Source organism: Parasteatoda tepidariorum, chromosome 1 (genome assembly GCF_043381705.1).
Source record: "Parasteatoda tepidariorum isolate YZ-2023 chromosome 1, CAS_Ptep_4.0, whole genome shotgun sequence".
Classification (NCBI taxonomy): Eukaryota; Metazoa; Arthropoda; class Arachnida; order Araneae; family Theridiidae; genus Parasteatoda; species Parasteatoda tepidariorum.
This window is the reverse complement of record NC_092204.1, coordinates 39,818,918-39,961,344: the sequence shown is the minus strand read 5'-3', so window position 1 is coordinate 39,961,344 and position 142,427 is coordinate 39,818,918. Positions and strand designations below refer to the sequence as shown.

Here is a 142,427-nt window from a genome sequence, read left to right as displayed (position 1 = left end):
AAAAAAACTTATTATGTGATAAATAATGAGTTAAAAAGGTTTTCATAAATTAAAAGTTTTCAAAAAGTTACTTCTGAATAGTGTAGATTAAAGCACGTATTAATCTACAAATTTCAATTGCGTCTTTATGAAGCAGTATTATTCAACCACATTCTATTAATGCTTCAAAAACTATTCATCCTATTTCCATTTAGTTTTCATGAGTATATCAAATTCTATAACTTTATTTATATCTCTAATTTTTAATTTTATATATACTTCAAAAACACATTTTTTATGCAAAAACTAAAGAAAAAAAACGAACTAGTAAAAGTTAATTAAAAATTAACAAATACTGATGCCGAAAAGCTATTAACACTGCATTGTAATGAATTTGATTTTTCCAAAAAATTGTTTTATAAAAAATATTTGAAAGGGAAACAAAGAAATATTATTTTCTTCTTTTTTTCTTTTTTTCCCATTGCCATTGATAAAAACTGAATACGTACTAAATTCCCTTCTTTTACTGAAAACCAATCTAAAGTTACAACTGACCGTAAAAATTAAGATTTTTTTAGTAATTATCTCTCTCTTTTTCTTAAAAAAAACAGCACACAGCAAAGGGAGTTAATTAAATAAAGGATAAAAGAGGTAACAAAGTGTATCCGAAACTAGTCTAGAAAGGAAAAGGTTAATTTTCAATTAAGCATTATTCTTTGAAGTTTTTGACAATTAAAATATGTAAAGCATCATTTAGTACATAATTTTACTTAATTAAATCATCTTTGATGCTACGAATTATTCTAAATACCATTTTGAAGAAATAAATCCTAATCTAATTTTATATAATGGATAATTGCATTACCACAATTATAATGAAGTAAACATAATTGTAAAGATGGTAATATAATTGTTTTTATAATCAAAAATATGCTGATCACCAATATTTTCAATCCAATGATTTTCTTTTAAATAGTGCAGTTTATAAAACCGGAATGACCTTATATAATAGTTTATACCTATGTATACAATAGTTGTGATTTCTAGTGATTATAAACTTGTATTAATTTAAAACGAAAATGTCTTATTACGAGAGTACTTTTGCCTAAAACTAATATTTCTTGATTATTTAGAAATACAAAAAAAAACATTAATTTTCCGTAATATTTACTATATTTAAAATGTCGAACTTTTGTCTATTTTTCAGCATTATGACGACGCCTGTTGGTGGATTTTTGCAAACTTAGTAACAGATTTTGTAAGTCCATGTCATACCACTTCCCCAAATGGAACTTCATCTTTCACCCCGTTATCGTATTTTTAATCGTTTCAACTCTTCTTTAACAGTTTCAATGGTAAATCCTACTTCATCCACACTATTCTCTGGACTTAGCACTTTGTGACTACCAACTGTTTTCTAAGTGGTCAGAACGTTTGGATGAGCGGCGATTTATTTAAAAAAAGGGCGCGAATAATGAGATTCAACTCTTTATTTATCTGATATGACTGGGCTCACAAAATTTCTCACAGCTTCAACAAACGTGCCTCGTTCAAAAGTGCGATTACGTACATCGTAAAAAATTCCAGATCAACTAAAGTACCGACATTTGAGAGCATCATCCATAAAATCTATTTTACAGTAAAAATCCATATTACAGTACAATCATTTTTACCGTAAAATGTTGTATTGTAATTTTTGCAGTAATATTTATTCAACTAGAATGATTCAGTTACTTTACGGTAATTATTTCTGCAAAAATTACAGTCAGATGTTTTGTTCCGTAACCTTTTCCAGTAAAAATGGATTTTAGGGTAAAAAAATATCGTATTTGATCAGGAATTTTTGTACGGTTTTTATGAATAGATGCATTTTAAACATTTAAACTTAATTACTTGTAAAACAATCATGATTATTTTTTCGATTTAAAAATAGGGAACTTTAGCCCAATTTTAAATCGAAACAAAAGTCATGTTAAATCAATTTATGTATTTTTATTTTTATTTTCACATTGTACTATATCCATGTTGAGATATTTATCTGTAAAAAATCCTCTCCAATTCATTATTTTGAAACATTTTTATATTGATCATTAATTAATGTCGTGAATAGGATCATTACGAGGTTTATTGTAGTCGTAGCTGTAAATATGATAGCCTATTACTAATGAAGTCCACATGAAATAATTTCGGTTAAATACATTGAATGCAAATTATTGAGTGCTTTAGATTAGTGAGAAATATCTATACATTCACGTGATACGTAGAAACGTACTGGATATTTAATCTCTTAGCCTTTGAATAATTAGCTAATATCAGTCGGATAGAAAGACAATAAATCAATATCAAATATGATACGATCATTTAGAATAAGTAATTAGAACCCAGAACTGACACTAATTCGTGTATGCGTTATGATACAATGTTTCAATACTTATTGTTAAATTTTTTGAAGCAAAACAGCAAATTTACATCCTTTTGATATTTATATAACAATGTATATTTCGTATAATACTATTGAGAACTTCTTAAGTTATTTTAAAGCATTATATTTTTTTCAAAAGGNAACCGTTTCCAGTAAAAATGGATTTATGGGTAAAAAAATATAGTATTTGATCCTGAATTTTTGTACGGTTTCTATGAATAGATACATTTTAAACATTTTAACTTAATTACTTCTAAAACAATCATGCAATTTTTGTATTTCGTTTTTCGTTTTAAACATAGGGAACTTTAGCCCAATTTTAAATCAAAACAAAAAAATAAGTCATGTTAAATCAATTTATGGATTCTTATTTTTATTTTCGCATTGCACTATATCCATGTTGAGATATTAATCTGTAAAAAATCCTCTCCAATTCATTAACTTGAAACATTTTTATATTGATCATTAATTAATGTCGTGAATAGAATCACTACGAGGTTTATTGTAGTCGTAGCTGTAAATATGATAGCCTATTACTAATGAAGTCTGAAATAATTTCGGTTAAATGCATTGAATGCAAATTATTGAGTGCTTTAGATTAGTGAGAAATATCTATACATTCACGTGATACGTAGAAACGTACGGGATATTTAATCTCTTAGCCTTTGAATAATTAGCTAATATCAGTCGGATAGAAAGACAATAAATCAATATCAAATATGATACGATCATTTAGAATAAGTAATTAGAACCCAGAACTGACACTAATTCGTGTATGCGTTATGATACAATGTTTCAATACTTATTGTTAAATTTTTTGAAGCAAAACAGCAAATTTACATCCTTTTGATATTTATATAACAATGTATATTTCGTATAATACTATTGAGAACTTCTTAAGTTATTTTAAAGCATTATATTTTTTTCAAAAGGGATAAAAATTAAAACTATAAACTCAATCGTTTAAAACGAGATAACCTTAAATTAAATTATTACTCATACTCATGCTTTGTTTGCCGTATTTTTAAGTATTTCTGTATCGGCAAAATATTTAAAATAAATAAGTTTTTTTCAAATAATTTAAATATATGGCAAAAAAAAGGAATTCGTAATTTTTTATGCACATTTGATTAGCATTTCTCTTTTTGGATGCTTTAGTTTTTGATAAGGTCTTACACTACGAGACATTAATTCAATATAGTTTTATTTATACAGAAAATTAGTGCTGGGGAAAATCCTCTATCATGGTTAAATTTTCTTTTATACAGGAAAATTTTGCTCTCCAAACCTTCTTTAATACAATACCTACATAGCAGAAAATTTTGTCTATATATTGCATAAACACTGCAATAAAATTCCGTTACATATGTAATAAAATTATAAATATTCTCTAAACGTGTACAATGCGTCAAATAAAAAAAACGATTACTTTTTATCTAAATGATTGATGTTTCTCCCCCTAAGATGTAATTTAATGTAGTAATGTTAATAATATGTAATCTCAACTGAGTTAAAATATTTGTGTAAATGATGTTTTAAATTAAGAAACGAAAGTGAAAAATGTACTTTCTCTATACCTTGTTTTGAAAGATTCGGTTTTTTGACACTCGAAAGAAGGTAAAGTCTCAAGTCAAAAATATAATCCCTATAGATAGAAGAAGAGTGGCTGTAAGTTTGGGTCGCTCAATGCTATTTATACTTTTGCGTATTTTACCGTATCTCTGAAACTATTTAAGATAACCAAGTGATTTTCCACACAAACATAGAACTCATATATCCGATCATAATTTTATAAAAAAATTAGTAACTGAAAATTATTTTTACTATTTTTTTAACAATGGTTAAAACAATTGAATAAAGCAAACAATCTATAACATATGACAATGATAGAAGGATAGAAGATAGAATATATGATAGAATCAAAAATTTGAACGGAGTCGGTCAAATTGGTTTTGAGCAATAAAAATTGTTGCATGAAAAATGTTAAATTAACATTTAAAGGGTCGAAACTTTCCCCCGCTCTCCTGTCTAAATTACTTAAACCATATTTTCCAGAGTCTAACAACCCTTTGTGTTTTGAGGGACAAAAATCCGAACCCTTCGGAAAAAAAAGGTGTATTTACAGTTTATTCAGAGGAAGTACGCTTTTGTGTCATATTTTGGTATCTTAAAATATTGTCAGCACAAATTAATTTACAATGTAAGTTTAGCCCTGCAAACCATTAAGATTGTATTTTAATTCGAGCTAATCCAATTTTTAAATCAAAAGTTAAGGTGTTCTGTTTCTTTCTCCTCTTTTTCACAGTGAAAATAAACCCTTTAAAACTTTTCATAACTTAAAATATTTCCGAGTATACGTCATTACGATCCTGATATCAGAAATTAGTCTTAATATAATCGTTCGGCTGTTTTTGTTTACATAAGAAATCCAAGAATGATTCATAAATATCATCGGTCCTGAGAATAAATAGATATCGCTTTTGAAAATATTTTTTGTTAAAAAATAACAGTAAGTTAAACTAAAAAAAAAATACTACCATAAACTTTCCGTACGAAGATCTCCATAGAGAGTACATATGTTTCCCCTGAACTTTAGAAGAAACTTTGTGTCGTATAAAAAAGTAAGATTCGAATTTAAAGGTTTTTTTCGTAATAAATAAAAGTTGTGGAATTCTGAGCTAAGAACTGCTAGAGGTTATATAAAAATTGTAAGCTAATAATTATATATTATCGTTTATTATTTCTGTATCATTTCAATTTTCGGTTTTTGAATTATTATGTTGTACTCCTCAATTAAATAGTGATGAAAAAAATTCAACTTGAACTTCTTTCAAATGAAACCGATAAGAGTCTCAAAATCATAAAAACTTTTTAATTCTTCATAACGTTATAAAAAATTAAAAAAAAAAAACAAGTTTAGCAGTTGTTAAATACATCGTATTAATTCCCTAATTCCTGCATTTATTTCCACTTCATTAAACTATATAAAAATCCTATTCTTTTATCTATTGAAACAACTGTGAGCAACTTAAGTGACTGTAAAACGGAGAAAGAAATTATTTTAAAATAACCGTACTATATGGCAATGACATTTCTTGTTAAAAAAAAAATCATAATTCTGAAAATAAAACCTATAGATATGGTAGTTAAACCATTCATTTGGTAATTTTTTCGTTCATATGTTAACGGTTCACCAGAAATGCTGGTTTTCAAAATTTTAGTTCTCATTACCACACATTTAGTAAAAAATTAAAAAATGGAAAAGTAAATTTATCCGAATAAATGGTTTTTATGCCATGTATCAGGATTAAATTAAAACATGTACCAAATTTCATCATATATTATCAAACGATATTGTTAATTTTACTAAAATCATTATCAAAGCTCTTTAGTAAAAATTACCATGCTTTTTGATTTTCCATAGAGCCAGAAACGCGGTAAGTCTTATCATATTCTAATCGCGTTGACTGCTTTTTTTTTCAGAGAATGAATACTGTATGCAACTGTAAGAAAATAAAGATCAACAAACCCACACTCTTACAACCTAATATCTTTTGTTAGCTACATTAAGGTTTAAATCAGCTTTAGCTGATAAATAGTATTTAAAAAATCTATTACAACATCCATACATTTTTAGGTATCATGAGTATTTTCACGTTATAAGTATTCCTTATGTATTCAATTTCATTTTATGCCTCAAAGAAATCAGCATTGGAAGATAGTAAATGGTGCGGTAAAGTCATTCAATAGATTTATCATTAATTCTCTTTGTCATAATTGTTATTGTATGAGCTCTCAAGATAATTGCTCTATTTTTATGTCTTCTGTTCCCTTTTTTATTGTAAAGGAATCAACACATATTTATTTGGGCATTAATAAATGATTACATTAAAGTTGAAGTTGTCCTTTTACTTTTTATTTCGAAAACAATTTTCTCTAATGAATTTTCTTCAAAGACAAGTCATAAATTTTAATAATTAATTATCTGATGGTTGTAAAGTACTAAACAAATAATTATTTCTTCTCTGCTGTAAATCCATTAAATATCTCAATATTTCATTTGATTAGTGATCCATTGCTCATTTTCAGATGTGTAGGTTTTAAGAGGACGCTATATTACGGGAGAAGCTTTTCATGGCAAATATTGTTTCATGTCTATCGGTATTTTAAAAGTTAAAGTTTAAAGACAAATGAATTGCTGCAAAAATGTTGTAAACAATGAAGTTTCAAATGCTGAAACAATATTTTCAAAATATCTAAATGCAAACAAATTATTGCAGGATAATAATATTGCTTCCCCACTGAGTAACATTAAGTAGGGGAGAGTGGGGTCAATTGTAGCATTTTTTACTTAACTATTTTTAACTAACAAAAATTCAAATATATTATTAGTATTAATTGACAGACGAGTAAAGCAGAGTATCCTCTACTAGAAAAAAAATACCTTATTTTAAATGTTATTATATTAGTTATTAACAATTTTTGACAGTCGTGCACTTGTTACAATTGTCCCCACTTACGGGGTCAATTGTAACAGTTCATAAATTCAACTAAAACATAGTTAATTATACATATTATCATAGTTGTGATATATTTTTTTATTGATCAAAATAGTAGTGATATTTTAGGAGTAAAAATAATAATGAGCAGAGACCTAAAGGGTTAAACTTTTAACTTTAAGGGGTTAAAAATTTTAATTTATGCTGTGAAAGGTGACAAATAAAATAATGCACATGCAACATAATATAAATGATATAGGAAACTATTGGTGGTTCTTAAAGAGTTAAGTAATGGTTTGTAAACATAAGATTATTTATTTTCAGCTGTTACAATCGTCCCTTTACTTATTGTTACAATCGTCCCCAAGACGCCATTTCAGCTTCATTTGTTAAAAACAATGCTAGTTAATTGACATAACTAATTTTTTTTTTTGAAATGTTAATTAAGGTGTCCACTTACATATTCGGTTAATAATTTTTATCTGTTTAAACAAAATTACTTTGATACAATATAATATTCCAATACCAAAAAAAGTACTTAAGTAGAGTGAAAATATCTTTTGTGATGTAACTCTTCCAAAAGCACATAAAAATAGTCGCCAGCAGGGATGTACATGTAGATTTATTAAATACACATTGTGCGCCACCTAGGAACCAAATCTAGAACCCGACACTCGAAATTTTTGCTCTGTTACAATCGTACCCTGCTACAATTGTCCCCACTCTCCCCTAATCCTGATATAATTTGCGTGCTATTCGATGCTTTGAAACTTTTTTCAACATTTCTAACTTTATTGTTTACAATATTTTTGCAGCAATTCATTTTTCTCTAAACTTTACATTTTAAATTACTTATAGGGGAAGAGAATTAATTGGTCATGAACGATTTCTTCGGCGGTAAAGCGTCAACTCAGGTCTAATAAATCTTACATTGTCTGATCAGTGGTAGCAGAAAAAAGTTGGAGGCGCATTAGCTTTAAAATAAGATATAAATGACTTGTTTAAAAATAAATGTTAGACTATCTCCATATTTTTTTAACAAAAATAAAATGGAGGGAAAACAATACTTAAATAAAGCATTCGTATATTTAAAGTTTAAATTGATATTTAGAACTACTTTTTAGCTTAACATTCTCAATAATGTAATATTATATAATATAAATAAGGATAAAGCATACGTTAAGCAGCGATGACTCAGGAGATTGAGCTTTCGTCTCTCAATTTGGAGACCCAGGTTTGAATCTCAGCGGTGGCGAATTCTGATGACCCTGCTAGCACGGACTACAACGCTGACCTAAAATATCCTAAGTAGTAGACGGATTATAAGCTAGAATCGCCTTTCCATCGGTCTAACCGTAGGAGATTTTCGTGGTTTTCCACTCCATGTAACGCAAATGGTAGTTAGTTCTATCAAAAAGTTACCCACAAAGACTGGTTTATCCCAATGCTTGATCCAAGAATTCCCGTGTTTTCTGGGTTGGGTTCAGAATTACAAGGCTACGGAATTGAACATTTATAGTTGTAAACTCAGAATTGGGTCTGCTGTTATAAAATAAAATTAAATATAACTAAACGAGAATAAGTCTAATCGTTACGTAAAATCATGTTTACCTTTTCTATATTAAAATGTTACTTAAAATAATAATTATATGTCAACACTGTTGATACATAGTTGTTACAACTTCTGTTAATTCAACACCATAAGATTATAAAATTTTAGATGTTCTCCAAAAATTAATGATTTATAAGCTTTCATTATAAATATTCAAACTTGGCAAACAACACTGCAAAAAGAAATATTTTAAAGGAGAAAATTTATGGTGAATTATTGCTCACTCGTAACTCTTTAAGTTTTTATTTATTTAATCTAATTATTTGTATTTGTTTTATGAAAATAATCAATGTGAAAACTGAAGAATCGAATTTGGAAAGTGTATTAATATTTAGAATTATCTTAGTTAATATTTGGAATCATTGCTTAACAAAGACTTTTTTCGATGTTAACAGTGATATATTTAGAATTTTTAACTTTTTGAAAAAATAGAAAACTCGAAACGAGAAATAATTCGGTTTCAATTATTAAATATTTATTTTTTATCTTTTGTTCAAATAAGCTTCCCTTCGTCAATAATAACTTCAATTTTTAAATGCCTATTGTATTGAAAAACTTTTCTGCCCAATATAATTAATCAAAAAGTTCTTTTAGATTGTTAGCATAGTTATTAGTTCTTAATTGCTTGTCATTATTCATTATCATTTGGAAAAGGTTTCAAAGCTTTTAATTATAATCAGATTAACAGGAATTCCTTGATGGTTTAGAAAAGCCTAATTTTAGACTCTATTTAAATGTGAGCATCAAACAAAGCAGGGTTTAGAATAAAAAATTTCTTTTGTGTATTTGAAATGCTTATTTTATTTTTAAAAGTGTTCATTCTTTTCTTTTAAATTTGTGCTGATTATTAAAAATGCAAGTTAGCGAGTAAAAGTTTAGTTAGCATATACTATTTTGACTTTCGACTTATTTTTGAAAACTTGAAAAATACATTTCTTCTTTTATCTAAATAAAAAGTTAAATGTTAAAAATAATATTTCTGTATTTCTGCACAAATGGTATGACACAATATGAATAACTTATCAATAATTTTTCTAAATCAAAATTTCTAAATTATAAATGTTCACGTTATTTCATTTATAATGCCAAATAAAGAATTCACTATGATTAAATATTAAAAAAATAAACATAGAAAAATATATTATTGCAAATAAAGTATAAAAATTAGCTTGCTGCTGTTTAGATCGTTTCAACTCAGTTTTTAGTTTATTTCTTTTTACTATTTTTTATTTTGACAAAACAATAATGTAAATGTCATTTGTCAATTTGTTTTCTTATATTTTAAAACTTAATGTTTATGTGATGCTATTTTTTTTTAAATATAAAAAACAAATTTCTCGAATATCTTACTTTCTTTTCCTTAGAATTTTGAAATACGAAAGAAGTTTTCTCTAAATACGCTTAAATATTGATTAGAGGCTAAAATTAACATATTTTTCTACAGAATTGAATTTAATGACGTTTTTTAATATTATGTAAATGTTTGTAAGCAGAACAGTCTATTCAACAGATTTGCCTTAAAAAAATGTTAATTTTATTCAAGCGTTTTTGAAATGGTGTTTAAAGTTTTCTATAAAGAAACAATTTTTTGTAAACTTTCAAATGCAAACTATATAAAAAAAAAAGGAACTCGAAATATTGTCGTTAAATAAGTTGATTTAATTGGTTCTGTTCAATGCTCTTTACAATTTTCGAAGCGTATTTCTCGATTGAAATTATTTTGGTAGACTTGTATAGACTATACATTAAAAAAATATCATTCCCCTATGATATAAAGTTTTAAAAACTAAAGGAACATTTCTGTAGAGAAATGAATTTTCATATTTAGATAAACTGTGCCAAATTATGTTTTGCGAAATATATAATGAAAGCAAAAAGGATTCAGTATGCACTTAAAAACTTTACCAAAATGCACAAAAAACGAAAAAAAATTAAGTAATGCTTTTTAGTGAAGAATTTCTTATTTGTATAACAGTTTTGAATTCGTATCAATAAATCGTATCTAATCAGTTAGATTTTGTCAATCCATAGCCAGTTTCCTCTATCCTAATAATAAAAATAACTGAAAACTTTTGAAAATCCATTTTTTAAGTTTTGAAAAACCGTGTTACTTCATTACTGCGTTATTTAGGCTTAAAAAAGTATGCAGTTACAATATTCACTGACTTCAATGATGTAGGAGAAAAAAAAATTATCAATAATTTTTATTTTTCTTAAAAAAGTTTAATATTTTTTATTATTGAAAAAGTAAACAATTAGACAGATATAATTTAAACAGTTTAAATGTTCGTCCGTGTTCACGTTATTTTCAGAAAAACAGCTCACTTAAGGGTAAATATAGTTTATTATAGTGTCAAATATCATGCTCAACATAACGTTGCATGACAATGCATGAAGGACAATGCTCCATGCGACGAATTTTGCAGAACAGTCCATACGTGTTTATTAGTTCAAGGTGGAAAAGATCTATACTGAAAAGCATGTTGCAAGGCATCGAAGATTGTATTCTTTCCTGAAGGTCTTATGTTCTAAGGAGTCTAAGAGTCTTCTAAGGAGTCTTAGGAATCTAAGAGTACATGAGATTGTCTCCATACCAGTACATATCTATCCACCCTTCATAATTGGAAACGAGACTCATCACATGTGCACTGTAAAAAACTCCGGAAAAAATTACGATGAAAGGTGTTGACATACTGAGGGCCGTACTTTTTACCGAAAAAATTTAAAGGAAAAACAAGTGATATACGTAATTTTTACAGTAATATGCACTGAATCACTGTGATTAAGTATTATTGTACAAAATACGGTATAAAATGTTTCGGTAAAAAATTATTTTACAGTAAAATGAATTGCACGGATTCTGCACTCAGGGTGCGAGTACTTTTTACTGTAGCTTTATCCTGAATTTTCGAATTAACGAGCCCAAGGCAAAGCGTAATACTTTGTGTCATGTATTCAATAATGATATCCATAACCCGAACTACAAAGTTTGTAAAACTTATGAAGATTTAGAACACACACTTACTGTCTGTCCTGTTTATAATGATTTAAGAATTAAATTTTCCCCGAGAAATTTCAACTTTAATACCATTGAAAGAAACTGGAACCAGAAGAAACTAAATAAAGGAATTAAAGAGATTTTTAAATGATTTTTTGAAAACAGAATGGAGGATCTGGCCTAAACCAATCCTTCAACAGTATTCCCTGGATGCCCCGAAATGGGGGCGGGACAGGGTAAAGCCGAACTAATGATATCCATTGGATTTGGCTACAAAAGCAGACATCCTTGATTGTCTGTGGAATAATTCGCATGCAGATAATTCTTAATACTTCAGCACTGAAATCCGTAGAAGTTCCAAGAAAGGTTGATCATATTTTACGTTTAATGACTCTCTTTAGTTGTCGTTGGCTTCATTCTTTCTCAATCTTTTTCCGACATCAACGATGTCGAAGATTGATGGTTCACTGTATTATTGATATTTAAGGTATGCGAAAATCCAAATTTCATCGCTATTTCGAAGATGCTTTGTCTCATCTTCTGTGTCAACCGTATTACCACTTTCAGACCTACGTGGCTTAGCTGTAGCAGGAGCGAAAAACATCTGATGTCTTCCATAAGCGCTGCCGGCCATATCGCATTACTCTGATTGATTGCATACCTCTGTTATTTGAATATACACGCTTTTACCAGTTTTTCTGGCTTTTTAATGACTGTAAAATATACAGTTCAAGCTTATTATCTGCCTATTCTCTTTTACGATGAAGCTTCGAAAAAGAGCATTGAATTGTTCCTTTTAGCGAACTAAGCATTTTTTCGTTAAGGTTATCTGTTATAGACTACCAAGAGTAGCATTCCTATAGAAATATTGTTATACACAATATTCTGTGAAAAACACTCTTAATCTTTTAAATCCTTGTAAAATAAAAAGTAAACCAAGTATGTACATTGGGGTTGTAAATCAATATTTAAGCGAGTAAGAAACAAAAACAAGAAACTAGGAAGAAAATTCAACGAATCACTAACCAAAAAAGCGGGACATCCATCAAAATCTGTTCATTTTCTGGTAGTTACTGGAAGAAGGTAAATGGTGACTACTAGAAAAATCTCCAAGTTTAATCAGGTAAACAAATTCGTTTTGATGATTCTCACCCGAACTTCCTCAACAGTTATTTATTAGATTTCTACAATATTTCTGATTTTTTTTTTGCCTAAATAAAAATTTAATACAACAGATATGCTTACATTTTTTTAACTCCACACTGTTGAAATTGTCATTCTAAAATTATGGTGAAATAACTGGCAGCTGTCTGTCCATCCGATTAACCGTAAAGTTTACGGTAAAGAAAATTTTTTTCCTTTATGATTTTGAAAATATTTACAAAAAGTATGGCTATAAAACCATGAATACAAAACTATACGGTTTTTTAACCATTTCAAACTAGCATTTTTCAAAAACGACGTAAAAAAATTTCTTTTGTTAACTGGACCGAGGAGCTCGGCTTTTCGTAAGGTAATGGGCATTCGAGAGTGCCGGACACTGAAAATTCTTCGTGTGTTGAAAGAAAGTTAGGAAATATTGTGGTGTCAACACTAGGACTCGAACACCAGCTCTGCCGGTCATGAGTTTGACAGATAAGCCCGCTTGGCTATGATATATACGCAGTTGAAATAAACTAAGTAGATTCATTAGGTTGTTCCAGTTGGTGCGATAAAATTCTTGTTGTTTAACCTTATTAGGTGAAAGCAGTTAATAAACAGTTTTTCTCAAACTTAACAGTTTGATTAACATTTTATTTGTGGTAATTTGACTGTTTTGATTAAATATGGTAAAATAACCATTCAATAAATTGTTATTTTATCATTTTTCCGAGAAATTTTTAAAAGTGCATTTTCGACACAGATTCTAAAATGAAGAGTGGTTATTACAGTGGTCCTGGAATACAGTTTATGAACTAGTATGTATAACGATACATGCTCTATTTCTCAAAAACAACAAACACAATGCTATTATTTATTCACGGGTTGAAATATTTGTTGATGTGCCTAAAAAGATAGATAAAAATTCTTTTTTCATGTATTTTTAACCTTGTTGAAATTTACATTCCACTCTTCTCAAGAATACAAATCAAGAGTTGAGGGAAAATCAAGCTATCTTTTCGCTCTGTTTTGCTCAAATAGTTCTTTTCCTCGCATTTACGTTTCAAATATTCTTCTTAAAGAACTTTTTTAACCTACTTTATAAAACCAATATTTTATACGGTTTCTTTTTACAAGGGGAGAGAATGCATAGAAAAGCGAATCGATTTCACACGTTTCGAAAACAGCTATTACTTGCCTCTACTTTTAAGTGCAAAGATATTTTTGCAGCTCATATATATTTTGGAAAAAATTATTCAAATTCCTGCGTTTGTTTTGGACATATTTTTAGGTCAAAAATATCAGGTTTCTGTGCAACTTTGACGTAAAATCCAAATTGTAAGTGTTTAAAAAAATTTTTAATAAAAATATATCAGTTTTTTTATTGAAATGGTTGACAAAATGCGTGTTATAGTATTAGTTAAAGGCTTAATCATAATATCCGTTAAACGCTGAACCATAATATCGGCACATTGAACCATAAATGACTAGACGAATTTTCTGTAATATCAAGAAGATATTAAACTGAAACTGGTTCCCGTTCAAGTTGATTTATAATATTAATTAAACGATAAATCATAATATCGGCTCATTAAAGCTAATGGCAAATTATGAACATGGCAAATTTTCCGGAACCTTAAAAAGGTGTTGAATTGAATCTCATTAAAGTTACCCACTCAGATTTATTTATAATATCCGCTTAATGCTGAATCACAATGCTAGTATATTAAACTTTAAGACCATGGCAACTTTTCTGCAACCTTAAAGAGGTGTTAAATTGGACCTGATTAAGGTTTCCCCTTCAAGTTTATTTATAATATCCGTTAAACGTTAAATCATAATATTGGTACAGTGAACCATAATACCATAGCAAATTTTTGTAACCCTAAAAGGGTGTTGAATTGAACCTTATTAAGGTTTTCCTTTCAAGTTGAATTTTGATAATGTTTAATAAATTTTAACCTGTCCAAGACCAGTTTTTTCCCAAAAAAACAAACATATTACGACTTTACTAGACCAAAAGTAAAAATAACAACATTCCGCCAAAATAAAATAAAAAGTTAACTATTTAAACAATAGGGGTGGGGATGAGACATATATGTCCCACCGGGTAATTTTTAGACGGAACACATATGTCCCAGTGAGTTTTTCATCTATGAGACATATAAGTGCCGGTCGAGTTTAAAGGGTTAAGATTGTTCACTTTCCACTGTAATTTTCTTCTTCGAAAATTATTCGGAATGTAGCGAATACAACGATATTATGGTTCGATACGATAGATCAAAAATTTCTAACAGCGTACAAAAATGCATCGAAGATTNACGACAATTCTAAAGGCAGGAGTTAAAACTAATAAATGCGAGAGTTTAATTCAAATTAACAGTAGCGAAAGTTGATTATTTTCCAACTATGTAAACAGTTTAATCTATGTTTTAACATTAACTAAATACTTATCTAATTCTTCGGTACTCAAATTTGATAAATTTCTTGAATCTAAGACAGCTTAATAAGATATCCTATTCAGTATCTTCTCCCCAGTGAATAGAATAAGTCAATCACTGGCTCTAGAAAAATTCCAAACTCACAATTTTAGACAGAAAAGTTAGGATGGAAAATTAATTAGTGGAAGATTTTAAAAGTGTCTTTAGAATTGATGGAGGTAAATGTAACATTAATTTTATGTTTAATTTAGTTTACTGAAATTGAAAGCTAATTTTGCACTTAAATATTGATCTCGTGTTTTGAATTAATCTATGTGTAGAAATGAATTTGCTAAACAATCATGGAGAGTTTTTTTAAATAAAATTAAAACCCTATTTCTGTCATGTTGAAGTATATGTAATGTGATTTGAATATCTATTCTTAATGTATGCTTAAAAAAGTAAATTATCACTAAATCGTTATACTGTGAAACAAAATTTTTTGGTGAATTTATGCAAATATTTGATCTTGTCTAATTCGAAGAGAAGATTTCAAATCTGATATTAATTTTGCTCCTAAAGCTACAAATTTGTTTTTAAAAAATTACATTTTTAGTCTATTTTTTGTTGAAATATGCAAGCTTAAAAACGTTATATGTAACAAGGGATTGAGTAAACGTTGCGACAAACTTCTAGGGTAGTTAGGGTACACATCATCAGGATTAAAATTGAATAGGAACCCATGCCCGGAAATGTCTCCGCATGTGGTTAGGGATGCTTCCATGTTATCATCTGTTTAGAAGATCACAAAGAAACATTATATAAGAGGGAATCACCCCTAGTGGCATATGGCGACATTTCCAGAGGTGAATTCCTGTGCAATTTTAATTTGAATGACGTGTCCTAAATACCCTAGAAGTTTGTCGCAACACTTATCCGTCTTACAGTTATATATACCATTTTTAAACTTGTACGTTTCGATAAAGAATAGGCTAAAAATGTCATTTGGAAAAGAAACTGTAGATTATAGTGAGAAACTAATTTCAGATTTGAAGTCAGTGACCAAAAAATATCCAAGATCCTTTAAAAATCTCCTATAACAGGAAGAAAAAAAATTATGATAACTTTATTAATTAGGTATAATGTTATTGCTCGAGGCCAACTTATAATAGGCTACCTTGAAATAATATTAAATACCTTTATTAGAACATTTGGTACTTATTAAAACATCACCTATTGCCACCAAGCCAGTAGTACCTATTACCGAAATTTATTGAGCACCATTGGAGTCAATAATAGATGGGTGTTTTTTAAGGATCCGTGAAGGAAATAAGTATTATTTCTTCTTTAATTTTGCTTCGTAGTTCAACACTTGTTTTTTTAACTCAATTACCGTTGATTTTATAAATTTTATAGAAACGCGTTTTAAAAGTGCAACAATTACCAAAACAAACATGTAGTTTCAGATAACCTACTGATATCGATTTAGTAACTCATTCTAGTTATGCAACCAAGTTCAAGCTGATCGTTGAGCTTATCTGACATACTGAATAAAAAATAAAACTATTTAACATCACTGATGTTAATTTTTTAAAATTTTACTTAAAAAAAAGCAGGATAATCTGCATTTTAATATGTAACAATGGTTATTTCTAAACCAAAGAGAACAACTCCCCCAAACAATATGAATGAAAATTTTTGAGCGATTTTTGGGATCGGACTTTCCAAATATCAAGATCCTAGCTCAAACAGTTTCGTGGACATACGCATGCAAAAGTTCTTCCTTTAATAAACATAAACTTGTGTCAATAACCAACTTGTAACTGGCTATGTTTTTAAAAGGGTTTGTTTACTCATTACATATTATTATAGTATTTAATTATAAAGAATGTTCCATAACGAGTATTATTAGTGCTTGCATCTTAAAAATTTGGAGAAAATTTAGCTTAACCAAGGAAAAGCAAACACGCTATCAATCACTACTGAAAAAGGCGGAAGTAAATACATCAAAGCTAGCTCATTTGTCTTAAATAGGCGTGAAAGTATTTTAGAACAGACTAAATTTAATACCAAAAATTTTTTCAGGAATTACCAAACAATAATTGTAATTTTAATGGTAATTTTTTTTACGATTCTATTGCATGTTGAATTAATGTCTAATGATGTTTGAATAAATTGCTTTGGAATTACAGTTTGAGTACAAGCTATTTTTTTAGAATCATCAAACAATACAGGTATAAGTCCATTACAAAATTATCCACTCCAAAAATTGATTACGATTAAGTAACCATAGCAACAGGTGAAGCTTAGCTTGAGAGAAACACCTTCTACAAACATGTTTCATTTGCTGATGCCACAGAACCTAAATTATGATTATAGCATTCTTGATTTGTACCTGGAGCCCATACTCAAGCTACAACAGAATTAGCTTTGAATGGTGGCATCTTCAACTGCTGTCATTAAGGATTTTAAGAGAGATTTATTTCGTGTAATGGCTTCACTGCTACGCAGCTTAATGCAGGGCGTGTTCTCTAACCATTTTCAGAAATTAATGTTGAGGATGGTGTGTGCTATCCGCCTTTCCATTTACCACTCCCCTATACCTTATTATGCATGTATAAGCCTGTCTCAACAGTTGTCAGAGTATTAAATTGTCCTTAAGTGCCAAGAATGATATTCCGTTTCAAACCAAGACATCATTCCAAAGTATTTTATTGAAAATTAATTCAGATAATAATGTTCATGAAATTGAATTTAACCTCTAGGCAAGTTAAAATCTTACTCGCATCATTTTAAATGTTTAGTACCTTTCATTGTAATTAAAAGATTGAGTGAAAAGCTTTCACAAATTTCAAATTTACAGTAAGCGAGTGAATGAACAAATAAAGGATGAAGATAAGTATGTAAAACTGACAGGCAAATAATCGAGTTCCGTAATATGGAACTAGTAGAGCACGCAGCGAATTGCTTTAACTATTAAAATGTAAACAATCATTTTGTTTCTGGGTTTTGGAACAATTCAGTTCATAGTTTTCACATAATATTTTCATTAATAATGTTTTAATGGAAAATAATCGCTTGCTTGCTGAATTTTGGAACAATTTAATACCTAGTTTTCACATGAGACTTTCATCAATAATGTTTTAATACAAAACCAAGGAAACAATCGCTTTCTTCTAGGTTTTTGAAATAACCCAATACATAGTTTTCACATAACACTTTCATTAATAATGCTAAACCTAGGAGAAAAATTATTTTTCAAATGTCCTTCCAGAGCGGGCTGATTGAAAATTCTAAAAAGTTTCTTTGGATTGGAGGCTAAAATTACCAACTGTCCACCTTGCAGGACTCTAACACAAACGGTTCTCGAATTTAAGAGAGAAACATAGGTAGATACACGCACACACCAATTTTTTTTATGTACAGTGCGCAAAAAAAAAGTGAACACTGAATAATTTTTTATCCAATGTTCTGAGTTTTACTTACTACGCCCCAATTTTACCCTCAAATATGCTTTTTAATTTGGGCAGACGAAATTTTAAGTTGCGAAATAAGTCACAAGAACGAACTTTCGCTAAATAAACATACTTTTTTGACGGATTTGGGATTATTGCGCATAAGTTGCACTGATTGATTAACTGTTGATTATTGTATATAAGGCAATATGCGAAATATTGCAACAGCAAAAGCAGGAAAGCGGTATTCGTGAAAAGTAAAATTAAATTTAGATATCATAAAGTTAATTTTACTTTTCACGTATTTCATCGTATCTAATGATGTAAATCTAATGATGTAACCTAATGATGTAAATCTAAAACTTTACCCACACAACAATAAAACTTGATTTTTCAAACATAATTCGATGTGATATAAAATATAGTTTCAGGTAGTTTTCAAACTACAAATTTTTTCTTATTTCAACCCATGCTGATTTTACGTTTCCTTGCCTGACATTATGGATCAAAAAGAAATATTTATCAAAGAAAATGCAATCAACTCTCACTGATACTTAGTCTTGATCAAACAGACCTAACAATCATCACTGAAGTTATCATTTTATTTTATAACCCTCGTTGAACAGCTGACCCAATTTTTGGGTTTACGACTACTAATGTTCAACTCCGTAGCCTTGCAAATTTGAACCCAATCCAGAAAACAGGGGAACTCCTGAATCAAGTATTGGGAGAAATTTGAAGTCGAGGAGGAGTTTTTGGTGGAAGTAACCCACATTTGTGTTACATGGAAAGAAAAACCTTGAAAACATCCCACGGTTAGCCTGACGGCAAGAGGACTCTAACCCATGATTCGATTACCGCTGAGGATATTTTATGTCAACACTGTGGCTGTTGCAAGCCGGATGTAGAATTCGTATCGATCAGCCATCTCTGGGATTCGAACACGGTTTACCTCATTGAAATTCGAACGCTGAACCATCACGGCTCTGAGATTATCATTGAAATATTTAAAAAATAAATGGATGGCATAGCCTGATTAGTAGGATGTTGGATGTCCAAGAGGTGGTGAGCTCGATCCCCGCCGGCTGAAGACTCCCCGTGAAGTAAATGATGACTGGTGCACGTTAAATCTGTCGGGTCACAAAGTCCTCCTTTTCCAGTAACAAATCATACCTCTAGGGGTACTGAATGGGAGATTGGTCGTTCCCTGGTTCAGGTGAAAATTTACGATCTGTGGATGAATGAATGGATGTATGAATAGGTCCCCCTTATAAACGGGCTGTGACTTGTGTGTGACAGAAGTCGTATCCTTGGCCATAGATAGTGGCACTGAAAAATAAGAAACGCACCCTCCGCCTTAAATTCGTTTGCTTTCACCAAGCACGCTTGCTGATATTGGAAAGTGGCATTAGAAACAACGCAACAAAAAATAAATTCGTCTTCAGTTTAATTTTTGACAATACCTAATATTGAGCATATTTCATTTTATAGCCGTCGTTGAACGGCCGATCCAATTTTGAGTTTAAGACTACCAAATTTCACCGCATTGGGAAGCATACGCTCTATTCTCTGAGCCACCACGGCTCAATATTGAACCTATGATGAAACTCATTTTTCAAACATCTATCCTGAACAAGCTAATTTAAATTTCTTTAAACTATTTTCATTAATTCCGCCTAGCATCCTCTTTCCACATCTCAGGTTCACGTTCTGAAGATATAAGAAGGACACTCAGAAAATCACTCTTTCTTTTTTTTATTAAAGATTCTAATAAATAATTCATATCATTATAAATTCTCTACAGATATTTAAACATAAACATGTAAAACTGACAGGAAAATAATGGAGTTCCGTAACATGGAGCTAGTAGAGCACGTAGCAAATTGCTGTAACTTTTAAAATGTAAACAATCGCTTTGTTTCTGGGTTTTGGAACAATTCTGTTCATAGTTTTCGCATAATAATTTTATTATAAAGTTTAAATGCTGAACCCATGAAACAATCGTTTGGTTGCTGGTTTTTGAAACAATCTAGTTCATAGTTTTCACATAATATTTTCATTAATAATGTTTTAAGACAAAATAATCGCTTGCTTGCTGAATTTTGGAACAATTTAATATATAGTTTTCACATAAGACTTTTATTAATAATGTTTTAATACAAAACCAAGGAAACAATCGTTTTCTTCTAGGTTTTTGGAATAACTCAATACATAGTTTTCACATAACACTTTCATTAATAATTCTCTACAAATATTTAAACATATTCAATTCACATTTTCGTACACAAGTGGAGCCTGTCGGTATTTAATTAAACGCGTAGTATTTAATTAAATAAATATGTTTTAATTATTTATTTTGTGTGAAAACAAATAGAGACATATTATCAGTTTTCATGTATCTTTTTTACAGTTTTTACACATTTTTAAAGTTTCTATAAATTGTTACAAATCTTTTAAATTCAAATGAGATAAAACTAATAAAGTGTGCAAAAGACTGATAAACTTGAAAATACGTTTGGTGAAAATTTCAAAAATAGCTCTGAGTTAAATGAAATAAATAATTAAGTTTTGAAATAAGCAAAGTTTCTATTTTTATTCATATTGTAAATTTATCAGCTTTCCTTAAACAAATTAAAACGAATGGGATCAAATGTGTTAGTTATGATTTTAGAAAATAACTTCTAATGCGTGATTGAAAATATTTTTAAAAATTATGAATAGCTCACTAGTAATACGTGAATAAATTACACACAAATTCAATTAATTTAAATTACTTTTTTCCATAAATAGCAAATAAATTGATAAATTAAAATTTTCTTAAAATCATTAAAATTTCATTTGTTTTATTTTAACATTCAAACTTGTTTACAGCATGGATGATTTCAGTAAAGTTAATATTAGGACTATAAAATTATATTACTTAATATGACCGGTGCATTAAAATTCCGATCGAGCATGTATTTTTTATTCTTTGCTCTCACATGCCCATACCTTTCTTTACACTTATTTATCCATGTATATTTGATGAGAAATATCATAACATACCGATTAAGGGCCTCTCAAATTTTGGCGTAAAATTGCCAAGATATCGGGCAAAAGAGGGAGAAAAGAAAGAAATTTATCTTTTTTGTTAAGAATTCTATTTCATTGAATCTAATTATCTAATTCAGAATTTATAAGCTTATTATTTTATACTCTAAGTCTTGCTTATTTTTATTTGAAAAGACGTCATTGTCAATAGGAAAATAATCGTTATAAACGTTTATAATGCCATTTTGAAGTAACATCGCCGAGCATTTTCTGGGGGATTCAATTTTAAACATTTATATTTAAAATTTGATTATTCGAGAGCAATTCAACCGATTTCATTCAAATTTTGAATATTGTCATTTAAAATGACATTCTTCATATTCAATGTAAACATGTGTATATCTTACAATTCAAAATTTTTTCATCTATTATCAAATTAATTATAAAAAAAATAACAAATAATTTTTAAAATAATCTCTTCATGAAATTATCTGTGGATGCACAAATTTTATAGTTGTGATCAAAAAATTTTCGATTCGTCTGAGAAGCTGTCGAAATTCGCAAAACTTGAAATTAACATTAAAAGGGTACAACCTTTCAACTGCTCTCCTGTCTAAACCATTAAGTTGAGACCATATCTTCCAGATTGCGGTTACCTACCTTCACATATATTGAGGAACAGGAGTCGAAATCAGTCTGAAAAAGTATATATTTGTTCTGAGAAAAGTACGTCTCTGCCTCTGATTTCGTAACTTAAAATATCGCCTGTTCTAATTAATTAGTATATCATTTTGAAACTGGAAAATATCGTCTGCATTATCGTAAAATATCGAATTCATTAATATATTATTTCGCAACTTAAAATATCGTCTGCTGTAATTAATTTTCATACTTGAGGTTAAGCCCTCAAGCCATTTAAATTGAGTCTGAGTTAGTGACCATACGTATATTAGATAAAAAGTTACTTAGGGTGTTCACTTTTTGCTTTCTTTCACTGATTTTCGTATTTGGTTGAAAAATTTGTTACAGGTGGAGCTCACACATTTCATAAGTAAGTTAATTTATCGCTTTTTGAAATTACATTTGTTTAATTTTTCGACTCGTATTTGGTTGAAAAATTTGTTACAGGTGGACCTCATACATTTCATAAGTAAGTTAATTTATCACTTTTTGAAATTACATTTGTTTTATTTTTCGGCTCGTATTTGGTTGAAAAATTTGTTACAGGTGGACCTCATACATTTCATAAGTAAGTTAATTTATCGCTTTTTGAAATTACATTTGTTTTATTTACGATACAAATGAAATTCTCGCATGTTTTTCCTTTCTTTAAAAAATCATATGAATCCCAATTATTCCATTTCATTCATTCTAAAATCAAAATTTATGCTTTTAAAACTATCTTGCAAGAAAATATAAAAGAAAAGGAACAAAACTATACCATTAAGTAATTTAAGTAATAATTATGCAAGTATAGCAGAAATGGTAAAACATAAAGTAATGTTTATACGTGTATAGATATATAGAATTATTCGTGATTAATATCTATTCAATTTCAGTGCTTAAATGTTTTTAGTGCAAATGTTTCGAATGCTTCTTTTCTTCTTCGTGTTACGCTGTTTTTTTTTTTCTTCAGTCTTTCTAATATTTCCGAATAAGAAAATAGTCTCCTATGTACTTTTATAATTTCAGTAGCTTATTTTGGATGGTTATTTACCATTTAAATTTGTAAATTTTCTCAGATAAAACAGGAGTTAAGAAACATTACAAAACGATTCGAAATATACGAAACATATTCGAGATATACAAAACAATTCGAAAAGTAGGGCAAGGATTTTTAACACTTAATTGTTAATTCTTTAATAAAATCATCAGATGTTTTTCAATTGAAGTCGTTAAATCCTTATTAATTCAATAATACATTAAAAAACGCGGGAATTGTATCAAGAAGTATTAAAGCTTTTTAATTATATCATAGCAAGAGTGAAATTAAAATAAACTCGAAAAATAAAAAAGAGGGAAGGAAATTTTTTATCGTGATGCAGCATTTTTTTCTCAATTTGTATTTGATTTTCGAAGTCTTGACGCGTCCTTTCTTGCAAATGCTTTGAAAAATTTTCCAATACCTGGAAAGATATTCATGATTTTACAGGATTTTATACAATTGTTTGCTATGTTGGGTCAAAATTTAAGCTCGCTTTTTTTATAACTAAAAAACTCACTTAGATGAATTCAAAAATATGATGCATATTTTATAATAATGTACCACAGAATAATTTACAAAAACTTGACAAAGGGGATTCTAAAGTTTCGGACGAAGAGAGATGGGGACATAAAATATCGTGTTTGTTCTACTTATATTCTAGCTCTATGGTGTAATTTTTTTTCTTCTTCCAGTATGCCTGTTTCGGCAGTGGGGATGCGATTGTTCCTATTTTTCAGTGGCGCCATCTATGGCCAGAATTCGACGTCTGCCACGCCATTAACACAACCACAACCCGTTTATAGGGCGGGTCACATTCACACACAAAGGAGAAAGGACATAGAACACACAGAGAAAAAGAAACATTGATACCTTGCCTGGGATTCAAACCCAGGACCTTTCTGATGCAAGGACAGTTCCCTGCCCCCTACACAGGCCGGTCGGCTGGCGTCCATATTTTTGGAATAAGAAAACAAAATACACTTCTTTTTTTTTTCAGCAAACGATTCTATAAATATTAAATGTTTGGAAAAGTTTTCCATCATTACATTTTAAATTGCTAATATTAAATGAATTATATAGAAATAAGCGGTTTGAATAATATTTACTACATTACTTACTTAATAGACCGCTATTTTAATTTATAAAAACATGAGAAGATATAATGCTCTTGACATATATCCATTTATTTTTCCTCTCGTAGCTGGAATGTCTCCTTTGATCTGCAAGCTCTATACAACTTTGAAATGTCATTCCATAAGAATAAGTAGCATTTTTGCAGTTGAAATGAATAATATTTTCAGATTATTATATCAAAAGAAATGTACCTCAATTGTTATGATTGAAGAAAAGCCTATTAGAACAAATACTAGCAAATTCTTCTAATATATTCTTCTTGTATACAGCTCGGATGTTATTTCATTTGAAAATTCGCATAATTTGTACCGATATGTTTTCCTGTAATAAAGTCAAGCTTGGAAGAAATCTGTGATTGAAGAAAACTCATCAAAAAAATGTATATTTGTTGTATTTTTCATATATTTTACATTTTGAATTCTAATCTTAAATGCATTTCTCATGAATAATAAATCTGTAATCATCTTTTGCTGCGTATAATGTTCCTCTCTATTTTTCTCACAATTTATTTATTTCCTTTTCTTTTTTCAATGAAACCTTTATTTTCGAAGTTTAAAACAAATTTTTCGCACCTCCATAAGTCTTTTTTTTTTCTTTTAATTTTGTTAGCATTTGCTTGTATCTATTTTCAAGGTAATAAGATAAACCTTTCACAACTATATTTTTAATTAAATATTGGTAACAACTTTAAAAGAAAAAAAAAAAAAGATGCAGACATATTTTACGTCCAGAAGTTTATAAGAATAAAAATTTTATTTTGAGGAAAGTAGAACAAACTGACCCCCTACAGACATTTTCTGTTTAGAAGTTCAAAAAATTAGTTTACCTAAAACTTCATACACTTAAGAGTGTTACGACAAGTCTTAAAATTTTAACTTTATAATAAAATTTAGAGAACATAACGTTTCGAATATTTCTTCGGATTTTGATTTCTTCTTAAAGTTGGATTTTTAAAATTCGATTTCTCAGGATTTATTCTACCGATTACACTCGAATTCTGTATTTTTCCTAGTAAAATTATATTATTTAAAATGATGAAAAAAATTTTAATCCTTACAATTAAATTTTTTTATTATTATTAAATAAAATAATAAGAAATAATAAACATTTACTAAAAGTTACACTTTCCCCGTCAAAAGTCCCTTTGCTGTCAGGCTAACCGTTTGAGGTTTTCGTGGTTTCCCTCTCCATATAAAGCAAATGCGGGTTAGTTTCATCAAAAAGTTTTCCACAATGGCAAATTTCAACCAATACTTGATCCAGGAGTTCCCTTGTTTTCTGGATTGGGTTCAAAATAACAAGGCTATAGAAATGAACATTAGTAGTAGTAAACCAAAAGCAGGGTCGGATGTTCAACGACGGTTATAAAATAAAATATATTTGGGGGGTCAGAAATTCGAATCCGTTGAGAAAAAGGAATGTTTATTCAGAGAAAGTACCTTTTGAGTTCTGATTTTGTAACTTAAGATATGGTCTGCACTATTTAATTAGCATATGTGAGATCACCTCCTTGAACCATGAGATTGAGTCTTAGAACGTAAAGATCTCCTTATTCGATCAAAAGTTATTTAGGATGGTCCGTTAGATTTTTGCGTATTGTACAAACATCAAACATAAGTTTTGTAATCTGAACGTTCATTTTAAACTCTACTTGAATGATAGTTTCCTGTCGGCCATAACTCCTATGTCATTAGAACTATCTGAGATAAATTACAGAGTCACAACATGAATTAACTCATATAATTTTTGGCCAATACATAATAAATATTTTGTACCTCTAGATAGCATTTTATTTGCTTCGACAATATAATACTACGTGAAGAAACTATCACAATGTGTGTCACACCACTTTAATGCTTATAAAGAATAAATACATCAAAAAAATATATTTTTTCAAAAGTTACATTTAAAAGATTTTCCTTCGCAAAATTGAATTAATTTTAGGTGATTTGTTTTAATACCTGAACTACCCTTGCAACAAATCGAATATTTAGTTTAAATCTAATAAACGTTCAACAAAATTAATACATCCACCGTAAAATGAATATATACCTTTTGATACTTGTACAATGAATAACTTGATTTCTTTCTTTTAGTTATATTTTGATGAAAGTTGCGAAGCTCTCCATACTTTTTGCTTCATATTTATTAAAATTTATCTTCGCAAAAATATTATTATTTTAGCCCGGTTATAAGAGCGAGCATAAAATCATCCTCCAACCTTTTAATGCGCCATTTAATTCATTTAACGACCTACATTGACAAAGAACTGACATCACATAAAATTCATCGTTGCGTTCCATGTATGAAAAGCTATCGACATTAATGCCATAAAGATGCTCTGTTTAACCGAGATTGAATTTTCTGCGAAATTACATTTGAGCTATGATCTTTTCTAAATGCCACGCGACCTGCTGAGTAATGCTCTGTAGAACAGCATTATGAACTGCGGTATTATGCAAACAATTTTTATTAATTGTCAAACAGTATAATAGGTAGTTTTTTGTTGAACTTGGAATTTTCATTAAAAAATAATAATTTAATTAATTTCTATGAAGAAGTAGAAAAATAAATACGGAATGTATATATTTGTAAGTACTGTGCACAGAAAGATAACATCCTGAATTACTTTTGAACTAAAGATCTGATTTTCATGTACTAAACATCAATCTTAATGTTTCGAGTGTCAAAACGTATTTTCTCTCAACATACCTTTTTTTTCTTCGAAAGATTGGGATATCTGAAAATATGGAGAGTTTGGAGGAACAATCTGAAAAATATGGTCCCTGTAATTAGGTCAAGAAAACAGTCAAACCTCTCAATGTTAAATTGCTGTCTTACAGGTCTAATAAAGTTTCTCCCCTACCTGAATGATTGATGGAGTGGGCGGAGGATCTCTATTGAAAAAGCACACCTGCTCCCGTAGATCATTACTCGTTAAATTAGCTTTTTGTGTATTTCGCCATAGTTCGAGAAATTTTTAAGCAATTTGAAGAAAAATTGCACACAATTATGAAATTCAAAGACAATTTCAGGTAAAATGAAATTATTTTTAATAATTAATTATTATATTTTGTTATTATATTTTGTTATTTTATTTTATTACAACAGAAAACATTTTGAATTGTAAGGTATACAAATTTTTACATCATTTTAAAGAATATAGTTTATAAGGCAAAGTACATTAATTGACGAAATTGGTTGAATCAAATTTTAAATGTTCGACTTACGATACATTGAGGATCAAAAATCAAAATCGGTCTAAAAAAGGTTTGTTTTATCAGAGAGAGTAAGGTTTTGCGTCTGATTTCATAACTTAAAATATCGTCCTCACCTTAGCAAGCCCATTAAAGGAGAGGCCCATGAACAATTAAGATTAATTCCTAATACGTAATAATTCAAGTTATTCGGGATATTCCATTTTTTTTTTAAATTTCACTTTATTTATTTATTTACTGATTGCGCACTGTTGATTGTAAAATTAATAACTACAGAAGTGGCCATAAAAAATTAAAAATGTTTCGAAATGCATTTTTTATCTTTTATTCTCTTAAAATATAAAACCCTTTAATAGATGAAACAGTTTCGTCTATTATTGGAATTTGTTTCATTTCTTTACAATAACATAATTTTTAACGAAATTATTTCTTTGGCATTTTGCATAATATTTCCTATTGTTATTGCTATTTACGATTACAAAATGTTTACGTAATCTTAGAATAACAAAATATATTCGTTTTTTACTTTCTTCAAAGAATCAGAAGAAAAAGAACTACAAAAATTATAGGAAATTTGTCGAATTTTTCTAGAAATATACTGAAACTAAGTTGTACGAAAATTTATAACTAACTTATACTAAAACTATTTTCCTTACCAAACTTGCGGAATATTTTATAAATACACTTACACCAACTATAATACTGAAACTGGTTCCTTTGCCAAATGTTTAGCAAATATACTTGACTAATACTTAAACTGATTCCTTCACCGAATGTTCAACAAAATTCTAAATAAACCCAAGTTCTTATTTTTCTTTTAAAAAAAAAGTAATAACAATAATAACTGCTTACTGCTAAAATATCAAACTCAGAGGTGTTATTTCACTCATTCTATAACTTAAAAACTACAGACGAAACCATTAATAAATTTTCTAAGGTTTTCAAATCCCTTTTCAATTTTTTTATTTATTTTTCATTAAAATATTTATTATACTTAGTTTTTACAATAAATTTCAATAAAAGTACTATTGTAAGAGAAATGCGCAAATAATTCTGTTAAAAAATTACAATTTTTTAGGCAATTTTGCAAAATTTTTATCGAAATAAATTTTATATTTTTATACTGTACATTTGTACAAAAATATGTTTGCAGATTTTAAATATTATCTAATACAACTTGGTTCTTCAATTTTTGTCTTATTAAAAAAGGGTGAAAAATTCAGATCACGTGCCTAGTGAAAAGTTCTGTCATTCCGAATCAAGAAAGTTCTTTCTTTTCAATAATGGAAGTTCCAAACTTGAACTCGATCGCGTAATTAAATAATCGTCCAATATTCGATTGGAGAGTTTTCTGCTTTCTAAAGAGCTTTCTCTTCTAAGATTTGCATTATGAATTTCAATCAATGGAATTCTAAAATCGACATTTTCGATATGATAAAGCGCTTATGACAAAAATAGGCAAAAAGATATATTGAACGACTTATAGAATGATTATTGGATACAATTGGATGCTTGCAACTCTAGAAGAAGTGGTGTTTATGCATAACCATGTGATTGAAAACAGATTTAATTGAATAAATGTGAGCGACGTCACGCATTTGTGTCGAACCTGAATATTTTCTGAATCCACGAATGCCACGCTTTACAAATTCTAAAATCGACATTTTCGATATGATAAAGCGCTTATGACAAAAATAGGCAAAGAGAAAGATTGAATGAATTATAGAATGATTATTGGATACAATTGGATGCTTGCAACTCGAAAAAGAAGTGGTGTTTTTGCATAACCATGTGATTGAAAACAGATTTAATTGGATAAATGTGAGCGACGTCACGCATTTGTGTCAAACCTGAATGGCTTCTGAATCCAGGAATGCCACGATTTACCTACAATAACGTCGCTTGCAAGTATCCAATTGAAAGTCTAGAAATATTACTTACTATATACAAACAGAAAATTAACACTAAGGAGCTTAAAATTTTGAATATTTTTTAGACTAAATTATCGACGCAATATTATCCAGATTGCGGCTATTTTGAGGATAGAAATTAATATCTGTCGTTAAAAAAGGTATGTTAATTCAAAGAAAATACGTGCATGCGTCCGATTTCGTAATTAAAATCATCGTCTGCACTGACTTAAATAGAATATTTATGATCAACCTCAGGAACGATAAAAATTTCATCTTAGTATGGAGAAAACCAGATCAAAAGTTATCAAGTTACCGTTTCTTTCTCTGCGTACTGTTGTATGTAGTACAGCGTGAAAAATAGAAAATGAAAGAACTTTAATTTTCGATCAAATGATTGGGAGACCTAAAACACGTGTTAAATAATTAATTCATGCGATATTTTAAGTAAAAGAATCAAATGCAAAAATTAATTCTAATTTACAAACCTATTTCTTATCGATTCGGATTCTTAACCCTTTAAATAGGGAGGAGGATAGCCATAATCTGGGAAATATGGCCCCAACACTAATTTTACTTTTAAGTATTTCACCATATATTTCGAAAACTTTTTAAAAGAATCGAAAAGTTTTTGCACACAACAATTAAATTTGTTTATCCAAAGTTAATTCTATGTGGGGAAAAAACAAGTTTTGCTAATTACTCATTACTTTTAAATTATTTTATTTAGTAAAAATCGAACAATTTTTGGTTTTTAAAGAATGCAAATATTTACATCTTTTAAAGGAATTTAATTTTGTATGACAAAACTTACAATTGAACAAAATTGGTCGAATAATTCTTGCGAAATCAAATTTTAAATAAAAGACTTTTTTAAAAATTTAATAACTCAAAAACTATTTGATGGTTTCCACTAAATTTTTGTTATTTGCAATTCAAAATTTCATTTTTTAAAATTATGAAAAAAAATTGTATATCCTACAATTTAAAAATTTTCAACTATTAAAGATAAAAATAAAAAATAATAAAAATATATTAAAAAGTTTTTTTTCATGAAACAATCTTTGGATAAACGAATTTTACATTTGTCAGCAAAATGTTTTTCAAATCCATTAAAAATTCTCGAAATATGGCGAAATACGCAAAAAGTAAAATTAACATTAAGGGGTCCAAATTTTTGACAGTTTTTCCGATTTAAAAATTGGTTCAAATTTCACAGACAGCGGGTACCTCCTCTTCATATTATTTTAAGGGTAAGTAATCCATATCCATCGAGAAAAAATTTATGTCTATTTAGAGAAATTACGTTTTTGTGCCTGATTTCGTAACTTAACATATCGTTTGCACTAATTAATTAGCACATTTGAAGACCAATTGAGAAGAACGGTTTAACGAACGGTTAACGGTCCTTTTTAACGAATGCCATCTGTTACATTTTGAGGATTACTAAGTTTCTACAAATCAATAACGTGAAAAACTGACTCTCTCCGAGAGTTATTACTCAGTGAATGTGGACCGTAGTAAGGAAGGAAAATCGCATGCGCAAAATCGTTTTTTCTTCGAATCACACACATAGAGCTCTTATGGACATGGACTGTTCTTCCATCAAAAGCTTCCTTTGAGGTCAACCCTTTAAATCATTAAGATAGAGTCCTAGTAGTTGCCATTCCTCATTTATGCAGGTGAATTTTTCTTGTCCAGAAAATCACATGGTATGGTTCCTTAATTAACAAGGGAAATTCATATTTCTTTGGTTGCCCTCAGCATAAAATTAGAAAAAGCTAAAAAGTTATTTGTCTCTAAAATATTTCTTGATTCCTTATTAATTTACATACATATTCACCATCTATCCTAAAAGAACAAACAAACCCTCGGAAGTCTTGAGATCCTCTTCTGACGTCATAACATTAAAGTGACTATTTCTTTTTTTGACGCTCCGAATTTGTTTGTATATATTTGGAATACTTAGTTTTTCTTAATTTAATTTTGTGCCGTGATTTTGTGAAAAAATGTGTTCTTCATATTTTAAAATATCATATAAAGATATAAAAAAAGTACTTTGGGAAATTATCCTAAATTGATTTGCAATTACATGATAGTTAAGATGCGGATTTACGCAATTTGGTTTACACCAGTAGAAATTCTTATACCTGAATCTTATACCGGAGGTTGAAACAACCTCTACAAATACTGCCCCCTACCGTGGAAAACATGAAACGCGGTCGAGAGTAAGGTGAATACGGGTTTGTGGGATTATTACGAGGAATGATTCACATACCCTCTGAAGAGTGGGTAGCACAACGTTCGACTGGTGATATCGGTGGTTCCTTATTTCTTATTTAACAGTATTTACTTGAAATATTTATTTATCATCCAGCCTTATTATTAATCTGATTTTCATTATTATTCCAAATTAAAGGCTTAAAACTTGAAGCGTTGCACTATAAAGTAATCCTATAATATTACCTTACTGCGCAACATTTTATGATACACAAATTTAAACGGCATATAACTTATTAAGCGTTTTGCAATCGTTAAATGGTAACTCAATTACTTTTTTAATTATAAAAAGTTTTATGTAAAACAGTGTCCATTCAAAATGCGCAAATAAATTGATGAATGGAAGATCGTAATACAATATTATGAATAAATATTTCGAACTAATACCGAATAATCCCTTTGGCGAAACGAGTTTTCATGATAACCACAGGTTAAATGAGAATGAACAAAATTATTGATGAAGTTGAATTGGTAATCAAGCAAAATGGTAGATTTAAATTTTATTCCAATAGAATAGAGAACTAAATATGTGAAATTAAATCCGTTTTAATTCAAGAAAACATTTCAGTCGGATGATTTTTTTATGTAGCAATCAGTTTATCGTCAAAGGGAGAAAAAAATAAAAATAAAAAAATTACTTAGCTACTGTGGGTGTTTGTGATCTACGCTTGCAGTAGGTATCGAACCCCAGTGCATCGGTTCTCAACCTTTCTAGGAGTGATGACTACCAATTTTATAGTAAAAAAGCACGCTAACAACTAAATTTAAAAGCATAAAATTGAATTTTTGAAAAACGTTATAAAGAAATTAACTTTTCTGTATTCATTTAGCTGTCACAACTTTAAGAAAATTCTAAAACAAGCAATAAAAATAACTCTCGACCAGTGTTCCACAACCCAGTAGCATGCTGCTCGCACCCCATTTACTCATCGCGGATCATTGGTTGGAAACTGTTGACCTAAGTGTATCATAAAAATGTATTTCACTCATTAAGCAGAAGAATAAACTATTTAAAAAAAAAGGATTATATCTGCTTAATTTCATTTGCTGTTGTTGACGTAGTTTGTTCCTCACCGATACGTCACACACGCTTATAGGGAGGATCCATTCATTCATCTCCGATTGCAATTTTAACCTGAACCAGAGAGCGATCAATCTCCAATCCAGTACCCCCAGAGGTTACATTTGTTATGCGAACATGGAGGACTTCGTGACCCGACAGATTTTAAGTTCACCAGTCACCATTAACAACACGGGGAATTTTTGCCGGCTGGATTCCAACTTCCATTCTTACGACCAAGAATCCAGTGCCCTACCGACCAGGCTATCCTGTCGCTCTAATTTCAATTAAGAAAAGCATTTAAAAAAAATAAATAAAGATTTTAAAAACTTTTTTTCTCCTTTTCGTCATCGCCTGAAGAATTCAAAAGTTTTGGGTTCATGCACTCAAATCTTAAGTATAAATATGTGTTCAAAATTTAAATTTATTACTTTATTTTAACAAAATGTTCAAACCGTTAAACTTTCAAACTAGAGATCACTTCAAGCTATTAACCAATATTCTTTTTCCTTAGCTTAACGTTTCCGGTATTTAAAATATAATAATTTTTCTGAATCCACAAGTTTCGTCTACTTCTTAAGAAAACGTAAAATAAAGATTAGTTTCACTGCGTTTCTGATAGACCTGCCTTTGGACAGAGAACGTTGAATAGTCCGTATGCCACTAAAATGAGCGTTGCTGCTGCACTGAGGACTGATCTTCAAGACAATGGTAAAAGTGTTCTCAATGGTGAAAGGAAGTACTCATACAGTGAAAGTGATAAGCAATCTTTGATGGGAAAGTTATACTTCCTCCTCCTTACTACGTGGACTTCGCTTTATCAATTGTTTTAGACCAGGGGTGGACAAACTTTTTTGGTCGAGAGCAAAAAATCGAGAAGAAAATGTCTTGTGGGCAGAGTAAAAACTTCTAAAATAAAAAATAAAAAAACGATGTACAAGTTTTAATTTAACTATTTAATGAGATGAATGAAATTGCGATTTCATTTTTAAAAATTCCCTATATTGAGGTTCGAAGTGAGATGTTCTTGCTTTAAGAGGCGAGGCTTAATGCTTGTCTGTTAGTCTACTTCTGAAATGATTTTTCTGGTTAATAGCTAAAAACACTTGTTCACATATATAAGATGAGGCAAACATAGCACTGATGTCCTGGGCATGAGATGTTAAATTTTGGAAACTAGCCTTTGATAATGATTTGCAAAACTCAAACTTTGGTATGTTTAGAAACAACAATAGGGTGCAATCTTTCCATACTCAATAAGTAATGTTAGAATTGGCACCGGCAGAAAAATTTGCTCGTTGGAGTTTAAAATGCTCTGTCTGCCACATGTGAAGCATAATTCACCAGTGTTAGATTCCATGTGTCTGATCCTCGAGAAAGACAAACGCTTGTTGGAGCTAATCTGCGGCTCTTCTATAAGGAACTTCAGCTTTTAACATTTTACCAATTGAAGCTGCCTGTGCAAACTATTTCCATCAATTCCATCAATAGAGAATGTAAAACGGTCATCAGTACTTTGATTCAGTACTTTGTTAAAAAAGAAAGAACAAAAATAGCTTTAAACAAAGTAGACAAAATAATAAATGCATAATGTATCTTGTTTATATTCGCCACGGATCGGCAAGTTAAAATTCCATACGCGGGCCGGATAAAACTTTCCGTTGGGCCACAGTTGGCCCGCGGGCCGTAGTTTGCCCATCCCTGTTTTAGACCAATGATAACAATACGCGTGGGCAATTTTTTCAATGATGTCACACAGGCTATAGAACTATTTCTAAGGACAAAAACCTTAAAATCAAGGAATTTATAGCATAAATTTGAAAATTCAGAAAATTATTGAAATTTTAGAGTCGTTATTTCTTCCTAAAAACAACATTTTCACTTTCATTACTTTTTATTTATTTAATTAATTATTTTGATATAATATTTTATTTTAAAGAAATGATTATGTATAATACATGTTACAACTTTTTAAACAAATTTTTGATTTTCAAATAGCGATAAATAAGTCCAAATCTCCACGAATATGAGGGAAAAAAAGAGCAAGTTGAAAGCTTTGTACAACAGTAAGAATAAAGATCTAATAAACAACTATGAACATACTATATTTGTAACTGGCCCAGAGGATAGAGCGAGCGCCTCCCAATGAGGTAACTCAGGTTCGAATCCAGTGATGGCTGGTTGATACGAATTCTGCTCCCTGCTCGCGGTGACCTCAGTGCTGACATGAAATGTCCTCAGTGGTAGACGAATCATGGATTAGTGGTTGGTTTTCGTTGTTTTCCTCTCCATGTAACACAAATACGGGTTAGTTCTATCAAAAAATCCTCCACGAAGGCTAGTTTGTCCGAATTCGGGAGTTCCTTATCTTCTGAATTGGGTTCAAAATTACAAGGTTACGGAGTTAAATGAATATTAACTTATAATATAATATTGAGTTGAATGGTAATCGTAAACCTAGAATTGAGTCAGCTGTTCAAAACTGGTTAGAAAAATGAAATATAGGTGTAAGTAAGATAAAAGAGGTCAAAGGCAGAAAACCAAACTCTTATATTTCTATAAATATTGAAACATGCCAGGGGGGGGGGAATAAGAAAATAAATAATAATTCTGTTTAGCAGTTCGTAATTAAACGTGTTCAAACAAATTCTTACGTGTTTTGTTAAAAAACACGTTGAAGAACGCGATTTCAGTAAAATCAAGTTCAAGTGTGAGAACACAATGTAAATGAATTCTGAAAGGTTTTATTTCTAGAATGAAGAATTAGCAAAAGAACATGTTTTTATTGAAAACTGCATAATTGAAAAATTTGGCAGGAAAAATTAGCGTTACATCTGAGAAAGCACTCGCCTTTCAGTGGAGTGCGCCAGGATTAAATCTCGGCAATTGCACAGAATGGTTAGCGGATCATGAATAAGTATCCAGTTACCGCTGGGCTAACCGTGTGAGGTTTCCCTGTTTTTCCTCTCCTTGTAAGCAGAAAAAAATCTCCCTTAATTCGTTTTTGTTTTTTAGCCGTTACTTTGAAACGGGTAAATAATGAAAGCGTAGCCTTCAGAAATCTATTAAAACTCAATTACTATGAAGATAAGAAACATAATAAGGTTCAAATTACGATAGCATTTGTATTGTTTGCGTTTTTCAGCTCTTTTACCCTTTTGGGGTTTTAATATATTTTTTGTTAAACTAAGAGTTTTTTTAGATTTTGGAGTATTTTATTTATTTATCTATTTTTAGTCGTATTTTTACATTTAATTTTTTTTAAATATTGATATAGGGACATTTCTTAAATTATTGTTTCCTATTTTTATCCTCTATATTGCATAACCGTTTTTGTTTACAAAATGAAAAAATAATGTAGATATCAGTTACAATTATACATTGTTTCTTTTATCGTTAGCTTTTTATCATTTGAATATTAAACATATCTTCCAAATTACATCGAAAATTGCATCTCAGTTTCTTTTAACTTACGTATTTTAATAAAATTGCATATTTTATGCAAATTAATAAAGAAAATAATATTCCAGACTGAAATTCCTGTTTAATTATATCGGAATACTTTTTTAATAATTTTACCTTTATTTCAATGGCATTTTTAGGAGTTATTTTATGTTCTCAAAGTTCTAGACTTTTTTAGAACACAATACAATATACAGGAGAAATGAGCTAGATAATAGTTTATATTCCGTAAAAACCTCTTAAAGCTGCTAGTCTTGTTTAAAAAATTCTACTCTTTTATTCTAGCATTATAATAATGTAACAGATCACTAAATTAAACCTTAGTCATGAGATTCCGTAAAAACTTCCCTTAATATTTATTTTTTAAATCCCTTTCAAAATGGAAGTAAAAAAAGAACACACACAAATTATTGTTTAAGAAATTTAAAAAAAAAACTTCTATCGAATTCTAGCAAGTCACTAACGTGGAAGTGCAAACCCGTAAAACTTGTTTGATTGCCGGTTGGAACTTTGAGGTATTTCGAACAATCGCCTTTCAACTTCTCTCAATTTTTTTTAGTCATGTAACATGTTTTGATGATCTGTAAACCTGATTTTTGTTTCTCCTCAGTTAAAATATTAATTTGAAACTTCTGACAGGCATACTTTTTAATTTCTCTTTTCTAAAAATATATATATGTTACCGGCAAAGTATGAAATCCGATATTGTATAGAATGCCTAAAATTAACCGGCAAAGTATGAAATGATTTATATTTCTCACATTGCCTAGGCATTCTATAGAATGCCAAATGAGAAACTGGCAAAGTATAAAATACATCTCCAATTCGTCAAAATGTCATTCAAAAATGACAAATTCAAAACGTCATCTGATTTGATATTAATTTATTCGTGGATATAATTACATTTATTCGATATTTTAATACTTACTGACGATAGATTGCATTTATTCGATATTTTAATACTTACTGACGATAGATTAGAAGAAACATCAGTGTTTGGAGTATCGGGCAAATATATACCGGGCAATGACACTTGATCTTAAAAAATATCAATGTAGGGTATACCGGGCAGTGGCACTGAACCTTAAAAAACATCAGTGTAGGGTATACCGGGCAATGGCACTTGACCTTAAAAAAACATCAGCATAAGATATACCGGGTAAATGTATACGGGGCAGTGGCACTAGACCTAGTGCATATTTCGGACATTTACCAAAGGTCTAGTCATACTAGGTCTAGTTAAGTGCCATTATTAAAGGAATTTAACCATAAAACTAAGACAAGAGTAAATATTTATTTTTATGTTATTTTAATTTACTCCAGGGTAAAATGGTTTTATAAGTTCTTATTCTTAATTGTGCTACAAAGAAGTTTATAACAGTTTAGTTCTTTGAGTTCATTTTTCAATTTGTTCTAATATCTATAAAACTCAATTTCTTATTGCTTTTCAAAGCAAACGATATCCTTATTTAAAATTCCTAAATATATTTGCAACTTAAAAAATTGAACGCTTTTTTGTCATGTAAACATTTCTCTGAACTATGCATTATGTTTCATTAAAATAAATTTAAAGCCTCAAAAATTTATAAAAATACTTGAAAAGGAATTTTTATTCAAATATTTTAAAAATGATGTAGAACAATTATAACTGACAATTGATTTTAAATATTGTTCGATAATNCGGGCAATGGCACTTCACCTTAAAAAAAACATCAGCGTAAGATATACCGGGTAAATGTATACCGGGCAGTGCCACTAGACCTAGTACATATTTCGGACATTTACCAAAGGTCTAGTCATACTAGGTCTGGTTAAGTGCCATTGCCCGGTATACATTTGCCCGGTATACCCTACACTGATGTTTTTTTAAGGTCAAGGGCCATTGTCCGGTATACATTTGCCCGATACTCCAAACACTGGTGTTTCTTCTAATCCATCGTCAGTAAGTATAAAAATATCGAATAAATGTAATTATCTCCACAAGTAAATTAATATCAAATCGGATGTAATAAATATTTTGGACATTCACCAAAGCGACTATGTGATTGTCAACATTCACAGATGAAAGTCAATAACCACCGATTTCGGTCATTCACAGTAACATGCACATCATTTACATAATAACCTCATCAAAACGTTTATTTCCTACTTTGCCTAAATAGCATTTGGCATTCTGTAGAATGCCTAGGCATTTTATACAATGCCTAGGGAAAGTCCGTAATATTTCTCACATTTCATACTTTGCCTAAAAACATCTGGCATTCTATACAATGCCCGCGTTTCATACTTTGCCGGTAACATATATATCGTAAGCTGACATGACGGATTACGGAGCTGTCATTAGTATTTTTACTTTGTAATTAGTACAAGGTTTTATTATTATTATTATTAGAAATAAAAAAATTTATTAACAGGAGAAACAACTAATTTAGTTGAAAATTAACTATGAAAATGTAAAACAAAGCAACAAAAATAACTTTGAAGCAACAAAAATAAGAAATAACTTATTGTCTTACGATTAATATTAAAGTAAACCCTATGTATACGAAAGAAATACAAATAATATCGATAATACAGGTCAATATAGTTAAAATCTTTCTCTTTAATAGACTAAGCAATTTAAGGAATTTTTCTATCAAAATATGATAATAACGAGTTGTTTAATTATTTCTCCTCGTGAATAATTTTTTAGAAAAGATACTTGTTTTTGATTTAGTAAATATATTCAAAAGGATTGTTGACTGTTTATATGATAAAAACATAGATCATTTTTTTTTTCGAGCATTTTATAGCTAAATGAATTTTCTTTATTTTATATTCAAATTAGTATTTCTGTATTTAGTTTAAAATTCTACTTTTCAACATCTTATAGTAAAGTTTTTGGAAAATATGCTTTAGTTTTAACTCTAATTGTTGATTTACTACAATTTTATATTTTGAAATGGTTTTGAAATTTCAAGCACACTTTTAAAAACAATTAATATTTTATCTATTCTCGTGTTAAAATGATGAGAAAAAAGCAATTTCATTTTCTATTTCCATTTTAAATTTTTATTCATTTTACTTCTTATATTTCACGAAATAAAAAATTTATTTCTTTCAACAATAAAAGTCAATGAAGTCAACTTTAAAAAAATATTTAATTTTATTTTAATTTTAATATTATGTTTATGCAGTTCTCATAAAATAAAAAGTCGTAAGGCATCGAACTGTTGAGTTCGAACATCTGAGTCCACCCAGTGGCGCCATGAACCATTTAATAAATATTTAGTTACTAATCTCTTAATTTATTTCACTACACACTTTATAAAAACAAAATTTTAATTTTAATTTTATTTTGTTTTAATGCCTTTCATAGATGTTATACATTTATTAAAATCATTTCCTTAAAGATTTTTTTTTTTAATTTCTTAAATTTATTTGAATAAGTTAATTAAATTATAAAGTATAATTTATGAAATGAAGTCTTAAAAATTAAATTTATTATATTTTAAGAGTAAATAGATATTAAATTGTATGACAAACGCAATGCTTGCTTTTTCTAAATATTTATCTCAATAACGTTTTGTTACATAAAAATTTACGTTATCTAAAAACTTTAAAATTTATCAAAATACTAAGAATTTGAGAAAAGTATTGGCGCCATCTATTGGCATATCTTAGAACTAGCATCGAATTATGAATTTCAATAATAACAGCAAATTTCGAGAAACTCAAGCTGTTAATTACTTTGTATACGATTCTATGTATTTTTTACTTCAAGTTTTATGGAAAATTGCTAAATTTTTGAATCAATATTTTTTTTCTGATGGCTGGGTCGATAAACTTCTTGCGACCTTTCAGTTTCAGTATATAAGCAGCATTAAGAACTATTTTAAGAATAAAGTTGAAAAAGCGTGAAGAAAACGTGAAATTTTTCTATATTATTGAACTTTAATCAGGCATTTAGATTTTAGAATTGCTATTACACATCCATCTTGCAAATTTCAAACGGTTTGCAATGTCGTTAATCAATGAGGGTTCACTTTTTTTTTTTTTTTTTTCGTCGTCATTTTTAAAATCCCTTTGAATGTTTTATCAATTAAATTAAGAGCATGGGGTGTGTTTCATATGTTTTATTAAAGGATTTAACAGTGAGAATTCGTTAGTTAAATATTACTTTTTGTCTATTTACACAGAAATCTAAAATAAATATTCGAATCGAGAGTATTTTTGACAACTGTATTCGAGACTATAATGGCTCCTTATTGTTTTGGTCGTTGAGTTGGCAACACTTTCTGTAATAGGTTATGCATTTTCACCCAAATTGTAAACACCAGCAATAGAAAGTGGCAAAATCTCAATATTAAATCATTATGTCTGGACATGGTCATAGTCATGGACATTGTGAACATGAAGCTCAAGAGCAACCATCCGAGTTAGGGATTGAATACAGTTTATATACAAAAATTGATACTGAAAACATTCAGTGCCTCAACGAAGTGGTAGAGGGTTCGGGTAAAGAAGTTTTCAAACCTTGGGAAAAGCGTTTAGATACGGAAAAAGTAAGCTTATACAGTAAAAAAACAAACAATTATTTATTACTTTTTTTAATAAAATCTTTAGTTTAACCAAATTTATCTTATATCAGTCACCTAGGGTAGCGCTTCCTCCTTAGTGTGACATATTTACTTATTACTCACCTCATTATCTTCAGGTATTATGATAAAGCTGAATCGAGTGCTTTATTTATGTAAATTACCTTGATAAATGCTTTTTACCAATAAATATGACCAGTTATATGTATTTATTCACTCAAAAAATTATATAATTTCAACATTAATGTTTTTGAGTACACTTATTTACAGGGACTTGATGCAAGAAGAGATTTATTTTTAACATTTTCATTATCTTGTTTTACCTATTGAATTTAATGCGTTATGTTGATTGTATTTTAAAAACTCATTTTATATTTACTTTTTACTAATTTGATTGCATTAATTTGCCTATTATTAAATGATAAACAACAGTCTTCATAGTGTTTGTGTACACTCTGTTTATGTACATACCTGTTCATCTGCTAAGTTTTTTGTGTGTTATTAATGTTTAAATCTATATATTATCTGTGCATTTTATTATGCTAATATAATTTTTAGATTTTATGTTTATTTTTAATATGACATTTTCTTGATATTACAGTTTATATAAAGCCATTTGATGTATTTTGTTCATCATATTGTGGTTATAAATAATATTTTTACGCTAATGATATGATCTCCTCAGATAATGTTGTTAAATTAAAAAAAATTAAGGATTTATTAAAGTGAATAATCAGTTTTTTAAATCTTAATTTATTTGTTTTACATATAATAACCCTTTCACTGTTGATACTATTTAGATTGATTGTATCGAGCTCTAATTTCTCTTTTACATCGAACATTTTTTGTCTTCTTATTTTATTTGACGATGAAACGCTACTCAAAACTTTTTTTATAAGTTTTTGAATCGTAACTTGACAGTTAGAGTATTAATTATAGTTAAATTATTCTAACTTAGTTTGTGATGTTTACATGTCTTTAAAAACTTGTTGGCAAATTATTTGAATATAACGTATATGCCTAATTTTTTTTTTTTTATTAAAATGTTTTGAAACTTATTAACTTTATTTAGAATGAAATTTTTATTAAACTTTAGGAAATACCAGTCTGATTTATTATGATTTTTGCATTTATAAAATATGTTTTATGATATTATGTAGAGCCGCAGTGATCTAGTATTTAAAGCACTGAGCTGTCGGGTTCGTTCACTGGTAGCTTGAAGTATTCCTAACTTCAGATCAATGAATACCAGCTTGCTGGAAAAAGAAATTCTGATCAGAATAGCATCATTATGCTATTGGTCTCAACTTCTATGACCCCTTTGGTTGACAGTAGGCTTTCATGAAAGTGCTTAATTCATTTAATATATAATTAAGCAGCTTTTTGAATAGTTTGCTTACATTGAGATATATTAACAGTTTAAGCGCTGTAATATTTTTTATCATTATTTATGTTTACAAGTTTTATATATTTTTTAATTTGACTAGAATTTGGTTTATATCTAATTAAGAACTTGGTGAAAATAAAATTAATGGAAAGAACTGATGCAAGTGGTACCGAATGCAAGAAAATTTATTGAAAATCAACCTCGAAGAAAATGTGTTCAATTAAAGAAGAAAAAAGAGCAATTTTTTTCAAAACGAAAACTTACCATAATTGTCTTTTTTTTTAAAAAAAAATTAAACAATACTTGTAAGAACAAAGAATACATGTAAATAGCCAGCATTATCTCCTCTTGTCAGATTTATATTTGTCTTGGTGCCAAAATATTTGGTGTTATTCTTAAGGTATAATAACATAGTGTTTATTAAGTGTCCGTCATAGTGTTTATTAAGTGCCAATGGGATTTATTATTTTTTTTATTTTGTTTTTTATGAGAATTATATGATGGCTTTAATGTGTTTTCTTTTAAATTAAGTGAGAAAACAGTTTTACTTATTTATTTTGTAGCTGTTAAGGATAAAAAGTAAGGCTCAAGTGTCATCATTTAAAGGGAAATGAATCATAATACTGTAAAATATTTTATGCCAAATGTTAGAAAAACCAAATGTTTTACATAATATCTAAAAAATCAGTGGTATAAAATTGTAAATTACTATTTTGTATCATTTATTCACAAATGGACTTGTGTGAATACTCTTTTAGTCACTCTTCAACAATTGATGTATTTTAATTAAACATATGTTTCATAGAAATATTTTATTAATTTTAATTACTATTTATTAGAGTTGTAAACAACAACAAAATATTTTATAAATGTATTTATTAAAGGAAAATGTTAAGTCATTTAAAAGCTTATGAAAATAAAAAAAAAATTAAATAATTAATGTGTAATTAACTTAAATCACAATAAAAAAAATCAGCTCAAAAATTTAAAGATAATTTTTAAACAATTTTATTACCTTTTTAAGAATGCAATTAAAACTATTTTAAATACTGTATAAATATTATAATTTTTATGTTTTGTTTAAGCTAAACTATGTTTATAATATTTTTTGATCCCTAAAAAAATATGAAACATTGCATAGTTTGATATCATATAAACTGAAAACTTAAAAGTTGAGTAGTTTGATTATTGTAAAGTCTAGCAGATTCTATAAGTACTTATATGATAGTGAATTCGTGTAATATTAATAGATTCGTGTAATATTATTTATATCATATAGAATTACTACACAAAAAAAATTTGTGACATTTTTAATGGGTTATATGTTTATGAAACTCATTTATTTTCCAGATATTAAATCGATGATTATCAATTGATAATTCTTCGTTCAAGTTTTCAAATTTGCATTGAAGTAGATTCTACTATGACTTTAATATGTATTTATAACATTGTACTTTTCTTTTTTCATATCAGAAAAATCTTTCATAGCTTTACTATAGTATCCACCAATTCAAATTATAACAAACCTGCTGCTGAAATAATTTGCACTGCTCATCTTTTATTTTTTTGTCCTTCAATATAACTTTTCATGTTAGGTATATATTTTTTTTATTCACAGATATATCAATTACTGTTTAAAATTTTACATAAGTTATTCATGTAAACTTTATAAATATGTTTGCTGGTTTTTTTAATACATTGAATTATTTTATATTTATTGAAATCAACTTATTGTCTTTTATTTTAAATCTAGTTTTTTTATCATTTTTGCTTCTGGTATAGTATTATAATACATATATATGATGACTATTTTGTAAAGTAAAAAAAGTAATATTTTACTTTAGAAATGGTTGGTGTTATTTATATTTACCGATCTTTTTTTTCTTTCTTTTTTTATCTTTTTTTTAAATCATTGATTTGATTCTTTTTTAAAAAATTTTATGTAACTTATATTCTTAAGGATGTGATTTTTTAAAAAGTCGATTTCATTGATACTGAAAATTTAATCTATGAAAATAATGGTCTGTGGACATATGTAAATTGATGTTTAATATAGATTTTAAAAAATATTAAAAAAATTAATAAGGGAGATTGAAAGAGAATAAAAGCTGTTTGACACTTTTAAATTACAATTTTTCATTTTATATGTAAAATAATTTACTGTTTAACGAACATATTTCAGTTATATCTATTTAGTTTTATATTTATTTAAATACAGATACTTTTAAAGCTTATTAAAAATAATTCATTTTAGATTAATGTATTTTGATCTGATCTAATTTATTTTTCATTTAATAACGGTCTGACAATTTGAGTCTTTTTCTTTACAAATTTCTAAGAGTTTTGAGCTTGAACAAAAAATAAGAATGATTTTATTTATCCAATTATAATAATTATGTTATCATTTTAGTTACAATATTGCTTTTGAATAATATTAACAATTATTAATATTTTTTTAACTGAAATTTGATGGAAAAAAAAAATTTATTTTTATTTTTTGCCCACCCTGACCTCAAGTTACTTTGATTTGCTTGTTAATTTTTATGCATTCATTTCATTGTTGTAATCAATTGATTTATCTTAAAACAGAATTTTTCTCTTTTTGTGTGATAATATTTGAAACAGTCTTATCAAATATTATTTTGTCAGTTTCATTAAATTTTTATGCATTCTGCCTCATATTATTTTGTTTTCTATTTTCCAAAAGATTTGAGATAAAATTTCTATAGTATTGCAGTTGATTTAATGAGTGTATTTTTTAATCAAAGTTCAAAAATTTTACTACTTAAATTTTACTGATCAATTCGACTCTGTGAAAAGTTGCTAGTTTTGTCTTTTGTGGGAGAAAAAGAGCATTTGTGCGTTTGTAACATAAGTGTAATCTATTATTTTTAAAATACCAGAATTTCCCACAAAACAACAATTTCTTAATTTTAGAGTATTTTCTCTCTCTATTTCAATTATTAGGTAAGTGTTCCATAGTGATAATTATTAGACCCCATCATACAGTGTCAAGCTTATTTTTAGTCAGCTTAAGAAAACTCATTTCAAGATGTTTGTATCGTCTATGCCTTGCTACCTTCCTGTATCTTCTCAACAAGGTCATATGTTCACACTAGTTTCTAAAATAAATGGAAAAGTTTCTAATAAACTAAGCCATTATTATTAAAACATTTAATAGCAGTTAAAATAGTTTTAGTAGGCACCATAAAGGTTTAATTAGGCAGCACTTTTATGCAATAGTTTATTTTCTTTACTCTGAAGGTATAATACCTATTTAATGTTGCTTTTAATTTTCACTGTATAAGTTTGGAAATTACATTTCTAAAATTTAAGAATCGATAATTTAACTGCTATTTAAGTTATTATTATTTTTTAACTTAAAGCTTAATTGGTTCTTATATTTAAGAGTTTTTGATTTATTTAGGAAAGGGATACATATCTGGATACAAGGTAAAAATAATTTTGTATTTAATCACTTATATAAGCTGTTAATATTTTATGAGCATTGCACTTTCGGGTTTGTTTCATAACATTTAAAAAAAAATTGATAGAATTTTGAATTGACTTTTGTCTTTAAATTGTAAAAGTTTGCCTCATCGAAATCTTATTGTATCATTCGAAAATATTGGTAATTTTTTTCTCAGTTGCACATTTTTTTAACAGCTTTTCTTATAGGATTGAAGTTCACTTATGCAGTGCCATTATAATTGAGCTACCTTTGTGTTTTAGAACTGACGCAGTAGACATTTACGTATTTTTTAGTTGTTTATCATGAGGTTTCTTAACTTTAAAATCTAATTTCCATTTTATAAATATCCGCCATATTTATTTAAAGGTTTCTCTAGAAATTTTTCTTTGACATTTTAGGTAAGTATTCCTATACATCCAATATTTGTTATTTATATTCATATGGTGTCGATTTCTGCATGGTGCTTAAAATATTTTAGTATGTCATTTTTCCAAAATATTAAACCTTGTCATTCTTTTTTATTTATTATTTTTTTTTAATTATTATTATTTTTCCCTTGCAACTTTTCAATAGAATTGAAATTGTTGATTAATTTGTATGTTAATGTGCTTATTTTTAGTTTGTTGAAAGTGATGTGGATGAAGAACTTTTGTTTAATATTCCGTAAGTAAAAATTTGTTTAACAAAATGCCTCTGCCTTTTTTAATCATATTATTACAGTTATGGATTTATAAATTTTTATTAAACTAATAGTAAACCCTCTCAATGGCATTCTCCCTTTTGTTCTGTGTGGTTAACAACGAAACAAACAAGTTTCTCTTTTATTAATTTCCTTAAAAATTCTGCTTGGAAAACAAAATGAGAAACAATTTGCAATAAGTGCTAAAACTAGAAAAATTGATCTTTTTTTATTTTGAAGTTTGTATCCAAAATAAAATTGTAATTTTTTTATGAAATATTTTTGTCAGTATATTAAGCTTATACTTTATCAATTAAGTTCAACTTTTATCAATTTTAAACTATGCGAATTGAGATCTGGATTATATTGATTTTAGTCGAATATTTTTTACCCATAACTGATTATTGTGCAAAGCTTAATTAATTTTTTTAATCTTGATTATAACTGGTCTGGCGGGTGATAGACTTAAATTTTCATACTAAATGAAAAGTTTATCCCTCTTTGTTCAAATTTGTCAAACTGTTAGTTTGCTACTAACATTATTTCCTTCTTAATCTCAAGATATAGTCACTAGTCAACTTGGTTGTGATCAAACCAATGACTGCATAAATTCAGCATTTCAGTTTTTTAATTGAATCCATAATTTTGCTAAGCTTTTAACCTTAAAAATTGCAAATACTTTTTTCCCACATTACTATAACCCTCTTTTCACTCATTATAATAACCATAATGAACTCTCTCACTTTTCGTAGATTTACTGGGATAGTAAAACTTAAGGGCATAATTGTTGTTGGAGGTGAAGAAGACACTCATCCATCAAAAATGAAACTGTAAGAATACTAGTTTATTTTTTTATTTTTATTTATTTATTTATTTTTTTTTAATGTTCAAATTTATGTGTAACTATTTATGTTATGATTTAAAATAATGAAAATTGTTTGAAGTGTGTATTTTCTAAAACTGACTTTTAATTTTAGGTTTAAGAACAGGCCTAATTTGAATTTTGATGATGTGAATTGTGAAGCGGATGAAGAATTTGAAATGCAGCCAGACTTGACTGGAACATTGGAATATCCTGTCAAGTAAGTAAAATACTTCATTTTTTAAAAATTTAATCTAGAAATTTAATTATTTAATACGTATTGAAAATAACGCTGTTCCTAAAAGCCTGGTTTCTTAGGACAAGCGCCTTATCTGGGTGTCAGCGTTAAGTTGACGTTACCCTGACGCCAACAAAATACTGGTTTGTTAGCTCAAGGCCTCGTTTCTTAGGAGAAGCGTCTTAACTGGGCGTCAGCGTTAAGTTGATATAATTTTGACGCCATAAAAATACCGTTTTGTTAGCCCAGTGTGAGCAGTCGGTCCGACAAAGACATTATCTCGCATTGCACATGCGTTAATAACGTAAACAAATATTTATTTCGAATTTGTATTGATTTTGTGATTGTCGACCAGTGCTTTAAAGAACAAATAATGACTTTGTCCAAGAAAAAACACATTATAGCTTAGCTAAATGAAGAAGAAGAGGAAAAAGAAGCTATGTTTAATGTTAAAATTAAAATCTTGGCTGATCTCAATGCTCTGTTGTTGGTTGTTGTCCGCCATTGCTTCTGTTGTTAACGTCACGTTGTAATCCAAATGCAGTTGATTTGGACAATATTTTGTTGAATTTACTGCAAATCTTTTTTGTTTTTAAAATTACTTTTTTCTAATTGTTTTGCTTAACAGCAACATTCCAATGATTTCATCATTCCCTTTCATCGCCCTTGCTATGAAAAATTTTAAGATCTTTAAATTTCACTTTTAAGGGGTTGTTTCTTGAAAATGTGAAATTCATGCATACATGTCTATTTTATGTATAATTAAAAATGTTTTCTCAAGATTGTTCATTATTTCCAAATGTTTGTTCTACCCTGTACTTATGTAAGTTTTGATAGAAGTATGTTCAAAACTAGTATGAGAAGTAAAGTTTTTACGGCTAACTTTATTAAAAAAAGAAAACTGAGTGGTCACATTTTAAAGACATAATTATTGCAAACGTTTTCTAAATCGTATGAATAGTGGTATAGTATTTCAATTCAGCAGATTAAAAAGCATTGATTTGTGGTATTTAAGGATATTGATTCGTAGGCATGTTAAGTATAGTTAATGCTGAACTTCATTTTAGTGAAATACAAAGTACATAAAAAACTTATGACTATAGTTCAATGTTGGATCTTTATTTCGGAAAAAAAAGAGACTGTCAATTGATAATTTTTCTTAATTTAAATTATAATTTGTGAACTTAAAAAACAAAATTTTTTTTTCCCTTTTAATTAGGGTTGTGAAATTTCCAAATGTTCATCACCTTGCTGTTTACTTTCCTAAAAACTTTGGAGCGGAATCAACTAAAGTTTATTACATTGGCTTGAAAGGTGAATTTCAGAAGGTAAGTTTTTATATTTTTTGTGTTAAAAATGGCCTTTCAACTGTCAAGAAAATGCAATTATATAATTCAAATTTAAAAGAAGTATTTAAAAAAAAAATACCTTACAAGTTTATTTTAATTTTTTAAAAGTTTTAGTTAAGGAATCATCATATAAAGGAAATCATTCATCCATTTTCAGAAGTCCTTATTGGAAAAATATTTCTAAAATTTAGTAGATAGGTTTTGCTGCAAGGGGTAAGAGTTTATCAACGATTAAATACCTAATAGCTGTCTTGTGAAGTATGTTTAACAGAAATGTTAAGAAAGGCAAAATAAATAATATTGCTATCTCCCTCATAAACTTTAGCATCCATTTATTGTCCACATTAAACACAGTTTTAGTGCATCAGAGTTTTGGATATAATTAGCTTGATTCCCATTATAAATTTTTTTCTTCCCTTTTTGCAATATAATAAAAAGTCCCCTTGTGTTTTTGCAGGAAATGTTTGCCTCTTGATTAATTAAATATGTAATTTAAAATAATGTACCTGAAATTTGCAATTATTTATTTATAAACAGTTTTAAACAGATATATTTTTATTTTATTATTAACTATCCCAGGTATTAAGTTAAAAATGTTATCATGTAATATTTTTTTCTGCCTTTTTAATGTATACTGAATAAGAATTTTTTTTCTTCCTTTCAATAACTTTGTTATAGAATTTCAAAGCTATTCTATGCATCGAAGTACCACTCCTCCTAGATGGATTTTCCTCCTACTAAATAAACGAAAGAAAAACATTTTTGATGCTTTTAATTTTGCACAATTGTAAGGTTGAAACAGAAACTTCTAATTTCAATTATCTAAATATACTAAGATTTGTTATATGGTCCTTGATTGTCATCCCTTTGTTCATTTGATTTAAAAACAAATTGATTAATTATTTGAAATTTTTAAAATCAGGTATGTTGAACTTAGGGCACCCTCGCGCCCATATTTACATGATATTACATCTATAATTTTTCTTATTTCCAGCAGAAAACATATGTTAAGTATCTCAGCAATATTATAACTACAGTTGAATCTTAAGACTAAGACTTTTAACCCAAATTTTCATTTAAGACGAAGGAAAACAGTTCTCCCATCACATTTGGTAAAACAATTAACTATTATGCCTATTGCACACAAATTCCTTATTGTGACTTTGGTATTAAACTTCGTCGCTTATTCTTGGAATTAAGATTGTCATTAGTTCACATTAATCTGTAAATCGTAACTGTCATCAACTTAACACGAGAGAGAATGTAAGCCTTTCATGACCTTGTGACTGGTGGTGTCTCTTGCTTAAGAAAAAAGAATCGCTTACTTTCCTTCCTGATGGTGAAATTTTTCTTGTGAGATTTTCATTGGGTTGCTAGCATATTGTTTATTCTTGTTGTATTGCAACTCTAGTACTGAAAGGAAGAGGGGAAAAGGCCTCTTAATTTGGAAACTAAGCAGTAGATTTTAGTAATATAAATTCTTTGATCTATTTGTTGAATGATTTTTTAAAAATACATCCTAAGTGCCTTATGCTGCGGTCAATAGGAAAAGATTTTTGTTGTCCTGCAGCTTTGAGGTTCGATTGAATAATACAAATTATGTTTCTTTTTAACAATCAATGATTTTTTTTAATTTCTTATACTAATGATATTGCTTTAAGAAGTTAGTAACTTCCTTTATCTTTTTTATTTAACTAGTAATCTGGTTTTAATTTATTAAAAAATTATAAGATTTTAAAATAATTTTCAATCCTCCCCATAAAAGTAAAGTCCTAAAAACCCCAGAATTAAAATTGTCTCTTCTATCTCATTTGGGTAAAACTCAGTTTACTATTAATAATTAATGTTATAGATATTGTTGTTTGACTGGTGATAAATTGAACTCACCATCAGTAAACAACGTTTGAAAATTAAATCAATCTTTAGAATAATATACTTTATGTCTATATTCAATTACACAATAAGAGCCGGGGACATGAGATTGTTTTTGAGTAAAGTTGATCGTCAACAAAGTGTTAACGAAAATTTTGAACCTATTCTATTAACATGCTCACATGAAGAAAGAAATGGATACTATTTGTTAAATTTTTATGTGTTGGGACACAGACTTGAAGTAGGGTCTTCGGAGGCATGATCCTAAACCTTTTTGAAAAATGAAAGTTAGTTATTTATTAATAAAACATTTACAACCTGGGTCATATTCTGTATGAAATATGATTAATGTAATTTGACTGAAGGTCTTATCACACATTTGAGTCAACTAACCAGTTTATTTAAAATGTTTATTAATTGTCAATGAAATATTCTTTAAGATTATCTAATATTCTTTAAGATTAAGATTATCTTTATAAATAATACTAGAAAAGCAATTAAACTATTTAGAGCAAGATTACTTTCATCAAAGGTCTTCTGCTTCATTGAAGACAGAAAATTTTTAACTAATATGTATGTTTGGAGCACGGCTGAAAAGAGTGTTTGTAGACAATAAAAGTATTTACTTTTGGGGCACTATAGTACAAATAATATGGTTTAAACATTAATTATTTAATTTATCTTAAATTGTAGTAGAGTATTAGTGTTCATTTTTATCTGTCATTACATTAATATTTGTTTTATGCCATATTTCCTTTTATGTTTAATTGTTGAAGATAATATGGGTATTTATCACTCTTTTTATTTTTCCTTTCAGATGCCACGTCAGGAAATCACTCTTTGTAATTATGAGCTGGCTCCAAATCCGTGTGATCATAAGACCAAGGCTTTTAATCCAGTTCCGCATGAAATTCGTTAAATTTCTTTTGCTTTAGCTTATCACTTATCCTACTCTGAAGAACTGTAATTGTTTTTGTAATGATTGGCATATTATGCAATTTATATCTTTTGTATCTTCTCTATTCACTATCCGTATAATCTATCCATAAATTACTGTGAATTATTGTATTCTTGAGTATGTTATCTTGCTAAAGAATATTAAAGTCTTGCTTATGAAAAAGAATTGTGTGATAATTATTTCTAAAATCAATTTGACATAACATTTTATTTTGCTTGTAAAATTTATCTTTCTTAATGTGGAAAAAAAAAATTGGTATCACGTGTAAAAAGCACTTGTTTAAAATTATATTTTTACTTTTTTCTTCATATTTTTCAATTTAGTTTATTAAAAATTCACGGTCATAATATAAACACACTCATGTGTAGGTTTTTTTTAAGAAATGTTTTACAATGTATATAAGTGTATTTAACTTTGTAACATTGTCACAAACACTAATTAGAGCAAAACAACATATAAGTTTATGATAATTGACATTTAGTTAACAACAATGTACTTAGACAAATGATATTTTGTCTGAACTTTAAATAAAGATGCTAGTCACCAAAATATTGTTAGCAATATTTGTGTTTTTATGTGTTGTTTTACTTTATTTAATACTGCAATGGAAAAATACCCTTTGTATATTGCCCCATTTAGTTAAACAATATGTATAATTCATGTGTTAAAAATGATTTTTCAATTCGAAATCATTTTCAAGTATGTAAGAACATTAAGTTTAATGCATTTGTGTTCTTTTTTTTTTACTTAATGTAACATATTTTTTCCCACTTCAATACAGATATGATTCATTAATCTGGGTTTACATTTTCTCGTGTTATAAAGAAATGTTTAAAACTAAGAATACCAGTTACTGAGAAATGTGTCTAAATAGTGTGAGAAATAGATGTTATAAATAAATTCTGTGATGCTATGGAATTATTTATTTCAAGAACCTTGAGGCTACAATGTATGTGTTCAATAAATTTGTTATTAAAAAGCATTTCCTTTTTCGATTTCTATGATAATTTTCAATGTTGTATTACTGGTCATACTTGACGTTATTTACCTGAAAATAAGGTTGTTGTTCTTTTAAAAATATTCTAAATTATACAGCATTATTTTTTTTAAAAAAATATGTACCTAAAGATTAAAATTTGAATGCCGGTGAGTAATAAGTAAATCTGTTACATGTGTAGGGTGAAATTCTTAAGCGCTGTTTATAACTTAATTACAAATAATTGATAAATGTAGAACAGATTTTTGTGTTTCTATCTAATGACAAACATTTTCTTTTTTTTCTAGTTGCTGTGACTTGCTTAATGTGCAGTTGTCCTTTGTTTCAAAATGATCATAACATAGACATTGATTAAATTGTGTATGAACCATGATGAATGGAAAAGGACCTAGTGTACCAATCACTACGTTAGCTGATATACAAAGTTTAACTGATCTACTTTTGGAATTGCCTCTTCCTAGCCCTTTGCCAGGTATAACCAAGCATCAAAGCCTTTTGTCACATTTAAGAGACTCTGAAGAAGCAAAAAAGTTTCTTAATACACAGGAATCTATACTTATCCCACCTCTCATAGAAGCCCTCATATGTTCTCCGACAGACCATATTGAAGTGAAAGATGGTTATTATGGAGGTGAATCTTACAATGGACAAATATCCCAACTTGTGCAATACCTTCTCGGTACTAATCCCGGCCTTTTTAAAGGTTTGGTACATGGACCACAAAGTGGAAGTGGGGACCATCAGGTCTCACCAGAACAATGGTTACCCCAAAGACAATGCCCTTCCAATATTTCTGTGCACCCTCTTCAACAAAATTTCAATGCCAGTGCAGTTTCACCTTCCCAAATTTCTTCAGCTCAGGGAAGTAATCAAAACTACTTTCCTCTTGAGCACCCAACAGCATCTCAGAATGCTAACATAGCCCCAAACAAAACACTTAACTTTATTCCAAATTCATCAGCAGTACATTCTCCATATGCTCATGGTGTTAGTTTGTCTGGTCAGCAACCTGCCTCTCATCCTCATAATGCTGTTCCCCAAGGCACAGGCAATTCTTCTCCTGCAAGCCAGCAAGGAAGCCCTCAAATATTTAATGCGTCTCTTGTCAACCCACACATTGTCAATGTACCTCCACCATCCCCCATTGTGCATCCATTTAGTAATGGAAACTGTATTGATTCTGTTAGTTCTCCTATCATAAACTCTGAACTAAGTGACAGGACAAAAAACCATATTATTAATACACCTACAATAGGTGGCATGACATCTAATTGTATGCCACTTATATCATCCATTAATAACCCCAATGATGTGCCTTTTTCATCTCCATCTTCGTCGTCATCATTTGCAATACCACAAATAAATTCATCAAATGAAATTATTGGACCTGCGACGCCACAACTGCAAACTCCTTGTGTAGAGCAGTCTACTGGAAATCAGTGGCAATCTACTTTAAATGCTTCTCTCAATGAAACTTCCCAAAATTACGTAAAAGAAAATGAAAATGTGACTCTACCTCCGACAGCATCTATCGTTCAGCCACATTCTACATCAAAATCTGATCATTCGAGTGAAAAACCTCTTCAAAAAACAGATTCTAAAGGGAAAACAAACATTGAAAATTGCTTGTCTGAGCATGCTGAAAATATTCACAAATCTCTATTAAAGCCTGTAGTTGTCTTATCAAAATTAAGTACAGAGGAACAGCTTCTTGCCCAGAAAAGTGTAAAACAATTCATTAAAAAATCTAACTTAGCACCAGAATCTAACTCATCAGCTTCACCAACCAAGACCCCCAAAACTAACGATAAGCGATCAGTTCCAGCTACTCCAAATTCATTGCTAAAAAACAAAACTTCTCCTCGAAGGACTGAATCTACTCATACACGTTCCCCTAATAAACGTGAAAAACTTGAATCAAAACCAAAATCCTCAAAAAGAAGAATTGAATCATCAGATGAAGAAGTTTTTAACCCATCTTCACTTACTGAAAGAGTTAAGAAAAGAAGAATGAAAAATAAACAAACTGTATATGCTGAATCTCCTGGTGAAGATAATGATCAAGACAGCGATGTTTCTTTCAAAGAAGCTACTCCACCACCTTCAGTTCCCTCAACACCAAAAGTTAAGAAATTAAAAAATAAAAAGCCTAAAAGAGATTTAAATACTGACCCTCTCTCTATTGAAGAATTAATGGATTCTAATACTTATCAACATTTTTCTCGAACTGTTGATGTTATTTTTGATTCAATGGAAGATGTCGATTTTTCTGCTGTAATTGATGAAGATGCTGAGTGTGCAGCAGAAGTATTGATTCCATTGAATCAGCTACAAGACCTTACAAATGAAGCTGCAAAATTGAAACGCCTAGCTGCAATGAATCAGTTTCCCCCCGAGAGACTGGTACGATTGCTAACAATATTGGAACGCAATGTTGTTGATGGTGCAAAATTATTGCCTATGCAAACTATGGAAGAACAAGATGAAGAAGAAGCTCATTTATTTGTTGAGTTAACAATGGAAAGAGTCATGCGTAGTGCTGATGCCTCTCTAACTGCTCTGTATATTATGACCTCCCCTAAGATGCCAGAAAAAGTTTTTTTAGAAGATATCATTGAAAGAATAGTTCTGTTTCTGAAATATCAACTTCAAAATACTGTTTACCCTGTGTTTGACCCGGCCTATCGATTGGATCCGAAATCAAAAGATGGTTATGCAGGTAGTATCAAACAAAAGCGTCATCATGGAAACAAAGTCAAAGAAAAATCCACAATACAGCTGTATAACAAGCTACATGAAGCAGTAAGGCTTCTTACTGAGCTCCTAGAGCTGCAAACACTGACTGATACTATAATTTTGCAAGTATCCACTATGGGTGTTAGTCCATTTTTTGTGGAAGGGGTTAGTGAGTTACAGTTGAATTCTCTTCGGTTAGTTACCACAGTGTTTTCACGATATGAAAAGCACAGGCAGCTCATTTTAGAAGACATATTAGCTTCAATAGCTAGATTACCGACAAGTAAAAGAAGTCTCAGGAATTATCGACTGAATTCTGAAGAAAACATTCAGATGTTAACAGCTCTGGTGTTGCAGTTGATTCATAGTGTTGTTAAGCTACCAGAACCTGAACGAAATGAAGAATCAGCAGAAAATGTTGTTAAAAGTGAGCCCAAAGAGAAGATATATGTTGATAAAGATGTTTTAATCACTACATCTTATGAAGCATCAATAACAACTGCTGTAAATTTTGTATCTGTGTTTTTGAAAAAATGTGGCACTAAAAATGAAGAAATGGATTATAGACCTTTATTTGAAAACTTTGTTCAAGATTTACTTAGCACTGTAAACAAACCAGAATGGCCAGCATCTGAACTTTTGCTTTCTGTCTTGGGAAAAATATTAGTAACAAACTTCAGTAATAAATCCATGGAAATGACTCTCCGAGTCGCATCCCTCGACTACTTAGGAGTTGTTGCAGCCCGTCTTCGTAAAGATGCAGTACATAGCCAGGATCGTAAAGATATGATAAATGATGTCATTCAACGTATTACTGCTAGCATTGAAGAGTCTGAGCCCAGCCCCACAAAACACAAGAAGAAAAACAAGAAAAAACCTGTAAAATGTGATGAAACTCAAATACTTCAAAAAGCCCTACTTCAATATCTCGATTATAATACCGAAAGCGATCCAACCCTACAATTTTCTAGAACATTTTACATAGCTCAGTGGTATAGAGATGCAGCAGCTGAGATTAAACGTTCTGATAAATCATTAAATTTTCCAAAAGAAGAACCAGAAAAAACAGAAACTCCTAATACTCCCAGTTCAAAAAATAAATCTAAATCTCGAACATCTCGTAGAAGATCCTCTCAGATTGCTTATGAAGAAGAAGAAGAGGAGGAGGAGGTGAAAGAAAAAGAAGAACCTAAGCTAGAAACTGATGAAATCGATGCTAAAGTATTAGCTTTAGCTGAAGAAAGAAAAAGATTTTTATTAACTGTAATTAAAAAACATGAATCTTCCAAAGTTAACATAAAAGAAGAAGAACACATTGATTACAAAACAGCTGAACTCATATCTCAATATTTAGCATCTTCCAGATACTTCTCAAAAAGTTTTGATCTTTATCTCTCACAGATTTTGAGGGTTTTAGGGGAGACTGCCGTAGCTGTGCGTACCAAAGCCATGAAGTGCTTAACACTTGTTGTAGAAGCAGATCCAAGTATTCTTTCAAGGTCGGATATGCAGAAAGGGGTACATGGGAGATTATTAGATCAATCAACAAGTGTTCGAGAAGCAGCTGTTGATTTATTGGGTAAATTTATATTAATCCGTCCTGAGCTAATTAATCAATATTATGAAATGCTTACTGAAAGAATATTAGACACTGGAGTTAGTGTTAGAAAAAGAGTAATCAAAATTTTAAAAGATATTTGCGTAGAACAGCCAGACTTTTCCAAAACCCCTGAAATTTGTGTAAAAATTATACGTCGTGTTAATGATGAAGACGGTATTAAAAAATTAGTGGGAGAAGTTTTTCAGAGCATGTGGTTCACTCCAATTTCTGATAAAAAGCCAGAAAGAATACTTCAAAAAGTGAAAAATATAGCTCACGTTGTTGAGGCATGTAGAGATTCTGGTCTAGAGTGGTTTGAACAACTTTTAACCAACATATTAAAAAACAAAGAAGATGCTAATTACAAGTCAGTTGTGAAGGCATGTAGGCAAATAGTTGATTGCCTAGTTGAAAATCTTCTTCAGATAGAAGAATCAACGCCGGAAACTGGTGCCAGCACACATTTAGTTGCATGCCTTGCTACTTTACATCTTTTTAGCAAAATACATCCTCCTTTTGTTGTACCTCATGCAACTACTATACAACCTTATTTGAGCATGAAATGCAATACACAATCAGATTTTCTTCTTTTGAGAAATGTTGCCCAGACATTGGAATTGGTTGTACCTTTAATAGAACATCCGAGTGAATCATTTTTAGCCCAGATTGAAGAAGATATGATTAAATTAATCTTGCGGCAGCATATGGGATTGCTTCCTAGTTGCGTCAGTTGCCTCAGTGCTGTTGTAAATAAAATTACTCATAATTATCAACTTGTTAGAGACTGTTTTCAGAAGTTTTTTGTTGTCCTATTAGTATGTAAAAGAGAATATGAGAAGAACCCTGATAATGAAAATTTAAAATCGATGCGCCCTAAATTGCTACGTTCTCTTTTCACTGTTGGGTTATTTTGCAGACATTTTGATTTTGATGCAATAGATGCTGCATCAGAACAAAAAGAACAGGTATCTTTAAAGCAAAAGGTGTTTGAAGGTATTATTTACTTCAATCAACATGAGGATGAAGTAGTTCGCCTAAAAGCATTAACTGGACTAGGTTTTATTATGATTCGACATTATGAATTTATGCTTGGTCCTGATGTGAAAACCCTTTATCATTACTTACTCACTTCCCCTATGCCATCATCACTATTGAAGTGCCAGGTGTTAAAAAATATTACAAATTATTTAATCGAAGAAGAGTTGCAAATGATTCAGAAAGATGCAGAATGGAGTAAGATGTCAAAAAGTGAGGATTTAAAAGAAATGGGGGATGTTACATCTGGTATGGCGAGTACTGTTATTCAAATATACTTGAAGCAAATTCTTGAATGTGTTCTTTATCCTGATATTACAGTTCGTAAAGCATCCTTACAAGTTATCCAACTCATTCTAGGCCAGGGATTGGTACATCCTGTGCAGATTGTACCTTATTTGGTATGTTTGGGTTCTGATGATGATCCAGTCTTGAGAACTAAAGCAGACCAATTACTCCAAGAAATTGAGAAGAAATATCCTGGATTTATTCAGATGAAGGCCACAGTGGGAGTTAGAATGTCTTACAAAATGCAGCTTTGTATTCAACACCTAGAACATACCCTTCGGGGTTTTCGTTGCCCAGAATGTCCTGTGAGCAGAAATGGCTTTCTTTACTCTGTAATGAGGTCAACTCGGCAAAGTCGAAGAGCCTTTCTTTTTTCCCTGTTGAAATTATTTGATGAAAATGTTAAAACACCATTAACTGAACTATTGTATGTAGCTGACAATATTGCTTATTTTCCCTATATGGCCCAAGATGAGCCTCTTTTCATCATGCATCAGTTGGACATAATGCTAAGTGTCTCTGGCTCTAATTTATTACAAACTTTTCGGGAATCCTTATGTAGTAAAACACCTGATTCAACAGATCAAACTGAAAATAATGCTGATGACTATGACGAAGATGATGATGATTATGACTCAATATTACAACGTCTTCCTGATGATACTTCAGTTTTAAAAGAATGTATTGTTGCTTCACAAGGTTGTGTACTCCTACTGTATCTTAAGCAAACACTTAAAGAAATGTACGGTTTCACTGATAATAAAATACAGCAATATTCCCCCAATGAGGCTGCAAAAGTTTACGAGAGACCCCTCAATCGTAAAGGACATGTCCGTTTCAACCCTGAAAAAGTGTTAGATTTCATTCAATCTCAGGAATTGGATGAAAATGCAGATGACAAGGAGCAGCTTGTTCAACAGTATCTGAACTTTAAACAACTGATGCTGACAATAGATCCTGCTGATGATGAAGAGGATGAAGATAATCCGAATAAACCTGCATCTAATGTAACATACACCGTAATTACAGCCCCAGCAGAAAAGACTGCTACTAGTGAATCGGCTGATGGTGATAAACCACTACAGCCACCCATAGAAAAAACAAAGATTGTGATAAAAGCAAATAAATCTCCCATGCGGGGTCGACCTCCTTCTCGGAAGTCACCCAAAGCATTAAAGGAGAAGGTGAAAAAGAAACACAAAAAGAAAAGAAAGCGTGTGTTGGACTCTGGTTCGGAAGATTCAGGTAGTGATCCAGATTATGGTGATTCATCGTGATGACAGTTTTTCTCATAATATCTAACTTCAGTTTTAAAACTAACAGTCAGTGCTACATACAGTGATGTTTTCATGACATAAACTACTGTATATTGTTACATAGAAACTTCCAGTTGCAAGCCATGTCCATGGCTAACTTTGCACTTTTGAACCATTCTATTGGAACTATACCCACAAACACTTTGCAATATATTTTAACAGTGCTTTTGACTAGAATATGTGGTAAAAGGTGTGGGAATTATTTATAAAATATACATCAATATAATTTTTTATTGAAAGATTGTTTAAAGATTTACAGAATATAAAAGCATTTTAAGTAATGATATGTTTTTATGAACATGTACAGTCTGCTGGCTAGTTAAGCTCCAGTTTTTAAAAATTTTATTTCTTTTTTACTAATCTGTTATCATTGTGAATATGACATCAAATATTATCACTTATTTTTCAACACTGCGATTTGTAACGCTGGATCTCTTTAAAACTTGCTTGCACAAACATTTTAAAAGATAATATCAAGTCAAGTTCATTTATTTATTTTTTTCCTCGCTAACTTGTTAGATTTTTGTGTATTTCTGTGCAAGTATAAAGATTTTTCAAAATTTTGTAATTTTCAGTAGACTTAATGAAATTAACATTAAAAGTGTCAAATACTTAAGTTTGGTTTTTAATTTACAATTGTTATTGAAAATATGAATGTTATTTAGCATTTTAATTCTTGCTTAATTAGACCATAAGTCGTCACTAGTAGGTGAAAATTTGATCTGCTAATCTATGTGCATAAATGTAGTATTTTTCAGATGTCCCTTTCACCAAAGAGACCTTCAGTGACACAAGTCCATATTTTTGTACATAAAAATACTGCATTGTTTTATGTTTTCAAAGTTTTTACAGTTTTTGTAAAGATCTATAAAGAATGTCTGTTAAATTATTGACAACATACTCATTGATTGTGGTCCATTTGTTGCTAGTTTTGAACAAGCAAAATATTAAAGAAAAAATAAAAGTCTTTTAACAACATCTTTTTACCTGTACTTCAATTTCCTCATTAATCAAAAATGTTTTTCTTTTTTGTCATGAGCTAGTTTTAGTTTAAAGTTTTTTTTTAATTCAAAAAAATATATAAATTAATTTGATGCTCAATATCTAAAATTAAATGTTTTTTTTTTTTTAAATCTTATAATACACTAACAAAAATTTCAATTCTAATATCAACACTAGTAATAGATCTTTTTAAAATAAAATAACATTTTTGAAAAAATAAGTTTTTTTTTTCTTAAGAAAAAAGTTCTGAGATTTGTTTTAAAAATCCCCAAAATCAAATTAGAAACCTTAAAATGAGTAAACATTCTGATTTATGTTTCTTAAAAGAATTCTACTCATGTCAAGTTTTGATTTTTGACCAATTAATATTCTTAAAATTTAGATTGTTCAGAAAATAAATAGCCATAAAGTTTATAGAATTATGAGAATTAAAAAAGTAAGCTATATTTTTTTGAGCGACCACAAGAAAGTTTGTTGAATAAATGTGAAAATTAAAAAAAGTTACATTTATTTGAGCGACCACAAGGCAGTCCTTTTGTTAATATATATATATATATGGAATAAGGGTAAATACATTTTTATAATACACTGGGAAATAAAATTATTTTTAAAAATATAGTAAAAAATGAATATTATAAAATTACCAGAGTCCATATTGAATGTATAGATTATTCATTGTTTCATTTTCTTTATTTAAATATTTGTTTCTATTTTTTTTAATTATCTTAATTTATTATTTATTTTTAGTTAAAGTTATCTTTAAATAATTCATTGATTCACTTGCTGTTAATATTATTGTACAAAATAAACAAAATCTGAAAACAGTAGTTTTAGTACGTTTTCTTTTATTTTAAAATTATATATTATAAATAATTACCTAAAGCATGGTTAATTACATACAACATGTAAGATCTATGCTAACACACAAATTTAAACGCACAAGTTCATTTGTTTCTCAACTCCTGAGAAAGTTTGAAAATTAACAAGTAACCTCCTTAACATGTTTGCATGTAAAGCATACACAAAACTCTGTTGAGTTCACTGTAAAGCATTATCTGAATAACTTCATTTTTACTCGAAGTAAGTTTTAAAAAAAAGTTATGTAAAGATTTTTGTTTTGTGGTTTGATTTTAACTATAAAATAAATATGAGGTTGTTTTTTTTTTCTTAATTTTTCAAACCCTTAAAAAAAATTTATAAACAATTACTTTCATTAAAAATCTTGTATTTTTTATTTTAAAGAAGCTGCTATGATTAATATAAAGTTTTTGGATAAATCTAAGTCAATCCTACTTTATTTTATTTCCAGAAGTATTGTTTGTAATAAATAATGTTAGTTAAAAATAACATTTGTTTGTTATTTTTGAATTGTAAGAGCTTATTTTATTACTTGCAAGTAATTTACTTAAAAATCTATTACGAACATATAATTGAGTATCCATTTACAGGTTGCAGATGTATTTTGCTACTAACTCATCCTACCAGAGAGTGCGTATTCGACTTTGTTTCTAGGAAAAATTAGGTAGTTAAGATTTGAAGGCCTGTTGAAACTAAACTGAACCTAGAAGCTGTTAGATTTAATCGAGATTTTCTCTGATTAGAAAAAGTCAAATCAAGCTATCTTCCCCCACTAGTGGGGTAAAACTGTATGCTCGTGTTAATTCCATAGAGATATTGAATTTCAGTGAAAAAATAATCCTTTCATTTTATATGACAATTTAAGAATTATATACATGTAATTTACATGTTATGTAGTTATCTTCACTTCACTGCAGCTTTGTGGACCCAGCATAGACACATATTGGTATGAATAGTACCTGGTCTTACCCCGATAGCAGAGGTTATTGTTAATAAGTATATAATAAGCTAAGCTATAAATTTTTATAACTGTAATCACCAATAAATAAATATAGTTTAAAAAAAAAACAGAGTTGACATAATAAATCTACACAGAATGCTATGAATTCATCAACAATTAGCCAACATGGTAGGTTGTTCTTTTTGACTAGTATTCAGAGCCTGTCTTCTAAAAAACAATTAATTTTTATGCAATCAAGGTAACCAGGCTTATCCCACCCTTCCTTAACCTTGTATCACTATGTATGTAGAAGCAATACATGAAAGCACTTATAATAATGAACAATATTTAGTCACACACTTTCTAAACACCCATGTTTAAGTGACAGACTCAAAAATGTAAAAGTATATTTCTTGCACTTAAATCTCTTTTTTTTTTACAGCTAGCTTTTGTAATTTGCGATGTCTAATTTGTGAAAGTCTTATCTTTAAATATGTTACCATAGCTTAAAGTTTCTAAAAAAGAAAGTAGGGAAGTAAATAAATTAATTCATATGTAGAAAAATTTTATTGATTGTTTTAACAAAAAATACATGCACCAGGTAGATAAGAAAATTTGTATTAATAGTTTTTTATGATAAGTAAAAATTTGTTTTGATATCTATGCTATTGGAGGAAGAAAAACTGAAATGCAATCGAGGATAAGGAAATAAAATATTTAGGATTTGATGGAAAAACAGTTTTCAACCTCCTAAAATGTAAGCAAAAATTACCCCAATTAAAATTACAATTTTTTTTTTCTTTACCAACACTTAAGAGCAAATCCAGGTTGCGAAATGAAGATTTAAAATTTTTGGTACCTATTTTTAATCACAAGCAAGTTAGATTGGTATAAAAATTTCTATTGGGAATATATATAAATATATACTTTAACAAATTATTTTTTAAAGGGTAATTATTTTATTTTTGAAAAGATTCAAATACTTCTTTTTTATTTCTTACTATAATTACAAAATAATGTATTGGGAAAGGTTTTTTTTTTTATTTCCAAATAAATTTTTTAGAATAAATATGGCTGAAAATAAAATTTTTCACACAAAGCCTTTAACTTGCCTTTTGAACTCTGCCTTAAATATTAATAAAAATATTAAAGGAACAAAATATTTTTTACTGATCCAGTTCACAGCGTTTCTCAAAGTTTCCGAATGTAACCAATTTGTTATGAAAGTTCTGTTTAAGCAATGGGTTTAGTGTTTGTAGTGAAATGAAATTAATTATGAATTTGTGCAAATAAACTAAATAAGAAAATTTTGTAAGTCAAAAAGATATATACATGGAATATTTTTATAATCTGCATCAGAACGAAAGACATTTGTAACTCGTTCATATTACGTTCACTCGATAATCTCTAAAATTTTATATTAAGGAGTCAATACAGGGCTGATTGTGCTCTGGATTTCCGGAATTTTTGCTAACACTGATCCGGAAGTTTCCGGAGATCGAAGGTCCAGATGTGTCAAAAAATCATTGATCACAGAAGTTTCCGGAAATCAAATTTTCAAAGGTGGAACTTAAAAACACAGTTTATTTTACTTGTTTGTAAGGGAGAGCCAGAGATACTTTATAAGCTTATATTCATGATTAATATTCATTTTTTATCAGTAAATAGTTGTTATTATCATAAACTCAAGAAAGAAAGACATATTAGTAAATTTTAATTACTTCTCCTGGTCATCATAGGTATGTGTAAAATTTTAAATATATTTTAAGTAAACTAAGAAATATTGAGAAAAAGGAAGAAAAAAAAACGTTGTTTAAATTTTTTTCAATTTAAACTGTCTTTTTTTTTTTTTTGAAACTCAAGAAATTTTCCGGAATTTCGACTTGGGCTCACAATCACCCCTGTCAATATAAAACCCTTTAAATAAATAACCCCAAGAAACTGAAGCAGTAGAATATTACTTGATTAATTAAAAAACTTCATTCGCTTCAAAAATAGTATATAGAATTTTGGAAACAACATTCGACATGTTTCAAGTGCCAAAAATAGGTGCCCATTTTCAAGACTTGTCAGGCATGAATGAGAAGTAACAAATGTGATTTAAAATCCATATCCACTAGAATTCAATGCCATTTGCAATCCAATAGAATTCGAATCCATTTGAAATCCAAAGAAATTTTTAAAATCACATTTGCTTTTCATTCATGCCTAGCAAATCTTGAAAATGGGTGTCTATTATAGAGTGCATGAAAGCTGTCGACTGTTACTTTCAGTAATTTGTATATTTTTTAAGTGAATGAAGTTTTTAATCAAGTAGTATAAAACTCTGTTGTTACAAGCATAACTTGACTTCAACAAAAAACTTTTATACATACTTCTAAATCGAATTGCGCAACTTGTGGTCCGCGGGCCAAAACTGGCCTTATAAGTTTATGACTTGAACCCTGATCAATTTTTAATATTTATATGAAATACAGTAGGGAACCGATTATCCGGAACGATCGGGACCATCGCTATTCCGGATAACTGATTTTTCCGGTTTTCTGAAACGCTACAAAAAGCCGTTTTTTTATTGTTAAACCCAACTAAAAAAAAATTTTTTTTTTAGAAATAATCTTAAAAAGAAGAAAAAACGATGGAGTAATATACTAATGATTATTTCCAAAATGATGGTAAGGTAAACATCTTTCAAAAAAGAACGAAAAATTCTAAAATCTTGAGAGGAAAAAAAATCTATCGAATTTCGTTCCGGTTTTTTTGGTTTTCCGGTTTTCTGATTTCCGGATAACGGGTTCTGTACTGTATATAAAAGAAAGTATGTTTATTAAAAAAATTATGGGGAAAAATCTTTTTTTTTCAGCTTTAAAAGCAATACCAATATATTTGAATATTTTTTTACTTCTAATTCTGCTAGATTGTAACCATTTCATTTTTCAAGTCATGTTTATGGTCATGAATTCAGTGATTACAGAGACATGTAATTTCTTTGAAATTTTACACTTCACAGAGTACACACATGCTACTCTCAATAAATATTAATAAACCTTACATTTTTACCTCACTCATTTTGCCCCAGTCTAAAAAAAATTTGTGCAAAGGTTCTTAAATGTTTTATTGAAAATAGCAGGGAAAAAAAGCATCAGGCTGCTCATAAAAATTTTGTTCCCTGCAAAATAATTTTAAAATAGCTCTATAGTTCAATCTGTTCTAAAATGTATGAAGACAAGCAATAAAGAGAAATGATGATGCGACTTTCTTAAGTTATTTTACAAAATATGGAGCTATAATGGCGACTATTAATAAGAAATTGCAGATAGTAATTGATAAGAAAATCACTGAATAGTTTCTACACCCCATTTTTTACCTGTGGAACATGTGTCTGTGAGTGTATCCCTTACCAAATGTTTTTAAAGGGCAGAATCTGACAATATTAAGGAAAAAATAATTAATCATCATCCACATCAAAATACATCAAGTTTGCAGAAAAATGGTTAAAAAAAAAAACTCAAGTAATGAGCATGATACTATGCATCACACTATGTGTGTAGTACACTGAACAAAGCAACAACGTTCTTTTCTAACAAATAAGTTCAAATGTACAGTCATATATTTACATAAATGATTAAATTTAAATAATATTGCTCAAAATTAAAAAATATATATTATATTAAAAGTTAATAAAACTTTTGATGATACTTTAAATTTAAACAACCATAGAAATTTTAACAAAAAAAAGTTTATTTCATAAAACAATTCTTTTTTAAATATTTATTTAGGATACTGTGAATAGATTTACGATTATATATCTATGAGTCAGAGACTTGGACCTTGACCCAAAAACATGAAAAGATGTTAAGTATATCACCTGGGAGAGGAAAATCCCGAGTAACATTTTTGATCCAATCAAAGAGGGCGATCAATGGAGATTTAACCATTAAATCCAAAAGATGTTTAAAGAAAAATATATTATGTTTGAGACATAGAATGTATGTATGACAACAGAAGCACAAAATAGATCTTTAATGACCAATGCCATGGTCTACAGAAATGAGGAAAACTGAAGAAAAGGTGCTTGATTGAGAGACCTCAAAACCTTAAAAATAACACATTAAAAAGCAAAAATACGAGACATATGGCTTTCGAATAAAATTTTTAGGTAGGTAAGGGTCTAACACACACTGTAATATGAGGGAGTAATTATTTTAGATACACAGTTTTACTACCATTTAACGATACTTATTTGAATAATTAATTTATAATATTTATATTATATATAACTTATAAAATGGTTTATTTATAAATAGTACACATATCTTAGTTAAAAAGATTCAAAGTGGCAAATAAAATTTTTGTTTAACATAGGTCACAAAGAAAAATATTTAAAAAGAAATTAGGGGGATTTGTTAATTTTTGAATAATGCTATTTAAAATAATTTAGAAATGGAAAGCCTCAAAATAATAAGTAATGTAATGTATAAAAAATAAATAGAAGTAGAACTGCGATATTAAATTATTTAATACTGTGATATTAATTACTTTATTGTAATTATTGACACAATCAAAATTCACTTAAATATGTAATTTTTACATTGCATAGGAGTTAGCATTATAACATATAAAAATAAGTAATTTTCTTTCTTTATTTTTTTATGACTTCAATAAATCTTAGCTATACCTCATTTTGCAAAAGAATAGTAATACAATTTTAGAAAAAGTGAATATTTTGGCAATTTTGACTAAAAATTTTAAGTAAACTACTGGGGGTTGAGAATAAGAGAATGCATACACAAACTTACATTTTACAATCATTTAGAGTAAATAAGCGTTTTAAGAAAATATGTTTAAATTTAGGTTACAAATTTGTTAAAATAATTTTAAAAACAAAACTGATTACTTAAAGAGATTACAAAGAGTTGAAATACTAGTAATATTAATTAATCTGTACCAAAACTAAAACCATTCCTGCTTAACCAATAAGGATTTCCACCGCAAAGGAAAATTGAAGCTTTCTTTGAAAAAAAATAAAATTTTACATTTAACAATGTAATTCAGCACAAGAGCTTACCTGTAATACTTTCTGGAAAATGCAGCACAAAGAGTACAATATCAAAGACTTCTTTTATAGGTATAAATGGTTACTAAAGAAAGAAATAATTCATGAATTAAATCATGAATCAAAAAAACTAATTTTTAAGAAAATGCTAATGTAATTGTTTTTAAGAAATTTTTAACACAAGTTATAAAAATACTTATGTTTTAAACATAACGTTTCTGAATACAAAATACATTTAGAGCTAAGTTTTATAAAATTATCTCTAATTATTTTCTCAATTTTTTAAATGAAGTATGAAACATTTCCATAGAAGTGGCTGTTGCTTAACAGCTACAAAAAATTTTCAGCGAAGTGATTGTTGCTCCAGTTGCTTAACAGCTACAAAACAGATTTTCATGCATTATGTATATACCCTATTCTAACAATTAATAATTTAAATAAGCACAGGAAAAACTAAAGTAAACCTTATAATTAAACTTTTGCTCAACATCATACTTGTGTTACAAAAAAAGTATTTTCTTCAAAATTACAATGGACACTTTACAAAATAATATTTTTTACAAACTAAAGTAAGGAATTGTTCATTTTATAATTATATATCTATGAGTCAGAAGTGGTACCCAACGAAGCTGGCGTCTTCAGGGGGTACCAGCCCCGGTAGCCATAAAACAAAACCTTTTCTATTGAGGGGGAGGCAAATACCTAAAGTAACACCCTCAGTACACCGAAGGTTTTGTATAGAAGTCCAGGAAAAAACATGAAAAACATAAAATTTCATGTTTTTTCCTGGACTTCTATACAAAATCTTCGGTGTACTGAGGGTGTTACTTTAGGCATTTGCCTCCCCTTCAATAGAAAAGGTTTTGTTTTATGGCTACCGGGGCTGGTACCCCCTGAAGACGTCAGCTTCGGTGGTCATATTTTTATTTCCTTCGTTTCCTTTATTGCTAAACATTTACCATATTTTAGTTTTCATTGATTGATTTTTATCAAAAATCCAAAAACATTTTTGACCACCCCCTACTTAAACAGAATTTAAGCAATTAATATCTATGCCAATACACAAAGTTCATTACACATACGATTATTATTGAAGTATTTAAACGTACTATCACAAAGTTCTTATACCACCTTTGTTATTTAGTAATAGCTGTTTCCTTCAACTCTTTTTCATACAAGAGAGAGTTTGCACTGATTATTAATATGTAACTTACATTTATTCATTCATAACAGTTAAATTCTTTCACAGTAACTAATTATTACAGTAGAATATTCTTACAGCATTAACAGGTTGAATCGGTGGTTGAAATATTGATTGTATATTCTTGCAGTGGAATAACTTTTTTAGCTAATGAACAGATTTTAAAAATAAGTAAATAAAAATAGCAAGTCATGTTTGAATATTTTATTTCAATAAATAACCAAATACTCAAAAGTCAAAATATTTCTAACATTTCACTAAAAAGATAAATAAATATTCATAATTTAAATTTTGAAGCTAAGATATACTTCATAGAGGGCTGGGTTTCAATTTAATTTTAGCAGGTTTTCCGTGTAATTGTTCAGCTCGCGCAAGAAATGCATTGACCATTTTTCGAACAACCTCATTGAAAAAAACATGTGACAGCTGAGAATGTAGTAAAGAGCGGAACTCAAAGGAAACCTAAAAAGGAAAGAAAACAATTATGCAATAACTAATTTAGCAATGCAAAACAAAAGCGAAACATTTTAAGTAAATATGTAATCTAACTTTAAGATAAATTACAATATTTTAAAAAAATTGTCTCAATAATATTTATACAGTCAGACCTGTTTATATCGAATCTCACAGGAAAGGCAAAAAAATTGAGATAAAGAGGTTTTGAGTTATACAGGTACTCTAACAAAATTTAATTTAATTAAGACATTCTATAAAAAGTGATATATATAAGCGACAATTGCTCAAATACCTAATTTAAAAATATGATATAGATTCATTGGGAAAATATTATAGATTTGAACTGCAAAACAATATTGAAATTGCAATCATTCAAACATGAAATTTGTAAATCATGTCGACACAAATTTAGATAAAGTAACATGAAGCCTCTACACACGATTTTTTATTTATTTATTACCAGTATAAGGCATGTAACAGTAACGTAATAGACAATATAGCAGGATTCAATTTGGATGACAAGTATCAGAAATGAACATTTTATTTAAAGATATAAATATGCATCATCCAATTTGAATAAAAAACAATTGTCAAAATTATTGAATCAAAATTACTGTATTGATATGCAGTGATGTATAATATAATAGAAAGATTATAAAGTTTTGTATCTTAATTCAGGGGTCTGTCTAGGTTTTTCTGAGAGGTACAGACTTTGTGAAAATTTAGACATAATTTGTGAAAAATTAAAAATTATATTAAAAAATCAACACAAAAATATGGATTTATCATTTCTTAAGGGATACAAAAATAAAATTTTAAGAAAAAGTATTTTGTGAAACTACCGTTTTTCCTAAAATTGAATTTGTGAAGCTACCATTTTTCCTAAAGTTGAATTTGTGAAAGTACCGTTAAACGGTAGTAAATTCGGCCTGGACAGACCCCTGTAATTATGGCATCAATATAAATTGTCAGGGATTATTGATCAGGATTGGTATACTAGACAGGCATTAGTCCCAATTAGTTATCTGTTCTGTTGTATTTATAAATCAACAGGTGTAAAAAAATTACTTAATAGTAACAAAATATTATAATTAATAAGGTCACGGATTCGATTCTCTTACTAAATTTAATTGTTGCTTTATAAGTTTTCTTCGAATATTATTTTTCATTTACATAATTTTCAGCATTTTTCTAAAAATTTGCAACAATTTTCTTATCAATTTAGGTGCTTGAAACTTTAGTAAAACTTAATAATTTGTAAAAGTTTTCAAAAGGTGAAAAAAATATGTTTCTCATAATAAAAGAGCATCAATCTTATGAAATTTCTTCTACAAATAAGTTTGTTTAAACGCATGCATATAATTTCAAAACATTATTAAAGAAAAGGAATAACAAGATTCCAGTTAGAAAAGTTGATAGAATTTAAAAAACTAGAAACTCAATTTTCATAACACTTAGCTCTGATGTTCTTACAAAATGGATCAATGTGTAAACATTATATAAAGATTCATTAGCTGTGTTGCAAAAAAAATTGAAGTTAGACAATCTAAACTAATGAATAGATCGCAAACAAAAATGACTTTGTAATTAAGAAAATATCAATTGAAGAATAGCTAGAGTAAAAAAAAATTTTTTATTTCCAATGAGCTGCACAATCGGTCTTGCCGATAAGCAGACCTAGTGCGTTCTCCAGAGGTGGTATCCACTCTTTCAAGACCACCACAATGGGTGAGATACCGTTGGTCATGTTAATTTGGACGTCTAGTTTCTGCCACACTAGATGGCAGCACCGAGACTCTATTTGGATGCTAAAGTGCACTAGGAATTTAATTTTGCCGGAAATGCCAAGAGCCAATAAGGCACTTCAAGGATCTTTTACATGCCGCATAATCATACGACATGGCCGCTGAGGATTTTCTGTGTCTGGGCCGGGGATCGAACCAGCAAACCTGGGCTCAGAAGGCCGACGACAAACCAACTGCGCCACCCAGCCACACAAAAAAATTTAACAACTAAAATTATGCTTAAAAACTTTAACATGCATAATAAAATCGTTAAACGAGCTTTTAAAATATAACAAATATATTGTACACGGTCACAAAAAGCTCATAATTAAAGGGCAAAATATTTAGTTTGGATTTGGAATAGTTTCTTGGAAAACCAAGATTAAAAGTTACTAAAAGGCTGTATGTCAACTTTTTGTTATATAGTTAGGTTTCTTTTCTTTCTTTCTTTTTTTACTTTAAAAATGCTTTAAGAAACTATCAGAAATTATTACTTTTGTTAACGTGAAGAAAAAAAATTATAATGGTTCCTAGTATTAGTATTGCTGGACTTGAACTGCTGGATAAAGATTTATATTTGTTATTTTTTATTTATTTTAAATCTAATCGTATTTGTATTTAACTAAGTCGGAGGATTTCAAAAATTTCCTGTGTTCATACTGCCCCCCTCCTCCTTGAAAAAAAATTTGTACAAAGGTTTCCTGAAAGGAAACAAATCAAACTATAAAATATTACACAAGGCAGTACATTTGCTTTAAAAGAATACTGAAGGAATTAAAGGCACATGAAAAATATTTAGACTCATAAAAGAATTAATAAAATTATATAAACGAATAAAATATAGAAATAAATATACATGTTGGATGAACTCACATAAAAGTATAATGTGCATGAATTAGGATATTGAGGAGGGCCAGGTTTGATATGCCAGACTGTTTCTAAATGATTGAATAAACGCCCATCTGTACAACAAGCCTAAATGATAAAAATGTGTTACTATATAAACATACGATAAAAACAATTCTAAATATTATAATGTAATCCATCATAAAAAAAATTAAAGGCACTTGCGAAAAATCCAATCCACCAAACAAGTTGCTGCAAATTCAATCAAATCGTTTCAAGTTGTAACTAATGGAAATTAAAACAAAAAGTTTTTTTTCTTTTTTCCCACTGCACACCTGGGTTGACATTTTGCCAATTCAGGCATATTATGGTAGAATTGTTGGCATCCTTTTTAGGGGCACTATATTAGGTGGGCCAACGTTGTTCCCACAGTAAGGACAGATAGAACAGAGAATGAAAGAACATCCATGCCTTGTCTGGGATTCGAATCCAGAACCTTTCTGATGCAAGACCAGTTTCCTGACTTCTACACAGTTTGATTGGCTTACAATAAAATATTAATTTCAAAAAAAATTTTACAAATTTGTAGCATAGTTCATTTACAAAATTTTTTATTTACAAGGCTTCTATTTTTTGGTTTTGATTAAAATGGTCGTTGGATTTTAGACAAGTACCAAATTAAATACATAATTTTCACACAATATACATTAATAAACTATTGGTAACTAACTTTTACTAAATGGGGTTTGGCAAGTGTTACTGATGAAGTATAGCGTTCAACAAGAGGTGGAAAGCCAATTTCCAAATCTGCTTTTAAATGACCAGGTCTACGTTTGGTTACTACTGACCGGTTACACCAAGGTAAAAAATCTTTATAATGCTCCACCTCTGAGACTACTTCATATAATTGTTCCATGGAATATCTAAAAAAGAATAACAAACTTTTCAAAAACAGAATAACAACTTGTTCAAAAAATATTAGTATAAAAAGCACTCTAACAGATTTTAAACTTTCGTTGGGAACATTTAAAACATATGCTTAGTCTTTAGTTTAAAAATCCAGTTTCAATTCAGAAAAAAAAAGATTAAAAAATTATAAATGACTAAAAGTTATATCTTTCATAGCAATCTTCATACAAAAAGCAGAAAAGCGTACACATAAGAATAGGAGAGTTTTCAGGTATCATTTATAATAACAAAATAAAGCTTTCTATGGAAAAAAATCTTGGGTATTAATCTTTTGGTAGAAAAAGTCTAACTTTACTGGACTATAATGAGACATGGTATAAGAAAATCCGATTCTTAGTTTCTTGTTCAAAATTTAATAGATTTTCTAATACAGATTGAAAATAAAATGTAGTTTTTAATTTATTATTACATTACTCAGTTTTGAACATTTAAACGTTACTAATTTAATCTAACCGTTTTGAATATTTAATCTATTTAAAAATCCCTATTTAATCAGTTTAGGCACCAGTTTTAAACTTAACCTCATTTAAATTTCTCAATTTTGAATTTCTAAACACCCGTTCCCCCCATACAAAATTTATACCTATGTGCTTGAAGAAAGACTCTTTTGATGTTTGAGTGTTAAGAAATAAGAGATATTGTAAATTGGAAACTTAAAGAAAATAAATAATGTTCAGGCATAATTTTCATTTCCTTTTGACAATGTATAAACTTTAAAGCTAATTTACGAAAATAACACTTTAAACATTCATGCACATTTAGTTTTTTAGTTATTTACAGGGAAATTATTGTAAAGGTATAGAGAAGGGTATTTAACAGCTGTTTTTTTCAGAAGGTTTACAAATCATTATTGATGCCAGTGATGCTTAACTATAGTAATAAGTACTGCAGGTGTGTGGTGATAGGTTTAACAGGCATTCTGAAATTAGGTACCTAATAAACTACCATAATTATATATACTAATACAAGTATACAAATATACTAATACTAGTTTACTAATATATACTAACATAATACTGATAATTAACTAAATACAGAGGAAAGTCTCATATCTGGAATCGTCGGGACTTTGGCAAGTTAAGAAAATAAATTTTTTTGAATAATAGGTTTTAAAGACAAACAAAGACCAAAAAATATGTTATTTAACAATATAACAATAAATAACTATTAAATCTTGTCAATATTTATACAGTAAAATTTTGCGAGGAGATTTCCGTATCGTGATTAGTGGCAGAATAATCATATTGTGATGTCTTGGCAACTTCAAAGCAGCGGCCCGCAAGAAACTAAAAAAAAATATCCTCTTTGCAATTGCAGTTTGCGCGTTAGATCACGATATGGAAATATCTCCCATTTTACTATTAGTTAAATGACATTTAGCTAACAAAGAGAATATTTTAAAATTGTAAAATAAACTCCCTTGTAAATAATGAAACAAAAAAAAGGCAATTGATAATTTGCACTTTCTCTAATATTAAAAAAGAAGTTTCAAAGTGGAAAGGAAACTCAATTACATTTTAATTAATAAAAAAAGTTTTCAAACAAGCAATGAAATTCAGAAGATTTTTTTGATTAAAAGGTTAATAATATGTACAAACAAAGCCGGCCTACAGATGTTTCTTTCTAACATAATTAACATTCAGCTTTACTATCATCTATGATTTATTCTTCTCACTCAAGTTTTTTTTTCTTTCTTTTTAACTGTTCTTGTCAATTCAAGAATTCTTAAAGTGTCTCATTAAAGCAATATAAATGTTTAACTATCCTATATGCACCAAAAAGAAATAAAAAAAATTATTTAGAATAAAATTTTGAAACAGATCACAAAATTTTTAAAAATGTGGAAATGTTTCATTTTATTCTTTAGAAAAAGAGATTAGTTTATTTTGTTTATTAAAAAGTATCTAAAAAATAGACATTTCTGATAAACAGGAGTCCGAATATGGAATTTATGGATGAACTGTATTGTAATATATTTATTATGACAATAGATTAAGGCCCCTCCCCAAATAACAGAAAGAGTGACAATTTAAATATTGCGACAATAGAATTTAAGAAAAAAAAACTACTTTTTGAAACCTGGACCTATATTTGTTCAAATGCATTAATAACACCAATATATTTTTACCTACCATACTTTTAGAAAAAGGCTGTTTATTTTTAGCATACAATAACATGAAACGTAAAACAATTCAAAAGTTACAAAGAATTCATAATAATATACAAATGTTAATATTAAATAAATATATTTAATTAAAAGTAAGTAACATACCCTAGGACTCTTTTTTCAGAATATTCCTTGCGCTTACTACTACCAAGAGGATTAGGGAATGTAAACAAATGTCTATTTGTATTAACACCATAACCAGTAAAATGGCAGTTAGACACTTTCACATTTCCTACATTTTGGACAGCTTTCAAGCAAATACATCTGACATAACTACAGAGAAAACATGAATTTAAAATTTTGAAACTTTCTATTGTCTGAAAAATAGTAGCACTTTAATAAATTAAAAAATCATCACTATGCAAATGATATAATAAATTTAATAAATATATTTAATATATTTATAAGTCAAATAGGAAAATGTTAATGTCATTTGAGTTATCAAAAAGGGGAATGCAGGAAAAATAACAAATATATAATAAAAAGGATAATGTATAAAATAAATTATGCTTTATAATCAATATTAAAATTTTTAATACAGTAAATATGAAAACAGAAACCACCTGCCCTCTAACATTGAAAAGAGAAAAACTATACCTATTGTTGCTACATTTTCTTCTCACGTAATCATGAGAAAAAGTAAGTAAATTTCGCTTTAATATACATATTGATCGACTAGCCATTACACACTTAATTCATAATGATACTGAACTCATAATATGCGATTTATGTAATGATTACTTCATTCTTCATTTGTGAGGTAACTCTGTTGTTTCTGCTCAAATTTGGAATGAAAGTGAAAGTGTGTTGATTGATGAGACAGAAATAGAAGTCCAACTGATTTTCTTCTTTGGAATCCATTTTGAAAATTCGGCAATGTGGATATTTTAAATAAAATAATATTTTTATACTTAAAATGAGTGAATATAAAATTTTCATTTTTAATGTTTGACCTTCAAATAAACTTGTGATTTAAAACCGAAACTTAATAAAATAATCGAAATCGGAATAGCAGAACGTGTTTTTCTTTTTTCGGCAAGTAATAATCGGCTAGCAAATTGTTTCCTGCTTTCCCGATTAAATTTTGATAAAATATGACTTAATGTTGTACAAGTTTGTGAGAACTTCAGAAATGTTGAATAGAAATAACATACAGCAAGCTTTACTGTTCCAGAAATGTAATTCAATTGTTTAATCATGTTTATTTTTTCTTGTGTTTAAGCAACAAATTTATTTCCTCATTTTGCTTGTAATTGAAAATTATATTTATTAACATAGAGAAATGTTTTATGGAAAACGGATTTAAGAGGTTGTGTTCTGTATAAATTTGTCTGGTTGACTCTTGTTATCTATATTTTTTTAATAAAATTAAAATGTTTGTGTTATATAATATCTTGATAAATATTAGCATTTTCATGACTGCTCTATGCATCTGACTTAACCAAGAAACAAGTTTAAATAGTAGTTTAATCAAGTTTATGTTGTTGTAAACTATCGTTTTATATGCATTACAGTACCACTTTATCGCGGCTATATCTTTCCTTTTTAATTTCAATGAAGTTATGCAATTGACATGAACTAATTTACTGTTTATGTTTTGAGGTTTTTATTTATTTTTTTGCCATGAGGTTCATAAAGTTTTCATTTGGTGGGTTTGTAAGTCGAGAAATATTTAAACTCTTAAGTTTGAGTTGTGCACTTTTTAAAATGCGGATATATTATTTAGAACGATCTGCGAATGTAATGTTGTTACCTTTTGTCTCTCCATAGTTTGTAGTGTTATGCAAAGAACAGTAGTTAATAGCGATTTCTGACAGTAGGGTAGTTTTGATGTATGTTTGAGGAAGTTATGGGTTTTCTCCTACTGATATATATTCTAAACGTTTAAATTACAAAAATTGAATAGTGAAAACTTTTTATGGCTGCATCCTACTTATCGTACATTAATTCATTAATCAAGTAATATTTCATTTTTGAGGGGGTTTTGTCCCCTAAACTACATCACTAATTCCTTGCCACTATTTTTAACGTTAATTTAGAAAAGAAACAAGATTCAAACTAAGCTAACTTTTTCAAATCTGATACATCACAGGGTAGATCCATCATTGGATGTAAGCAGAATCTGGCGGTACTTTAATTAGAGTAACATATTACAGGGTGCATAGCGTTTTTAAAAAGGTGCTTATTTCTCATTTACGTTTTTTAAAAGCTGCTTTTGCACCAAATAAAAAAAAGGTGCTTTTTTTATTTGGTGTTTGTAAAAAGTGCTTAATTTTCTATCTTTTAAAAAGAAATTTTTTCTTTACCATATCGATTGTTGTTCTAAATTACAAAAAATGCATTATTTTCAGAAATTTCTCTGCAATATTTATCAGAAACTAGTTATATCATCATGATTATGTTAANAATCTGGCGGTACTTTAATTAGGGTAACATAATACAGGGTGCATAACGTTTTTAAAAAGGTGCTTATTTTTCATTAACGTTTTTTAAAAGCTACTTTTGCACCAAATAAAAAAAAGGTGCTTTTTTTTATTTGGTGTTTGTAAAAAGTGCTTAATTTTCTATCTTTTAAAAAGAAATTTTTTCTTTACCATATCGATTGTTGTTCTAAATTACAAAAAATGCATTATTTTCAGAAATTTCTCTGCAATATTTATCAGAAACTAGTTATATCATCATGATTATGTTAAGTTACTGAAAATGTTATTGAATTTATGTTTATAAATTAAGTACTTTAAACAATAGAGAAAATAATTTTTATTATTGCACAGATCCTAATTATGATTTTTTTTTGGAAGGTGATTAAAAATATTTTTTGAGTGCTTGAAAAGTACTTAAAAGATGTTTATTTTTTGATTGAAAAACTGGCTATGCACCCTGTATTAGTATTGATATATAAACTAGCCATTACTATCTAATATAATAACTAATTTATCTCCTTTATCCACATCTTCAAATAGGAATGTACAACTTATGAAACATAATGATATTACAGTAGGGAACCGATTATCCTATGAACGATTGGGACCATCGCTATTCCGGATAACTGATTTTTCCGGTTTTCTGAATCGCCACAAAAAGCCGTTTTATTTTTATTTTTAAACCCAACTAAAAAAAAATAATTTTTGGAAATAATCTTAAAAAGAAGAAAAAACAATGAAGTAATACACTAATAATTATTTCCGAAATGATGGTAAGGTAAACATCTTTCAAAAAAGAAAGAAAAATCCTAAAATCTTATGAGGAAAAAAATATTTTTTTTAAAAAATGGCGGGAAAATTTATTGAATTTCGTTCCGGTTTTCTGATTTCCGGATAACGGGTTCTGTACTGTATTTCAATGGAAGGGAATATATATTTTCTCTGTAATTTTAGTTGTACTTTATTTCTTAGAAGAAATTACAAGAATGCTTTATAAAAGGACATTTTATAAAATCACAAATATTTGAAAATATCTTAAACTAAGTATTCATTGTCAAGAAAGGCATAAGAAGTTGAAGACTAAAAGAACAAATTCATATAAATGGTTTAGAATAAAGAACTGGCTTTGAATATGGGTCTAAATTAAGTTCTCCAGCTAAGTGATAAAGTAGTGTCTACATTTCTAAAGTAGTTTGTAGTCACTACATTTAAAAAAAGTAGTTATAGTTCACTACATTTGTAATTAAGTGTAATAATGTACTACGTAAAATGTGGAAATAATGAAGTTTTTCTGACCACAGAATTGGAACATAATGACTTTGCACTGATAATAGGGCTTATAACTTAATTTGTATACATTTTAGATTTTATGCGTATTTTCTGCCTACCAATATGGTTCTCATGTTTCCTTAATATCACTAGTAGACAGATTTTAGAAGGATTTTTTACCAGAAAATAAATAGTTACCTTGTTAAAAAAAAATTTCATTTAAATGTGAAGAGTTTTTTTTTTCTTCCAATAACTTTAGCTGTTGAAATAACCAGAAAAATTGTTAAAATGAAATTTTCCAGATAAATTTAATTGTTTAAAATAGATGTTAGATTGTACTTTAAATTCACTATTATTTTTTATTATTATTCTTTTTCTGTTTTTGTTCTATTTTTGAGGTTATTGAAAAATACTCAAACTAACAAAAGTTCTATATACCATGTTCATAACATATCCATAAAATTGATTCAAAATCTACTTTAAGTACATAGATTGATACAGATTGAGGTCAGGTGGATTTTTCAGTGTGTCTAATTGAGGAACATTCTCATAATAAGAACACTCCTTTGATTTATTTACTAATCAATTTTTCCAAATTTACCTGCTAAACCAATTTACTTAAAGTTTCTATAGTCAATTACACTATTCTAAATCTATTAAGTTTATTTTAATATTTTTATATTGTAAATTAATTTTATTAAAATATAACTTTGTGTTACTAGTATTCAGTCACTCAAATGTTTTGAACATTTTTCAAATATATAATGCTTCCCTTGTTAAATTAAGTTTTTTGTTATAGCATTAAATGTAATACTTTTCACTCCATGAAAAAGCATTTAAATCAAATAACTTTATCGTAGTATTAAATTTAGTACTTTTCACCCCATGGAAGTATATTTAAACAATTGTTGTTAATTTAAACAATTGTTGTTAATTTTAATAAATTTGCTGCTCATAAAATAATCTAGATTTTTTTTCCAAATGGATTCTTTTATTTTATTTCTTTTTACTTCACTTCCTGTTCCTCTTTTTATATTTTGTGCAATGTGTGCATAAGGTGATTAGGACATAAGGTTGATTAGGTCATTCGAAGAAAAATTCCTTTCATTTCTTTTTTTATACTTTCTATTTAACTCTCTTTTTTCTTATATTTTTCTCATAAAAAATATTGTTTGAATTTAACTTCTGTAATGTAATAGACACTGCTAACTGAAATTATATATCATTTTAGGTACTTGGTGAGGTACTTAGAAATTATAGCTCAAAAAAATTGTTAGAAAGGAAAAAAAAAACTGTTTAAAAAAAATTCTTAATCAAGATTTTATAATATATTACATTACAAAATTACTCAACTTAGAGATTTAATTTTTTCTTCTTCTTTTTTCTACTTATCAGGACTGTTATTATTATGAGTGGTTTATTTTAAATTTGTATTTGGTTTGATTCTATGAGAATTATTACAAATAGCCTTCTACAATTTAATATATTAGCTTGAATTTGTATTAAAGTTTATTTTAACAATCTAGGACTTTTATCATCTAGAAAACTAAAAAGTTTTTACTATTATTATTTATTTAAATATTGTTATGACACATTGTTTTAATATTTTTTTTTTGTATATAATTTTTATATTTAATATTTGTAGAAGTATGGAGGGAGGAAATGAAAATTCAGAGGATGATCCAAGTGGAAATTACAAAAACTTAGGATATCGACTGAAAAAAAGAACATCTGAAGGTAATGTCATTGTTTAAATTTAAAATGTCATTCTAATTATTTAATTTTATCACTGTCATTGAACTGCCAATCTGTATCAGATTATGGGCTATCAGTGCTCAACTTTATAGCCTAGTAGTTTTGAACTGAACCCAAAAGACAGAGGAACTCCTGTCTCAAGCATTTGTACAAACTCTCCTTCTTGGAGAACTTTTTAATGGAACTGACATACATTAGCATTAGATGGAGAATTAAAACTAGCAAAACCTTCCATAGTTAGCTGGAGGATAATGGGATTCTAACCAAGGATTTTACTACTTCTGGAAACATTTTACATCAGCACTGTGGTTGGTGAAGGACAGTAGCAGTGTTCAAATTGACCAACCATGGAACATCTAATTATTTAGTTAAACATATAGGGTCAGGTGAGGTAAAGTGAGTATCAAGCTTTTTTATAAAGAAGGATCTAAAACCAAACCATTAAATTAATTTTACTGAGCATTTTGATGCATTGTGTACATTGGATTCATTTAGATTAAATATGAAGCACAATTTATCTATTTAGTTTTATTGTTTTCTTACAGTAATGTATTCAAAAGAACAGGTTTTGATATACCCACTTTACCCCAGAGTGGAGTGAAGTGGATGTAGTTCTAAAATTTGTATAAATTACACTAAAAAACTTAAGTAAATGTTATTTTAGAAGTAAAAATGCTGTTAAATAAATCTACTATGATTATAGTATTTAAAAAATAATAATTTTTTCGTATTCAAGAAATCTGGTTTCATTTTGGATGCAGTATATTTTGCTTAACTCTATACAATTTCATCAAAAAGCAAAAAAAATTGTAATAATTTTTTGTTTACTTGAAATATAAATTAGAATGTAAAAATTAATATCTATAGTGGTAATTTAAAATGCTTTTGCAATTTATAGCAGAGAAGTATTTTTATTTAATTTATAAGACAATTGTTTTGTTTTTAATGAAAAAACTGCCATATGAAGGCAGAAATTTGGGTGAAAACTCATCTATACCTTTAAATAACATAAGTTTAAATAACTAAGTTTTACCATTATGCTACTTTGGTAAATTTTAATTTTCTTGTCAGTAATATTGTTATTCCTCATCCCCCACTCCCATCATTCTTCTCATTAAAAAATAAAATTTGAAAGAAATTTTGTTTTCAGTATTAAAATAACTATGTAGGGCTGTAATCAAACAAGCTAAATATTTTTGACTATTTCATTATAAAACATTGAGTTTTCGATACTTGGGTAAAGCTAACACAGAAGTAAAAAAATATCCCTATCATGCAACACTTAGCTAAGGCCTAACCATATACCCACTATATCCCATCTCAAAAAATAATTCATAATAAATAGAATTTCTAAATTAATTCTTAAATAAATTTAATTCTAAATAATTACTCTTAGATCTGTTCTTTAGATGTCCCTCTACCAGTTTAAAGTGAAATTAATAGTTTTTGCCAGTTTTTAATGACATTAGAAGAAAGTTCATCAACAGTTTTAACTAACATACAAGTTGATCATGAGCAGATAGTTAATAAACATTAATTTTTTTATCAGTTTCTAAAAATGCTTGTGGCGATTTCAGTAAATGTCACTCAATGTCACTTAAACAAAGTATCCCAATTTAAAAGGAGAAAATATATGTTTTTTAAGATAACATACAAGTAATCAAAATATGTGATTACATGTAATCATAAATCATGATTCAAAGCATACGATTACAAGTAATTACAATTGCATACTACTATATGTTAATATGTATGGGCATAAAATTTTTCTATGTACTTAGAGTTAATATACGTGCGCATGTAAATACAATTTCCAATATATGCATACAATGTAAATATGCACAAACCTTGTTTGTATGCACAGTGTGCAAAATAAAAAACAGACCACCCTGAATAACTTTTGATCTAATGATTGGATCTTCACGTTCCAGGACTAAATCTTAAAGGTTCAAAGGGGGGACCTCAAATATGTTAATTAATTAGTGCAGACAAGGGCGCCGGCAGGGAGGTGCACTTGCACCCCCTGGCTTTTTTTTTAAGCAATTAGAGATACAGAAAAACAATTTTGTTATAAATTTTTTTTATTAATAATACTTTTATTCAAAAACAAATAATTAAGTAATTATNTTCTGTACTGTATTACATGGGGAATAAAAGCTACAAAACCTTCCCAGATTTATCCAGATTGCATAAGGATTGTAACTCCTAATCGAATTACAATTGGGGACATCTGATCTCTGTATACTGTGGTCAGGGCAAGCCCAGAGCAGTATATGACTTTACCAGCCATCTTAGGTCTAATTATTCAGTCCTAAATATCCTTCAGTCCTACATTCAGATTGGTTATGATCACAAATTAAAACCAGCATGCAAGCATCCTCATTTATATATAAGTTTGTTATTTTTAAGTGCTATATAAGTATTATGTATTATAAGTTTGTTATAGTTTGTTTTAAGTTTACAATGAAAGTAAAACTTAAACCTAATTAACATAATGAAATTAAACATTTAATTATAACATTGAAAATTTGTCCTAAAAACTTACATTAAGTGGCATATTCTCAAGTCTTAGGCTAGCTAGTAACAGGTTTCTCTTTTGTGAATTTCTGACTGAGCCGCATGGTTACTGTTGTTGATCTCGAATTCAGAAGTTATATAATGTAAACTTTCAGGAAATGATTCATGTGGGTTAAAAAATTTATACTGAACATGTATGTAACATTGTTATGATGAAATTCCTGTTCATTCATGGCCAAATTTTAAACTTTTAACTTATAATTTTTTTTCAAAAAATGCTAAATTTGAACTACATGGGAAGGTTTGCTTCCTACATGATAGTATTAACTCTTATTCTAGGCTATGGTCTTAAATTGGGTATGTTGATTGTCCTAACTTCTCACTTTATATCTTATGCATACTCTTATAATGCTACCTACTTATCAGAGTTGGACAAAAAAGTAATGGATTACAATTTTCAATTGCAGTAATCAATTGCTTGTAATCGTGGTTATAACTCACCAAAATTTTGATTACTTTAGTAATCGTGATTCCAAGTAATCATAACAAAAACGATTATGGGTAATTATGGTTACAAAATATCAAAATATGTGATTACATGTAATCATAAATCGTGATTCAAAGCATACGATTACAAGTAAATACAATTGCGTACTACTATATGTAAATATGTATAGGCATCAATATGTCACCTAAAACGTCGAACTTTCGAACATGGCACGAAAATTTACCCGACTTGTAAAAAATGCTGTATCTAACCAACCTCACCGAAACATATACTTGATTGTGTCAGATTGTCCAAGGCGGGTTTAATTTACGATCCCCTTCTTGTCATCTACTTTCTGGCTGTCAACAACTTTTTGGAGTTCAACTGACTAATGTCAGATGTATGAGGATAAGCAACAACAACATGTATAGGCATACAAGTTTTTATGTACGTAGAATTAATGTACATACCCATGTATATACTATTTCTGATTCCAATATAATATATATACATACAATGTAAATATGCACAAACCTTGTTTGTATGTACAGTGTGTAAAATAAAAACCACATAACCCTGAATAACTTTTGATCTAATGGTTGGATCTTCACGTTCCAGGACTAAATCTGAAAGGTTTAAAGGGGTGACCTCAAATATGTTAATTAATTAGTGCAGACAATATTTTAAGTTACAAAATCAGATGCAAAAACATACTTTCTCAGAATAAACATACCTTTTTTCGACAGATTCGGATTTCTGACCCCAAAATATAGGGGATAGCCGCAATCTGAGAAATATGGTCCCAAGAGTTGGGTCAGGAGAGTGGTCCAAAGTTGTAACCCCTTTATGTTAATTTTACTTTTTGTGTATTTCGCCATATCTCGAAAATAATTTAAGTAAATTTAAAAAAAAATATGCATGCAATTATAAAATTCATTTTGCCAAACATACAAGCATAATTCCATGCAGAATCAACTTTTAGTGAGTTTTTACTATCTTTTGTTACTTTATTTTGTGATAGTCAAAAAAAAATTTTAATTGTAAGGTATAAAATTTTTTTACATGATTTTAAACAATGTATTTTTACAGGGCAAAATGGAAAATTTTTAGTAAAATCCGTTGAATGGTTGAGAAATTGAATTTTAAAAATGCGACTTTTTCAAAATTTAGTTTCTCAGAAACTATTAAGACAGATTTTGTGCATATTTTGTATTTTGCCCTGTAAAATTGCACTCTTTGTGTCAACCTAAAATAACTAATGTGTTTCGTGTGAACTTAAAATATCATCTGCATTAATGAATAAGCATATTTAAGGCTATTCCCTCAAACCATTAAGAATCAGTCCTAGAACGTGAAGGTTCAATCATTAGATCATAAGTTATTCTGGGTGGTCTGTTTTTTTTTTCCGCCCTGTACTTTCCAGATTTGGAAAATTGCTGCTGGAAAGTTGCTGGGTTGGTTTAATCTGAATACTTATTTAGTTAGAAATACCCTGTAGATTTATGAAGTTTTTAGTTAACACCGACAATTGTCAATCATTGTCTAAATAGCTACATTTTGCTTCCATGTTGCTAAGTTTGTTCTTTCTTCATAATTTCAGAAAGCATATATCTCAGTGCTGAAAACTTATCACCCAACTCCAATGATGCTAAAAAAAATGACAACTCTATTTACCCATCTCTGAATCTGAATAATGAATTGAAAGAACCATCAACACCTGATGGCAAATTATCTGAAAGCTATGGCACCCCTTTCAGTGAGACTTCTTCAAAAGTTGATACTTTAGTTTTACGAAGTGCAGGAAAATATGCAAAGAGTCATGAATGCATTAAGCTAGATTATTTATCATCTAGTAAATTGGATGGCTTAGACACTTCATCCTTATTATCAATAGTAAGTAATTTTATCTTCTTTTTTTTATTTACTACTTATGTATAGTAGATAATAAATTAATCAAATGTATGGAAAGGCTTTTACTTTAAGAAGCTTTTAAACTTTTATGAAATATTAAAAATTGTTGATGTCATGTTGAAATATGCATAACATATTTCCTTTCATTTTCATTATTATCTTATTTTATCCTTTTCTCAATAAATAAAAATCATTAATATAATCAATAATCTTGTAATTCCCCAACCTTGAATTGACTGCAGAATAAAATCTATTTTTAGAGATTTAGAGTCCCGCCTAACACATTAGCATAGAATTTAAAAAACATTATATGGTTACTAAATGTTTTGCTTTAATTAAAGTTCGTTATTATTTCTCACACTTTCTTTTCCGCCAACACATTTAAATGTGTAAGGGTAAGAAAAAGAACTTTGGCAACAAATTAAATAAATTAATAGCCAATATATGGATTCCTCAACTTTCCTTGGCTATAACTATGCTATACATGATACTCGCATTTTCAATTTCTTGGTGGACGAAGGAGTCCTGTGGGATTTACCCCTGCAGCCACACACTCCCCACCACTTTCAAAATTTATTATATTTAATAATTTATTTTTATTTAAAAATTAACTCTTCTCTTTACTTTGGAACTCAGTAGTTTTCATAAATAAAATATTTTTTTATTGTTTAACATATCTGATTCTTGGAATTAAGTATGGATATTTGAAAATAAATACATCAACTTCTTCAGCAGAATCTTTTTATCCTCAACATTTTCAAGCCTTCCATCATAAATTATTTTACATCTTTAAGTCCATTTGCAAGTTTATTTTAATTTAATGTTGGGTAAGTGACATGATTTTCTTTTAATTTCTTGTACTTTTACAGGAATCTGCCGTATTTTTTGATGATCGGCTAAAGAGAATAGATTTTGTTCTTGTGTATTCAACTGATCCTTCTGAAGATTCAGATCAATTTGTTAATGCTCGTGCAGTTTTCGAAAAAAATCTAAAAGAGGAAGGTCTTGAATTAGAACATGTGTATCAGGTAAAAAAATAAATTACAAATTTATATTTCGTGAAATAGTTTGTTTCCAATAATTTTTATTTTAATTTATAATTTTATAGCTATTTTAATTTTTTTTTCATTTTAATTTTTAAAAAAAATTATAATTCTTATCTTACAAGAGTCAAGAACAGGTAGCATACTGTAACTTCACTGGAGGATCATCTTTTTCTGTTTTAAGGAAATCATATATCTCCATAATTATAATTTTAGATTTTCAATAATGATAATATTGTTTGCAAAATGGAATCAATAACTTAACATTTACTTCATTTGTTACAAATTGTAGTTTAACCTTTTTTACTGTGTACTATTATTCTGTTTTGTTTTTATATCAACTGTGTTGCGATTGGCAGCAAAGTGAATTTGTTTTAATGTATTTTTTTCCTTATTTGAATACATTGAATCCTATTATTATGTCATCAAACAATTATGAGAATTTTTTTTAAAAAATTATTGGAAATAGAAAGAATCTGAATGTGTGAGAGTGATAATTAATTAATTTTAATCATCCTGAAATTTTATTATATCTTATTTTGTGTAATTTCACAGGAAGAAACTGGTTTAGTGTTTGTAAAAATTCACTGCCCATGGGAGGTTCTAAGTCGATATGGTGAAATTTTGAAATTCAAAATGCCTATGAAAGAGGTAAGATTATATTTTTACTCAATCTGATTGAGATTTGCATTAAAATTGGAAACAAAATTGGTATTTTTCAATACTCGTTATTATTATTCTTTATTAAGCCTTAAATGGTGAGTTTTATATTTTTAAAATTTATTTAATTATATTTCAGAATCATATTGCTATAAATATTTATTAAATACTTACAATTTATTAATCAACCTTTTTTTTCATAGAGCTTGTTTGAAGTGTGTGCAAGACCTCCCTCTAATGTAAGCATGGTTTTTTCCCCATTTCCTCATACCTGAATGAAAAATATTTTTGATTAATATTCTAGTTTATTTCTTGCTTGATATATATAACCATTTCATGTACGTGTTCATTAAACTAAAATAACTAAACTCAGCCCATAGAGGGCCAAGGCCTATTGTGCCCATCTCAGTTTTCTTGGGCTCTGGGGTGCAGGAGCAGATGTTCCAGTTAGGTGATCAGCCGAACGCGAAACGCCCAGGTTGTAGTTCTCAAGCATGCTTGGTACTAATTTATCGACCCACCAAAGGGATGAAAGGCTGAGTCAACCTTGCCCGGCCCAAGGATCGAACCCAGGACCTGCGGTACGGAAGCACGAAGCACTACTGTTCATTAAGCTACTAAATAATATTTTACTGCTTATATGGAATTAACAGGAACTTTTTTAATTGAAATTACTGTTTAATTTCCTAACCTGTTGCAGAACTGTTCATTTTAAGACTAATTTTTTTTCATTTTTTTTTATTTTATTTATTTACACTCTAGTAAATTATTTTTAAAAATGGTAATCTAGAAAATTCTAGTCTGTCATGTGAATTTGAGACAATAGACTCGACTAAGTTTTGAATTTGAAGGATTTTGTAAACAAAAGAGAAGGATAGTAAAACAAGAGTCATTGAAACTTTTTTCATTATAGATTTATTGTTATAGTAGCCGTAATTCTAGACATTTTTTTTATTAGTTTGGATTATAAATCTAACAACTTTTTTAAGTTTTTTCTATTCTTATTCAGTAGATCCTAAATTTGAATGTGATATACTGTTGTCATTCTTAGGTGCTGAACCTGTGAACACATTCGCTGATTTGCTTTGGTACAATCTACTATTTTTTGCTTGATAGTCAATTAATACCATTTAAAAATTTAATTAGTTTGAACCATGATTTATTATTTCAGTCATTTTTTATAATGAAAAGTATTTTTTTCTACATTAAATTTTATAATTTTGAGTTTATTATTCTGAAATTAGAAATTTTTGCTAAAATCATCTAACATAAAAATGCATGTAATTGAGTATGCTAGTTGTAAGGGATATGATTATATTGGCCTGATATTTTAAAATGAAGTAAAAAGTAACAGTTAATGAAAATAAGAAATTGCAATATAAATTATTACTAAAGAATATCTAACAAAAGAAAGGGCATGCTTTCGTGCTATGTAGACTGAAGGAAAAAACGTGAATAAAGCTTATATGAAAGTACGTAAATGTACTTAGTGTAAATGAATGATTTGGTACTTTCTTCACATTGTTTTTTGCATTAGTATTGCTAATGAGTCTTTACTGAAAAAAAAAATCTTGTTTTTATATTCACAAGTGGTATAACTTAAAGTATCACATCATTTTTCAAAACGGTGTCAGAGTTAAATCTAAAAAAGGACAAAATACTTATAAAACAAATATTTTAAAGGAAATGAAATGAAGGACATACATCAATTGGCATTAAAGCCACTACACGCAAATCCCATTAATTCAGGCCTAAGCAAAGGAGATTTAAATAAGAAATGGTGTTATTATTATTTATTAATTATTATTTTTTATAGCAAACCTTTCTTCACACTGTGAATTAATGGAGCACTGACAACAAACGAATATGAAGATAATAGCACAAATTTATTGTTTTGATGCAGATGTTTTGCTAAAATATATAATAAAACTAATCATAATTCTACATTAACATACAAAAATTTTCTTAGAAAATCTGATGCATGAAAAGTAGACTTATGAAATATTTTTTCTAGCGTTTTTTTTTTTTTTTTCCATAGATCTCCCAATGCCTGCATAAAATAAGGACTCCTTTTGCTTTCTTATTAAGACTTTGCGTGCAAAACTTTCTTGCCTTTTTTTAAAATTTTTTACAAGTTTCTCATAGTATGTTATTGGGTATGTTGTCAATATATTGTGATGTTGTACCTGGTGGTAAATTTGGTCACACAAATGGATATATTTTGTAACTATTCTGCAAAACTTAAAAAGTTCAACATTTATAGAAATGTCTGTTTTTTTTAAAATTTAAATAGGTCGTATTTAGGTTTGCTAACAAATATCTATTCATTGTTTATAAAATACTTAAGTTTTAAATATTGTTTATGGATACAAGTGTTCGTTATATTTGAAAAAATAGAAGAATATTAATATAAAATTATTTTTTGTAATGCATATTTTAAATAAACAGTCCTAAAAAATGTGCTTGTTGGGTTTGAAATAATTGCCAGGGTATTTGAATTTGGAAAAACATAAGGGGCCTTAATGCATTTTTTGCTCAAATCTTGAGAAGTTCTGAAACAAAACTGGAAAATGACTCACATTAACAATATGTATTCACACTTAATGGCAAGTAGGATACCTATATGAATGGTATGATTCTAATAATAAACTTTTACATTAAGTTTTTTAATTTTTTCTATTACTAAGCATTGCTTCTAAATACAATGTATGTACTTGCGTACTATAAATTCTCTATTTAAACCTTTGCCTTGTGAATATTTCACTCTTTTTCAATCATAAAATAAGATTATTTACCTATGAAATAAAAATTATTATGCTTCTGACATATATTGACATGTATAGGAAAAATGTGACATCAAACTTTGTTGGTGTTTTCCTGGAAAAACTCAGTAAATTTTATTTCTGAATTTGAGTTGGAACCATTTTGATAGATGTAAGTTATCAACAAATCTTAATGTAAGAATGACTAAACAATGATAGTATCATTTGCTATGTTGTTTTATTTATTTATTATTTTCTTCATCTAGTTATGAATTCTGAAGTGTTAGTAATAGAAACTAATCTGATCTAACTCCTAAATTCATTTTGTGGTACTAGAAATATTGACACCTTCTCATTGAAGTTTTATTTGTGTATTACTTATATTGCTTAAGCAATTTGAAATTAAATTGTTTATAACTTTTATTTTTTTATCTATACAATTTAACTATTTGTTCAAACTATCACCTGTTTTATAAAACTTAAGACTAGTAAGAATGTGTTGATTTCACCAAAATAATCAACACAAAAATTTGTCTAATATATGCTCTGTTTACTCTGAATTCTACATTTGTGGTCACATCCTTTCTCTAAATATGCAGTAGGCTCAAGGCTATCTAGCCTAGTAAAAAATGAGGACCATTTGTTTGAATGGAACCATTTGTTTCTAAAACTAGTCAGGAGAGGGGGCAAAAAAAAGGTGAAATTTTAAAGCAGACATTTGCTGCCAACACTATCCTTTCAATATGCCTTGTGCAAAACTGGTAAAATCTGTAAAGTTTGTCTCTTTTTAGTTACTTTTCACATTTGTGTAGTTTATTAACAAACAGTAAGTATTTTTGCATTAATCATTTATCTTTAGATGTATAACATGATTTTTTAATTACATAGGAGAAGGAATAGGAAGTAGAACTCAGTTCTATCCGGTATTTTGATTTGCAGTATTTCTTTTTTTTGTATATATTGGTATAATTTGAAAATAATAATTATTGTCAACCAAGTATCAGCATCAAAGTTTACATGATAATGACATGGGCTAGCAATATCCGGACAAAACTTTTTGTAAATTGTTCTATTGGTTTTTTAGATGTTATATCGGTAGTTGTTTTAAGTATGTGTTTATAGTCAAAACAAGAAGTGGCTTTAATTTTTTTATAATTTTTTAAGTTGTAATGTCTAATTAATTTTTTAGGTACCTGACTTCGACTTCTCAAAATACTATTTTCGTAATTTGTTCAGTCGTATGACAGGTTTTGCTCAAAGTGTTTCAGACCTTATCCATGCTGATACATATAAGCTGCGGTTTAAAGACTGTCGCTTTTCAACTGTTTATTCACGAGATAAAGAATATTTGTAAGTTTTTTTTTTCTAAATCAATATTTTATGTAGATATATAAATGTTGTTTTTTTCCTCAGTAAACTGTTTGAAGAAAAAAATTTCTGCTAGTTATTTCTTGTACATTACTAAAATGTCGCAACTTTTTATTTTCAGCTTGTCTATAAACTCTTAAAATTATGATTAACATATTAGCCTTTGATATTAATGTCTTTGAAGAAAACATTGATAAACTGACCACATTTACTACTGTATAAATCATAAGAGTTTGGTTTTTTTAAATTTAAATATTATTATTTCTTCAATAAAAGGCATAAAACACATAATGTAAAATTTTGTATTAAAAAAATCATCACAATTTTTATTGCTTGTTAAAATATTGCAAAAATCTTTCAAATAAACATTACTTTTTTTAACTTTATGTAAGAATGTAATTAATATATTTACACAACAAAAATAACTGAATATTTATAAATTTTCAAAGTGATACTATATAGTTAATACAGAGCCGTAAACAAGTCAAAAATTTTTCTGCCATTGGCCTCCGAACTTACTTGCTAATATTATGTCTTTGAAAAAATACATTTTTAGGGATGCCATAGTCTTATAGGTTTTAGCACAAACCCTTGTCTCTAAGACTAAGTGAAAAAACCGAAATTGGATCAATGGAAAAATTCATTGGATTCAAGTGTTATTGGAATCAAATGTATTTTCTGCTCTGAGTGCTGGTCCTTTTGGAAGGCCCATTCGCAATTTCCGAGCAAAGCAAAATAAGTTTAAAATATATTAGGATAACAATATTTGGTTTTAACTTTGTCTAAGTTGTTTTTGTTGCTCTGTATTTTAAACTTATTGTTTAAAAAAAAATGTTAGATTTCAGATACCTCGTCGAAAAGAGGATTTTTTTTCACCGTGCCAAAGATCACGAATCGTCCAGTTTATCCTAAAGCGTAAAAGTTTCACAGTTGATCATACAGATGTGTTTGGATTTGGTAAGCTGCAAAAGATGTACATATTAATACTATAATGGTATAGTTTCTACTGTACTTATTTTTCATTCTAAATAAGTTCTTTAAAAATAATATTGGAACTTTTTCCTTGTTCTGCATTTTTCTTGAAAGTAGTTTCTTTTTTAGTTTCATCAGAAACTGCGTTATGATTCCCATTCCATTAAATTTTAATGTGAATTATATATAAATTGCTTAATCATAAAGTTAAAAATTTAACATATACTAGACTATAATTATATCTAGTTAATTATACACATATTTTCTTTTGGTATCAATTTTAAAATTGAGATTAAAACATATAGAATAATGTAAATTGCGTTTACTTTCATATCTTATTTTATTATGTTTTTAAGATTTAGAAATAAAAGTGTACTAATGTTATAATCTGGATGTAATATATTTGATGCTTGTTATTTATATTTGTTGTATTAAATTTGTTAATGCATAATTTTTTTTTTTAATCAAGGTATCAAAAAGTTGTTATCTGATGGTATTTACACTGCTGCATTTCCATTACATGAAGTATGTATCTTTTTTTGTGTTTTAATTTTGATTTCATTGCCATTTTTAACTTTAAAATATTTTAAAGGGAGACTTGAAAGATAAATCACCTCAAAACCCAAGAATGTTTCTTATAAAGAAATGGGCATCGTACTCCTGCCTTTTTAAAAAACAACCACTCGATGAAATTAAGTAAGTTTATTGCTAGTTCACTATTTTAAAAATTCTCCTTACAATATCCCTTATTTGTTATATGTAATATGTTTTGAGACTGTCAAAGAAATGTGTAATATAGTTATATGGTTTTGATTATAATTAACCTATGGTTATGACTGCATGGTCCTATGTGATACAGACAGTTCCTGTTGTAGAATCCCATTGTTTCTGAGTTAACCATGGCATATTTTTAAGTTTTTTTATCCATGCACAAATTTGAATTAAATTCTTCTAAGAAGTCTTCCATTGAAGCAGGTTTGTTCTAATACTTCACTTAAGAATCTTATGAGTTGTACTTAAAATTCCTGCATTATCAAAATGAACATTATTTAAATCATCAACTGTCATAAAATAAATAAAACAACATTTGTATTTAACTATCTAATATGTATTGATTAACTCTTTCAGAAATTAAGGTTCTTTTTTTCCCCCTCTAGTTCAAAGTGAAGGATTAATAGTTCAATCTATTTATTTATCAATTTAGATATACTATGCAAAGTAAGCCCTTCAGTTAAAGTGCTATAGGTACTGCATTGAAAGCCGTGTTTATTTAGCTTTTCTTTTAAAAAAAGGTAACTTTTTCTTTTTAAATATTTATTCACCAAATTTATTTATAAATACCTAATGAAAAATATTTTAGGTCTATGTCATTAAAAATATTCCGGAAAATTCAAATTTTTATTCTTCTCTTCTTCATTAGCCTATTTAAGTATGCATACAAAATATTATTTATATCATAATACAGTAGGGAACCGATTATCCGGAACGATCGGGACCATCACTATTCCGGATAACTGATTTTTCCGGTTTTCTGAATCGTTACAAAAAGCCGTTTTTTTATTGTTAAACCCAACTAAAAAAAAAGAAAAATTTTGGAAATAATTTTAAAAAGAAGAAAAAATGATGAAGTAATACACTAATGATTATTTCCAAAATGATGGTAAGGTAAACATCTTTCAAAAAAGAAAGAAAAATCCTAAAATCTTATGAGGAAAAAAAAAATTTGTTTAGAATACACGGAAAATGTATCGAATTTCGTTCCGGTTTTTTGGTTTTCCGGTTTTCTAATTTCCGGACAATGGGTTCTGTACTGTATATTAACTTGTACTTCACTTCATTGCTTATTTAAAAGTATATGAAAAATATTCTTTCCAGGCATTACTTTGGAGTAAAAATTGGACTTTACTTTGCTTGGCTTGGTTTCTACACATATATGCTCATACCAGCATCTATTGTAGGATTGATTTGCTTTATTTATGGCTGTATCACATTAAACAGTAATGTACCGAGGTATGTTTAACTAACTAGCATTCTTCTGAATCAGACATACAACTTAAATTTATTGAACAATATTCTATTCATATAAGAACTGCTCTCTTACTTTGCTGCTGTATCCATAGAATAGATAATGCTTTTTTCTCCTTATAAATGTTGAAATCATTTACATGATTTAAGCATTGCTCCTAGCTGATTATTAATTATATTTTTAAAATTTACCTGATTTGAAAATGCTGCATTATTTTATTGCTTATTTAGGAATTAAATCATTAAAATAAATTACTTCTGTTATAGAATAGTTGTAATATTTTTCAAGGATTAATCATGAATTTTGATTTATTTGATTTCTAAATATTTGATAGTGATACACATTTTGAACTTCTTCCAAAACAAAAGCAAAAAAATAGCTACTCTGTAAGAAAAATAATAATAATAATTTCATATATATCAAATTATCCACTACATTAGTTTTTCATGATGATATGCATTCATTTTGAGAAAGCAAATTCTTCATAATTTAATATATGTCTTAAAATTATCGCATTAAATAATTCATTAATGAGTTATATGATTATGTTAATCAGGTTGAATACTATATTTCTCTAGTAGGTTACTGAAAACCAATCTAAAATAAATAATAATTAAAAATGTCTGTAACTTTGATAAAATTTAAAGACATAAAATCCATGTTAGACAGTGTAGTTGATTATATTAAAATTTAAATAAATTGTTATTGTGTTTACATTTTTTTTTCCGTAGTAGTCTGTTGCTATAAATATTATTATAAATTAATTAGTGTTTTAATTGTTTAAATTATTAAGAATGCTCATAAAAAGGTCTGAATTCTATCTGCACTTTTATTTTTTGTCATATTAAGTTATAATTACATACTTATTATCATGTAAATTATTTTATTGTTAATCTATTTGATCATATACATATTGGGTGTTTAAATTTCTGTTACACATTATTATATACTTATGAACCCAAATTTTGCAAAACCCAATCTTATATATATATTTGCATTATGACTGATATATATTACAAATATATGTTATAAAAATATATAGCCCTTTTGTTCAGCAAAATAGTATATATATGTATATATATATCAGTACATAGATATAATTTCTTCACGGGGATGTTAAATACGAAATTGAAAAATTAAAGTGAGGTAAAACTGGTGCCAAATATTTATGTTTCATTGATATTTTAAAGATTTAAAATTTTGTAACATATTAATAAATTTAAACTTAATTTTATTTTCATCCTATATTAAAAAATCTATTAAATTTAGAAGAAAATATTACGAATACGGTTTTCTTTTACCATCTCCTCATAGTGCAATAAAGTTAGACTTTCCCTTCTGAAAAATTAATACCCAATTTTTTTTTTCCTAAAGAAGGCTTTATTATATTATTTTAAATGATACCTAAAAACTCTTCTCTTTATGCTTTCTCCTTTTATGAGAGAAATGGTGATGATTTCAGAGGGAGATTTAAATTTTTTCTAGACAAGCAAGGCAAAAGTGTATTTTGCGATGAGTGTTTTCTTACTGTGTTGAGTGAGACAAATGCCGAGATGATCGGACTAATAGTTTAGAAGTTCTAAGGTTTTTATGCATAAAAAGTAAAAAGAATTAATTGTATCTATTTACACAACTGATATAGCTATGTAAACAAGTAAGAGATTGTTTTATATACATTCTTTTAGGCTAAATCAGATGAAACTATACACAAGTCACTAGAACAAAGAGTTCAAAAGTTGCAAGAATTTTTATGTATAAACAGTACTTATTTTCACACGCACTTATGTATGAATTTTACATTACTACCTGAGCATGTAATGTATATTTTCCAATGTAATTTTTCATGTTAAATTGTATGAGGCCAGTCTTGAGATAATCGACAAATAATTTACAAGTTACAAGCATTTTATGTTCAAAAATAAAAATTTTGTATTTGCACTGATTTGTGCATCTAAACAAGTAATTGTATGCTATACAAACGAGTGGGATATTGTTATCTAAGTTTTTTTTCTCGTGTAGTTGAATGAGATCAGAAACAAATTAATAGAACTAATATTTCAAAAGCTGAAATGATTTTTCTATATATAAAAAATGCACTATTTTTGAATTGCACTTAAAGAAAACCTTTGTAATTTCAAAACTAGAATGTAGGAAAAAAATACAAAAGTAGAATAAATTATATCAACTATAATTTTATCTCATTCAATTTTGTATAAAATATATATATATGTCAAAGTAGTCATAAGTATTGAAAACTCTCTATTTCTCTTAATGTGACTGCCTTATCAGAAATAATAAATAATCATTTGCTACTAATAAAATTTTTCCTTACCATCATTATGTATATCTCTTCAAATCAAAACTTTTTAGCAATTGCTGATGTTAAAGTTCAAATTTAAAAGTTAAAAATGTAGGACTGCATCAATAACATAAAACACTTTTATTTTTAAACTTTCTTTGCAATTCGCAAAATGGCTCTCAAGTAACATTTCTTTGCAGCCCAATTTCAAGGACAATAAAACTGACTTTAAAATAACTCATAATTTTATTTAACCTCCTTTTTACTTTTTTAAACATGTCAAGTGTTTTAATCTCATATATATATACACTATGTAAAAGTATTCAAATCAGAATAGATTTTCAGTTGTCATCTTGCAAATTTGTTTTATTTTCTTAAACAGTTATGGGTTTAGAATTACTACTTTTGTAAAATTTAGTATCCCTTTATTTTTAATACTATTTATTTTGTAATAAATAAAATAATGCAACGATTATAAAAATGACTGAACTAATTTAGAAAATAAATTAGCATTTGAAATCTAGTCCAATTTTTGCCTTTAGATATTTCATATATAATTGAATTAAATATAAACTTACCTCCAAATGAATAAATAAATCATTTTTACAATGAAGTGTTATGATTCAAATGTAGATAGAGAGTTATTAATAAAATTTAAATGAAATGCTAACAAAAAATATTCCTATAAATTAAAATAAAAATGTACCTAAATTATATACTAAATGGAAGACTACCAGAAAGTTTGAACTAAATTCAAGTGCATCACAGTAAAAGCTTCTTGCCTTTAGAACCCTCTTTAAAGTTCCTATAAATTGCGATCACTCTTGGAGCACACTCTATCCACTAGTTACCTCTTATTTCAATCCTAAAAAAGTGCCCTAAAAATTCTTGAAAGTTTACCTTGTTGAGCATTTATAACCAAATGCAAACAAACAAGGTTATCTTCAACATCCTATAGATCCCACATTGTCTCTTAAAAATTATCCCCCTTTGCTTTCAAGATAAAAATAGATAAAGCAAGGGCATTTTAAACTGTTATTATTTTTTTACAGTAAAAAAAAAATCAATTAACCTAGTAAGTGAATGATAGGGAGGGATGGTCCATTTGGTCGGTTTGGTCCACCAGCTCCAGAGTATTGCTTGAATAAAAATAAAGAGGCTTGTATCGACGTGGTAAATTATTTTTAAGGTATTATTTTTTACCCAATCCAAATCTTTAAAAGAAGGGGAAAAAATTTAAAATATTTTTTATTAAAAAAATGAATAGTTTGAGAAAATATTAAAAACAGCCATTTACAATGTGGGTGTCTGAACCCCTAACCCCTTCCTCATCTACGTTCTTGATATATATATACATATTAATATTTATAACATATAAATATGTATAACATTTAACATATGTATAATAATTTTGTATAACATTAATGCTAAAACATATGTTTCAGCAATGAAATATGCGATAGCCAATTAGTTATGTGTCCTCTATGTGATAAAGAGTGTCATTATTGGCTTTTAAGCGAATCGTGTAATGCTGGAAAAATTACATACCTTGTGGATAATGGAGCTACTGCACTGTTTGCAGTTTTTATGTCGCTATGGGGTATGTATGTGTTCTAAGAAGCTGTTAATTCTTCACTTTTTAAGCTAACTAATAAGCCTTTAGAACATAGGACTTAATTTTGGAAGGAAAAAAAACCTTTTTTTTGTTGTTAAGAACTGCTTATTTGCAAATATGTTTTTATATAATAAAAAAAACTGTTTACCTAATGAAATAGATTTTTATGATTTAAACAATTTATGCTAATGGAAGGGATTTCATACCAAGGATTTAGTAACCTCGTATGATAAAAAAATATGGCTTACTTTGTTTTGCCTTAACTACAAAAAAATTAACATTGTCTGATATAAACAGGGACCACTTAGTTTTGTTTATTGTGCTTTTTGAGTTATCAAAGATAATATAAATTATCAGAATTTAGGAAGAAAATGAAAGAACATTCTACTTGTTTTAAATTTATGTAACTTATTAATGTGAGTATTTTCGGTTAAAAATTCTTTTTTTTTTCATGCATTGAAGCGCTTTATTTATTTATGAGGATGTTGGTTAATATTTTTTCCTCTTTTGAAAAAAATATGGCATTATTATTATAATAATCATAAAATTGATTAAAGCTTTTTTTTCACAAAACTATTTTTATGTAATAAATAATAATTACCTAACCTAAGATAAAGATATGCCTTAAAACAACAACAATTTACTAGTTTTTCCCCTTCAATTTCAAGCTGCATCTCTTAACACAGTACAATAACATAACGAGTCACATTTTTTGTAAAGTTATAAAGACTATTTTTTCTGTAATTTATTTTCTATGGAAAGTAATTTTAGAAACACAAAAATATTAAATATTAAAGTATTTACAATTTTCTATTAATTTCTTTCTAAACTTTTAAAGCGATTACTTTTCTACTTCTCTCTTTATGATTATCATTGCTTCATAATCATATCTTGAATACTAATTTTAATATCTTCTCGTGAAATTGTTTTTAAAAAAAACTCAATTTTTAAACTGAAAGGAAATGTATGAAAAATTAGTGGTAAAGAATATTGATTTATGAAAAATAAATTAAACAATTGAAAAACTTCTAATGTATGATTTTCTTACCTCTCTTTCGCAGCTTTGTTCCTAATAAGATATTTTCAATAAATTTTGGGAAAAAAACGATTATCAGGCCTCCCTTTTTTTTAAATCTGCTATTCTTTGTGACTAAAAATTAGGATTTAAAAATTTTTTGCATTTTACTATTTTCACTTTAAACCATATCTATAATTTTTTTTTCTTTTCCATGTATTTCTTATCGTAAATGTTGAGGGTTTTGATATGAAGTGTTTACCAAAATATTAATCTTAAATAACAATTTGTAATTATTTTTGTTCAAAAAAATAGTCTTCTATTTTTCTTTTTAGTTACTGTATTTTAAATTTTAGGTGCTGTATTTCTAGAATTGTGGAAAAGATATTCTGCAGATATCACTCATAAGTGGGATTTAACTGGTTTTGACACTTCTGAAGTAAGTCTTATGGGTTGATATTTCTTTCAATTTTATAAAATTTCCATTTTAGTTTAAACATGTCTTGCAATGTAAAAGTTGCTTAAGTAGTTTTAATCTTTCAAATAAATTTGTGCGTATCTCAAATTATTTCTTCATTTAAGATATAGTAAAATAAATTTTTTTAGAGGAAAATAAAAGTGAACTCTAAGTAGAAACTCTAAGTAAACTTGGAAGAAATTTAAATTAATAAGAAATGTTTGAAATTGATTGTTATCGTAAAGTACATATGTTTACTTAAATTAACCGAAACACGTAATTTTTAGGAGCATCCACGTCCAGAATATTTAGCTAGATTAGCTAATGAAAGGAAGAAGAAGATCAATTATATAACAAGAGTAAGTTGTTTTGCACTTAAATTTGCAACATCTAAATTACACCTGTCATATTAATTTCATTTGTTAACTTACTGACTTCTAATTCAGGAACATTTTCAATACTAAGTGTTGAAAATCCAAACTATTTAATCATTATTCATTTTAGATGTATGAGCCATATGTTCCATTTTGGAGAAAACGACTGCCATATTCAATCATGTCTATATCAATAGTTTTCTTACTAGTAAGTTAAGATACATTGTTTACTTTCCATTATTAGCATTCTATTTGTTATAGCCAGTTGTCGGAAAAAGTACCCTTATCTTTTGTAGTTAACAGCAACTACTTAGCTACAAATGTAGTTTACTGAAACTGTAACTATTTTTTTGATGTGTTAACTATTTTAGGAGTCAAATTTTGCTAGAGGATACAGAATTCAATTTACTCATATATTCAAAATAAGTTGATAGAAAAAAAATCTAAAAAATTAGGTAAGAGTAATAAATTGACATATTTGAACAAGGGAATTATAAAGAAATATCTAACCCTTTTTACATGAGCCAATTTATTATTATAAATAATTTTTTTTTCACAAATTTTTTCTTTTAACCTTCAATTTATTATGTCTTTCTTTACAATAAATATTGAATTCAAGAACTGCTTGAACATTGTCAGATATTTAAAGCTTTATTAAATGTTTAAAGTTCTTTAATTTCCTCAAATTATTAAAGTACACATAGTGTTACAGAACAAAATATGTTCCTCTTTATGAAAATAACAAGCATGTATTCTATTAATTTTGATCAAGAGTGTAACCTAGATTTTGAAGCTATAGATATGTTGTGAATTATATTGATAAATTAGCTATAATTCATAATAGTTATATAAAACCTAAAATATTTGGCGACTGAGACATATTCTCATTGTTTCTGCTGATGGTGTCTCATAAGATTTGCACCAATTAGACTCGAAAAATTGATTACATTTCAACCTTGTTTCCTAAACATATGTTAAAAGTAGTTCCCAGGAATCCCTTCAAACTAGTGTTTCTTTGTTGTTATTTTTAGTTATTTTTCCTTTCGTCTCTTTAGACTACTTTTATCCAAAAATAGCCCATTGCACTTCAAACCACGAGAAAAAAATGTAGTGACTAGAGTAGTTTTGTTACTTGTAACATGCTAGTTCTAACCACTGGATCTGATTAAGATATAGTTAGATTACTTAGAAATTTGCTTAGTTTTTCTTTTTTTAACTGACTGAGCATTTCATATTTGGAAAAACTTGTATAAAAATTTCTTCCCCATAAGCAATTTTCTCACTGAGTAACAAAGAGGAAACTAAACTGTTTTTGCAGTAGATGAAAAGTGATTGGGAAAAAAATGTCTCAAATGCTCAGTTGGTTAAGTATAAAGGAATGTGTGATTTTTTAAAACTTTATCATATTTAAGGTGACAGTTGCGGTAGCTGCAGTAGCTGGTGTCATTTTATACCGGATATCTGTAAATGCTGCTCTTCTTCTCAGCAAAGATAAAACAATATCCACTTTTGCTAGCATCATAACATCAACAACAGCTGCTTTGCTGAACTTAGTTTGCATAATGATATTTAATCAGGTAAGCATTAAAATATTTAGTTTATCATTTAACTTCTATAAATTGTTTTCTTTTTCAAGATATTAACTCGATCTTATAAAAGCAAACCAAATAGTTGGAAATAATGTGTTTAGTTACTTCATTAATAACCTTATATTTAAAAGGATTAAATTTTGAACTAGCTTTTTTATATACATATTTTTTCCAGTTTTATACTTGCATAGCCACATACCTCACTGAGCTTGGTAAGTACTCTGTAATATATAGTAATTAATATTTCATTTTAATATTTTCTTTTAAAATAGTTTGTGAAAAACCAACATTTGTTTTTTCTCCAGAACTTCATAGAACACAAACTGAATTTGATGATAGTCTCACACTGAAGATGTTTCTGCTTCAATTTGTTAACTACTATTCGTCCATTTTTTACATTGCATTTTTTAAAGGAAAGTAAGTAACTAAATGTAACTGTAAATATTTTATAATAATTATTTTGCTTCTAGTAAATGTTGTTTTCATAATATATATCTTCATATTGTCATTCGAAACTTTCTTTACCTAATTTTTTCTTATAGACTCATTGGCCATCCTGGCAACTACAAATTGTTATTTGGCTATCGACAGGAAGAGGTAATTTTAAGAAAATGTTCTGATGTCATTAGAAACTGTCCATTGATCTATATATGTTTATTATATTTCTTCTCCTACCCAATGGTTTTTTTTACTCTATAACCCCCAAATGAGAGGTTTACCGAGTCTTACCTTCTCTTACATATTTCTGAATACAGTATTCCAAATTTTGTACACTGTTAAACACACATAAAATTGCTATTAAATATGTAAATTAGACATACATTTTATGTTTTATATTTAATGGAACTGTAATTGTTTTTATAACTGAAATAACAAGGTTTTATTAGTTCTAAAATTTAAATCATGCTCATTAGCTGAAAAGAAATAATTTTACTATATCTTAATAATGATTTAAAATAAGCTATATTTCCTTACTCCCATCCTTACATTATAAGATAACAAAATTATATGGGCAGTTTCTAACAAAAGAAAACATTAACTTAGCAATTTTTTATAAAGACCTTTTTTTTAGAATAATTTTGTATAATTCTGTTTCCTTAAATAATAGATTTTTTTTTAAATAATTAATTTCGTATTTAGTAAAAAAAAAATTTCTTTTTAAGCTCACATGTTCATATTCTTCACTCTCTTATTTTACACTCTGAATTTTCATTATAAACCAAACATGCAAAATAACTTCTATATTTCAGCCCTTTTTTTTCATTTAAATTGCATTCCTTTTGTTTTGTTTTTTACTATCTTTAAAAATGACATTTTTGTTTTATACCTTTTTTAAGGTTTTAAAAATTTCATATTTTTGTGCACTTATCATTATGAGTATAGAGGATTCAGAATTCTATCGTATCTCTATTCAATTTAGTGTTATCATGAATTAAATCAGAGCTGTTCAATGGCTTCACCTTCTTTGGGTAAACAAGGATTTGATAACCCAAGACACCATATAATCATTTTTTTAAAATTTTGTTTCAGTTTAACTCAATTCATAACATTGTTTGAATTTCATACCTTCAGTATATAATGTCATTTGTGTTAAGTAATCAGTTTAAAATTCTTTTTCCATCAAACACTGTGTAAAATTTAAACCAACAATACAAAATTACATTTTTAATGCGCTATTTTTATTCCAATTCTACTTTTAACTATTCTTTTAAAAGCAGCATTTAGTATTTTTCACTTTAAAATATATTTTAAAATGAAAAAATATTATTTATTTTGGTAACTAACATGGGTATAGATTAACCATTGATACTTACAGCATTTGTAGATATAAAAAAAAATATTCTGTTCTTATTTGTCCTGACTTTTAATATTTTGTCCTGATATTCCTAACTTTTTATTTATTTTCTAGAATGTATCATTTGGACAAACACATGATTTTAAAAAAATTTCTTTCACTAGAAAAGAAATAAGAAAACTTATTAACGTCAAAACTGGTATGTTTTTATTCTAAAAGTGAAATCAGACACTTGTTTTACATGAAAAAGAGTTGGTGTGAAAAATGGAACTCCTTTTTTTTAGGGCTCACTTTTTCTCAGATAAACAAATTATTGCTAGATCAGTGTCATAAAAAAATTTCTTAATGGAATCCACCTTTTTTCCAGAATCTCTGTTCTATTTTTGTCATTTTACACCTCTTCTCATCATAAGTCAGTAAATCTAAGTGTGCACTTGTTGAACTCCAAAATATGCAGGATATAAAAATTAAATGCCTTTGTGAGTGTCCTGTTATGGCTCCTGTTCTAGAAATTGCGCCATTTCTTTAAATCATTTCTGATCACCTTGTTCCTATCTTAATTTGCTTATTTTTTATTTAAAATACTTATTTTTATTCAAAAATGTTAATTATTGCCCATGTGTTTTTATTTTTTTTAAAGGTTATAGAAAATTAAGTAAATATGTCTCACAAAACAAATTTTTAAAGCAGTGCATTACACTATTTTTTTTTTTTTTTTAGCTCTTTGTTTCCCCTTCTTAAAAATATCCTAGTATGTATGTATTGCTTCAAAAATTCGATGATATTTTTGTAGAATGTCGTCCTTATTTTTATTTTTAACTACTATAATGCCTGTACTTGATATATATTTTGTATTATACAAATTTTTTTTATAATACAGAATATATATCAAGTACAATACTGAATACTTTGTATAATACAGAATTATATATTCTATTTTTATAAAAATGTTTATATTAATACTACAAATGAGAAGTATGTTTAATGATGTTCATTTAATGTGATTCTAGTGTGGAACGGGTGGTTGCCTAATGGAACTTGCCATACAATTAGCTATTATTATGGTCGGAAAACAAGCTCTTAATAATCTCATGGAAGTGTTAATGCCGTAAGTTATTTTAGATAAAATATGCTGCATTGTATGTACCTAATAAATGGTAACTAACTCATTACTAATAGCTTTTTGAAGTACAGGACTTAGCTTTTTAGAAGAACAAGGGGACTGTCATTTTTAAGTTTCCAAAAAACTAACAGTTGACAGTTTTACATTATATTGTTTTGTGTGCATTATGTTTTTAGTAGCCTATATGTTCTAAACTAGTTCATATTCATCAATTTTAAAATCATGTTATCCCCCTCATATTTCACGTAAACCTGAAGAGTGTATAAAACTTTATATCAGCTTCTCAGTTTGAAAAATTTTCAACCTTTTTTACAACAATTCAAAATGAATACTTTTTCCTGCCATGTTTCTGATGATCAGGGCTGATTGTGCTCCGGGAACAAATCTGGATTTCCGGATTTTTAGCTAACCGTGATCCGGAAGTTTCCGGAGATCGAAGGTTCAGACGTTTCAAAAAATCATTGATCACAAAACTTTCCGGAAATAATTTTTTTTTTTTTTTTTTTTTTGGTGGAACTTAAAAACACAGTTTATTTTATTTGTTTGTAAGGGAGAGCCAGATACTTTATAAGCTTATATTCAAGATTAATATTCATTTTTTATTAGTAAATAGTTATTATAATCATAAACTCAGGAAAGAAAGACATATTTGTAAATTTCAATTACTTCTCCAGGTCATCATAGGTATGTGTAAAATTTTAAATATATTTTAAGTAAGCTAAGAAATATTGGGAAAAAGGAAAAAATCTTGTTTAAATTTTTTTCTACTCTTTCGATTTAAACTTTTTTTTTTACTCAAGAAATTTTCCGGAATTTTGACTTGGGCTCACAATCACTCCTGGATGATATGCTTCATACCATATATTTTAATAAAATCTTAGAATGGTAAGCATTAAAGTTAACTATTGTATTGGTTATTTCTTAATTTGATTTACAGTATTTTATTATATTAGTTTTTTATTGTAAAGATCTTTATTTAAAATTTGAAGCTGTGTATTAATTATAAAATCTTCTTGTTTACTTTATTTGTTAAATTATTTTAAGTTGCTATGTACTTGCATGTCTCATTCTTTGTATTAAACTTGTGTTTGCTGAATGTCTTATAAAATATTTTTGTCTTGATTACTATACTTAGAAGTTTAGTTTACTGACTCTAAATGTGAATATAACTAACACACTTGTCTTGTACTTTACATTAGTCATCGTCTAATATTCAGTTAAACACTTAATATGAATTAATTAATGGCAAATCTATTTTTTTCTTCCTTACTTCATTTTGATAACATTGACCTCTTCTGACAAAGCTCACTAAATTTGATTTTAAATTCAAATTTTGTAGTAATGTAAAGCAAGTAATCAAAATGTTTTTAGTCAAATAATGGTATAAAATTAATGAGATGCAATTTTATAATAATCTAAAATTAGGTAGTAGTACAACTGTTTAAAGTTGCCCCGCTTTAATTAAATTTAGTTAATTGAAAGTATATTATCAGCATTTGTTTAGATTTTCAAAATTTACAAATGAGAAAACTTTGCAATTAAGTTTAATAGTTTGTCTGAATAGTTTAAATTAAATAACTTGTTGAGATAACAACAAATGCTTGTTGGTTATTTCATTGAAACTAAGCAATTTTGTGGCTTTCTTTTGCTCAAATTAAAAAAATGCTACTAATTTTCTGAAACTATTTCACTAATTGGGGTTTTCATCTTTCTGGTGTTTAGTCTTCATCTGCCTACTCAAGCATCAACACAGAAGAAATGAGAAACGTTTACCAAATTTTTCTCATTTTTTTTAACATCCTAACTTAACTTCATAACATTTATTTGCAGCCATGTCAATAACCGCGTGATGACAAGTGTAAATGCCGTAACTTCTACTACCACCGTTAAAACTGTTGCCTCAATAACTCTTTGGTGTTCAAGTTTAATGGGCTTTTGTTACAGGTAAACTCTTGTTTTTCCACAATCAAATAAAAGGCGTCAAATTCATAATTAGTAAGTGCCTCGACANTATATATATATATATATATATATGTGATTGCGCGCATAATATTTTTATAGCTAGCGTAATGAATAGTTTTTCGGGACTATGGTTAGGATTATGTGTTGTTTATAGAATTTAAAACAATAAAATCAGGAAATTGTGACACACCGCATTAACTCTGAATGTTTATAAAACACTATAAATAGTCGACATGTGACATTCGGAATGTAGTTTTTTACCCTGAATCCTATAAAACCACCAAAGAAGTTTTCCCGCGCTTTCTCAGTTGTCAACAAAAAACTGGAATCCATCCCCAGTGGTATTTCTATTACCCCGAACTGCGGTGGTGTAAAAGATAGCAAATGACGTTTAGAATAACAGAAGGAGAATAAAACTCTCGGGGATGCTTAACACTCATCACTTGTCTTGTTCTAGGGATTAGCGGTTCCCTTTCTTGAATTCATCCCCCAGTCTCAGAAAGAGCCCACCAGAGGATCTCGATTTCTTACTTTTGCGCCCACGTGAAAAGGTTAATGGCTTCACCTTCTTTGGGTAAACAAGGATTTGATAACCCAAGGCACCATATGATCATTTTTGTTTTAATTTTGTTTCAGTTATACTCAATTCATAACATTGCTTGAATATCATACCTTTAGTATATTATGTCATTTGTGTTTAGTAATCAGTTAAAAATTCTTTTGCTATCAAACATTGTGTAAAATTTAAACCAACAGTACAAAATTACATTTTTAATGCACTATTTTTATTCCAATTCTACTTTTAACTATTCTTTTAAGAGCAGCATTTAGTATTTTTCTCTTTAAAATATATTTTAAAAAGAAAAAATATTATTTATTCTGGTAACTAACATGGATATAGTAGATTAACAATTGGTACTTACAGGTTTTGTAGATATAAAAAAAATATTCTGTTCTTATTTGTCCCGATTTTTAATATTTTGTCCTGATATTCCTAATTTTTTTATTTATTTATTTTTTTTTAGAATGTATCATTTGAACAAACACATGATTTTAAAATAAAATTTCTTTCACTAGAAAAGAAATAAGAAAACATATTACTGTCAAAACTGGTATGTTTTTATTCAAAAAGTGAAATCCAAGACTTGTTTTACATGAAAAAGAGTTAGCGTAAAAAATGGAACTCCTTTTTTAGGGCTCACTTTTTCTCCGATAAACAAATTATTGCTAGATCAGTGTCGTAAAAAAAAAAAATTCTTAATGAAATCTACCCCTTGTACAGAATTTCTGTTCTATTTTTGTCATTTTATACCTCTTATCATAAGTCAGTAAATCTAAGTATGCACTTGTTGAACTCTAAAAATTGCAAGATATAAAAATTAAATACCTTTGTGAGTGCCATGGTCTAGAAATTGCACCATTTTTTTAACATCATTTCTGATCACCTTGTTCCTATCTTAATTTGCTTTTTTTTATTTAAAATACTTAAATTTTATTCAAAAATGTTAATTGTTGTCCATGTGTTATTATTTATTATTTATTTATTTTAAAGAAAATGTTATAGAGAATAAAATAAATATGTCTCACAAAACAAATTTTCAAATCAATCCATTACACTATTTTTTTTTTTTTTTTTTTTTTTTTTTTTTTTTTTTTTTTTTTTTTTTTTTTTNTTTTTTTTTTGTTTCCCCTTCTTAAATATATCCTAGTATGTATGTATTGCTTCAAAAATTCCCTGATATACTTGTAAAATGTTCTCCTGATTTTTATTTTTAACTACTATAATGCCTGTACTTGATATATATTTTGTATTATACAAATTTTGTATAATATAGAAAATATATCAAGTACAATACTGAATTATATATTCTGTTTTATAAAAATGTTTATATTAATACAAATGAAAAGTATGTTTAATGAAGTTCGTTTTATGTGATTTTAGTGTGGAACAGGTGGTTGCCTAATGGAACTTGCCATACAATTAGCTATTATTATGGTTGGAAAACAGGCTCTTAATAATCTCATGGAAGTGTTAATGCCGTAAGTTATTTTAGATAGAAACAATGCTGTATTATATATACCTAATAAATGGTAACTAACACAATACTAATAGCTTTTAGAAGTATAAGACTTAGCTTTTTAGAAGAACAAGGGGACTGCCATTTTTTAGTTTCCAAAAAGCTAACAGTTGACAGTTTTACTTTATATTGTTTTGTATGCATTATGTTTTTAGTGGCCTATATGTCCTAAACTAATTTATATCAGCTTCTCAGTTTGAAAATATTTCAACATTTTTTTAACAATTCAAAATGAATTTTTTCACCAGCCATGTTTTTTATGAAATGCATCATACTATATATTTTAATAAAATCTTAGAATGGTAAACATTAAAGTTAACTATTGTATTGGTTATTTCTCAATTTGATTTACAGTATTTTATTATATTAGTTTTTTTATTGTAAAGATCTTTATTTAGAATTTGAAGTTGTCAATTATAAAATCTTATTGTTTGCTTTATTTGTTAAATTATTTTAAGTTGCTATGTACTTGCATGTCTCATTCTTTGTATTGAACCTGTGTTTGCTGAATGTCTTATAAAATATTTTTGTCTTGATTACTATACTTAGAAGTCTAGTGTACTGACTCTAAATGTGAATATAACTAACACACTTGTCTTGTACTTTACATTAGTCATCGTCTAATATTCAGTTAAACACTTAATATGAATTAATTAATGGCAAATCTATTTTTTTCTTCCTTACTTCATTTTGATAACATTGACCTCTTCTGACAAAGCTCACTAAATTTGATTTTAAATTCAAATTTTGTAGTAATGTAAAGCAAGTAATCAAAATGTTTTTAGTCAAATAATGGTATAAAATTAATGAGATGCAATTTTATAATAATCTAAAATTAGGTAGTAGTACAACTGTTTAAAGTTGCCCCGCTTTAATTAAATTTAGTTAATTGAAAGTATATTATCAGCATTTGTTTAGATTTTCAAAATTTACAAATGAGAAAACTTTGCAATTAAGTTTAATAGTTTGTCTGAATAGTTTAAATTAAATAACTTGTTGAGATAACAACAAATGCTTGTTGGTTATTTCATTGAAACTAAGCAATTTTGTGGCTTTCTTTTGCTCAAATTAAAAAAATGCTACTAATTTTCTAAAACTATTTCACTAATTGGGGTTTTCATCTTTCTGGTGTTTAGTCTTCATCTGCCTACTCAAGCATCAACACAGAAGAAATGAGAAACGTTTACCAAATTTTTCTCATTTTTTTAACAACCTAACTTAACTTCATAACATTTATTTGCAGCCATGTCAATAACCGCGTGATGACAAGCGTAAATGCCGTAACTTCTACTACCACTGTTAAAACTGTTGCCTCAATAACTCTTTGGTGTTCAAGTTTAATGGGCTTTTGTTACAGGTAAACTCTTGTTTTTCCACAATCAAATAAAAGGCGTCAAATTCATAATTAGTAAGTGCCTCGACATTTTTTTATCCATGTGTAATTTTAATAAAGAGATAATTAAAATTGAGAAACATGGATAAAATCGATATCATATATTTTATGAAAAAAATAATAATAACTTTCGAATTAAAGAAATTTTATAAATATCTAAACGTAACCAAGTATAGACTTATAATGATCTTTTATATTATAAACTATTTGAATTCATAAACATTCATTTCATAATAAACTAACAGATTTTCCACTTTACAACTTCTAAAAAATTTGAGGTTTTATATCAGGATGAGGTCATTTTTTAAATTTGTTTTCTGATTTTTTTTATTTCTATAACTATACTAGCTTGCACACCTTAAACTATTATTGAAAAAAAATGTGTAGTTTTAATATTTTTTTTGCTTTGTATGAAATAAAATAGTTTATCAATAATACTTTAAAATATAATCAGTTTATAAGAAACTGTGGAAAATTTTGAAAACTTATTTAAGAAACAATATACTCAATTTCTTTTTTCTACCACCCCCCCTCCTCAAGCATTTCCAGGTGGCAGTATCTTTCAAATCTAAATAAGCCCTTTTCTTTTCAACCCTAGTTTGTCTATTCTTGAAAATGTCTAATTAAACTTTAGAACTTTATCAAACTATTCCTGAAAAATATTTTTTTTAATAAACTGTGTTTTCAACAACCAGGCATCAGAAAAATTATCTTTCTGACTTTATTATATCTAGCTATATGCCTTATATTACTTCATAGCAATCTCGTATCATAGATTTAATGTTTTCCATTGTTTTGTGAAATTTATTTAAGACTAAAAGAAAGAATAAGATGTTATCTTATAATATGTCTTATAAAAGAATGCAAAAGAATTTAAAATAGCTTCAAATTTTTTAATCCTGCATTATTTCTCGGTTACAAACTTCTCAGAAGTCTCCCTGTTATTCCTGCTTAATTTGAAAGAAAAATATATAGTTTAAGGCTATTCTATGTTAAATTGGTAACAAAATATTTTTTTTTTATTAATATTCTCATTTACAATTAATTAAAGAGAAATTTTGATTTGTATGTCAGTGATATTTTTGTATTGATAGTAGAGAATTTGGTATAAAAAATTTAGATTTGTACGAACATGAAAAATTCGTACTTAGTTCCTTATTAATGAATAATTTATTAAAAAACATCAAAATCTGATCTGAACTTAGTCTCTACTTCATGTTAGTGAGTGTTACAAGACTTGATGATCATCAGTAAGTCTTTTATGTGAAGCTGAAACTTTCTATTATCATTGTGCATTTAACAGGAGAACACATTGATTTGGTCTAAGAAATTTTTGCTACATAATCTACTGTTTGATGTAGATTTTTTTTTTTTAAATTTTCCATTGCTTGTCTACTGAAAAGAGTTTGATAAAATTCTGTGATTTTAAACAAAACTTATTGAGCAATGAACCTGTGTGAGAAAAAAAATTTCTTTAACACTAGAATGTTCCCTTGTGTTTGACATCCTAATTGACCATTGATAATTCAATTTGTACTGCTTTAGTGACCATATTTAATGTTGTTTGTTTGCTTTAAACAGCAATATCAAATACTTTTCATCTTTGAGGGAAGAGCACACCGATTCCTCTGCCTCAAAAAGTGGAAAAACAAAGAAAAATATATAATTCTTGAAAAACCATCATTTGCTTACTATTTGATTTTCACGCCTATTATTATTTTACTACTGTAGGTTAACACCCATCACCTAACCATAGCACAGCACCTAGTCTAGTTTTTCAAGGCTATATCTTTTAACCAACATGTTACCATGTAATTGTGATCTCAGATAGACGATTTGGGCAACACTTGAGCCATTTACCTTTTCCTAAACTTCCATGTCACAATTAACAAAAGAACTTTCTGCTACAACAAATTTTATGAGCACCTTGTTTAGTTGTCTTACTCATAGCCCACAGTTCTCCATCAGTGGTGGGTACAACTGTAGAGGATCCAGTTTCGCTGTTTCAAAATGATTGGTTCCAATCATTATTACAGTAATCATATCATATAACTTTTAAATGGTGAATTTGGGGATCATCCACTAAATTAATTCTGTACAAAATTGTTAATCGACTTAACTACTGTGTTTTCATTTCTAGATTATTGGTACCCTATTTTAAAATTATTTGATTAAGCAATCAGAACTCAATTACAGATTTTAATTAAATATTGGTATAATGTATTAAATAATTTTTAGTAGTTATGCCTGAAACTTTCTGTTAACTGTTAAAACTTTCTGTTTCGATAAACAAAGTTATTCTGAAATTAAAATCCATATATAAATATAATCCATTATTATTCTTTAAAAATAAAATCTGTCTTTATAATGCATAGGTAGAACAAATTATACTTTTTTTAGTTTATCATTTGCTTTTTTTTTAAAAGTTGCTCAATATATGCACCTGTTCCTAAAAATGTCCTGAATTTTTTTTCTTTGTTCCACTACGAGAATATAAATCTAATATAATATATAATAATACAAAATACAATAGAAATCTTCCTTTAATATTTGATCTATTAGGATTAAATAATTATAATCCAGTTTAACCTCATTTAATTCTAATTTTTTTAATTTCCTTCAATAAAATGAAAATCTAGATACTTTAATCTGGCCATGCCAATTCTTAATTAGTCACATTTGGTAAAATTAAAAATTTGTTGAAACTGAAATATTATCGGTAAACATTTAACCATGAAAATAACCAACAAGATTTATACATTCATTTTTTAAACTTGTTACTTTATCATACCATTTTTCAACTATCATAACAACGTTTTTGAATAAAAATCATAGCTAATCATAGAAATTTCAGTACCTGAATACATACAACATACAATTAAAAAGTTTTGTTTGTAAATGTTTTCTTTCGTTTGTAAATGTTGTAATTATTTTTAGTTCATAATCATTATTTAAATTGTTAAAACGTCTTGCAAAGATGAATTGTTGCAACTTTTTGCTTTAAAAATTTAGTGTTTGCTATTGCAATAGTATTACTAAAAATTATAACTATTTTACTATTACTAGATTCTGAGTTTTTTCTCCATTTTTGTTTTTAATGATTTTGCTTTAAAAAATACCTCATAAGGAGTTGGTTAAAAGTGACAAATAAAAAATGGCGTATGTTTATTTTTCAGTGAAAAGAAATTGTACTTAGAATATATTTGTTTTTTCAGGTGGTTAACATGGTTGTATCAGTGGTGGCAACTAAGAAAACGAAGACAACATAATGGTGGTCCTCATATCAATACTCGCTGGGAAGACGATTATGAACTTGCAGAGTGGGGACCTACACATTTATTTTTTGAGTATTTAGAGATGAGTAAGTATTTTATTTATTTTAGATATGGCTTTTTATTTTGAAAGTTAATGATACATTAGTTTTTATTTTAATAGTTAATAATATATTAGTTACCATATGTATAGGCAAAAATAATTTTGTTGTTGTCAAAATTGAATTTATGACCAAGGTTCCAACATAGTGCTGCAAGTTCTTGGGATTATTTATTTAATTTTACTAACCATTGCAAATATATTTTGTTAATATTTCATAAGTTAGTATTTTAGTTTAAGTAATACTATGAAGAAGTTTTTTTTTGATTTTTCAGTATATCATTTTTTTAACAAATTGTTATTTTAAATTATATAAAAATAAAATCATTTGCATAAGTCTTTTTTTTTATTTATTTTTTTTTTATTTTTTTTTAGTCTTACAATTTGGCTTTGCAACTATATTTGTGGCAGCATTTCCCTTAGCACCCTTATTTGCATTACTCAATAACATTCTGGAAATTCGCCTGGATGCAAGAAAACTAGTTTGCTCTTATAGAAGACCAGTTGGTGTTAGAGTGCAAAATATTGGTTTGTTATAAAATTTATGTCTTATAAATTATACAATATATTTTTAACTCTCTTATTGCATGAAAATTTTAAATGGAGTTTTTCTTTTTTTTAATGCCGTAATGAGAACTCTTTGCCATACTTTTTAATAATTGGATATGAGACAATATTTTATTTTGGTTATAATATATTAAATTATAATGCATAAGAATGTCTTTTATCAGACCAGTCTATTCATCAGAACATTCTATTAACTTTAAGTGTTTTAAAAAAATTTAAATATTTTCAAATAGTGCTGTATAAGCATCAATAAAATGAATTCATGAACTTCAATAGAATGCAACACCAAATTCATGTTCCTAAAAAATAAATCACATCAAGGAATCGCCAATTTTTATGTAAACGAAGCTCTCATGATCCTGAGGTACCAAGTGAGTTTTTTTTTCTTAAATTTTAGTATTGTTTCTGTGGTTTATAATATAAATATAGCACTCTCTTATTTGACACTTTTTTCATATAAATTTTAAGTTAAAACTGTAAATTTTCTTTTACTTGAGAACTTTTACGTACTTGTTTAACCATTGATAATTATGATTATAATTCCCAACTAATTTATTTTTTTATTATTATTATATAAAATTTAGTTCTTTTTATAATAATTTTCTATTTTAATAGGCATTTGGTATCGTATTCTGGATTCCATTGGAAAGCTTGCTGTATTATCAAACGTAACTAGATCTTAATTTTTTTAATGTTCAGTTAGTTTACAATTTAGTTTAATTACGTAGATATAAATTATTTTTATGAAAAAAATTCTAGCATACTACAATCCAATGAATATGATTTCTAAAGAAAATTTTTACTATAAATGTTTATTACGAAATTCATTCATTTTTCGTGTAGTACAAACATTGTTAAGATTACAACTTTGATTTAGATGTTCTTTTGATATATAATTAAATTGTAAACTGTAGTTGCTTTGCTTTTTTTGCAAACCATTAATTATGAAGAAGAATTTTAAAAATCATCTTTTTTTTAATTTGAAAGCGTATTTTTACTGTGACTGAAAGATTTTACATTTTGCTTGGGTTTAAGGAGTAAATATTGCACACAAAATGAGTAATGGGTTTTCTGTCGAAGTTAGTATATTCCGACCCATTCTACAGTTCACAACAGTCAATATTCAACACTTAAACCTTGTAATTTTGAACTCAACCAGAAGAGAAGTGAACTCCTAGATCAAGCATTGGGACAAACTAGCCTTTTTGATAGAACTAACCCGCATTTGCATTATATGTAGAGGAAAACCTCCCACAGTTAACCAGATAGCAAGGCGATTTTAACCCATGATCCAATTGCTACTGAGGATAGTTTGCACAGACACTGTAGTCATTGCAAGCTGAGAATAGAATTCGTATCAAACAAATGCTGCTGAGATTTGAACCTGGGCTTTTTCCCTGAGCAAAATTGATATTGTTTTATAATTTTCTGCTTATTCAACAAATAAGACTGCTTTATATTTTGTGCTTTCATATATTAGATATTTATCTCGCCTAGTGTTATTTTTGCAGCATTTTCAGAACAACCCTAATTAAATCCCATCTAGTTATTTTAAAAGACTGCTGATTTCAATGCAGTGTTGTAGATAATAAAAATATATTTACTGTTAATATCATCATGCCATTAAAATAATAATAATCTAATGTAATATTACTGTAATTTGAATTATTTTATTATAAAACCTAAAAAATAATACTTAATTACAAATGCAGAAATGTAATCTTTCATAAATTTACAGGGAATTAATAAAACATTTATATTATAGGCCATCATAATAGCTTTTACTTCTGATATGATTCCTCGTCTTGTGTATAGACTGTATTATTCCCCAGACTATTCTTTAGATGGATTTGTTGAATATACTTTATCACGTTTCAACACATCGCATTTTCATGCTGATGTCAAACCCATGCCGTTAATTCTACCTGGCACAAATCAAACGGTTGATGTATCCATATGTAGGTAAGTTAAATATATTTTATTTATAATAATTTATTACTTCATGGCTTTTTATAATAAGAAGCTTTATAAATTGTAAGCTACTGTATATGCTTTGGAAAGGTCCATTGATTAAGCTTTCATTCTAAAAATAAATATTTTTCTTTTTCTTTCAACTGCCAGTTATATTATTAAAATTCATTTTTTAATTAAAAGCTACCTTATTTAAAGATTTGGTAGATTATATTAATGTCCTGCGCATACAGCTGACCGTTACATGTTCTGAAGCCTGGAATTTACAGCATTTTTCAAATATCATCAAAACATGTTCATCCACTAACTATCTTAGCATAAGCAAGAAAGACAAAGACCAAATTACATGAATTAGAGAAAGCAAATCAAATAGATTTGTAATTTGACTGAATTCTTTGAAAAAGTGTACAAAATAAGTACTATAAGCTCTGCTAATAAGTAAAAATTTAGTGAGGGGCATGTTTTTTGAGCTTTATACACATTGATGCGATCTTTTTCCCTCCTTATTTCCCTATTAATGACTTATTTCCTTGTCTTATTAACCTCTATGGAAAAATCTCAAATATATTTTTTTAGAAGCATAATGTTATTTATTCTATGTGTTAATTTTTTTTCTTTCTAGAACCAATAGTTTTGTTAAGGGGTTTTTTATGAAGGAAAAAAACTTAAAAAGAGCCCTTTAACTTGCCTTCTCTCTGAATTCCATCACCCACTCTATATTTGGGGATTTTTTTCCATTTTCGAACGTTCTTACTTTGTTGCAGTTATTATATTGACTTCTTTTATCAGAGCTGTTAAATTTAGTGATCCTATTACAAACAGAAAGTATCTAGCATTATCTCTCAATTAGCATAACTGCTAGCATCATGAATATTACAAAAATATTTAATATTACACTTAGAGTCTGAAAAAAAGACTGTTAAAATTTTGCATATTTTTGACATAAATTCATTACTTGTGTCTCAACCGATTTACTTTTTGCAAATCGAGAGTTAATTCTGATAGAAATTAACTCAAATAATTAGGAAAAATATTTTAATTTAATTTTTTTTTAAAGATTTTGATTTTAAAACTTAATATTGTAGGGTTTTTACTCTCATTTTAATTGTTTACTATCTGTTGTTAATTATACTGTAATTTTGATAACTGTGTAAATGTTTTACTATCAAGTTTTTAAATACCAAAACTTGTAACGGTGATTTGATTTTTTAGGTATCGTGATCATAGAAATCCACCAGAATCTCCAGACAGATATGAATTCAATTTAGAATATTGGCATTTACTCGCTTGGCGTTTCGGATTTGTCTTGATATTTGAAGTGAGTAATTGCTGAAGTACTTAGATTTCCTTCAGTGTTTTTTGTAGTTTCATAAATTTTATCTAAGTAAATAATACATACTCTCAAAAAAATATATATATTAGCTGATCTTACTCAATTTGACAAAAAGAATTTATATTATAGTTTTATGTTATGAAGAGAACTCTGATTTTTCATTTGTTTTTGTAATCAATTTTTCACAAGTATGGTGACATAATTTATCCCTCTTGACTTTTAAATTCAAATCATTCATCTGTAGAATTAATTAGTACAACAGAAATAGTTTTAAGTAATCTATAATTTAAGAAACCATTATTCCGAACAATCCTTTATTTAATATCCTTGTTAAGTGTAATTCCTCAAAACATTATATTTACTGAAATATAATAAATTGTATAATAACTTGATATTCATTTTTTATGTTTTATAACAATATTTTCTAGTTTGTAATGAAATTGTAATCCTTGTTAGATCCTTTAACCGTCTACCAGTAACAACATCCTTTTAGATCCTTTATAAATTCTGTTAGATCCTTTATAAATTCTGTTAGATCCTTCTTTTTACACCAATCACTGAATAATAAACTTCTACTTTCTTCTTGTAGTCATTTATATCTCTGCTTATTTTTCACTGTTTTTGGAGTAATGGGTTTTCTGTCGAAGTNAATGTGAAATCAAGCACATTTAGATAACAGTATGTTGTAGTAGAGTTGTAAAACAAATTTGATAAAATCTCTTGATTTGTAACTAGTTAACCATCAACAGCAGTGTATTGTTGTTGACAAAGAATGTTCTTTCTCCTTGAATTAATTATTGTTCTTAATTGCATGAGTATCTCTTAAGTAGTGGTAACTAGCATATATTACTTACAGTTCTTATTTTTGGCAATAAATGTTGATTCTTGTGAGAGAGTTTTTTTATGGGGGGGGGGAGCAGTCCAGCAATCAAATGGCCAAGCCAATTAAATTCATCTACATTTTAACTTTTTTTTCTCTTAATGTAAATTTTATTTTAAAATATTTATTTTTTTCTCATTGCATACAGAAGTACTGTAATGATTATACTTTGATAAGCCATTATTTTTATTAGTTTTTCACTCTCCAAAACTTAATCATTACCGCTACTTTTTCTTTAACCAACAACTGAAAACAATAATATTATGAAACAATATGCCATCGATTTCTTGATTTTTCTCTCATATTTTCTTTCTTAATTTATTTGTTTTAATTCAATTCAGAAGAATTATAGTTTGCATCAGCTTAATTATAAAAGTGCTTTTCATTTAACAAATTGGCTAAGTACTTACAAAATGGACTTGGTGCAATTTTAAGTTCACAAATGGTTGATGAGAGCCAAATGAAATTTCAAAAGTCTACAGATGGTTATTTAAGTGTATAGTTTATAAAAATTTTCTTGGTGATCATTTACCATATCAGAGCTATCTGCCAAACAAACAAATTAATAATTTCCTCTTTACAATGTTTTGTTACCCAGTAGTATAAAATCAGTACCAAATTATCTTCTTATTAAGATTTACATGTTTTATTTAGAGCATTGTTTTGATGATCACAACCCTAATTTCTTCTTTACAATGTTTCGTTACCCAGTAGTATTAAACCAATACCAAATTATCTTCTTATTAAGATTTACATGTTTTATTTAGAGCATTGTTTTGATGATCACAACCCTAACTCGATGGCTGATACCAGATATCCCAAAGAAACTAATGGAAAGAATACGACATGAAAACTTCATTACTAATGAAATAATGATTGCTCAAGAATTAAAGCGTGCAAAAGGTCTTTCTTCAATACCAGAAGAAAAGAGTAATTGTGATCACGCCAATTCTTACTCTTCCTACAGCAATCCTATCATAAGAGAAGAACTTATTTGATGCAAATTAAAATTAGCTCAATATTTTAAGCATGGTTTTAATTCATAACCTTAGTGAAACCTTAAGGCAGTGATATGGTTGCACCAAAAGTTCACAAGAGGTTGAATTTCTATAGGTATCTATTCTGTATACTGCAGCATATATTAATATAGAACTGTTGAAAATGTATTTCGTTTTTAAGCATATACAACAAGTATGTTCACCAGTTTTCTTATGTGTCTTAGTTTAATAATTCTTTTTTTTTCAATTTATTGTTTTCATTACTACGCCTTAAGATTTTTAATGTGAAACTAAGTGTAATATCTGTGATGTAATATTCATCAGAGAATATACAATTTATTTTAATAAAGAGTTAAAGTACTCTATTAATATTTATTTTTATAGTAGTATTAACTGAAGAATAATGACATAAATATTACATCAAAAACTTTAAATTGCACAATTATTGTACATTTTTATGGATAATGTAAAATGTTAAATTTTTGTTAGTTATTATTTTACTGAATTTTACTTTTGTTAAATAAGTTATACATAACTATTTAAGATAATTTTTAATATATAATTGTTTGGAAATGTTTTTAATATATTTATTTTCAGTACTTACTTTGTAAATTTCTGTTCCTGTTTTCAAATGTATTGTTTTCAATTTATTGCCATATTAGATAGCCTTTAATGTGAATTACTAATTTTAATGAAAATTTAAGTGCAACTAAGCAATATAGTGTGTTTTATCAAGTGTGTTGAGTTATATTTGTGTGCTGTGCGAAGTAAAGCTTGTATTTTGAATGTTTCATGTAAATTTATAGAATTAAGCTGTGTATAGCAATTGCATCTGCCTTACCACAAAGTGTGTTATATGAGTGCATCTTCAGAGCTTATTTGTGTTGCATATAATTTCACGTGAAAAATGTTCGAGAAATTATTTTAATGTAATCACATTTCATCTTTCTAAAAGTCCAATTTGCTAACAGAATTATTTTATTAATGGTCACATTTTTATATTGCACATCTGTGATGCAACACTGAAATAATAATTGCCTTTTGAGTGTTTTCCACTGGTCAGAAGCTTATTGATTAAATTTATTTTTATAAATAGCAATACAGTAGAGAACCGATTATCCAGAAAGATCGGGACCATCGCGATTCCGGATTACTGATTTTTCCAGTTTTCTGAATCGCTACAAAATGCCGTTTTTTTAATGTTTATAAAACGAAACTAAAAAAAAATTTTTAAATAGTTTTAGAAATAATAAAAAATGATAAATAATAATACACTTAAGTTTAAATAACTAAAGAAATTATGAAATAAAAATTATATACAGGCTTATATATGTTATTATTAACATTAATAACATATATAAGCTATTTGTGCTTATGTGAGATTTGTTTACAAATGGCTTTTGATCCGTCCTCTAAATCAGTTCTTTCGTCGACTCGATACGCCGTACGCTCTAAATAACAAAATGGGCTCAAAATCTTGCAGGAAAAAATAATTTTTTTTTAATGGAAGAAAATTCATTTCCGGTTCCGAATTTCATTCCGGTTATCTGGTTTTCCGATTTCCGGATAAGAGGTTCTGCACTGTATTTTATCTCACAATTAATCTTTTTGCTAACATATTTATTTTGCTTATGCTTACATTTTTATATTGCATGTCTGTGATGCTTCATTGAAATAATAGTTGCCTTTTGCACTATTCTAAAGCTTATTTTTACTTCCAATCAATCAAAGTAACTGTTATAAGTGCAATACCAATAAAATAATAAATGAAAACTATGAATCCACTAAAAGATCTGTTATTTTATGTGTTCTTCCTTGCTCAAGAAATTAAGGTGCATTTTTTGTCTTGATGTCATGTGTTATCATTTTTTAAACAAATTAAAAATAGTCTTTCTAAATAATCATACCTTTTTTTTATCGTATGTTTAATTATCATGTTTTCGAGATTTTTTAACATGTTCTCAAAACCACCTCTTAAATTTTTAGTATAGAAATGAAAACTTTTCCTGTGTTAAATTCCAAATGAATCTGTTTTGATATTTTACTGTGATGCTTATATTTTTAAATGATTCTCGTGTAAAAGTACAATATATACTTTATGAAATTTTTAGATATTTCAAAATAAAAATGCATTTGATGAAAATGTGTGATTCTTTCACCGCAAATGAGTATCAAATCAATAAACATTTTTGGTAATAAATGTCATTAGGTAATGACACTATGTTTTTGAGAGAAAAAAATTAACCATTGTATATTTCTCTGTTTGTTATTAATGTAAAAAAATGTTGGTAAATATTTTTTGAGAAATTAATTTAACAATGAGGCATTAGTAGCGTTAAATGGGATTCAAAAACAAAATAAAGAATAGTGAGCAAAATGCCTACGTCTGTTTCAATTCTACAAACAATTATGACAAAATACCTTAACACATTATGCTGCTTTTCATGTATTCTAAGTTCTGATATTTATATGAAGTATTGATAAATAAAGTTTAGAAATTTCACTTTGTACTCACTCGTTTAATTTAAACAAATTTTGAGTTACCTTTTTAATTAAAAATAATGAGTTATGGTCTATCCTTATTCCTTTTTAGATCCTTCAGAATATTATATTCTGAGAGTGATATATATTAAGTTTTATTATATTCTTGGAGTGTTATATATTGACTTTTCACACTTAGCTCTATTGCAATAAACTAAAATTATCTATATTACTATTTCAATATCCTTTGACCCCAACATTAATCTTACAAGGGGAGGACATGTTTTATTTATAGCATACAAAAGCGCTTTAGCCAGCCAATCCTTTAAAAAAAAAAAAAAAAAGACTTTAAATGTTAAGCATACTCTTTATACTAAAATAAGATGTTCCACTTAGGCAATGGCCTTGAAGTAACCAACTTGCATATAGCCACCCAGACAGTCAAAGTTTGATTTTAGACAAGTATTATCTTTTTTCTTTTTTTGTATAATTTCTAATGCTTCTCCTTATTAACAAAATATACTTAATAATAATAGAATATTTTAAAAATATTAAGTATTGTATTCAACTATTTTCATTATCCCAATCATATTTGAATCGGTGAATTTAATATCCAATTTAAATATGAAGTCATTTTTATTGAAATGAAATATAGATGGCGCCCTTCTCGCCTTAATGGCATAACATGTTAAAAAGTTTTGAATCAATAAAAAAAAATACAATCCATTCAGTAGTGTCCTTTATTGACGATAAAAGACTTGACAATATATGTAACAAGTATAAAGTTTACAAAATAAAACAACAATGTTGGCATCAAAAGGCTATTGATAAGAGAAATCTGAAAAATGCTAAACATTGGCTAAAATCTAAAATTACATTGATTACATCTGATACAGTTATGAAGTAATGAATTCATTATATCAAGCAATTCCGATTGAAATAGGATAATTTAAAAGATTAATCTTGATTCAAAGCATTGAGCAAATCAAAAGTTTGATTATAATTCATGCAAATTTTGGATCATTGATTTCAATTTCAAATAGAGTAGTCCATTACTTTAAAATAATGTTTAAAAAATATGTAAAAATAAAAAGCAGATTTAAATAAAAAAAATATGACATTATATAAATTTGTAAAGTGTATAATTCAAATATAGGCATAAAAATATCTATAAGGCTATAGTAGAATATATTTGTTAAATTCTCTCTGAATTTTTCATGACTGATTCTTTGCTTGGAAGCTTTTCATTAGTTCAACCAGTGCCTTGGTTTCGTCAAGAGTAACTGCATTGAATAAAGAAATTCTTATTCCTCCGACAGACCTGCAAGACAAATAAAAATGGAAATTTACACTCATTTCATTTAAACGTTTTAAAAAAGCAAAAAAGTTTTAATTTTTTTTAAGTGTTTCATTACATACAACGTTATATGTTTTAACTCCAAAACTTTTTACAATTACTTCTCTGTCAGAATTGTTTAATCCTACTGTGCATCGTGATGCCCATACAACATTTTCCATTTAATCTAAACCATCTAATGGCCCTGAACATGTGATTTATAAATGTTCATTAGACAATATGTTTTAATGTAATTCTTCGATTTGACTTCCCATTTAATACAGAAACCAAACTTGGAAAAGCTTTCTGTTGATTGGTTCTTTTTATTTAAGACCATGTGTGCAGACAGACATTATAAAAGTTGATTGAAATTCAAGATTAATCTTCAAGCCTTGAATTCCTAGCTTTGAATCTGAATGTTGCTTGAATGCATAGAAAAAAATTATTGAAACTAAAGTAAAAATTATTATAGTTTTGACAATTTAAACCAAATGAAATTATATAATACCAAATATTTAAATAACACCTACTTTATCTTTCATTATATTTGCATTATTTACCTAGCTTGTTTTCATTGAATTTACTGTCAATCATTTATAAATGAAAAAGAAAGAATTCTTTTTTATACCTGTGTCCTTTTAAAGAAATCATTTTGTGACTTTTTGCTTCATCTAAAAACTTTTTCTCAAGATCGTCATTTCCACTGGGTCCACCAATTCTAAAAGGAATGTTCATGCGACTTCGATTTGAGGGATTAATAGCAGAACTGAAACAAAACAATTTAAGTGATGACAATTCAATAATTTAAATGAATGCATTCAATATATCTATCACTGTGATACAAAAAGTAATGAAAAAATCTTATATAATATAGCTTGGAACTAGTCTAAGATAATTCAAACATAAATTTAGTGTAAATTTACAATCATGGATGAAAAATGCAAATATATACTACTTCAATATATTTTAGTCATGTGAAGCATTAGATATGACCTATAGCTTGTCNATTCCAGGCTTGGGACCTCTAAAAGGCTTGTCAGAAGCAGCGTCGTTTGAACAACTAAAATCGGATCTATCTGGAGGACGGGTAAAAAATTCCGAAAACCTTATCTTGTAAAAGGGGAGAAAATAGGTAAAATAAGTAAAAATGAGAAAGGATTGGTAGCTAGCTATGTAGCTTGAATTTTCTGTTTCTCTTTGAAAATCAGTGAATTTTCTGAAAAAGCGGAATACTTATAAAAAAAATGAAATTTTTAGAACATCTAAATTTTTGATAAAAAAGCTGAAATTTAAGAGATAAAAGTGAAAAAAGCGGAAATCCGCTAAAAAGCGGAAAAATCTCATCCCTGTGTTTTGGAGTGGTTTCGGCGGGAGAAAGGGAATCTTTTTCTTAACTGTATTTTGTTAGTCCTAGAGTGAAGCTACCCTCCCTGAAATGTGCCATTCTTGTTTCCATAGCACCAGACTTTGTGGCAGGAGGAGTTCTTAGCTTCGACAGACTATTACTAATTTCTTGCACAATAAACTTTTTTTTCCTTACGATTTAAAAACAATGTTTCTTAGGGTATTTTTTCACAACTTTGCCTATGATGTTTATTTTAATCATCGAGACTGGAGAATTTTGCTTTGTTAAACGCAGCTTCACCTAATTTATGTATTGTGCTTTTTTTTTTAAATTCATGACATGAAATTTACAATTTCCCATAAAGTTATTACTTAAACAAGGAAGATAAGAGAAACATTTTAAAAAATAGAAAAAGGCATTTTTTTTCCTTGATAAAGTTTTAAAAACACTTACTGATAAAATCCATCAGAAGAATTTATTACATCATACACAAGACTAGATTTTAAATCACTAGCAGCATTCATTGCAGTTATGCCTCCTTTAGATAATACCCATCGGAATACAAGTCCTAAGACATAGACACTAAAAATAAAAAAAAATATTGAATTACAGGATTGTATTCAAATACAAAAATTACAAAAAAATACAAAAGTAATAGCTCCAATGTTTTTACAAAATATAATATCTGAAGCAATTTTTAAAAAATATAAAAATCACAGTATATTGATGCATCTATATTATTTATAAAACAAAGGTGTTTCTCAATAGAGATTAAAATAAATTATCTATCAATGTTAAAGTTCATACTGAAATGAATGATCTCAGAAAATTTATACTATGCTATTAAAAAACTGTATAATGAAACCAAATTAAAGTGCCAACAATCCACTTTAAGAACACCTGTCTTTTTGACAACAGGATTATAAATTCATATCTTTAAGGATATTTTCTCGTAATATTGTCTGTATAGATGCTGGCATCACAAAATACAAAATTTGTGGTAAATCAAACACAAATGATTTTGATGCTTTTCATTTCAATCTTCTTTCTTTATTTTTTATCACAGAAGTACAGAAAATCATATTGTCTGGGAGTAGGAACATTTCAGAAATTCATAAGGAGGCATTTAAAAAAAATCATTAAATAGCATCATATATATCAGTTTTCATCAACAATTTGAAGTTATATCGTTACATCTAAGCTATAATCTATTTATAATCTCATCTAAAGTCAAATCCTCCTTCTATCTTTAAATTCTAGATAACTAAAAGTTATAGATAGAGTTTACTGGAAATTTTTCTAATGGAAATTTCCACTTGTTAACATTTACAAAATTTTGGAAGCATTCAAAGCATAAAACTAGAAGATATCGAGATGAACGAATAAGCATACAGCTTGCATTGAGAAATAAACTTAAGGGATTAAAATAGAGGTTAATAAAGTAAAAGTGCTTAATCGAGCAATTGGCGAAATGAAAGAGGTCTCTTTAAAAACACATCACAGTGTCTTTAAAAATATTCAGGGGAATCACACACTTCATAAAACTAGAACTTTCTTCCTGATAGGATTTATATCAACATTATTCATAGGATTGATTTTTCTTTCAAAAGATTTTAAATTGTGCTTCAGGGATGAATACTTTTTCCACACCAAATGATAAAAATAATGCTAATTTAGAACTTGACAAGTTTCAAGGGAACAAAATAAGTTCGAAAACATATATTGAACTTCAAATTTACTCATTCTCCATAGGTGTTATCCTTTTCCTGTTACACTGAATCAACTTGAACTAGCTGGTTGAATGTATTGCGCACAGATTGCAAAAGATGCAGAAAAACTTTACCTTCTTGGATTAATTATTGGAAGATTAAATTACATTTTATTAGAAATTGAATAAAAAGGAATTAAAATCAAGTAATCTAGAATAATTAGCAAGTTTTAAAAAAATGGATTGGTGTCTTATAAAAATATAGAGTTATAGTAATATTTAATTGTCCTATAGAGCCATAGCAAATAGACATTTTAATAGTTAGAAGACTTAACCACTTAGCTAATCATCAACATTATATTACCTTTCTTTTAATTAAAAACTTTTATATAAAAAAAATTATAATAAACAGGAACATCACTTGAATCTGAACAAAAATTAAAGGCAGTGCAATTCAAAACAAATATTTACCTGAAAGTGGGAGGTGTGTTGTACAGAGATTTATTGTCAGCATTTATTTTGTAGTCAAAGACTGTTGGACATATTCTCATACTTTTGCCTAACAAATCTTCTCTTACAATCACAAATGTCACACCGGGAATACCAGCATTCTTTTGAGCACCAGCAAATATTACACCAAACTAAAAACAAATCAATGATATTTAAAACAAAGCTTATTAAAAAAACAAAGTATTAAAAGACGTTTTCCAATTACAACTTAAGGCAAAATTCATGGCCTTCAGACAAAAAATAAAAACAATACCATAAAAAACAATAAATAAAATATAAAAATAGAACAATAAAATTTTGCCAAACAAGGATAACAAAGCAAAAATGCGTAAACAACATTAAATTAATCAAAAATAAACTCTAAACAATGACAGGGGATGTAAAATTAAAATTTAAATCTATTTTAGTCTCTAGATCTATTTTATTCAAAATAATACTATTAAAGCATTTTATTGAATAAAAAATTATCAAAATTTAATTCATTAACATACATGTTTATTCCACAGAAATAAACAATCAGATTCTTCTTTAAGTTTGAACTATTACTAAATAAGCAAATTTAAAACAAAGTACATAAAAGATAATCAGTCCTTAATGAATTGGGTTTTTATTTTCTCACAGCAGTTGACAGCACGTACTGTATGGAATGCAACGATTATATTATTTCCAATGATTATGTGTGACCACATTCTCTGAGACTTCATTTGTATTTATTGTTTAAACTAATATTATTTTGGTTTAGCTAAGAATTTCACAATATATCAAACTTTAATTTTAGTACATTAATTTTGCTTTCCAAAATCTGATACAATCTACACACTTTGTTATGTGCATACAAGTTAAGTTTGAGAGTTAAAAATAAAAAAAATCATCATTTTAACCAATCTCTGTGATAATCTACTTTCATTTAAATCCTTAAACTGGTACTTTTGCAAACACTTTTGTGTGTTTAAATTAATGAAAAAGTTTTAAAGCTACGTCAAAACTTCATACAGATACCATAAAATTCTAATTTGGATCACAAAACAAAAAAAAGCAAAAAGATTAGCTATATTGAGTCAAACTACCGGCAACTATAACATTTAACTTTATAGCTAGAACTTGTACACTAATAAATAATTTTAAAATTTTTATAAGGCTGGAACAAAATGCTTTCCTACAAAATTTCTGATTTCTTCAAAAAGTATAAATGTAAAAATCTAGATATTTGAAAATAGCAGTTACCTTTGTCACATCAATTGATCTAGTCAACACATTTGAAGACATGTCACATACTAAAGGCACACCATTAGTTTCAGGTACAGAATCAAATTCAATACCTACATTGATATTAGAGAAAATTCAAACAAAATTCTAAATTTAATTTAATTCTTTATTAGCTGAAACAATCTTATTTACTGAAAAAAAGCATACCTAAAAAGTTAATCAACTAAAAAAAAAAAATTAAAAATAATCTATTACCATAAAAAAAATTACCAATCTACTTAAAATGTACTTTATTAAATGTATGGGCAAAAATTAAAACAAAAATAAATTGATTGAAATAATACAGAAATTTTCAAATTATTATTAATTTTAAAAAATCATAAAATATATGGACCACAGCAATTTAAAATTGAAAATTCAAGTTAAGAACACAACTTATCAAATATTAATCAATGATATATNAAAAATAATCTATTACCATAAAAAAAATTACCAATCTACCTAAAATGTACTTTATTAAATGTATGGGCGAAAATTAAAACAAAATAAATTGATTGAAATACAGAAATTTTCAAATTATTATTAATTTTAAAAAATCATTAAATATATGGACCACAGCAATTTAAAATTGAAAATTCAAGTTAAGAACACAACTTATCGAATATTAATCAATGATTATAAAACTAAGAAGATTCAAAATACAAACACTTTATATAATTTTAATTAAATTAACAAACTCCAAATTAATAAAAAAAAAATTGTTTTCATCTCAAAAAAAAGTTTAAACATCACTTAACTTTGATTACTTAACGATGATAATCCACTACAGTTAAGATACCAGTTTTCAAAATTCAACAAAAACATCATATCTTAAAGCGCTTAACTTTAAATTTTCTATTATAAACATATTTATATTCAGCATATAAAATGTATACATAATAACATTTCCTTACCATGAATTGTTTCATTAGCGCAATAATATACATATTTTGCATTATTTGAAAGTTTCCACTCTGATTTTTCTGGAATTCCTAAAGTGAAAATTAACAAAATATTAAAAAATATGGTATTCCAACAGTAATGCAATAGGGTCAATTTAAAAACAAATAAAACTTTAGAAACTAAATGAAAACACACATCAACTTTTTAAAAAAAAAAATCACATATCATCATTATGGTTACTATGCCCAGTTTTAAACTTTTAATAAAATCTCTCTATCATTTAGAGAGAGGAAAATCTCTACCATTTAGAGAGACAAAAATTCGTTCAGGAGACTACTCACAGAGTTGGTATAAGGAGTTTATTTATATTTCATTGCTTCCTCTTTCAATAAAAATACAAAAATCTAGAAGGCAAACAAAGACATAAAAAATAGAACAAAGAAAAATAACATCCCCTGTCAACAAGTATAACTTTGCATAACAAATAGAACAACCACCAGTTGTTTTCTATGGAAAACTCTTCTTAAAATCAACTGTTGCAAAATATTACCTTTGCCAAAAGTAAAATAAACAAGAATAAACTTTAAATTAGGAACAAAAAAAAATAATAAAAAAAAAATTTTTTTGATAAATATGTACACTAGACAATTGTAAATTTTTAGATACTTGGTATATAATTTCAGTAGATAATTATTAGCATCAATAATTAAAAATACAAGAAAACATTTGTAATTTTGAATGACTAACATATTTTTAAAAAAAAAATTTAAATCTTCAAAAAAATAATTCACCGTGTCATTTCCTTGGTGAGATTTGAAAACACTGGTCAGAAAAATACTGTACGCATCTATGTTCTGTAGCAATATAAACATTTTACAATTTTTTTTTTTGTCTTTGATACTCAGATAAAAAAAAATCTTTGCCACTGTCACAAATATTTAAAATATTTGCCAGAGTTCACCAGTTTTCCCTAAAAAATTATACAGTCATCAAGTTACAAGTTATGGGATTTTTTTAATGTTTCACTCGAATTCCATTGTTCTTTCTTCATAACTTCAACAAGATTTTTCATACTGCTTTAGTCTGCATTGAATACTAATGGTTTTGGCACTCTGACAATTAAAGTGAGGTGGACAAAATGACTAGTTTTCCTACGGATCATGGAACAACATTGCCCAATAAAATATCCTCATTGGTAGACAAATTATGAGTTAGAAACCCCTTTCCATTCCAACAAACAGGGTTGTCTAGTGCAATCCAGGAGTTCCATTGTCTTCCGAGTTGAGTTTAAAATTACAAGGCTGCAGAGTTAAACATGGATAGTTGAAAATCCAAAAGGATCGACTGAACAATACTGGTTATAAAATAAAATCGCATCATTCCAATGACAATTTGATGCAAGACAAGAAAATACAAAAAAATTACCAACTCTCTCAGTCAACTTCGCAGCTCAGAGCACAAAAGCGGTATTAATACTGCACATATATCAAAGTAAAATATGAGTTTCTAAGTTTTGGTTCTAGTTTTATTATTTAATATAAATTGAAAACTAAATTAAGCGTCTAAAATAAAATGGCAGCGTAACTAAAAAAAGACAGTTATAATGTCAAAATTTAATTTTTCTATTTATGTCTTATTGGTAATTACAATGCACCGTTACATGCAATTGACTAATTTTAAAAGTTAATCAACCTTAAAAAGTAAAAAAATTTATAAAGCCACATTGACAGAACCCTTTAAAAATATGCTGTGCTATGATTATTCAAAAATTTACTTCATATTTTATTTACTATTCAAAAAATTTCTAACTTAATGCATATTTTAAAATTAACAATACTTTTTCCACATGAATGAAAAAATACTAAATTATACCTGTATATACAGAAGTTTTGGGTACAACTCTGTTAACTTTAATGTATTTGTCTGCTTCTTGAGCTGCTTTTGAAGACCAGGTACCTGTTACAATATAGTCTGCTACATCATCAGGAGAAGAACAAAGATTCAAAGGGACAGCACTGAACTGTCCAGTTCCTCCTCCTTGGAGAAAGATAACTTTATAATTTGCAGGAATGTTGCTAGAATAAAAAAATTATTCAGTTTTTAAAGCCCTTTGGCATTATATGAAAACTAAAACATCAAATGATTGAAAAGAATGTTATTTCAATGAAATCAATTCAAAACATCTGAATACTTACATTGTCTTTAGAAAAAAAAAAGCAATAAGTATCATAAGTTACCTAATAATAATTTTAAACAACCCTTGTAATCAATCTGCTTATAATGCAACAAAAACAGTCTACAATAACATAAATTTAGAAAATTGTGAATAAGATGGCAAGCATAATGGATAGTTTCTTAGCTAATATTTTTAAAAAAATCTTTGCAAACATGATTCAAGACTAAACTTTATCCAGAAATGCTATAAAAAAAACTTATGTCACTTTTTTTTTTCAGGATTTTATACACACAGAAAATAGCATATCATTGCAGGGCTTATTTAAAGATGAATTTAAGTTTGTTAATAGACCTTTCACAAATTATTTTTTATCCAAAAAAAGGACCATTCACAAATAATTTTATCATAACAAACCTTACATAAAATATTTTATCTGAAAGCAGACCCTTTACATAATTTTCCATTTTAAAACTGGACCCATTACAATTTTCTTTTTTTGATAAATTGATTCAATGTTGTATTATTATTTGAGTTTATATTTTAAAAACTAAAGCAATTGGAAAGGCATGGTTTTTCTAGTTTTATTTCCTTTATAAAAACAGAGCTTTATTTTCACATCTGCACAAAAACAGGAACCTGGCAGAACGGATTATCTTTGGCTATTGATAATGGAACTGATTGTATGGCAATTTCAGATTTTAAAAAAATGAGATTTTTCACAATAGTAGTAATAAAAAAAAAATTTCACTGGTTTTAGTAATTTTTCACAAAATTTTGAAAAAACAGGAGTTTTATTTTCATAAAAGGTCTATTAAGCATTGCATTGTTAACCAATAAATCCTTTTGATTTTCTGACCTGCAGCAAAAAGGAGTCTAATTTTGTTTTTCACACTTTCAGCATTTGAGAAAAAGGTTTCAAATGTTCATTTCTCTTTAATGTTATCATTAAGCTTCAAAATACTTTTCACACTTCCAGTTACGTAAATTACAATTATTAACATTTGAAATTATATTTCACAGAATAAATGAATGGTGCAATTTAAATAAGAGATAATTCTTTGATGCACAATTCATTTTTTTCCTCCTCAAAATTGCTTAAATAATAAATTATACTTTATTTTTCTTGTTTAATTCAATCGGTACTTACGTATTAACGCAACCAGGCCAAAATTCGCATAAATCGCCACATTTGGTGACTGTACTTACGGCAACCCTACGTGTTATATGTGGTTTTTCGTAAAGAAACAAAATAATAATAAATAATTTTGTTTTAATAATAATTTGATAATTTTAATAATAATTAATTAATAATAATTTTGTTTTAATAATAATAATTTTGTTTTAAATAATTTTAAAACAAAATAATATAAAAAACTGTATTAAAAATTATCTGTAATTAACAAATGTACATTTTCTTTCTATTCATACCTTCTTACTCAAACTTACAAATCGCACCAACCTGGTTGCGATAATACGAAAGTACCATTCAATCTTTGTGAGGGCGAGCATGTATCTCTAATGTTATATAATACAAAAGCAGTGTAAAAACATTATATTTTCCTTTTAAAACTAAAATTATTTTGAGATAAATAAAACAATATCTATCAAACGAATACTATCAAACAGAACCAATCTATCATGAAACATTAAGATGAAGAAAACAAAAATTAACTCAAAACTGTATTACTAAAATCAACATTTGAAACTTAGCCAGCAAAACAGCTTTAGTCACCTTAACGGTATCACTAAAAATAAATTAGACTTTACTATTTTGTAGTTTTCATAATTTTTTCATTATCCTACATAAATTTAAACTAATTGAAATTAACAAAAATTAACAGTAGCAGTCGTTTTAGAACTGCAGACACCTGAGAAAAATTTAAACATCTTAATACTTAAAATAACTTACTATAGCTCTCGCAGAGCAGCTTCAGCATCGTCATTTATTTTTGAATAAGTTGGGCTTCTATGTGTAAGTTCTGAAACAATAATGAGACAAAATAAAATTAGATTATCAAAAATAACAAACCACTAGCTACAAATAAAAATGACTTTGTTTTAAAAAAGTAGAATAACATTTTAGAACTAAAGTAGAAAATTCTACTAAAATAACTACAAAACATAAAATTTTATTCAAAAAGGTTTTATGCAGTCATTCCATTTTTAATTAATTTTACACACATGGATGGGATAGAATTAATAAATATTTAAATTTTGGTTGTCACATTTTATTATAGATAACATATTTATAGGTAGCACAGATGTTTTTAAGGTTTGTCACAAACCGATTCATTTTGTTTACTGTACCCATTTAATATAAAATTTTGGATTTTAGACTTATTAAAATAGCTACTACTAGCTTTCAGAAACAAAGTTTGTTTCTGAGCAAAACAATTTTTTTGTTCTATAAAACAATTTGTAAAAGTTCTTATGTATTAAAAAAAATTTTAAAAAGAAAAAAAAAAAGTCATGCATAGAAAAGAAAAACTTCTACAGAGATATATTTATTTATCTCAGAAATTTCTGGTTTACTAAAACTGACGAGTACTGATTCAGAAAATTAATAAATGAAATGATTTTGATTATAATTGTAAATTTAAAGTATGACACAGAAAATTGCAAATGCAGGATTTTTTTTTTTTTTTTTTGCAGTCTTGTGTGCAAATTTAAAAAAAAGAAGAAAGAAAAAATAAGAAGAAAAAAAAAACAATCTGCCACAATAAATTTTTAATCCAGAACTTTATGTGTCCCAGTAATAAATCATTTAGACCAAAAACAATAATATTATGGAAGTAACTTTAACAATAATAAAAAAACACAAAGAAGAAAAATAAAATTGATTAAAAAAATTCTGCCAGCTATATTTTTTCTGTCATTTCTGAATAACTATTTATAAAAAGTAACATTTCCAATTATTCTTGAAATATCAAAAATGTTCTTTCAAGCAAAAATTTCTTATAATTAATTAATGTACCTGGTAGAAATTTTGAAAACTTAAATAACTCTTATTAACATTAGATATTAAATTTCACTTTTTTTAAAAATTGCAATTCAACTTTTATGAAGAACATTTAAATCCTTAAAAAATTACAACTACTATAAAGAATGTAAAAACTAAAATAAAATGAATGATAATAATTTAAATAGATTAGTTAAGTTTTGAAAGAGATTCAATTTTCCTATGAAAGAAAGATAATCTTTGAAATACGTAAGATAACTAATCAATGAAGTTGCTCAACATTTTATCTAATATATCTCTTCTGACCATGAAGATAAAAAATTTTAAGTGATTTCTAAATTAGCTTATTATCTGAGAGAACTTCTTTGAAACTTCAAAATAAAAAAATATTATTTTTAATATAAATCAATATTGAATAATGGAGACATTTCATAGTTTGATACAAATCATTAAACTAAAATAAAAAAAAATCATTTATGAGAGATAAGTTTATTGTTCATTTTATTTCAGTTCATATTAACTAAAAATATGTAACAGATGCACTAGGATGAATCACAAAAAACTTTTTTTTTCAGAATTTAAAATTTCATTTCAAGCTGATTGAAAGTTGTCGTTTAAATCACATAATTATCAAAAATCTTTTAGTGTAATTACAAAACACTTAGCTCTCCTAAAATTTGACTCATTTTTTTGTTCAAAAATATAATTTTTTTTAAATTGTGTAAAGGCAAAAACACAAAACAAATTTTATTTTATAAGTACAAAAGTGTAAATATTAAAAAGTAAAGTAACAGTAAAAATAAATGTGACATAGCTCCCACAATTTACATAAAAACTTTAATTTTCATCAAAAAATACAAGTTTTTAATTTTCAACTCTACATTTAGGTTAGGTTCTGGGTAGATTTCAGGTTAAATCGAAGTTTCATGTTTAATATATGGGTGCATCAGATTCTGTGATTTACTCCAATATGCATTAGGTGAGCAACAAAACTGCCATAATTTCACCCTCAGTATTCCTGACATGATTTTAAACATGAAGATATAAAATTATAGCCATACAAGAACTTTCATCACACAGGGGTGTAGCCAAATCTCTTAACAAAAAATAAGAACTTTTTAAGCACTCAAAAAATATTTTTAAGCACTATATACATGACATTAATAAAATGCAAAATAACTTTCAAAGACTTCACTAGATCATGATAAAATAACTAGTTTCAGTTTCTGACAGAGTACTCTTTTCTTGATTATATTAGCCACCATAAAAATATAGAGATTTTTCGGTTCAATTTCAGAAGTAAAATGAAGACTGAAATTGAAAATATCTTGCAAAATGCAGCAGAATTGCCCATAAGAGTGCAAGAATCTCCCTGAACTCAGCTCAGTAGTCAAGAGTCACTCCCAAGTATTTCATCAAACATGTAATATGATTGATGCTGTCATATGTTACAGACCGACGGTACACCGAAATGGATTGTGGTTGAATAAATTGTGAAAAAGTTGAATAAAACAATGTGAAAACCATGCTTCTGCATTATAAGCAACAAAAATTGACATGGTAAAAAAAATCTAATTTTCGAAAAGGGAAAATTAAGCACTTTTTAAAAACATCCCATGAAAAAAGCACCTTTAAGCACTTTTTAAAAATGCTGCACAATTTAATGTCAAGTAACGGGAAGAAAAAAATTTAAAAAACATTTGAATTTAAATATAATTTTTAAAAAATTATTGATCAAAGAATTTTTTAAAGTAATCAACTAGCTCATAAATAAGAAAAAAAATTTAAAAATTCACATTTTTTCTTAATTTAAAATAAATGACACATCATTGAAAATATAATTGTAAAACTTGCAGTTATAGTTATAAAAATAGCAAACTAATGATAAGATTTAATTTTTTTAACTATACTGTGCAGTTATTGTTAAAAAAAAATTAAATCTGATCATTAGCAATTTGTTTCATTGTTTAGTATAATGTAAAAAGCAGTGCAAATTTTTCTTATCCACATAATTAAGCCAGCTAAAATAAACTATCGAAGCATATTGAAAAATTACTCTTACCTACAACACTAATACCTTCCCCATTGTAATTAAAAAACTCAGAGTGTGCTTGCTGAAGTACCTAGAATAATTTTGAAGAATAAATAACAATATATCATAGAACAGAGTAATATTAAAATACAAATAAGAATATATAATAAAATAGAATAAAATACAAGGAGGAACACATTACATACATTATTTTAAACATACAACAAAGCTTTATTATTATTATCAAAATTCCTTTTCCATTCACATAACTGGATATACTGGCTTAAACTGGTTTTGGACAGGACAATATGAATTGCCTGCTTTCCAAAGTCTACAGCTCTAAAAGGAGTTATAACTTCAAATGTAATGACCATGCACTTATTACATATAAAAATTAATAATTACATCTTTTATTAATATTAAATTTTTGTTTATTATAGCAATTGGAATTTTACATTTGTTTCTCACGAGTGTAGTAGTAAATTATATAGTAATGTAGTAGTAAATAATGTAGATACTTTGTATGAACTCAAATACTAGCTATATGTAAAACAATTCATTTTGAGAATTCCCTGTTTTCTAGGTTATATTACACTATTTAATCTGAAATACCAACACTGGTATTAGGAAAATATAAGTTACTAAATAATAATGAACTGAATAAACTACAAATTAATAATAAACAAACTAAAACAATTACTTCTGCAGTATTTAAAAAATTTGTAAATATGAGGGATTAAAAATAATAAATATTTAACAAATTAATAATAATAAAGCAGAAATAAAGCCATTTCAATGATGAAATGGAGTAATAAACAATGTTTATTTGCCAACATAAATTTACATACACTGCACTACTCAAATGAATGAAAGAAAAATTTTCAATTAACGATGTTTTCAAATAGAAGAAATTGTGTTAGTGTTTGATCCAAAGTTTGCAGGTGGTCGAATTTAAAACATAAATAAAACAAATCAGTATAGTCATACATATCAACACTGGTATCAGGAAAATATAAGTCATTAAATAATAATAAACTGAATAATCTCTTAAAACTAAAACAATTATTTCTAAATTTTTTAAAAAATTTGTAAATATGAGGATCAAAATAATAAAAATTTAACGAATTAATCTTAATAAAGCCATTTTAATGATGAAATGGAGAAATGCATAAAATTACATACATTGCACAGCACAAATGAATGAAAGAAAAATTTTCAATTCATGATGTTTTCAAACAGAAGAAAGTGTTTTAGTGATCGATCCAAAGTTTGCAGGTGGTCGTATTTATAGCATAAATATATCAAATCAATTTAGTCAGACATAAAGCAATTTTAGATAGAATAGTTCTCGCATACATCCATAAAGCAATCAGAATTCCCACAAAAATTAGATGTAGCATGCGTTTTCCTAAAAACATTATCACTTTATACGTGAGAGACGAAATTGTAAACAAAAAAAGTTACTTACTTCTTCTGGCACTTTTGCGGGGCCTGGAGCAAAATTCAATACTTTTTCTGATGGCATTTTTACTGAAAATTGATATTTGAAGGCACGCCGAAAAATATTAGATTGTAAAACCCGCAACAGCTTACTGCGAAGCGTAAAAATGGATGCTAGCGGAGAACCACGGAGAAAAAAGAAGAGGTAGAAGCCGGGTGTTAAGTAATTTTATATCAGCTGTCAATTACTTATCTTTTGAGTCACAGAACGCACCCAATTCTTGCGCAGTGAGCTGGCATAAGACGGAAGGAGAAGAGTGCGCATGCGCACAATAAAGACTATCCTCTTTTCCGCAAATGGGATGCTGAGAAATTTTTAAATCATCTGCATTCAAAATCATTTATTGCAGTGATTTTTTTTTTCTACTTTCAGTGAACTTTTATTGAATAATTTTTATTACATATTACGGGAAAATCACCAAATTTTTGAAAATTATTTTCATCAAAAAATAAATAAAAAGAGAAAAAACATTTATATTTGCCATTAAGTAAAGATCAGTAAAATAGTTTTAAGCTATCAAAACTATTAGCATTAATTTATACGCAAGTTAAATTTTTTACTAGTATCTTCTTTTATTTTGATCCTCGTGCCACAATTTTTTCTTACATTTACTTTAAAGTTCATAAATGAATAAGCTTCATATGATGATTTAAAATATTCTTTTATTCAAATTAAATAATTAATACTACTCATTCTGTTTCGGTTAACCTAACACTTAAGTGCGTCAAAAATGTTATTTTACGAAGAAAAAAAAAATTCAAAAGTTTTTTTCTTCTTCTCAATTACTACTATAAGTGAAAAAAAAAATTATCCTTGTGATGATTTATACTACGCCAATCACACATCAGTATATAAAAGTTGGAAGTTTGTTTGTTTTTAATTGACATTTGAGACACGTGGGATAATTTTTGTATTTTTTCATTGTTGAATATTTTTATGCAATTTTGTGATTCATGTCAGTATTTTCTTTAAGTTGTCGTTGTCATGCATTCACAAAATTAATAAAGGCAATTTATAAATTTTACTTAGAAATTTCATATTTGTTTAATTGAAACTATTCCTAAATTTTTCAGCAAAAGGCACGTATCCTCTTAATTTATTTTCAAACTAATAAAGAAACTATGAAAAATTATTGATTTTTATCAAATTTTAATCTTTCATTCATTATTTTTTTAATAAATAATTGCTCCTTATTGATTGGAGATTCAAATCAAATATTACTATTTAAATTTTTTTTTGTTGTTGATTGAAATGGTTAAGGCTTTAGGATAAAGAAAATAATTTTCAACTGTTTTTAGAGCTGAATGCGGTTGAAAAACTCCCCTTTTAAGGTAAAAAATCTACAATGATATAATGTACTCAATGAAAAACTCAAAAAATGACAGAAATCTAACTGGTGCGAAAACATATGCAAGAAGAATTAAACAAAAAAATGAGAGAGTAAAGTTCATATTATATCCGTAGAATTTAAAATCAATTAATTTTTAAGCTAACGATCATTAATGTAAAACAGAGAATATAATATTTACTTTAGTTTCCATTCGAAATAGTATAACTTATGAAAAACTATGATTTATTTTGGAAAATTAGAACAAAAAATCAATAAACTATTTTCGTAATTCATGCTTTATTTTATACTGGATAAAACAATTTCTGAGTCATATTGAAATACAAATTTCAGTCATGTTTATTAGATATGGTAATTTGATAGACCATTAAATTTAAAATGATAGTGATAATAAAAATTAAAAATGTTTACAAATATTGCAATAAAGGGATAAGCTCTGACAATTTTGTTTTTATTCTTCTTTCTTTTAATATGTATAAGATAATAAAAGCAAAATGAAAAGGGAACATAAAAGAGATGTCCTGTTCCTTTATGAGAAACGAAATAATATATTTTTAGATATATAAATTTCACGAATAGGCGGGCTTAATAAGTATTATAGTTGTATATAAAACAAAAAATATTATAAACCAATATAAAGTCTTATTTATAATACGTAATGTATAATACGCAATAATTTATGAATAATAATTTAATTACGTCAAGCTAAGAAGTATTTTATTTAGATTTAAAAATTATGCGCATATTATTCAAATAATTGAATTTACATAATACTTAATACTGAGACTTAATTCAAGTGTGTTGAAATCTGTTATATTTCATCTGAGCAATGTTTAACAAATAAAGTTATATTATGAATAATGTGTCCTTTTTTTTTTTCTTTTTTTTTCTCTCTATACATTCCTACATTTTAAATTTCTTGATTTTTATGAGTCTTTAAGGACACTAAGTTTCATAAATAGACTGAGCAATCCAAGAATGACGTAAATGATATCTCTCTAGCCCTTTTTTTTTATCTGCGTTTCAGATATCATGTTGATTAGGAATATATCTCTTATCAAAAAATTATAAGAAGTATACTTTTTGCGTCTCCCTTTATCTCTTTTAGAAGCAGTTTATTTTAAATTGATGAGTAACAAATATGAACATTATGAATAATCAGCGATTTTATGCTGGGATAAATCTTTTATTTCTTTTGTATTGGGTGGTATGATTGCGAAACTGATACCTATCAGATATAAGGCATGTGGTCTCATTTTTTTTTTCAGAAATGACGGAATCGCGGAGGTTCGTAGCGGATTATAAACTTTTATGTAGAAAATGTACGTCGGGCTACCAAAGCAGGGGAGCCATCTCCTCTGTAGAGGATCAAAATTGCCATGGCATATCTTCGGATCATCCTCGAGGATGTTTCCCAGACCGTCGCCAATAGCCCGTTGTGCAGCTCTAGTGCGACGTAAATGAACTACAACAACAACAAGATTCTAATATTGACCACTTATGTGAGAATAATGCTAAAAATATATAAAGGGTGGCAATAACTGATATTTTGCATTAGATGTATTTAACTAAAATCTTGTGCATTTTAAACTGTATTTACTAGTTTTTTTTATTAGTTAGCGTTTTAATAAGTTATAATTAGTAATAAAATTAGTGCCTTTTTTCTACGCAATTTATAGAAATTGTTTTAAAAAGTAATATTTTCATTACGGCTTCACAAAAAAAAAATTAAAGGTCTTACGCTTTGAAATGACAGGAAGATTTAAAAAAAGCGAGCAAATTTTAATTTTGCGAATATCGCACAGTAGGCTAGTTACACCACAGATGATGGGTTAAATTTTGTGTGTATTTTTGTTACCAATAAATGATGTGGTCCTGACTCGGGGCCTTGTGTCTGAGAGTTCGCGGTTTTCTTGACCTTCGCATAATTTTAATCATATAATTTCAAAAAAATTTCAGTCTTAGATTTATGAACCCTAGGTAAAATTTATAAAGCCCTAGTTATGTTGTATTTCTACATCACATGATATTATAATTAATAAACACAGAAGATCCAAATATTTTTGTTTGTTAAAAGCATAAATTTATGATAATGTTTAGTTGCAAATTATTTATTTAACCTTTATTTAACAATATTTTCCTATGATATTCATCATCCCTCATAAATATTACTAGCCGTAGGAAGCCAAGTGGATAAAGCATTGGACTTCAGTCCGATGCGAATTGGGTTCGATCCTCAAAGCCGCTAAGACACACCGAGTACATGCGATATACGAACCCGTAAAATCTGTGGAATCGAAAGTCCTCTGGTCAGTTGCTGATCAGTACCATGGGTTTAGGGAGCAGGAAAAGATTATCTTCCCCTTCAGATCTATGTCTAAATTGTGAAAATGGAAATGTGTAAGTCGTGCTTTCATCTATTTTGGGGGTTCTGAGTTAACGATTTTAATTTCAATTATTACCCAAATTTAAAGGCTTTAAACTAAGCCTATCTATTAAGTAATTGCATGATATTATCTAAATATTCGAAATTTTACGCAAAATATTTAGTTACCGTTATACAATTCTTTAACAGTAAATAAATATTTGTGTTATATTTACTTTTGCAGCAAATATAATGTGAATCTAAAATCAGTCAAATTATGCAATTTAAATAATGAGTACAAAATAACTGTATGAAACTCTAAAACGATATTTAACAAGCATTTAAAGTTATCAATGATTAAATAAAAATTTTCAAAGGGAAAAAAAGAGAGTGGGCAAATTATTAGGTTTAAATTTCCCTCAAATTAAATCGGAAACCTGTGGTACCAAATCTGTGTCCATACAATAAAAAATAAAAATTAAAACTTAGCATCTTTTATTCGAATAATTTATATTTTTAATGTAACAATCTGTTTATCATCAAAAAACAAGGTGAGCTTTACGATCCGGGTGGAGCCCCCTAGGATACAAAAAGAGAGAGTCTCTTTTTTTGTTGTTGTTATTGTTTCACCGCACTTGTCTTCCTCTCCTCTCCTAGTAATTACCTGTCTGGTCTGGTCTTTTGAGTAGCCAGTGAAAAAGGAAACTGTAGCAGTCTTGTGTTCAAAATATATTTATTTTCCCTTGTGTCTCCGGTTAATAATTTCTTTTTCTCAGAATATGAATTTTGCGGGGAACCCGTTATTCGTCTGTGAAAAATAACTACAATTTATACGATCAGGGGTAACCTAAGAGAAACCTATAATTTTAAGATGCCTTTACCCCTATACTGTAAACAACTAAATAAATTTTTTGAATACGCAACTAAATTTGAGCAAGGCAGGGAAAGTTTTGAAGTTATCATTCAGTACAACCGGAAATCAAAATATTCCGGTGATTTGTTTTCTAATTATAACGTTGTTTTCTGTTTCATTTACATCACACGCCAAAGATAATATTACATTCGTTATAGTTGGATAAATTAGAAGTAAAAACAATGCTAAATTGACCATTTTTATTTCAAACATTATAAATTTAGGTATGTTTCTTACCAGTTAGCTTCTTTAAATAGACCTTTTAGATTTTATGCTTAACCGTTAAAAAGTATTTTAAATTCATTTTGGGTATGTTGGACTGTAGGGAAGATTTTGCACTAAATGTTAAACTAGACATTGCCACGATATAACTGTTTACTTTATTCTATGATTTAATTTAGGAATAGAACTGACAGATGAATCAATAGCAGTGACACTATTTCAGTCACCGAGCCTCTTTCAGCTGCTGCTGCTATAATCTTGGTTAAATGACCTTTAATATATGTCACTATACTTTTTGGTTACATAACTCTTAACTTGAAGAAAATTTTTGAAAATATCCTTAAAGTGGTCTTTGTTTTTGAAATTGCTCATAAAACCATTAAACGCTAAAAACATTTTACAA

At 27.8% G+C, this 142,427-nt stretch overlaps 5 protein-coding genes across 11 annotated transcripts; 3 read left to right on the top strand and 2 right to left on the bottom strand.

Annotated features, from left to right (window-relative positions):
• Positions 1–40,679: 40,679 nt before the first annotated feature.
• On the top strand, positions 40,680–51,883 carry LOC107447097 (PITH domain-containing protein GA19395). Its single transcript, XM_071185282.1, has 6 exons — positions 40,680–40,868; positions 46,380–46,423; positions 47,192–47,269; positions 47,417–47,521; positions 48,759–48,867; positions 51,578–51,883. The coding sequence occupies exons 1-6, from the start codon at positions 40,680–40,682 to the stop codon at positions 51,677–51,679; spliced, it is 627 nt and encodes a 208-aa protein (XP_071041383.1). The 3' UTR covers positions 51,680–51,883.
• On the top strand, positions 40,727–61,519 carry LOC107447096 (Nipped-B cohesin loading factor). The gene is made up of 2 exons (XM_016061910.3): positions 40,727–40,868; positions 53,003–61,519. The coding sequence occupies exon 2, from the start codon at positions 53,085–53,087 to the stop codon at positions 59,649–59,651; it is 6,567 nt and encodes a 2,188-aa protein (XP_015917396.1). The 5' UTR covers positions 40,727–40,868; positions 53,003–53,084; the 3' UTR covers positions 59,652–61,519.
• Positions 61,520–68,933: 7,414 nt separating this feature from the next.
• On the bottom strand, positions 68,934–75,821 carry LOC107448364 (coenzyme Q-binding protein COQ10 homolog A, mitochondrial). Of its 4 annotated transcripts, none has more exons than XM_043038950.2 (5): positions 75,708–75,821; positions 75,072–75,239; positions 72,561–72,753; positions 71,858–71,959; positions 68,934–69,206 (listed from the first exon to the last, which is right to left on the bottom strand). In XM_043038950.2, exons 1-5 carry the CDS (start codon positions 75,710–75,712, stop codon positions 69,054–69,056), a joined length of 621 nt encoding a protein of 206 aa, XP_042894884.1. In that variant the 5' UTR covers positions 75,713–75,821; the 3' UTR covers positions 68,934–69,053. The 4 variants fall into 4 exon arrangements, with proteins under 4 accessions (XP_042894884.1, XP_071035141.1, XP_042894882.1 ...); XM_071179040.1 differs by having other exon boundaries at positions 75,534–75,765; XM_043038948.2 differs by having other exon boundaries at positions 75,564–75,764.
• A 150-nt stretch (positions 75,822–75,971) lies between these two features.
• LOC107448363 (anoctamin-5) lies at positions 75,972–119,304 on the top strand. 4 transcript variants are annotated; one of them, XM_043038945.2, is made up of 27 exons: positions 75,972–76,144; positions 80,304–80,395; positions 85,018–85,310; positions 86,198–86,356; positions 86,927–87,022; positions 87,235–87,270; positions 90,983–91,143; positions 92,000–92,118; positions 92,603–92,658; positions 92,726–92,829; positions 94,009–94,143; positions 97,904–98,058; positions 99,445–99,527; positions 99,833–99,904; positions 100,050–100,127; positions 101,332–101,496; positions 101,684–101,720; positions 101,814–101,925; positions 102,051–102,105; positions 104,314–104,411; positions 106,257–106,370; positions 113,075–113,220; positions 113,607–113,759; positions 114,414–114,466; positions 115,564–115,760; positions 116,982–117,087; positions 118,750–119,091. In XM_043038945.2, the coding sequence occupies exons 2-27, from the start codon at positions 80,308–80,310 to the stop codon at positions 118,978–118,980; spliced, it is 3,102 nt and encodes a 1,033-aa protein (XP_042894879.1). In that variant the 5' UTR covers positions 75,972–76,144; positions 80,304–80,307; the 3' UTR covers positions 118,981–119,091. The 4 variants fall into 4 exon arrangements, with proteins under 4 accessions (XP_042894879.1, XP_071035140.1, XP_042894877.1 ...); XM_043038943.2 differs by having other exon boundaries at positions 75,990–76,275; positions 118,750–119,093; XM_071179039.1 differs by lacking the exon at positions 106,257–106,370 and having other exon boundaries at positions 118,750–119,304.
• Positions 119,305–122,185: 2,881 nt separating this feature from the next.
• On the bottom strand, positions 122,186–137,434 carry LOC107447972 (phosphoserine aminotransferase). The gene is made up of 10 exons (XM_016063065.3): positions 137,144–137,434; positions 135,706–135,766; positions 132,594–132,663; positions 130,381–130,583; positions 128,520–128,597; positions 127,585–127,679; positions 126,322–126,491; positions 124,596–124,724; positions 123,426–123,563; positions 122,186–122,782 (listed from the first exon to the last, which is right to left on the bottom strand). The coding sequence occupies exons 1-10, from the start codon at positions 137,198–137,200 to the stop codon at positions 122,677–122,679; spliced, it is 1,107 nt and encodes a 368-aa protein (XP_015918551.2). The 5' UTR covers positions 137,201–137,434; the 3' UTR covers positions 122,186–122,676.
• Between the last annotated feature and the right edge of the window lie 4,993 nt (positions 137,435–142,427).

Coding starts and splice junctions, on each gene's coding strand:
- LOC107447097 (XM_071185282.1), top strand. CDS start 40,680: ATGTCTGGACATGGTCATAGTCATGGACATTGTGAACATGAAGCTCAA. Junction 46,424..47,191: donor GAACTTTTGTTTAATATTCC/GTAAGTAAAAAT, acceptor CACTTTTCGTAG/ATTTACTGGGATAGTAAAAC. Junction 47,522..48,758: donor ACATTGGAATATCCTGTCAA/GTAAGTAAAATA, acceptor CCTTTTAATTAG/GGTTGTGAAATTTCCAAATG.
- LOC107447096 (XM_016061910.3), top strand. CDS start 53,085: ATGATGAATGGAAAAGGACCTAGTGTACCAATCACTACGTTAGCTGAT.
- LOC107448364 (XM_071179040.1), bottom strand. CDS start 75,649: ATGGCTAGTCGATCAATATGTATATTAAAGCGAAATTTACTTACTTTT. Junction 75,240..75,533: donor TCTCTTTTCAATGTTAGAGG/GCAGGTGGTTTC, acceptor TTTTCTCTGTAG/TTATGTCAGATGTATTTGCT. Junction 71,960..72,560: donor CCAAACCCCATTTAGTAAAA/GTTAGTTACCAA, acceptor TTTATCATTTAG/GCTTGTTGTACAGATGGGCG.
- LOC107448363 (XM_043038943.2), top strand. CDS start 76,256: ATGGAAAACGGATTTAAGAG. Junction 100,128..101,331: donor TATCAATAGTTTTCTTACTA/GTAAGTTAAGAT, acceptor ATCATATTTAAG/GTGACAGTTGCGGTAGCTGC. Junction 101,497..101,683: donor GCATAATGATATTTAATCAG/GTAAGCATTAAA, acceptor TATTTTTTCCAG/TTTTATACTTGCATAGCCAC.
- LOC107447972 (XM_016063065.3), bottom strand. CDS start 137,200: ATGCCATCAGAAAAAGTATTGAATTTTGCTCCAGGCCCCGCAAAAGTG. Junction 130,584..132,593: donor GCTGCTCTGCGAGAGCTATA/GTAAGTTATTTT, acceptor TTTTTATTCTAG/CAACATTCCTGCAAATTATA. Junction 127,680..128,519: donor CGCTAATGAAACAATTCATG/GTAAGGAAATGT, acceptor ATATCAATGTAG/GTATTGAATTTGATTCTGTA.